Genomic DNA, 144,179 nt, shown 5'->3' with positions numbered 1-144,179 from the left:
ACATATTGAATTTGCTAACACATACAGTTATTTACTTTTGCTTCAGACTTGCATTAAGGATAAGCTGTTAGTGTGTGTTGTGTTAGAATATTTGTAGTACTGCGTGTTGATAAACTCAATCTTTTTTAGTGTTAGTTACCAAAAAATATTCTCTCATCTGGATTAATATGTGGGCAAGCTTATACTCACTGATGTTAATTCAACTTTGTTAGCAGTTGTGTTGTGGCTAGGGTTTTCTCTTTCATAGACAGTAGGCACACTATGCTAAAGTATTCCTAGACTTTTATGACTAGTTATGCAATGTATTAGTGTTGCAATGCAGATGACTCTGATGTATATACATAGAAGTAGGAAAAAATTTGAATTGTGCTGGTAAAAACAAAGTCTGAATTCTCATAGCAAAAAAAAAAAAAAAAAAAAAAAAGGAATTAGTGGGGGGGAAGCATCACTTCCTACAGCAGTCTATTACTACAGGACAAAAAGATAAGTGTATCTTGAAAATCAATTAGAAGCAAGACACTTGGAGGAATTCTGAGTTGGAAAAAACTAAAATATTACGTGCCTGAAGATTTTTTTTTTAGTTCTTAAGTTAACAATTGTAAGTTGCAAGATGATTTAGCGAACTGCATCTGTAAAACTGTTATAGTCAAAATATTCCGAAATAAGTTCATCTTCACAGATTACTTGCTAACACAAGCTGCTGACTAGAGGCCCGCTCTAACCTCCACCATTCTTTGATACTGCAACCAGAAGTCTAAACTACATACGAGACCATAATTCTGTCAAATGCTCTCATAGTTTAATATCAAGGCTAACCAAATGAATTTTTAGAAAAGGTAAATTGACTGTTTCTGCCTATATTTGTACAATGATCTAGTTCATTTTCAATACATGAAAAAGTTAACACCTGAGAAAGCAGTGGGACTTAGTTGCTGTCAGTTTCTGATGGTACTGAATACATACACTGACTCTGTACTCCCCTAGATTAATTCTGTGTCTTGGTAACATGCTGCCTTATCTAAGCCATTCTTGAAAGACAAATTGAATTTTATTTCTATCAACATTATCTGAGAACTGCTAGAGTACCAGTGGTAAATGAATTATTTAGTGCCAGTGTTTCTTTCTTTTTTTTTTTTTTTTTTTTAAAATATTGATAAATTGCAGTCTTGAATTGTGGCAACAAATCCTGGGTTGAAAGCAATCTGATATGCTACTTCATGAATGCTTAATGATTGAAACTGTAAACAGTTTTGTTTAAAGTTCCATCCTACAGATCTTCTAAAACTCAAAGTCAGAAGATGTTAACAGAAGAGACTTAATTCTGTCCTCTTCTTCAACTTCCATCTAGCTTCCTTATAATTTAGTTTTCTAGACTTCTGAGATTATATTTAAATCCCTTCAAAAAGTGAATCAGAGAATGGGGTTCTGTTATTGGCCTGGGATACTCTGAGTCTGCCTGTGTCACTTTTATGTATTTATTTTTTTTTTTAAACCAGTATTATTGCTGTTGCAATATCACGGAGACAGTCTTAACTACCTTCACTGACAGCTAAATTTTCATAACTGGAAAAGTCTCACCTACTTACATAGTGTGTCATTCAGTGGAAGATGTCATGCAACACTGAGCTCAACCAAGGAAGATTGTTAACCAGAACTATACTGCTGTATACCAGAAGAAAGATAAAGTCAGGAAACTTACTAAAAATGGTTATCTTTTTCTCCTTCTGGAATTTAAGTTTTATGGAGTATTATGCAACAATTCTTCCAAAACTAGACTGGTAGAAGGAAAGGTTTTGGCACAATAAGCTCCCACAAAAGAAGTGGGAAAATCCTGACATTCAGTCAACTGATTTTTCACAAGTATTAGTTGTGTTAATCTACAGAACACTTTTTAATAAAAAGGAGAAAAAAATAAACTGACAGTGTAGAGAAATATGGTAGCTTCCAATATTCAATTTCTAAACAAAATATGGTAAGTTTTCACTGGAAGAATGTACTGTAATCTCTCTCCCTTTCCTTTAGAAAATACTTATCTTATAGCTCCAAATTAAGTTCTCCAGAAAAATAAAGTCTAATTTAAGCAGATTCTGAATGTGAATGTTTGATATGACTGGATTCATCCAACCTCTGATATTGTATTCCCCTATAGACTATACAACCCTTACCAGTATACCTGTGTTTTACTATTTCTTGCTCTTCTGCTTTCTGCTGTGCTGCATGTTGCTAGTTTCCCTTTTTAATTACTCCCTTCTGTTCCTCTTATGTAGCAATTAGACAGATCAATATGATGGGCAAGACCTTACAGTAAAAGTGTGATGATAGGAAGGCTAACACAATAGAAAGGCACTATAAAGAAAGGAAGAAGATTGCTCACCTGTATCAGAAGACTCTAGGTTTACCAGGGAAAGCTTCATCCAAGAAGGAATCTCCAGGAAGAGGCTCTTCTCCTGTGGCAGTAAGCCCTTAAATGAGCTCTAAGAGAGATGCAGCCAGGCTCCACCCCTTCCAGTTGCACAGGTGAATTGCCTTCACCTGTGCTCCCAGGGCTGACCAGGTCTTTTCCCCAGGTGTTCAATCAGTGGTTCAGGCTGTGACTCAACAGTTACCATGCACACGTGGTTACCTTCTTCTGGTTTTCCTTGGAAATACAGGTAGATTAACTGGCTATGCTGAGTTTCTTTTAGTTCAGTGCTTAGAAAGAGTAAAGGAATATATAGTCCATAATTAAAACTTGTTCTGTTTTTTTCAGAATAAAAGGAAGTCCTAAATATCTTGTGTATCTTCTCAATTCATAATAAATTCTTACCATTTTGTAGAATATTACTGAATATTATTTTCTTCTTAGTTTTCTAATTGTGCTACCCTGAAATGGAAGCTATTGTGCTCATTTGTTTTGATGGTAACTGTGCTTGAAATGAGTTAAACGCAAGGATCTGCAAGTTAATTTTTCACCAAATTTCAGAAAACTGATCCTGAATTTTCTGCTACTCTCCCCTTTGGCATTCTTGATGTTTGCTTTGGCTTTATCTAATTAAAGGCTGTAAGATACAGTTTGTCATGCCTTTTTCTTACATGAGTACAACACTGAAGAAAACACGCTCAAACAGTTCTTACTTATAACTTGTATAAAAATTAGGGAGGCATATTACGGATGATCGTTCTTGATTTTCTGCTGAATATGATGGAATTTAATACTAACACTTTAGATTTTAATGACAAAGAATAAAAGTATTGTTTCCACTGGGAAACAATTTTAATAATACAAGACAAGCCTGACATTGAAAACGATCTTTATAAATTGTAGGTTCCATTATTCCATAAATTGTAGGTGGACATTCTGTTAAGTACAGTGGAACGTATTTATGAAATAAATTATGAAAAAGAAAAAAAGAATAATATACTTAATCACTAGTTGGAAAATATTATTTCAGGGAATGGTCTGTTTCAAACCGCAAATAAGCAATAAAATAAAATAAAATAAATTGGTAAGTTTTGCACAGAGGAGAGTAATGAAGTTGATAATGACTTTAAAAATATTACCTGTAAGAAAGAGATTAACTGTTTTGTTGTTTCTTTCTTTTTTGATTGTTTGTTTGTTTCGTGGGGTTTTTTTTGTTTGTTTGTTGGGTTCTTTTTTGTTTGTTTGTTTTTTGTCTCAAAAACAATTGAGAGAAAATGGAGCAGTATTCCAATACAGAGAAGACTGTGAAAACAAGAAAGTGATGGATTGATTTCCATATCTTCTGAGAACAGGACAATAAGTAATCAATATAATTCACAGAAAAAGCAGATTTGTTACCACAAAATTGAATTGTAAAAATATTTACCAATTGTCAAGTAAAGTAGTTGAATTTCACTGGAAATCTTGTCTATTATACTAATTTTGCTTAAAAGCAATGTTATGAACGTGTTCATTTGGAGATGTCCAATCCCATGATTCAGACATTATATGCACCTCAGAAGCAATTCTTTCTCTTAGTCTAGGGGTCTTTTACATGTGCACTATTAAAAAAACAAAAAAACAAAAAACAACAAAAAACAACAAAAAAAACCCCACCTTATTCTAGAATGCAACAGCATGCCAGATCAGTAAGTCATCATCAAAACATTGTGCTACTTACCTCTGATTTTCAGAGATCTTAATCTGGAGTTATATTTGAATTTTACATTTGATATTTACATTTGGATCAATGCTCTTGTTTTGATTTTCAATTATTATTGATCAAAAATGACTCTACTGGTTACCCCATATTTAGGAATAGAAGCTTTTTTTTTGTCAACAAATCTGAACTTTGTGTTATTCTGGTCTGCATAATATGATGGAGTGTAGCCCTAGAGCTGAATAGAAGCAGATGTATAGGGAGAAAATAACAAAAACAGATGCAGATGGTGTATCACATGTATAACTTCTTAATTTATCCCTCTTTGTGTGATACAATTATCCCTGCAAGAAGGCTGCATTCACCCCCTTTTCACAAATTCTGCCAGCTACTGCAGGGACGCTTTTCTGCATCATGCTGTAAACTATCAGGGAAAACACAAAAACTTCTCACTCTCTCATTGCACCCTTTCTATATCCTTTCCCTTGCCTTTTTTCTTTTCCTCTTTACTAACTGAAATTAAAATGAAAGTAGGATTGTTTCAAGTTTTTTTTTTTTTTTTTTTAATCCTATTTGAATATTGATGTGATTTTATTCTTTCTGCATAATAATAGTCATAATAATCATCATATAATCCCCCTTTTCCTGTATGTTATTTGCAACTACACCATCCTCTTTTTCACAGGAAAACATTAGCTTAATTTTATATTCAAAATTTATATTTACCTCATGAAACTGAACCAAATCTTAATAACCTTGGATTAATGCTGAACCATGCATAATGAATATTAAACTGGGTCTTTGGTTTGAATAGCAATATTAAGCCCAACATTTTTTTTCCAGTGAATTTGTTGAAAGTGTGACTATAGAAAATAATACATAAGCAATGAAATAAAAGGTATTAATGAATGTATTAATTCAGTTCCTGTGGCAGGTGACAATAGAAAAGTGATGGTGTGCCAGTAAGTTCTGCAGAATAAGATAGTTTGTGAAACAAGGAATCCCTTAGTTCTTCTCAGTTATATATTTTTAACAAATGTTACAAAGGTTTAGGCCATTGCCATGTCCTTAACAATTTTCTGGTTCCATTAAGAATATGGAGCCATATGCTTGTATCATACACTTTGGGTCAGCTTTGCATGGTTCCATGGCTTTATTTCACTTTTTGCACAGTGAAGAGCTGGCACACAAGATCAAACAAAAAACACTGAATAAAAGTATGTTCTAGGCAAGAGGCAAGCAACAAATGTGTAAATATTATGTAAATACTCTGTATTTTTAAAGCACAAAGGAATGTATTATTTATTTTTTCTCTTGAACTTTGGATTTATATTCTTTAGTGATAAACTCTATCATTAGATATATTATTGTACAGCAGGAAAGTGTACTGAATAGACATCAAGTTAAGATATAGTTCATACTTGTTACAATACATAATAGTAATAATAATAAAAAAATCTTCCATATATAATGTAAAATATGATGAAGAAAGCTTTGAAAATGTCCTTCAATAGCTAACATCCAACCCTTGATGAAAACCCACAAGGTCTTTTCAAATGGTAATATTCATGTTCTGTACTTGTTAAATAGTGAGTGTACTCGTGATAAACTATAGTTAGCTTTTATTACTGTTAGGAAATGTTGAGAGTAAATTTTCTTAAGTCTCCATTTTAAGCTGGTCAATTAGAATTATAAATCTACATGAGTCAGTACCTGGACTCCTTTCAGGGTGGTAGTGTGTCCTACAGTATATTTCACAAGTATAAAATTCAAGAATTTCAAAAGAAGATGGCTAATTAAGCAAAAGTGATGGAGGTTCTGTCTAAGAAGGAGCCTAAGGTGAGGCGGTCACCCCCATGCCTTGAAACTGCCTTTATGAGGAAAGAAAGAAGGGTGATTGTAGTGGGTGACTCTCTTCTTAGAGGAATAGAGAACCCCATATGCACACCGGACCTGAATTGTCAGGAAGTGTCCTGCCTTCCTGGGGCCTGGGTCAGGGACATAACCAGGAAACTCCCAAAGCTGGTTAGGTCCACTGATTATTTTCCTTTGCTCATAGTTCAGGTGGGCAGTAATGAAATTGCTCAGAGAAGCTTGTGAACTATGAAAAGAGATTTCAGGGGTTTAGGGTGTTTAGTTTAAGGAGCAGGAGCTCAAGTGATTTTCTGTTCTATACCTTCAGGAACAGTGAGGGACACAGAGAGGGCTTGGAAAGCACAAGCAATGAATAATTGGCTCAGAGGTTGGTACTGAGCCAGAAACTTTGGGTTCTTTGATCATGGGGCATTTTTCTCGGCCCCTGGCCTGTTGTCCATCTGTGGAACCCACCTATCTCAAAGGGGGCAACAAATCCCATAGCAGGGCTTATCGAAAGAGCTTTAAACTCGCTACAACAGGGGAAGGGGACAAAACAGGCCTCACAAGGGATGAGCCCAGGGGAATGATGCTTGAGCTGGGGGTGAGCAGATGACTCGGCTGAAGTGCATCTACACCAATGCACACAGCATTGGCAACAAGCAGGAGGAGCTGGAAGCAATTGTGCACCAGGCTAACTACGATCTAGTTGCCATTACCGAAACATGGTGGGACCGCTCCCATAACTGAGTCTTGTGATAGATGGCTACAAGCTCTTCAAAAGGGATAGACGAGGAAGGAAGGGTGATGGAGTGGTCCTTTATATTAAAGACTGTTATGATGTTGAAGAGGTTGGGGTTGGGAATGATAAAGTTGAGTTTCTGTGGGTAAGACTCAGGGGAAGGCCTGTAGCAGTGGCGTCTTCGTGGGGATCTGTTATGGACTGCCTAATCAGGATGAGGAGATGGATGAGGCATTCTATGAGCAGCTTGTGGAAGTCATGCAATTGCCAGCACTCATTCTCGTGGGTGACTTCAACTTCCCTGATATATGTTCGAAATATAATACAGCACAGAGGAACCAGTCCAAGAAGCTTCTAGAGTGTGTGGAAGGTAGTTTCCTTACTCAGCTGGTAGGTAAGCCTACCAGGGGTGATGCCCTGCTAGACCTCTTCACTAACAGAGAAGGACTGGTGGGAGATGTGAAGACTGGGGACAGTCTTGGGCAGAGCAACCATGAAACTATAGAATTCTCTATTCTTGGCGATGTCAGAAGGGTGACTAGCAAAACTGCTATCTTGAACTTCAAGAGGACGGACCTTGACCTGTTCAGGACATGTGTTGCAGGGGTCCCTTGGGAGTTGCTCCAAAAGGGTAAAGGGGTCCAGGAAGTCTGGCCGCTCCTCAGGATGGAAGTCTTAAAGGCGCAAGAACAGGCTGTCCCTGAATGCCATGAAGTGAGTTGTAGGGGAAGAAGACCAGTGTGGATGAGATGTGTGTCACAGCCATCTACTAGTGCTTCTTGTTACAAGTTGTGCTTGACCAACCTCATCTCCTTCTACAAATGGGTGACCAGACTGGTAAGCAGGGGAAAGGCTGTTGATGTAGTCTACCTAGACTTCAGCAAAGCCTTTAACACGGTCTCTCACAGTATTCTTCTGTGGAAACTGGCTGCCCATAGCCTGGACAGGTATATTCTTCTTTGGGTAAGGAACTGGCTAGAGGACCGTGCCAATGGGTAGTGGTTAATGGAGCTTAGTCCAGCTGGTGACCCCCATGGGTCGGTACTGGGGTCCATCTTGTTTAATATCTTTATTGATGACCTAGATGAAGGGATTGAGCGTACCCTCAGTAAGTTTGCAGATGACACCAAGTTGGGAGGTGGTGTCAATCTGCCTGAGGGTAGGAAGGCCCTTCAGAGGGATCTAGATAAGCTGGATCGCTGGTCTGAGGCGAATGAGATAAGGGTCAGCAACGCCAAGTGTCAGGTCCTGCACTTTGATCACAATAACCCCATGCAGCGCTATAGACTTGGGGCTGAGTAGTAGCTGGATGACTGTGAAGAGGAAAGGGACATCGGGGTGTTGGTTGGTGCTCGGCTGAACGTGAGCTGACAGTGTGTCCAGGTGGCCAAGAGGGCCAATGGCATCCTGACCTACATTACAAATAGTGTGGCCAGCAGGAGCAGGGAGGTAATCATCCCTCTGTAATCAGTACTGGTGAGACTGCACCTTGAGTATTGTGTTCAGTTTTGGGTCCCTCACTACAAAAAAGACATTGAGGCCCTGGAACGTGTCCAGAGAAGGGCAATAAAACTGGTGAGGGATCTGGAACACAAGGTTTGTGAGGAGTAGCTGAAGGATTGTTTAGTCTGGAGAAGGCTTAGAGGAGACCTTATTGCACTCTACAGCTTCCTGAAAGGAGGCTGTGATGAGGAGGGGTGTGACCTCTTCTCCCAGGCAACAAACAGGACTTGAGGAAATGGCCGCAAGTTGTACCTGAGGAGGTTTAGGTTAGACTTAAGGAAGAACTTTTTATCTCAGAGAGTGGTCAGGCACTGGAATGGCCTGCCCAGGGAGGTGGTGGAGTCACCGTCCCTGTTAGTGTTCAAGAGGTGTCTGGATGAGGAGCTATGAGATATGGTTTAGAGGCTGGTGGTAGCAATGATAGTGGGAGGACAGTTGGACTAGATGATCTTGCAGGTCATTTTCAATCTTGCCTGTTTTCAATCTTGACCACAGAATCTGTGAATCTAGAATCATCAACAATTATATAATACTACTACAGTTAGCATAATCAACAATACTACTGCTATTACTACTGCTGTGAAAACCCCCCAGAGATTCTTTTTTGTATTCAGAATTTTCCATTAAGATGTTACCAGTCCAATCGGAAACATATCCCTAAATTCAGTTTTGAGGTTTGTTGTAGTTTATAGTTCTATTACCATAATCCTGATTATATAAATAATACAATGTCCAGAAATCCTGTGCATATGAGAAAATTGAAGAATGTATGCGCTGTGATAAGCAACAGATATATTCCATGTTTCTGTGATCTTGAACTCTTCATCAAAAGTAATCCAGAATTGGCTAATATGATATTCTGCCAATCAAATGGGGAAACTGTAAAGCAAATGTGTTTGAGTGTTCATATTTTATTATAATTTCTGTTAGCTGAGAAATATGGATTGATCTCAAAGACAGATTGCTCATTAGTCCTCGGGAAAGTGTGTGCATGACATGAAGTGTTTGAGAATTCAATATTTTGGTTCCATTTTAAGTCAAACACGTATTTTCATAGCATGTTTTTGAATTTACATTGTAGTTTGTTTTAGAGTTTTATCATTTTTATTGGAAAAAATATAGAATCATAGAATGGCCTGCATTGAAAAGGACCACAATAATTATCTAGTAAAATATAAATGTAATGTAGTATTAAGAGAACTACTATGGACTTAGATAACAACATCAGTTGAAAACAGCTAGGAACAGTTTTTCAAGATAACTAGGTAACAGAAATGTAAGGATGATTTTCTGATTGGTTTCCTCCAAAGTATAGTTTTTTGAAATGTTTTTAATGAAATGGCATTTTGCAAAGAACTGATAAATGTGATCTTCACCACTAAAATGATGTTCAGCAATTCTGATTTGGAAGGAAGGCTTTATCCAGATTTTTCAAATTCATGAATCATCAGGGAAAGGAAGGTCTCTCAAACAAAACAAAGTAAATTGTTTATCATAGAAAGAAAATCTTTGGAATTTTTTTTTCCTCAGTGTAAATACACAAAGGAAGAATGCTTATCAACACTGACAGAATAAGTATAAATTAGTAATTCTGTGGATGGTCAGTATGAAAAAATAATTGCCTTACATAGTTAGGAAAATCCACAAGGTTTGTAGAGTTGTTGAAAGAGGAGATCTCAGTTAGAAGCTTTTTCTCCATTTTAGCTCTATCTGGTCCTAAGGAAAAAAAAAATTGCTTGAAGTGGTGGATGGGTGAAGCTTACTGATATGCTCTCAGTAGATGGTTTGGTATCAAATAATCGGGTAGATAGCTATATTTAGTAGTCCATTCAGTCCAACAGTAGCAAGACAGTCTTTCACATCTTGTGGGGAAAACTTGCACTGGCACTTCAGTTCTCATGTTGGTGAGTTTTCTAATGTGTAGTTCAATGTAGGCATTATTTAAATGCTTTCTGCCTTAAAATCTTGCAATATTATATAGTAGAACTCTAAGTCATGTTACATTTCACTACATCACTTATGTGACTTGGCAAGTGAAATGAACTGTGAGGTGATATAAAGTAATGACTTATCAAGTTTAAAGACGGAAATATATATGTAAAATGGATATGCTAACTCAAAGCTTTAAGAAGAAAAACAGTAATATCTTTACTAAGACAGTTTGCAATAGTGTTTTTTAAAATATTTGTGGGTAATATGAAAAACAATAGCAATTATATCATTCTTGTAATTCATGACATTTCTATTGTAAAATAGAATGTTAATGTTATAGTGTAAATTCTGTAACTAAAATACATTATTAATGAAACTTTTATATATTTTATAAAATGCGATTTATTACAGTCTGGTAGAGATCAGTATTGCAGGTTCCTTCACAGAAATATTCTGCAGGGAGAACACTTTTACCAAGCACTACTTGATGCCCAGATTTCGAGGCTTTTTCCAGACATTATCTCATGCTGTCAAGTGATCTGATACTGGCTTTATGTCATATGTAGATTGGGACATAATGGTAACATCATCTAATCTGATCTCAATTGATTTCATTTGTGATTTGTTCCAGGCTGTTGGGTTTTTTTTTTTTTTTGTTTGTTTGTTTGTTTGTTTGTTTCCTATTTTAAAAAGTAATTTATAGTTTTTGTCTGGGGAAATAACATGAGCCTAATCACAGCACTATCAGAACTGTTCTGATCAATTATTTCTAGACGTTCTACAGTTTTCTGTCCACAGTATTAGGAAGACTTTTGGCAAAATTATGAACCTATTTATTAAATGTGAGTTCTTTGATCTTAATAAGATGTAATGTACTAGAGCCAATAATGACATCTAAAGCTCTAATGTTCTATTTACCTTTTTGGAATGACATTATGAAAATAAGAGCTTAAAGTGGAGATCCACAGTATTTTATAAAACAAACAAACAAACAAAAAACATATGCTTTTCTCTGGGAGGCTGTATTTCACCAGTTGCAGAATTCTTTTTCATTGTATTTCCCTTCATTCTAAGAAAACAGAAATTTAACTTACCTCATAAATAAATAAATCTCACCTGGAAAGAATGATGTTTGCAGCTCAGTTAAGTAAAGCTTTTTTCTATTAAACATTTATTTTTTTTTCCAAAAAGTCATTGAGGGATTTTCTATCAGTGATGTTACATCATTTAATAGTATGAGGAAACGATCACCATTAGTCACGGAGTGTGTATATTTTCTGTATTTTAAATTACCATTCTGCTGTATGTACTTGAGAAATTGTTTCATACTTTGTCATATATATTAATGTGTATGTATGTAGATCAGTCTGGGGACATTTACTGAAGAAAACTGGGTAAAGAAATGTTAAAAAGAATTTAGGGAAAATTACTCAAAAGAATTTGAAAACCTGCTAGTAATAAGAATACTACATATTAAAGGGAATTTATATGGTTTGTTGGGATGTATTCTATGGACCAAAATATATATCACCAAATTCCACTTGTGAAATAAAGTTGCTTAGATATCTCTTTTGATCACTCCATTGAGATCTTATTAGTCCAATGCTTTAATCTCTAGCTAAAGCTGACCAGACCTTCCCAAAAGTATGGGGTAGAAGTGAAGAAAGGAAAAATGCACATTAAAATTTTGAAATTTCAATATATCCATGTGTGTATAAAGTCCAGAACTGTACTACAGATGTCATGTCACGGCCTAAGATGACGTTGATAAGACCTAGCAGCTTTATGTCATTAGGATTTACTTTAACCCAAGAATACTATCCAGCAAGTATCTACTAGGTCTTCACATCACTAAAACAGTAGTTTCATTGTGACATACTGCATAAGTAAAAAATGTAATAACCAAAGTACTGGCTTCAGGTACTAGGTACTACTTTCATTTTAAGGAACAGAAGAGAAGCATCATGAAAACATTCAAAGGAGCTTTAATGGAGTTTTACCTTTCAAGAAAGGATATAGTAGCCTCTCAGCTAGCCACTCAGCTTTGTGACTGTCACAGGGTTATCGCTAGATACAAGTCCGTGCACAGGCTCCCGGAAAAAAAAATGGAAAAAAAAAAAAAAAAAAAAAAAAAAGGAAGGGGTACTAACTGTTTGCCACAGACCCGGCCAGCCTCAGGCCATGTGTGCTCTGGGAGAGGGGGAAGGGCAGAGAGCTAGCAGATAGTTTTAACAAATTAAAAACACAATGGCAACAACCTGAGGAGGAACAGTAATTTATTAAATTAACCAAATCAAACAAAACAAGAGAGTCAAGAGTATCCAAAATGCAAGTCAAACCATAATAGTGTGAAGGAAACATATGCTTTTCTCCGCAGCGAGCTGAGGTGGCTGAGCCAGGGTCAGAAGTAAAAGGCCCGGGTCCTCCTGAGATGCTGCCCCTCCTTTCCCCTCAGGATACTCACAATGCCCACAAGGGGCAGTAAACAGGACCAGAACTTTAACTTTTTAACTCCCATTGATCCACATGATGTTGTGATGTGGAATACTGACAACAAAAAATCACCAAACCACAACAGTGACACAAAAGATAACTTCCTATTGAATCCTATAATTCAGTATAACAGATGAAATATATTGTGACAAATCAGGTTATCTTTAAGATAAGTGTATTCTTCCTACATGACACTGAACTCTACATATCACTAGATCAATGTTGACAGGTTAGGTACAGATCTATTAAACAAAACAATTTTCTGGTGTTCTTTATCAGGAAACAGAAGTGAAATATATAAGTTACATAGACTGTAAGTGCATGTCCTTTTCTGTGCTTCAGATGACTATGTTCTCCAGATATGTAAGGGACAGGATCTACTACAATAGGATCTTTACACTGTGGCAGCATGCAAAGTTTAGAGTACATACGGGAAGAGCTTGAGTTGTCCATGCCAATTGACTTCTTAGTTAGTTGGAATTCTGGAGGGAAAATTTGTAATGAAACTCATTACTATTGTTTTGCTGTGTGTAGCTTTTTTTAGTGGTGTTTAAAATATTGTTTGGGTGAACCTAATTTCTGTTCTCAAGGTCTGCACAGATTAACAAAGAGGTTGTGTAGAGCAGAAGATTAGAATTTGTTCATGTCAACAGGAGCTGAAGGAATTATTTTCTGAAAAGGAATCTTCAAAATCCTGAAAAAGTGGAGTCTCCTTCTATGGCGATATTCAGGACATGTCTGAACCAGCTACCTGTGTGACCTATTGTAGGAAATCTGCTGTAGCAGGGGAGTTAGATTGATGACCCTTCCAACACTTGCAACTCTGTGATTCTATGTGATTCTGTGAAATGAGTATTCTATTGATGAAATTTCACACCTTACATCCATTAAGAAAATGCTTTATTTATAATTTTTCCTTTCCTATGGAAATATATATATATTTTTCAATAATTTTTCCTTTCTTATGGAAAAGAATAAAACCAGATTCTGATCCAATCTGAATCCCTTATCCATTTCAGTTGGCATTATATGAATAATAACAAAATTATTTGTAGAATGCTGCAATGGATTTAGGTTTCCAATAACCAAACATGTAACACAGAGATCAATATAAAAAGAACCAGACATTTAAATTACTTTATTTGAGAAAAATAATAGTTTTAAATTTAGTGTACCCTCAGCAAGTTTGCAGATGACAACGAGCTGAGTGGTGTAGTTGACACATTAGAGGGAATGGATGCCATCCAAACGAACTTCATGAAGTACTCCCTCCCTGGAGACATTCAAGGCCAGGCTGGATGGGGCTTTGAACAATTTGATCTAGTGAGATGTGTCTCTGCATATAGCAGGGGAGTTGGAACTAGATGATCTTAAAGGTCACTTCCAACCCAAGCCATTCTATGATTCTATGATTCTATGATTTCTCTAATTTAAAACAATCTTGAAATATGCACCTGAATTATGAATTCTGATTTTTCACAAAGGGCTCATGCTTCAGAGTATTATTCCCACTTGAAACATTGAACTCATTATCATTGTAATTTTCATTTGTTAATGTCTCAGTAATGAATGTATCACAGTCTGACACTTTAAAACATTTTTATCAGCTTCTATTTTCTTTGTCTACTATACATTTTTCATGCTATAGTGAACTCATGTTTATTTTAATTTTTTGTTACCACTTGGATTTATGACAGTTCATTCAGGAAGCAAATTTTACTATTTCAAACCATTAACAATCTTTCAAAGAAATTATTTAGATTGTCTCCATAAGTGCTTAAGTTCATTAGAGCCCTGTGGATCTAAAAATTTTGGTGTTTGGAATAGAATTAACTGAAGGAACACTAACACATACCATATTAGGCAAGTATGTCTGGAGTTAACTAAGGAAATGCATTATTAAAATATTTAGATCAAACTGTATTCATTTACACACACTTTTCCAAAGCATGTTCTCTAAAGATAGTTAATAAACAAAGCTGGAAGACTATGGAATTCTAAAGAGAAGGAGGAAAAAAGAAAGAAAGAAAGAAAGAAAAACAAACAAACAAACAAACAAAAATGCCATCTGATTTTGGTACTAAAAATAGAATTTAGAGACTTCCAGTGTCCTGTCCACAGTTTTGAGGCTACATTCTCATGCAAGTAATTCTGACAATCTCTATTTAGTTGAATGTACAAAAACTGATACCATACATATAACCTTTTTATAAATGAAGTTTATTATGTAAAATTACAATGGCTTCATTCATTTTTTCCATAACACTGTCTGTTCAATTTCATCAAATATATTTTACACATAATCATAATTTTATGTTTAACATTTTCATTAATATAGTTTTATCATTTTACTTCTGATCTGGAAAATTAGTTTCAATTTTTTAATTTTTATTATTATTTTTTTTAATTAATGATGGGAGAAACAGTGATTGGGACTGTTGCACAACACATTTAATACTAATGTTATGAAGACATTAATTCAAAAGTGGAACTGAATAAAACAACAAAGAAAACATAATTGAGTATTTGAACATGAGGCCACTTAGAAATCAAACACTTCAGATTGTTTTAGCTATCAATACAACAAATGACATTACTTAATTACCTCAGATGCTTTAAAAAATGAAAATAATTCTTAACTGAACATTTACAGCTTTTCCTGCCTAGGAAATGGAATAAAGAAAGGAATTCTTAAAAGTAATCTCTTATTGTAAACTGTTTTTCAGAAAAAATGCTAAAATACATTAATCTTGGTGTGACTGAAAAGTGTATGTCTCTAAACTGTCTTTGCTCCCTTCATTTCATTTCATTTTTAAGCTCTTAAGTCATGTATCTTAAGTCATGTACACTTTTGCTTTGTAAAATATTTGCTTTATGCTTATTCTCACTTCATGAGATATGGCTGTAAAACAATAGTTTTGTCTGAAAAAAGATTTAAGGTTTTAGAAATTGTTACTGAGCTGTTACTGAATAAATAATATTTTCTACATTCTTTTTGTTTTTCTTTTGTAGGGGGAAAAAAAAAAAAGTAAATATTGAATTCAATTCAATTTCTTCTTTCTTGTATAAATTCCAGAGTAGTAGCACTGTTATGAAGAGAGTCAAGATTTTTGCCTGCTGTGCTATTGGAATAAGAATATTCTCCAACACAGAGTCATATAGATTATGTGTCCTACATGGGAAAGACTGAGAGAGCTGGGTTTGCTTAGTCTGGTGAAGAATAGGCTAAGGGGTAATTTCATATCAGCCTGCAATTACTTGAAGGAAAATCACAAAGTAGAAAAAGGCTAATTCCTTCCCATATTGTCAAGATGATACAGCAAAGGGCAATAGCTACAAGCTGTGGTTTGAGAGGTTCATGCTGAACGTTAAGAAAATAATTGATACTATAATGGCAGAGTAACAAAGAAATTTTCCTGGACAGTTAAGAATTCTACACTTAAAGAATTTTCTGAGATTCATCTAGAGAAAGCCACTGTCAACCTGATATCATATTGGCAACAGGTCCTTCTTCCTTTGAACTAAAATTTAACAAGAAGGACTTCAGAAATCTCTTTAAAGAAACATTTTTTTTCTCTATTTTTTTTCTTTTTTAATTATTGTTATTATTGTTCATCATCATCATCATCTACATGTAATGTGTTGAATCTTGGTAGTTTAATTAGCTTATTTAAACAGACCAATGACCTGTGATGAAGGCATTCTTCAAGATATTGTAACATATATCTCCAAGAGTGTATAGCATTTTTATAGAACATTCCTAAATAGCACAGCGGCCCTAAAACAAAAAATCCAACATGCCAGTGGTGCAGTATTTAGGACTTGTTAGGTTCTATCTTACAGAGGAAAATTGTAAGCTTTATTTAAATATAAATATTATATTATATATATATAGATATATATATATATATATATATATATATCTATATATATATAATATTATATATATATTTATAAATATAAATATATATTTATTTATAATATATATATATATTATATATATATATATAAATCTAGGGAGGAAAAGAATCCAAAATGATTCAAATATTTTGATTAATGTAATTTACTTCTGTGAGCGATGAGAGGACATTTGGAAACAGCAGAAAGGCGCACCAGGGGAAGTGCAGACAAGATATTAAGAAAACTCTCTTTACTGTAAAAATGGCATAACACTCGGATGATGTGATGGTTAATGCTCCATGCCTTACAGTGTTCAAGATTTTTGGATAATGCCCTCAGTATTACACTTTAATTTTTGGCTAGCCATGACATAGTAAGACAGTTGAACAAACATTCATTATGCTGTTTTCTATTAGTATGTTTCTGCTTCTCTTTATATTTTGAGTTTCTTAACATTGAATCTCAGTCTCACATTGGATTATGAGAAATATTAAGCTGCATAAAGCATCTATTTATGAACCTCAATATTTAACATTTAATATGACTGGTATTTTGGTATATCAAAAATGTGTCCTTAATGATATATCTCCAGATAAACTATATCCAGTCAATGTATTATTCTCAATTATTAGCTGACCATATACTGACATATAAGGGATCTGGGCTTGTTCATTCTGGAGAAGAGAAGGCTCAGGGGAGTCCTTATTATGACATTCCAGTATTTAAAGGGATCTTATAAACAGGAGGGAGGCTGACTTTTTACATAGGAGGATAATGATAGGACAATGGGGAATAGATTTAAATTGAAGGAGGGGAGATTTAATTAGAAGTTACGGTGAAATTTTTCACAGAGAGGTGCTGGAACAGGCTGCCCAGAGAGGTTGTGGATGCCCTGTCCCTGGAGGTGTTCAAGGCCAGGCTGGATGGGGCCTTGACACATTTATCTTGTGTTTCTCCTAAAATCACATGAATCTGAAACTTCTAAAGATACACATTTTTCTCCACTTACAGAAAAGCATCCTAAGGAATAGATGTGAGGAACAAAGTAGCAATATGTGATTTTTATGAGATTTCTGCCACCATAATAAAAATATATATATTATGGTTTTTTTTTTTTGTTTTTTTTTTCTTTGTCATTAAAGTTAAGGGTGTTTTCATACTGCATGTAAATACATTGAATACATTTCAAGTTGATGGGGAAAAAAACAGATCAAAATGTTGTATTCACACTGTTATTCAATAAGAGACAAATTACAGGAAAGACATATTATAAATGTTATTACATTAAAAAAAAAAAAAGCTATGCATGTTTTTTTTTTTTTTTTTTTTTTTTTTCCTATTTTCATCCCTTGTTACTTGCATTACATTAGTATAGCATCTATTAGATAGCTCTGAGATCAATACTTGCTTGTATCAACTGCATTTGAAATACTGACTAGGTTATATCTTTTGCCTTATAAACTGGCTATCATTCTTTCAGAACAACTATGCAGCATATGAATGACAAAATGCTGTGGAAATGTAGAGACTGCAGACAGGGATGAAGAAAAATTCCCTCTCCAAATCTCTCAGTGGATGGATCAAGTAATATGCATGGAATTCAAACATTTCCCATAATCGATATTAGTATGATGAAATAACAGTGAAATCTTTGAAACAAGACATTCCTGTAATGAGAGGATGCTTGTCATATTAGGAGAACTGCTGCATTAAAAGTATACATGACATTTGGCAGGATTCAGCCATATCATGGTAAAGAAAAAGATTTATATAGATACCATTTCTAGTCAGCCTTTAAAAACCATAATCTCTCTCTAAAGAAAAACAATATCTTTTTAATGCCAGTTTTATGATAGATGGTGATTTTGTTAAAGCCATTATTCAAAGAAAGTGTATGATATACAAGAATTCTGAATTCAACATATACTGTAAAAAATCTTTTGAGATTTGCTGTGAAGGAGAAAGTTTGCATGTTTTGAGTACAAATAAAGACTCTGAGAGAATATGTAGTGGTAAATAGTGGTGCCTGAAAATATTAGAAATTAAAATAAAACTTACTTGTAAAAACACAGTTTGTTTTGAAGCTGTAAGTGTTAACTGGATTCAAATAATAATCTTTGTATTCCAAGGTTATGCGGAGAGAAAACATGTAAGCAAAATTAACTCTAGTATTCAGGTCTCTCTTTGGTAAGAGGGATCTGTTCTCCAAGTGCAATATGTTCAGTGCACACAAATAATTTTGTAAAAAGAAAAAACAAAGCAAACAAACAAACAAAACACAACTGATCAGAGAATACAATATGATGGATTATGGATGTTATTCCACTGACTTGAAAACGGAAATGGAATAGACTGTGTAGAGTGAATGGTGCTAAGAGCAGAATGTCCATGCAATTCTCATTTTTCTAGAAGTTTTTCTTCTAGACTGACTCTAGTATATGAACAGTACACTGTGGAAGTTTAATACATTTAGTGTGCCCTGGATCCCCCACCACCCATCTTCACAAGTGGCGTTCCCTAGTGATTGGTACTGGGTCCTGTTCTGTTTAATATCTCTATTGATGGCCTGGATAAGAGCATTAAATGTACGCTCAGTAAGTTTATAAATGACACCAAGTTGGCAAGAAGTGTCAATCTGCTTGGGTGTAGAAAGGCCCTGCAGAGGGATCTGGACAGGTTACTCTTCTCTACGCTGAACAGCCCCAGTTCTCTCAGCCTGTCCTTGTAGAACAGGTTTTTCTTTCCATGGATCATTTTTGTGGCCCTCCTCTGGACAGACACCAACAGGTCCATGTCTCTCCTGTACTGAGGACTTCACATCTAGATGCAGTACTCCTGGGCAGGCCTCACCAGTGCAGAGAAGAGGGGCAGGATCACCTCCCTCAACCTGCTGGCCACACTTCTTTCAATGCAGCCCAGGAGATGGCTGGCTCTCTGGGCTGTGAGGGCACATTGCCAGCTCATGTCCAGCTTTCCATCCACCATTACCTCCATGTCTTCTTATTTTTTTAGTTTATTGGTGGTAGGTGGACAGTCAAACTAGATGGCCTTAGAGGTCTTTTCCAATCTTGCTCATTCTATGATTCCATACAGCTTCAGTTTTCAGGAGTATGCTAACTCCCTATAAATAAGAAGTCTTGATTTGAGTAAGATGCCCCGTTGCAGTGTTCTGAATCACTCTGCAATTAAAATGTTTAAATTTAGCTGTGAGATCTCATTGCTTATCACTAATCTTTTGCTCTGAGCTTGATGATGTGTAGGCAATCATAGAAGTGTGTAAACTGTGCAGATGCCAAATCTAAATGTTAAGCGGCTACCTTTTCCAATGAGGGCTGCTCCAAAAGTAATGCTTCCTACTTTATTGTGTTGACTCGCAACATGAAATGTTATGTTGGTGGTATGGCAGTGGAGGCTGAACCTTCTCACCAATATTCCATTAAATTTTGTTACTGTGCAACAAATATCAACAGTTGGGCAGTCTGACAAAATGGTGCATGACATAGAAGTGTTTATCAAACATAGATGTGGAATTGAATTCCTCCATTCAGAAAAAAATTGCAACCAGTGACATTCATCAATGGCTGCCGAGTGTTTATGGAGACCAAACAGTGGCTGTGAGCACAAAGAGATGGTGGATGGTGCCTTTCGGTTGTAGCAACAGTGACAGTGGGTTGCTGACCTCTGCTGGTGCAGATTTTTACAAGTGTGGCATACAGCCTCTGGTTCATCTTTGATGAAAATAGATAATGGTGGTGACTATGTAGAAAAATAGCATTTTGTAGGTGATAATTTGGTCTACTGAATAGTGTTATTGTGTTCTTTTTATCTGTTGTAGTTTCCATGGAAATAAAAAGGAGGCATTATTTGCAGAGCGACCTACATAGAATTGTAACATCTTAATGTTCAGGGAAAGGATTAAAATAATAATAATAATAATTCTGGGAAATTGGAGTAGTGCAGCTGCTGCTGTTGTTAGGAAGAAAACATTACACACAAAATAGAAGCTCGAGTTAGTTACACTGATAATTCATTTCAACTTACTTCCAGTTGTTCTGCACTGATTAAATGTGTTCATGCTGCAGTAAAGACCTTACAATGATTTTCATGTCTCATACTTGGTGATGTCACCCATTATATCAGCTGAATGCTGTAAATAAAACTAATTAAAATTTGTGATTTTTTCATGTCAGAAAAGGCTTCAAATCACCATTATAGTCTTACACTAAGGTAATTATAAAATGCAAATCTGTATCAGGTATGCTTGTAGTCATCAATGCTTATAACAAATCAAGACTTAATTTAGAAACTACAGCTTCATTTATAATTCTCAAAATATCTTTCATATGGATCTCTTAGCTTTTAGACTTTTCAAGCCTTACAACCCTGACATTATCATTCTTCCTGCAGATTTCTGCTTCTATTGTGGTAACATAGGGATGAAAGAATTTTATGAGTAACTGAGTCTAGTCTCCGGCTGTATATATAAGAGGTAAGTAAGCCCCTTGATGTCAGTAGTTTTAGCTTCATATTCAGTACAAGCATGATTAGTTCCGAATATTTCAAAAATATTCAAAGACGGGTTGTTGTTTTATTAAATCCTAATATTTACTAAAGATAATGTAAAATGTTTTTAATAGCAATTGGTTTAGTTTAGCTGCAAATCTATGATTGTACAAATTCTGATTATGCAATGAAAAGTTTAAAATAGAACTAAAGAAATTATCATCCGTAACAAGTTATGAAAGGTCAAAGCATACTGAGCTTAAATGTCTCAAGCTAAGAAAATGGCTATTATGCTAATTGAGATCCTAGTATCACTAAGAAAAAATCTCCAGGGAAAAAAAAAAGAATTTCAATAAAAACCTGATATTTGTAGGAGAGATAAATACCTGCTGTCCCAGGAAACCAGGCCTTATCCTGATCAGTCTTCCTAAATAGGTCAAAGGCAAAAGCTGCAGTATTAACCTTCCACATCCATATCATACAATCTAAAGCTTAAATATAACAAGTATTCTCCTGACAGTTTCTAGCTGTACTGTGAAAAGGACATCATGGTAGAGTGAAAAAGCATGTTAGTTTAAAAAATATACATTTAATGTAGCTCAGTTTGTTTAAACTGTAAAAATTATTTGAGAAAACTTCACTTATCAGAAAGTACTTCCCTGGTCAAGAACAGTGAAGTTTCCCTTGTGATCCGTGGACTGAGGTGAAGTATCCACAGAGTGGAATTCGATCAGGTTATCCAAACTTCTGTCATAGACTGTAATTATTTGTTCTATGAGGGAAGAATACACACATCAGAGTGAAAATTTTCACCACAATATCTAATCTAAATATCCCTTGTTTTAGTTTAAAACTATTCCTCCTTATCCTATCACTATTAGACCATAAAAAAGTAGGTCTCCCTCCTGTTTCTACCCTCTCTTCAGGTACTGGAAGGCCACAATGAGGTCTTCCCACAGCCTTTTCTTCTCCAGACTGAGCAAGCCCAGCTCAGTCAGCCTGTCTTCATAGGAGAGGTGTGCAGGCTCCCTGATCATCTCCTCTAGACCCATTCCAACTGCTCCACATTATTCATGTATTATGGGCCACAGTATTCCAGACAAAACCTCATGAGGGCAGAGTAGAGGGTGACAATCACCTCCTCCTTCCTGCTGGTCACCTCTCTTTTGACACAGCTGAGGATACTGATACATTTACTCAGCTAGTCATAATCAAGATAAAAATTTATCCAAAACAATAAATTAAGTTTGATGAGTTTTAATGGATTAATGTTGCAACCTACATCAACAACTGATGTATTTTCTCTTGTTCAGAGAGAAAGTGTGTTATACCACATACAGACAATAAGCCAATCTGCAATTTGAGCATAATGAAAGATACTGAAATTCAGAAAAGAGAGATGTGGATCTAGCTACGGCTTGGTGAATCAGCCTGTTCTTCTTTTTAAATATCCAGTTTTTCTATAAACCCTCTCCAGGAATTCAGTGATCTGAAAAAGGAATTGACAGAAGTTAGTAAGCTTATTTTAAAGCCACTGAGGCTAACTCGTTTTAAACCCTTCAAATCTAGTTAATTATGTCTTTTGAAAGCAAAAGAAATTCTTGTTTCTTCCCATAAAATACAGACCTTTCATTGACAAGCATAGGTATAGATTTATGTTTTCATTTTATCCTGTAATAATATAGTAACTAGAACACTTACTTCAAATGATGCATGTTAGAATTAAATATTCTTCCTATGAGAGAGAAATATATTTATATTCATTAATTTGTTCAGTTTGAAACACTTTTTAGAAAAAATGTCAAAAAAAGTCTTACAAATCTCACCAGATTCTACAGTATGAAACCAAGAGTTACAAACATTAAGTTTATCAGTTCACTGAGAAACTTCAGAGTTTTAAAGAACTTGGTTATCTCAGTCAAAAATTCCAAGGAAAACCACCATACACATATGATTCATAGTCTGGATTCTTATCCTGTCAGCACACATTCTCTTTTGTGTTTCCTTCTCTATTCCTCCTCTTCCTCCCCCCCCCCCAAGTGGGTGAATAGTGCCCACCTTCAGAGTAAGTAGAACTGATTACAGTGTACTTTCCAGATGTTTGATATAAAAACCCTATTTAAAACAAGGCATTCAATTTTACAGTTGATAGCACAACAGCACACAAACATTCAGACTGCAGGTTTGATTTTTAGAAAGTGCTCTTTTTTGTTATTATTTTGAGCCCAAGTAGATGTACGTCCCAAGATTCATGCTCTCAGAAAGAAAGAAGCAAGGGACATAATGGTGGCAGGTATTTATTAAATATTTTTCAAATTTGTGCCCGTTTCCTCTTGTTCTGGAAGGAGGTACTGAAAAGAACCTATCTTCATACTTCCTCTGCAAGTATTTAAAAATGTCAATGAAATCCTGATAATAAAATGTTCCACTAACAAAATGTTCTGATAATAGAATGTGAAAGAATATATACTCTGATAATAAAATGTAAGACTTAGAAAAGTGCATGTACTGTGAATATTAATACCATATGATCGAAGTTTTGTACAGCAAAATTTTTGACTGACAGAATTTTCTACTAATTTTTGTACTTGGAAATTATTACATGATTACTGAAAGCATTATATAGTAAGTGGAAGAAAATAATGTTAGTAGGAAGTTTCTATACTGGTTGTTTTTTGATTACATTCTAATTCCTGCATATTAGGATTATTTGTTTGTTTGTTTAGTGTGCTAATTACATCTTATTTGCTGAATAAATCATTATGTTATTTCCGAATGGCTTGTGGAGTGTTTATGAGACAATTTTCTGTTGTATTTATGCCATAATAAATTATTACATGTGATAGTCCATATTTAGAAATGATAAAAGAAATAGATGTGGAATGAAACAATTAACAGATTAGTAATGAAATTCTTCCTTAGAATATTATCAGGTTGATTTTCTTACAAAGCATTGTTTCAAAGCAATGTTGTATGTAATCAGGTGGGAATAAGACTAAACTCAGGTGTAAAGACTGTCTTTAAATTTTCTAGGAATTCAGGAACTCAGATCTGTCTGAATTGGCTCTCTCAGTCAAGGTTTGATTGCATTGAAAGTTCCTGTAGATTCTGTATGTATAAGAATTGCTAGGTCATGGCCTGAACCAGTGATTGAGTACCAGGTGAGAAGACATGGGTAACCCAGGGTGCAGAGGTGCAAGTAAGGCACCTGGGTGACTTCTCACTCTTATTTAAGGGTTTGCAACAGAGGGAGCAAGATCTCTATTTGGATAATGCCCCTTTTGGAGGCTTCACTGACCTTTGGAAAGGGTAAGCCACTAGTACTTGTATCATCTTCTGAACTATATATTAACAAATACCTCTGTGAGCATATTTGTATCCTGGTAGAAGGCAGTATCATCATCTTCCATTATTCCACACCATAGTTTCCATGGAGATAGAAAATATGTTATGTAAGTAGAAATATTCTTTTTTGTTTTGTCTCTTTTTTTTTTTTTTTCTTCTTCTATGGGACTTAAAATGTTTGTATCTACATCTCTAACCTTGTCAGAAGCTTATTTGAAAATAATTAAACTTGCTCACACCTGACATCTTTTTGGTCTTCCTAAACATCCAATGGGAAGCTTCTTAGTTCAAGAATTCTAGTTGTTATCCCTAGGGGTCTGTAGCTGAAATAATGACTGTTTCATTTTCTTTATTTTCATTTACTGCTGTAGTATATTCACTTTGGGAAAATCTTTTTTTACAAGTATAGTAGTTTAGCTTCTTGCTGAAAATATTTCAGAGTGCATCTGAAACATTTTATGTGTCAGTATGCTGCTCCAGCAGCTCCTGCATTATTTAAAGAAAGTGAAAAAGTGTATTTTCAAAAGTATATGCTATTTGACAAATTGCTCAATCTTTGTTCTTGCCAGGTATTGTATTGTTTAAAATTACTCAAAGCAGATCTGTATTGGGTTTACAGAGCAAGACTTTGATATTAGAAAGTGCTGTAGGGGTGACTTCTGTGGAAAGATTCCAGAAGCTGCCCCATGTCATATTACTGCCAGTTCCAGCTGGCTCATAGTTCACCAAAGTTGTTACAAAGAGTGATGCTGGTTTTATCTCTTTGAGAGCGTGTTTAAGAAAATAAAAATAAGAGATGAGAAAATCCTGCAGGAGATCTGGCAGAAGTGTCATGGTTTTATATTTTTTGCTATCAGTATTCCACATCATAACATCATGTAGTGCACTGGGAGTTAAAGAGTTAATGCTCCAGTTCTGGGTACCTGTCCCAGAAGAGACAAGCTACATCTCCCAGAGTACTGTTTGCTGTTCTGTTACCACTTAAACTCAGAGGGAAAGATAGCAACTGTTCACAGATCATAAGACTCTTCATTCGACCGTCCAGCTCGTCTCTGTTGCAGGTACCATATTGCCTCAGCTTACTTAGAGTAAGGCCTTTGGTTTTTTGGACACTTTCTCTCATTTTATTTGATTTATTAGCTTCAATTCTAATTATATTGTATTACAGTGTGTTATCTTGCATTCCAGTATCTTATTTAGTAAATTAGTTTTTTTTTCTCCTCAGATCATTGCAGCTGTTTTGTTTTTAGGCCCATCTCCTACTCTTTCCCTTTTTCCCTTTTTCCCTTTCCTGGGGTGTGGGTCTATGGATGCCCCTGCCCTGCTAGCCACTGGGCCAAGCAAAAACAGCCCGTAAACCATTGACACAGGAGCCGGATAGGAAGTCTCATAGAGACTCATGTGGAGCAGTCTGCTCCTGGAGGATGGACTCTCTGACATGCAGCCATATTAGAGCAGTTCCTGAAGAATTGCAGGTTGTGGAATATGCATGATGTTTCAGTTCAAGAAGGATGGCATCCTGTGGGAAAAACTCCCCACTGGAATAGGAGCAGAGTGATCACAAAGGAGTGACAGACTTACTGCAACCTCAATTTCTCTACAACACTTGGACAAAATAGAAAAGAATGGATGGGAGGAAGATAGCTTTTGTTTGCTTCTAGATCTCACAGCTCTATTCTGTTAGCAAATTCTGTTAAGCAAGGCAATTAGTTATGTTAAACGCACTACACTGAGTCCATTTTCCTATGATGGTAACTGATGAGTGATCTGTCCATCCTTATCTCAATTCATGAACCTTCTTTATTCAGATTTTCTTTCTTCGTTCTTTTTAGGAGGAGGAGTGAGTGAGCAACATGGCAGAGCTGAGCTATCTATTGATGCAAAACCACTGCAAGCTCAAAGGAAAAAGCTGTAATGAGATAATAAATTTATCTAAGTCTCTTTAACTACTACTGATAAAATATCAGAGTAGTGAAATAATAAAGTAGTCCTGTTCTAATTAAAGCTTTCATGATGATATTAAGTTTCTGCTCTGAGGGTCATTTAGATTTTTGTAGAGTAAGCATAAGAAACCATCACAACATCTACCTCTATCAAGATTTTACTCTTTCACAGATATGTTTGTGTCTTCTAGTATTTCTTATTGTCCAATCCATATTTATGATAATACAACTGGATGCATGAAAACATGAAATACGTTAATTGTCTCTTGAACATTTGATTTAGAAGCAACTTCAGGCATCTCAGTCTAAAATTAGAAAAGGACGAGAAGCAAAATAATGTATTTCCTAAACGAGAAATTCCTGGGTTTCTCCCTGCAACTCACTGCCTCTGGAAGAAACCTTAAAGAGTGATAGCTCTTGTGGAAGTGATAGTGATAGCAGTGTAGATGTGAGTTAATCAGTGTCACTTGATTTTTCTTTTATTTGTTAGCTCTAAAACAGTTTGAGTAAAACCTTATAATGCAGCATAGCCTTCCTGTTGCATAGAATTTGAATGAGACTTGCAAAGATAGAAAATAAATTTCTTTAAGGAGGCCTTTGACATGGTCCCTCACCACATCCTTCTCTCTAAACTGGAAAGGTATAGATATGAAGAATGGACTGCTGGATGGATTAAGAACTGGTTGGCTGGATGCAGCCAAAGGGTTGTGATCAATGGTTCTGTGTCAGGGTGGAGACCAGTCACAAGCGGTATCCCTCAGGGGTCGGTCCTAGAGCTGTTGTTCTTCAGCATCTTCATCAACGACATAGACAGTGGCATCAAGTAAACGCTCAGCAAGTTTGCAAATGATGCCAAGCTGAGCAGTGAACTTAATACACTGGAGGGAAGGGAAGCCATCCAGGGGGACCTGGACAGGTTGGAGAAGTGGATCCACAAGAACCAAATGAGGTTCAACAAGACCAAGTGCAAGATGCTGCCCTGGGCCTGATTGTACTAACAGCTGGACAATCCCAGGTATTTATACAAACTGGGAGTAGAATATCTTGAGAGCAGCCGTTCAGAGAAGAACTTGGGGGTCCTGGTAGATGAGAAGCTGGACATGAGCCAGCAGCATGCACTTGCAGCCTGGAAGGCCAACTGTGTTCTGGGCCAGCAGGGAGATGAAGGTGATTGTTCCCCTCTACTCAGCTCTTGTGAGGCCCCATCTCAAGAACTGTGTCCAGGCTTGGGGCCCTGAGCACAAGAAAGATGTGGAGCACTTGGAGTGGAGAGTCACTAAAGTGATCAGAGGGCTGGAGCACCTCTCATATGAAGAAAGGTTGAGGGAAGTGGGCTTGTTTAGCTTGAGTCATAAAATCACAAGGTTGGAAACGACCTGCAAGATCATCTAGTCCAACCGTCCTCCCACTACCATTGCTACCACCAGCCTCTAAACCATATCTCATAGCTCCTCATCCAGACACCTCTTGAACACTAACAGGGACGGTGACTCCACCACCTCCCTGGGCAGGCCATTCCAGTGCCTGACCACTCTCTGAGATAAAAAGTTCTTCCTTAAGTCTAACCTAAACCTTGCGGCCATTTCCTCAGGTCCTGTTTGTTGCCTGGGAGAAGAGGCCAAACCCCTCCTCATCACAGCCTCCTTTCAGGAAGCTGTAGAGTGCAATAAGGTCTCCTCTAAGCCTCCTCCAGACTAAATAATCCTTCAGCCACTCCTCACAAACCTTGTGTTCCAGATCCCTCACCAGTTTTATTGCCCTTCTCTGGACACGTTCCAGGGCCTCAATGTCTTTTTTGTAGTGAGGGACCCAAAACTGAACACAATACTCAAGGTGAGGTCTCACCAGTACTGAGTACAGGGGGATAATTACCTCCCTGCTCCTACTGGCCACACTGCCAATGCCAGGATGGCACTGGCCCTCTTGGCCACCTGGGCACACTGTTGGCTCACGTTCAGCCGAGCACCAACCAACACCCCGATGTCCCTTTCCTCTTCACAGTCATCCAGTTACTCATTCCCAAGCCTACGGTGCTGCATGGGGTTATTGTGGCCAAACTGCAGGACCTGACACTTGGCGTTGCTGACCCTCATCCCATTCACCTCAGACCAGCGATCCAGCTTATCTAGATCCCTCTGAATGGGCCTTCCTATCCTCAGGCAGATCAACACCACCTCCCAGCTTGGTGTCATCTGCAAACTTACTGAGGGTACACTCAATCCCTTCATCTAGGTCATCAATAAAGATATTAAACAAGATGGACCCCAGTACTGACCCCCTGGGGGTCGCCAGCTGGACTTAGCTCCATTAATCACTACCTGTTGGGCACAGCCACATCTCCATGGAGAACTTATTGTGGCCTTCCAATATTTGAAAGGAGCATATAAACAGAATCACAGAATTACTAAGGTTGGAAAAGACCTATAAGATCATCCAGTCCAACCATCCATCTATCACCAATGGTTCTCGCTAAACCATATCCCTCAACACAACATCCAAACATTCCTTGAACACCTCCAGGGAAGGGGACTCCACCACCTCCCTGGGCAGCCCATCCCAGTGCCTGACCACTCTTTCAGAGAAGTAGTATTTCCTAATATCCAGCCTGAATCTTCCCTGGCACAGCTTGAAACCATTCCCTCTAGTCCTATCACCAGTTACACGAGAGAAGAGGCCGACCCCCAGCTCGCTACAACCTCCCTTCAGGTAATTATAGAGAGCAATAAGGTCTCCCCTGAGCCTCCTTTTCTCCAGACTGAACAATCCCAGCTCCCTCAGCCGCTCCTCATAAGGCCTGTGCTCCAGACCCCTCACCAGCTTTGTTGCCCTTCTTTGAACACGCTCCAGGGCCTCAATGTCTTTCTTGCAGTGAGGGGCCCAGAACTGGACACAGTACTCAAGGTGCCGCCTCGCCATAGCTGAGTACATTCCCTACTCCTGCTGGTCACACTACTTCTGATACAAGCCAGGATGCCATTGGCCTTCTTGGCCACCCAGGCACACTGCTGGCTCATGTTTAGCCGAGCGTCAACCAACACCCCCAGGTCCATTTACTCTACACAGTCTTCTAGCCACTCCACCCCAAGCCTGCCAAGCGTTGCTTGGAGTTGCTGTGGCCAAAGTGTAGGACCCGGCATTTGGTCTTATTAAACCTCATCCCATTGGCTTCAGCCCAGCTATCCAGCCTGTCCAGATCCCTCTGTAGGGCCTCGCTACCCCCAGGCAGATCGACACTTCCAGCCAACTTGGTGTCATCTGCAAACTTACTGAGGGTGCACTCAGTGCCCTCATCCAGGTCATCAATAAAGATACTGAAAAGAGACAGGAGGGAGAACAACTGTTTGTGGGGGTAGATAGCGATAGGACAAGGAGGAATGGTTTTAAACTGAGACAGGGATGAATTAGGTTAAATATTAGGAGGGAGTTTTTCACTCAGAGGGTGGTGGCACACTGGAACAGGTTGCCCAAGGAGGTTGTGGATCCCCCATCCCTGGAGGCATTCAAGGCTAAGCTGGATGTGGCTCTGTTGGCTGGCAACCCTGCACATAGCAGGGGAGTTGAAATTAGATGATCATTATGATCTTTTTCAACCCAGGCCATTCTATGATTCCTATGATTCATAGTAGAATAGGAATAATAAATGCCTTGCAAAAAAAATGGAGTTTTTAAATTATTTTTTTAAATTTTATTTTATTTTATTTTATTTTATTTTTTTATTTGTAGAAGAGATAATAACCAATTTCCAGACTTTTAAAGGTGGAAAGCATAAACGAGGGAAGTGGATTATTTCAGGTTTCCTGCTATGCTCATGGCAGCAATCACAACATACAAAAAAGATATTGCACAATAATTACAAGGACATTAGAATTATTAGAATTATCTAAGATAAATGTTTTCAAACTATGGAAAACTGAGTTCTACATCTACAAAAAAAAAAAAAAAAAAAAAAAAAAAAAAGATAAACAGATACCGAGGTAAAAATTTACTCTCCACAACAGTACTTGATTTTGAGGGATTCTGCCATTTTTAAGTACTCACAGTTTCAAATTACTTACCTTGGCTAATCTTATACATACTATACATACTGGGGGAGAATTAAGTGCCCACGAATAAGAATCATAAAAGGCTATTGAGTGGGAGTAAATCATGAGCCCTTCTTTCTTAAAGGCTTAATTATGTCACTGTAGGAAGGTACTTATCTTCAGTTGGGATCCTCAGCAGAGCTTAGACAGTTCTTAGCTGCTTAGTCTTCATAGTGAAAATGAAGGTACTTCAAGTATGGCTGAAGCCGAGTAAAGAAAAATGTTTGCTTTTTAATATCTAATCTGCATTTCATATGCAACTGGCTAAAGGGAAATTAATCAGAATTTAAGTTTTTTCGTTGTTGTTGTTTTTGTTGTTGTTGTTGTAGACTTGTGGTATGATACCTGAACAAAAATGAAGAAAGTAAGAGCAGAAATACTCCATAAAATATAAGAGTCTTGAACATAAATGTTTTAATTGTACAATAATGCTCTATAGGATGGAACATAGTCTCAACAATCTATTCCAACTCCATGTGATTTAAATTTTATACCTGAAGTAAAGCAGATTTGAAATTCCTACTTCATGTCTGCAACTGCTTTTGATTCTCAAATAATCTGATTCATCATCGTTTTCTGATTGTGCATAGTGTTTCTGATAAAAGTACTTGAAAATAAGTAATAATGAAAAAAAAAAAAAAAAAAAAGCATAAAAGACGTATGTTTTTCCCTGATTGAAAATTATTTTAAGATTTATTACAGTACCTCTTGCAAAATCCTGAGGCAGATGACAGAAGGAAACTTGTAAAACACTTAACCTAATATGTAAGTATCTATTACAAAGGACTTAGAAATGACACTGCCCCATTTAGTCATGGAACTAGGCCAAGCTGACTCAAAAACCATTGACATTTATTGGTGCATTCGCTCCCGTTGCTCTGGGACATGGCAAATGCAGCAAGGACCTTGATCATGACTCACAGAAGAAGAACAATAGAGATAACAATTAGAGGGGACCTCCATCCAGCTGGGGAGGGGAAGGGGTAATAGCATATACTGGACTGTGTGGATTAGATGACCTGGCACATCAGAACCAGAGAACTATAAGGCACTGGTGGACAATTCTGCACAGTGCATTCTAATGCCCTTGAGTCACAAAGGGACAGAATCAATTTGTATTTTCGGGGTGACTGGAGGTTCCCAAGACTTAACTATGTCTGAGGCTGAAAGAAGCCTCAGTGTTAAAGGCCGGCAAAAAATGTTCTACTGTGACTGGCCAGGGGCTTCATGTATACTTTGTATCAATTACCTCAGAAGGGGCTATTTTAAGGATCCAAGGGATATTGATGAGGCTTTGGAATAGCTGCTGAAGACACAGAAGGTGTTAAGCAGCTGTCTTTTTTGCCTGGCCTGTCAGAAGATCCATCTGTTGTGCTCTTGCTACAAGTGGAAGAGAGACAGGTACCAATTGCTACAGAAACAGTGCAGAGGCTGCAGTATGGGACCAACAGGGATTCCTTGCTTCCCATTCATAACTTGATTCATCAACTAGAGAGTCAGGGATTGATAAGCAAAACTCATTCACCTTTTAATAGTCTGTCTCGCTCCAATTTATAGGAGGGAGAAAAGGCAGCTCCTGGCTCTGGGATCTCAGCAGAAACTCCTTTGTTTCTATCTTCTGGGCCTTGCCAGCAGATAACAGGGAGCAAGGATGCCCATCTGCATCCTGTTTTTCACAGGACACGATGGTATAATTCCACAATTTTCCCATACCAAGCTGGAGCTATTTAATCACAGGCCAGATCTTCAGCCAGTAAACACTCCTGAGCACTCTCTTCCAGAGGCAAGCAGCTCTGGGGGAAGGTGCTTTCAAAAGTCCACAAAGTGATGTTGATTGTCACACAATAGCACCCATCACTTGCCTCCTCAATAAATCAATCAGAGTCCTATCACAAGAAATACCTCAGGAAGCAAGCTTTGAGCCAAAAAATAAAGAAAGATTCTCACATAGTCCCATATGGCCAGTGCATAAAGCCAGTGGAGAATGGAGGCTGACGGTAGACTATGCGTTGTTTTTTTATGCCTTTTATGCCTTTTCTTTTTAATGCCTTATTTTCCATTCCTTTGGCCACAAAATGCAGGCCACATTTGCTTTTACCTGGAGGGGTATTCAGCATACCTGGAATCGTTTGCCTCAGGAGTGGAAACATAGCCTAACAATTTGCCATGGGTTGATCCAAGCTGCACTGGAACAGTGTGGTGTTCATGAGCATTTACAGTACATTGATGATATTATTGTGTGGGGCAACATAACAAGGGAAGTTTTTAAGAAAAGAGAGCAAATAATCCAGATCCTTCTGTGTGCTGGTTTCGCTATTAAGCGAAGCGAAGTGAAAGGACCTGCCCAGGAAATTCCTAGTTCCTAGGAATAGGAAGTTCCTAGGCATAATGTGGCAAGATGGACATCGTCACATCCTGATGGATGTGTTCAACAAAATTGCTGCCATGTCTCCGCCCACTAATGAGAAAGAGACACAATCTTTTCTGGGCATAGTGGGCTTTTGAGAATGTATTCCAAACTATAACCTCATTGTAAGCCCCCTTTATCAGGTGATGCGGAAGAAGTATAATTTTACATGAGACCCTGAGCAGCAGAAGGCTTTTGAGCAAGTTAAACAGGATATAACCTGTGCCATGGACCTGGGGCCTGTACAGACGGGACAGGATGTAAAGAACATCCTCTACGCTGTTACTGTAGAGAGGCCACACTTGGAATCTGTGGCAAAGAGCCTCAGGAGAGACCCGAGGCTGACCCCTTGGATTCTGGAGTCAAGCATGCAGAGGGTCCAAAGAGTGCTACACTCCAACTGAAAAGGAGATGTTAGCCACATTTGAGGGAGTTCAGGCTGCTTCCAAAGTAGTCAGTACTGAAATGTAGCTCCTTCTAGATCCTCAGCTGCTGGTGATAAACTGAATGTTTAAAGAAAAGGTTCCCTCCATCCATCATACAACTGATACCACTTGGAGTAAGTGGATTGCATTGATTACATGATGAGATTTTATGGGGAACCTCAGCCGTCCAGGAATCTTAAACGTGATCATGGACAAGCCTGAAGGTAAAAAGCTTGGAATACTGGCAGGAAAAGAGGTATTGTGTTCTGAAGATGTAGATGCTCATGTGCCCAAGAGTCGGGCTACTGAAGAACGACAAAATAACTGTCATGTAGATCAAGCTGCCAAAACTAAGGTGGCTCAAATATACTTGGACTGGCAGAACAAGTGTGACTTGTTTTTAGTTCAGTGGGCCTATGAGACTTCTGGCCATCAAGAAGAAATATGACATACAAGTGAGGTAAAGACTGAGGGGTGGACTTTTCTATGGACATTATTTCACAGGTTATTCATAACTGTGAAACATGCGCCACACTTAAACAAGCTAAGAGGATGAAACCTCTGTGGGGAAGGGCAATAGCAAAAGTATAAATATGGGGAAGCATGGCAGGTTGATTATATCACCACAATCTTGCAGCGGTGTTATGTGCTTACCATGGTGAAGGCAAATGCTGGATGGCTTGAAGCATATGCCGTACTTCATGCTACCACTCGAAACACCATATTAGGTCTTGAAAAACAAGTCCTGTGGCAACATGGCACAGAAAGAATTGAGTCAAATAATTTTAAAAATTTCCTTGTGAATGCTTGGGCCAAAGATCATGGCATTGAGTGGGTTTATCATATCCCCAATCACTGAAAATCGAACAATGCCATGGATTGTTAAAAACTATGTTGAAACCAATGAGTGATGGAACATTTAAGTATTGGGAGAAGCATTTGGCAGAAGCCACCTCTTTGCTCAATACTTGAGAATCGATCAATCACGATTCTTCCCAATCTATCTCTCTACATGTAGAGGGCAATAAGGCCCCTGTAATACATGTAAACAGCACTTTGGGAAAAGCGGTTTGAAATCTTTCCAGCTTCTGGAAAGGGCAGAACGTTCCATGGAACAGTTTTTGCTCAGGAAAACTGGGTTCACTTGGTGGGTGATGCAGAAAAACGGGGATGGTCAATGTGAATAAGGGAATTTGACGCTGGGCGAGTGCAGTCAGTAATTCCATGTGCATATATATGTGGTGGCGGTGTTTGTTTAATGCATGTTTTAACTGAAATAATTATTTGTATACATTACAAAGTGATGTAGAATAAGGGGTGGTATGTCATGAGTTTATGATTTCTACTATTGGTATTCCACATAATAACATCATGTTGTGAGCTGCAAGTTAAAGAGATAATGCTCCAGTTCTGTGGATTTTTGATATTTCTGGGTACCTGCTTCTCAGAAGGGAAGAACAACATATCCCAGAAGACAGAAACTGTTCTGTTTTTTCCTTCAAAGTGAAAGATAAAACTGCTTGGGAGTCACGAGATTGTCCCTATCTTTTACTGCTTATCTGTGCAGTGTGTGCTCCCTAGCCAGCTCACCTTCTGTATTAGATTAAGGCCTTCAGTTCTGGACACCCTCTCATTTACTTGACTGATTTTCTTCAGTTCCAATTGTATTGTTATTATATTGTGTTATCTCACATTCCACTATCATATTTAGTAAATCAGTTGTTTCTCTTAGCTCATTGCCACTGTTTTGTTCTTAGGCCCATTTTCCTTTCTTTTTCTTGTTTTCCCCCTTCCATCTCCCTGGGGTGTGTCCCCTTGCCCCATTTTGCCACAGAACTGGGCAAAACTGGCCCAAAGATTGTTGATACTCTCAGCGTGAAGAAATTCAGCATAATTTCATAAATGTTCAGCCAGATAATAGTGTTTTTTTCATTTTGTTTTGGTTTATTTTAAGTGATCGAGCAGACATGTTCAAAATGTATTTATTTTCAGAGATGTGGCCACTGGGGGGGAAAAAAAAAGTGTTCTATCCACGGGAGATAATAACTGTGGCAAACACTGCTCTTGATAAACTTGACACAGACAATTGAAATTGCATTTTTAAAACCACAGATATGTTCTTTGTAATTTAGGCTTTGGTACAAAATAAATATTGTTCAATAAAGAAATGTCTTGTGATGCAGTTACATCTATATCCCTTGCTTCATTTCCCTACTTGTAGCTGTTTTTTAGTGTTCACTACAACACTTACAATTATCTTCAGTAGCCTTAGCTATCAAAAACAAACAACAAAAATCTTCAGATAACAGCAATGAAAACTACCGAGCATGGAGATCAGATATGTGTATTGTCTTAAAAAAAAAAAAAAAAAAATGCATTTAGTCGCTGCTAGCATGTTACAAGCTCTGAAGTGTCTAAACACATTATCTGATTTGTAGAAGAAGAAAATATTTGCATTTGGCCAGAAAGTAAATCTTGCTTCTGAATTGGCTAATTTGTCAAAGTACAATGAACAGTTAAGAATCTGGCTTAGAAATGCATAAAAATTCTTCCACTAATATTTTAGAGTAGCCCACATAGACATATTAGACTAACTAAACACCAAATTAGCAGATGATCTACACTCCTGAGATTAATTCAGTACTAAACTGTAGATGCAAATTTAGTACTTATATCAGGAAACTGGTTTGATGTCAAGCTCCATTTTCACTTTTGAACACTTCACACTTAGCTTTACATGCGGCAACTCTCAATAGCTGTTTTACCTATTATTTTAGCAATAATAGATCTGAGCAAATATATTTTTCAGGCCTGTCTATTTGTGTGCATGTGATAAATACTAAACTTGAAAAAGAAAATGGATAAATCTTACCCTAGCTCAAAGAAATCATATTCTATTTATTTTAAAAATGTTAAGTCATATTCTACTATTTCTGGAACGTTCTTACAAATACACTCTAGGATATGGTTGGCTTTCTGGGCTGTGAGGGTACATTGCTGGCTTGCATTCATCCTCCCACTCACCTGTACCTCAGTTCTTTTTCAACAGGGCTGCGCTCAATCCTTTCATCCCCTAGCTTGTATTGTTAGTGAGGGTTTCCTTGATCCCAGTGCAAGTCCTTGCATTTGGATCTGTTGAACTTCATGAAGTTCACCTAGGCCCACTGCTCAAGCCTGTATAGGTCCCTATGGATTCCATCCCATCCCTTTGGTGTATCAACCACACCCTACAGCTTGGTGTCATCAGCAAAGTTTCAGAGGGTGCGCTCGACCCCACTTTCACTGCCCGCTGGGGGGCACCACTCATTCCTGATCTCCATCTAGACATGGAGCCGTTGACCGCCCCTCTCTGATCTTGGTTCTACAGTCAGTTCTTCATCCACTGAACAGTCCACCCATCAAACCCATATCTTTCCAATTTGGAGAGAAGGGAGTTGTGAGGTACACTGTCAAAGGCCACACTGAAGTCAAGATAGAGGATATCAGTTGCTCTTCCTTTGTCCATTAGCGCAGTTACACCATCATAGAATGCCACCAGGTTGGTCAGATAGGATTTGCCCTTGTAAAGCCATGCTGGTTCTCCCCTGTCACCTCCCTATCTTCCTTGTGCCTTTGCATAGCTTCCAGGAGGATATGCTCCATGATCTTTTCTGGCACAGAGCTGAGACTGATGGGTTGGAGGTTCCCAGGGTCATCTTTTTTATCCTTTCTAAAAATGGTGTGATGTTAGGTTGTTTTTTTTTTTCCAGTCACCAGGGACTTCACCTGATCATCACAACTTTTCAAATTTCCTTGAGAGTGGCTTGGCGACTACATCAGCTAATTTCCTCAGGATGCTGGGATGCATCTCATCGGGACCCATAGACTTGTAAATGTTCAGGTTCCTCAGGTGGTCACGAACCTGATCCTTGCTTACAGTGGGAGGGATTTTGCTTTCCCAAATCCCATCCTACCAAACCAAATATTTGAGGGCTGTGTGATGAGCAGTTTTGCTGAGAAGACGGAGGCAAAAACGTTGTTAAGTACCTCAGCCTTCTCCTAGTCTGTTGTTTCCAGCTTGCCTGTGTCACTCACTAGATGGGGTACGCCCTCCTGGACTTTCCTTTTCTGGTTGAGTTATCTATATAAGTCTTTCTTGTTTTTCTTGGCATTCCTTGGCAAATTTAGTTCAAGCTGGATCTTGGCTTTCCTGTCTGCATCTGCACACAGCCTAGCATCTTCCTTATACTCTTCCCATAGTACCTGTCCCTGTTTCCACTGCCTGTCCATTTTCTTCTTTCTCTTCAGTTTAACCAGCAGGTCCTGATTCTGCCACACCTGTTTCTTATCTTCTTTTCCTGACTTGTTACACCTGGGGATGGAGAGCTTTCATGCCCTGAGAAAAGCTTCTTTAAAGATCTGCCAGATCTGCTGTGCAGTTTCCCAGGGTGATTTGGTGACTAACTCCTTGAAGAGCCGGAAGTTAGCTTTCCTAAAATTTGGTGACCTACTATTACTCTCTGTGTCATATCCTTCAGGAATGTGAACTACACCATGGCATAATCACTCTCTTATGACTAGTAATAGAACCTCTGCAAATTGCATAAAACTGTGACAGGGAAAGTTCAGATTGGACATCAGGAAAAACCAAGATAATGATCAGGCACTGGAACATTTGCCCAAGGGAAGTGGTCATGGCACTGAGCTTACTGGAGTTCAAGAAGTGTCTGGACAGTAGTTTCAGGCATATGGTGTGATTTTTGGATGGTCCTGTATGGAGCCAGGAGTTGATGATCCTTATGGGACTCTTCCAACTCGGGATATTCTTTGATTCTATGATTCTATACTAAGATATTTTCTCTCAAGGGGTACATTCTTTTTTCGTTTTTTAGAGACAATCCCTATCAACACTACTCTGATAAAAATTTTAACAATGTTATTAACCTCAATAAATGTGTATTTATATATTGCACCCTCAGTAACTTTGCAGAAAATGCCAACACTAGGGCCAAGTGTCAAGTCCTGCATTTTGGTCACAACAACCCCAGGCAATGCTACAGGCTTGGGAAAGAGTAGCTGGAAAGCTATTGACAGAAAGGGACCTTGGTGTACTGATGGACAGTTGGCTGAATATGAGCCAGGAGTGTGCCCAGGTGGCCAAGAAGGCCAGTGGCATCCTGGCTTGTATAAGGAATGGTGTTGCCAGCAGGACTAGGGAAGTCATCCTGCCCCTGTACTCATCATTGGTGAGGCCTGACCTCAAGTACTGTGTTTAGTTTTGGGTACCTCAAAACAGAAAGGACATTGAGGTACTGCAGCAGGTCCAAAGAAGGGCAAAAAAGCTTGTGAAGGGCTTGGAGAATATGTCCCATGAGGAGTGACTGAAGAATTGGGGCTGTTTAGTCTAGGGAAGAGGATGCTGAGGGGGAACCTTCCTGCTCTCTTCAAATACATGAAAGGTGATTGCAGTGAGAGCAGGGTTGGTCTCCTGCCACTGGTGACAGATAACAGGACAAGGGGAAGTGACCTCAAGTTGCACCAGAGCAGGTTTAGGTTGGATATCAAGAAAAACTTACTTACTGAAAGACTGGAATAGGCTCCCCAAGGAGGTGGTTGAGACGCCATCCCTGAAGGTGTTTAGAATCCATTTGGATGTGGTGCTCAAGGACATAATTTAGTGGTGGGTTGTTAGAGTTGTATTGTTAGGCTGCGGTTTGACTTGATGATACAGAAGGTCTTTTTCCAACCTGAGCAATTCTATGATTCTATATGTAAATCCAGTAGTAGAAGTATCTCAGCACAGGCAGACTGAAGATAGAGAAAAATAGGAACAGCGTAGGAAAACTGACTTTTTTTTTTAAATCAGAACTACAATTCCTTAGAAAATATTTCTTTGCTCCTTTATTATTCATGAAAGTTACATCACCAACTTTTACTTTCTTATTAATCCATAATCAGAGAATTTGAAGGAAAATCTTTTCTTGTTCCTTTTCACACTAACTGTATTTCACAGAATCACAGAATGGCCAGGGTTGGAAAGGACCTCAAGGATTGTGAATCTCCAACCCCCCTGCAACACGCAGGGCCACCAACCACCACATTTAATACTACACCAGGCTGCCCAGGGCCCCATCCAATCTGGCCTTGAACACCTCCAAGGATGGGGGCATCCACAGCTTCTCTGGGCAGCCTGTTCCAGCACCTCACCACTCTCTCTGTAAAGAACTTCCTCCTGATGTCCAGCCTAATCTTCCCCCCTTCAATTTCCCCTTGTCCTGCTGTTATCTACCCTTTCAAAGAGTTGATTGCCCTCCTGTTTGTAGGCTCCCTTTAGGTACTGAAAGGCTGCAATGAGGTCACACCGCAGCCTTCTTCTCTCCAGGCTGAACAAGCCCAGCTCCCGCAGCCTGTCTTCATAGGGGAGCTGCTCCAGTCCCCTGATCATCTTCGTGGCTCTCCTCTGGACCCCCTCCAACAGCTCCCTGTCTTTCTTGTACTGGGGGCTCCACACTTGGACACAGTATTCCAGATGGGGCCTCACAAGAGCAGAGTAGAGGGGGACTATCACCTCCTTGCCCTGCTGGCCACCCCTCTTTTGATGGAGCCCAGGATACCATTTGCTTTCTGAGCTGCAAGAGCACACTGCTGGCTCATGTTAAGCTTTTCATCCATCAGGACCCCCAGGTCCTTCTCCACAGGGCTGCTCTCAAGGACCGCTCCTTCCAGTCAGTATAGATGCTTGGGATTCCTCCAGCCCAAGTGCAAAACCTTGCACTTTGCCATGTTGAACCTCATCAGGTTCACCCGGGCCCACATTTCAAGCCTGTTGATGTCCTTCTGAATGGCATTCCTTCCTTCAATCATGTCAAACGCAACACTCAGCTTGGTGTCATCAGCAAACTTGCTGAGGGTGCACTCGATTCCATCATCGATGTAATTGATAAAGATGTTAAAGAGCACTGGTACCAAGACAAACCCCTGGGGGACACTGCTTGTTACCGGCCTTCAGCTGGGCATAAAACCTTGATGACCACCCTCTGTCTGCGGCCTTTCAACCAATTTGTTATCCATCGAGTGGTCCACCCATCAAATCCACATCTCTCCAATTTGGAGATAAGGATGTGGTGGGGGACCATGTCAAAGGCCTTGCTCAAGTCCAGGTAAATGACATCAGTCTCCTTTCCCTTGTTCACTCCATCATATAAGGCCACCAGATTGGTTAAGCATGACCTTCCTCTGGTGAAGCCGTGCTGGCTGTCATGGATCACACACCCTTTCCTCATGTGATCAATCATGCCATCATGCCAGGTGCCGAGTTAATTGCCCAATGGTAAAAAAAATAAAATAATAAAAAAAAAATTCCTGTGTTTGCACCAACTTTTAAGCCATTTATTTATGAGGTGTTTTTTTTGTTACTTCTCAGTATCGTGCCCTGCCACTGAAGGCATAGAATAAAACACCACCTGCACGCTCACTCCATCAACTACCCGCCCCAGACCCCTTTTTTTTTGATAGTCCTGAGGCTTTTCTCAAGTGACTTTGTCATTGCCAGCCTAAATTATCAATAAGGGGTAATAATCAGAAGAACGAATCAGACCAGAAAGTTTCCTAGAAATGTTCCTGACCTGTGCCCCAGAGAGGCAGCACACCTCCCTACAGGCAGGGTCAGGTTGACATATAGGGTCTTCCATTCCTCTCAGCAGGGAGTTGCCTATGACAACCACCCTTCTGTCCTTCTGGGTGGAGGCAGTCTTGAGGCATGGGGTCGACTGCTTCACCCAAAGCAACCTCACAGGTGGACCTCCCTTCACCCCCCCACTCACCTCTCCCTCGAGTTCCAGGGCCTCAAACCTATTGCGCAGAGGCACCTGGGGAGTCGAGGATGGTTGGGATGGAGGATGCCGAGGATGCCCACTTCACTGAGGCAGTATCCATTTCTACTCCTCTTTTCTCAAATTGTTGCTAGGGGAAGGAGAGGATAGGGGGCTCACTGCAGCACAATCTGCCTGCCTCTTCCCCTCTCCTACCTGCTGGTTCCCTTCTCCCACCTGTTTGTAAGGCAGCAGGGGGTGATGTGCTCCCTGTGGAGCCACAGCCGTGTGCCAAGATCTCAGGACTGATAGGGACTGGCACCAACAATCAATCTCCCTCTCACACTCCTTTATGGTCCTCAGCCTCTCCACCTCCTCCTTCAGGTCAACCACAAGGCTGAGTAAGTCATTTAGCTGGTCACATCTTATACAAGTTCCACCTCCATGGCCCGGCACTTCAAAGGCCAGGCTCTGGCACTCATGACAGCCAGTGACCTGTGTACTAGCATCTTGTGTTGAGGCCTCAGTCTGAGTATCCATACTTTCTTTTAGCATCAGCTATCCTTTCATGGATGCACAGGACCTTAGTCTGGGTCTCCACATTCCTTTTGGCTGCAGTCTTCCTTCTGCATGAGCATGGGACTTCTGTCTGGGTTGCCACAATTTTTGTGGCGGTAGCCTTCCACCGGGGTGCAGCCATTGCAAATCAGCAGGCACACTAACACTACTAGATAGTCTTAATGGGTTGTGACTGATCAGCTCCACCCTGCTGCCGGTAGTGCTGACTCTGCCCTCGCTTGTTGCCAGGTCGTTAACAGGAGCTCCCGCACTTATCACTCACTTGACAGTGATAACAACCCTCCTTGCTGTGTACTCCCGTGTATGAGTAGCTTACAGTTTCTCCTCATTAAAACAGCCCAGGTAATTCTCACACCCCGACTCCTCCTCTCCGTCCCTGAGAGACGCTGGGTCTCCCGCTCTCACTAGAACTGCCCGGCCGAGAGCTGCTCGGTCGCTCTGTTGTCTCGCGGATCCCTGAATGAGGGAACCGACCGAAACCCCCCTGTACCTCGCAATCAGTCGCTGCAGTTCTGGCTGGAACAGCTCCGAAGCAGCGAACCTCGATGATCAAGGTTTCAGGGTAGCAAACGTTTTCATTCTAATGGATTTTCTTTAGCTGTAAACAAATGAAATATCTCATTTGCTCAGGCAAATCAGTGATGATGCACATACAGCTGTATGTATTCACTGTGGAGATATTTACATCTGGACTTAGCAGCTAAAACCAATAGGCCAGAAGCCAGAATGTTTTCTGGAATCACCTCTGGGACTCAGAGAAAAACAGAACAAAAGTTTACCCCACACCATTGCTGTCATCTTTGAGCCATCATTTTGAATTCTTGCCACAGTTCTGATTTATAATTATATTCTCTATCCTTTAAAACTGGTTAAGCAAGAAACTATTTGGATGGAATTTTATCAGCATATGATTCTTTCACAATGCTCAGAGACTACATCTGGATGGTTCAAGTCATATTACTTAATCTGTGTTATTTCTACAAGAAATCTTACAGACTTAGCAGCATTTTTAATGAAGGGATGAAAGGAAAGGACACTGGTCTATTCTTTCATTTGGTCATAGCTAATTTTATTTGGTTGTACTATAATGATATATTGTGTATAAGTTTTCTTTTACATGTAACTAATAATCACTTAGAAAGTAATAGTTCAAAAGCTATTGCTCCAGTTTTAAAGGAGCTTGATTTGAATTTCTTGGTCCATTATAATTTTTCTTTGTATGTTTTTATTTACAATACGGGCATCCATCTAGCTCTTGCCACAGGCAAAATGGATTGGAAGCAAAATGCAGCAGTAAAGCACACACATGTGCAACCTCATTTATTGAGTGCCAACAGAAGCATATTTTTCTTCTTATATTTCAGCCAAAATATTTTTTGTGCAGGTGTTGCTTCCAGTTCTACTATTACTGGTTCATAATACCACCCTAAATACATTAGAATCCTGTTATTAGATAATATGTTCGGTTTGTCACTCAACTGTGTGTATTGTGGGGGTCAAGTATACAGGTTGGCTTTGGATGACTTTGTTGAATCACTCTATCTGATGTTTCATTGCCCACTTCCCAAAATTTTAAAGGAAGTCCACCCATGTGTGATACAGTGGCATATTCTGGTCTATATTGTTTACATTCTATGCAGAAGTCCTGAAGAGAACAATAAATAAAACTAAGAGAGAGTCCTTGGATCATACTAATTGTCTCCTTAAACTCTGTATCTAAGATAGTTTTATTTGGGGGGGAAAAAAAAGACAAAAAAAAAAAAAAAAAGACAAAAAGAAAAGGAAGAAAGGAAGAGTAGTCAAAAACAGATGAAGGACAATAAAATAAACATTCAAACACAATAACTCAGAGGTATAATTCCAATTTAGAGCCTTTTATTGCAGTTTTGTTTTTGTTTTTTAACAAGAAATTCATTTGCAGTATAATGTGGAAAAAAGATACTAGATATGTTATTGTATAAGTGCCCTTATTTTTGAGTAAGTTCACAGTATTCATGTAAGAGGAAGCGACGATGATGTTCTCACATACCAGTAAGCTTTGAAATATGCCAATATATTTCCCATCCCAATTTCTCAAATCAATCTTCTCAAATCCCAGTGTAAAAAACATTATACATAGGTAGTATAAAACTGATGTTATCTTTTCATTAGATTACATTATCAGGAAAGTTGTTCATCAGTAGCTACTTTTGAGAATTTAATCCCATGTCCTTCTTATGCAATAATTTTTTCACATTAAAAAAAACTTGCCTGGAGTTTGCTATGTTCTTTGTAAACAGATACATTGAAGCTTTTCTGCTTCCTATCAGATAGAAGTGGTACATTTTGGGGATTTTATAAATACGAAATAATTTTTTACAAGTATTTTCAGAAATGTACTAGTATAGATTACACTAATGAAACTCGTCTAGTACATCTAGGTGTAGCAGCTGAAAAAGTGATACATTACAGCATGTTTGCCGGTCCAAAAATAGTATAACAATAATAATACAATAACAGTATAACAATAATAAGCAAGAATAGAAATAGTCTTAGAGAATGTTGTCAGAAAACAGATTCTACCACTTCAAATTTTCAGAGTTAATGCTAATTGAATAGAATCTGAATTCCTAAATTTCTAGTACCTGTATGAAAAAGTAATCAACAAACAACAACAACAACAGAAGACAAAAATAAAATACAAGTAAATAAGAGCAACTCTGTAAAGTTTAGAGTGTTGCAAATAGATTTACAGGAGCTGCACTTAGAACTAAGGTCTTATCAAGTTTTTATCTTTTAGCTAATATGATAATTAAATATCTTATGTTATTTAGGAATTTACTGCAAAGCCATTTGTTTGTTCATAATGCCCTTGTGAGATTTATTTATTATTTAGTTTGGAATATTGCCAGAAAGATACTTCCTCATTCAGACAAATATGACAGAAGAATGCGTAAATTCGTTATTATCACTGTAAATACAGTAGAACTCTAACAGGTTTTATAAAATCAGAATAAGCACAAAATTGATTCTAGATACCCAGTTCAACTAAAATTAAATGATTATACTAATAATGATACCTGAGGAGTATCATCTGTACTTTTGAAAATGATGGCCTCCCTCAAAAAGATGCTATGAGTTTTTTCCTCCTGATTAGTTGTGTTAGCTACCTTTGGCAGGAATTACTCTCAGAACTCTATTCCTTCTACCTTGTATATAGACAGCCTGTTTTTGATTCTATCTCTATCTTTGCAGCAAGAAACACAGGGGCATCCATGGGAAAGACACTGATTTTTCTGCATGTGGTTATTGCCATAGATAATAAATACATACACAGAATCAGGATCTACCTTTTTGACTACAAAACTAATGAGGTTCACAAAACCAAGTGCAAGGTTTTGCAGTTGGGTCAGGACAGAGATGGGGTATTGACTAGAAAAAAGAACTAATTAAGAACATCTCTGAACAGAGTTGTCGTGAATTTTGTTATTGCAGACTTTTATGATCCAGAAATCACTGGTTAAATTTTAAATTGAATGCATTTAGATTACTTATACACTAACCTTTAAATAAAATGAAATAGATGAATTATCAATTTTTCATTACATGGAAGTCCTATGGACAGAGCCTGACTTGCTTTTCTTTGTCTAGCTGCTTTGTCCGCTGCAAGTTTGAAGGACTCAACAGAGCAAAGCAAAGCTAACTGTTAAATAATTTACAGTACAATGAATCATCTTTAAAAAACAACTTCACCACCTACAACTTGAACGCCAAGGAATATTACTTGTTCAAAAGCAGCTTAGTGGATTATATCCTCCATGTCCACTAAAACCTAAACCTGTTTATCAGCTTGTAGTCTAAAAGACCTTAGTCAAAGGAAAACTGTTAATTTTTCAAGATCAGAAGTGAATAACAGTATACCTAATGAAACACTTTTGACAAAACCTTATTATATGATATTTCGTATGAATAGTCAGCTAAGCTCACTTGTTCCAAAAAGCACAAGTGTGGGAATTTTGCTAAATTTACATTGATAGATATTTTCCAAAACAAACAAACAAACAAACAACAACAAACCCCCCACAACTCCGATTTGTTCTGTTTTTCTTTTCTTTTTTTTTTTTCTCCTGAAGATACATGCAGAACAGTGCAATACTGATTATATCTTTGTCTTCTTCTCTACTCAGAACACATGAAAAAATAATTGTCTGCCATGTGAAATCAAGCAGGAGTTAAATAGATTTCACACGTTTCTATTTCCATTTGTATGTTTTATATGAATTTTTGACAAACTCTTAGATGTTTTACTTGTTTTAAAGATGTTTTGAAAACACATTTGTCACAGTAGGTAACTGTTACTGCTACTGAGTAACAATAGTATTCTGCATCTTATATAAATATAATCAACTGAAGGTCTGACCTTTTAAAATATGTTCCAGATATGCACCTCTTCTGTATTTCTGGAAATCGATATACGTATGTTGCTCTGACAGTAATGTTTCCTATTTATTTCTGGAATGTACAGTAGATACAAAGAGCATGATCACAGAATCACAGAATTGGCAGGGTTGGAAGGGACCTCAAGGATCATGAATCTCCAACCCCCCTGCCACATGCAGGGCCACCAACCATTCCACCTAATGCTAGATCAGACTGCCCAGGGCCCCATCCAATCTGGCTTTGAACACCTCCAGGGACGGGGCATCCACAACCTCCCTGGGCAGCCTGTTCCAGTACCTCACCACTCTCTCCGTAAAGAATTTCCCCCTGACGTCCAACCTAAATCTCCCTTCCCTCAGCTTAAAACCATTTCCCCTTGTCCTGCTGTCACTATAGATAACACTATTTGATAAAGCAAATTCTCACTAGAGAACACTATAGTTCAACATAATCACTACAATTAGCTATGCACTTTCTCCAGAAATGAATAAGAGCCTGCATGCCATGCTTACAAAAATCTGTATCACTCATTTGCTGTGGAAACCAGCTTCAGGGCAGGTAAGACTGCACTAGGTAAGGGACCTAAAGCAAAAAGGCTGACCAAAAAGCTCTTTTTAGGGCTTTTTTTTTTAAAGCCAGCAAAAGAACTGTGTTGGTGCCAATGGACTGGCAGCAGCTGGCAGCTTGTGGGCAGGCTGCTGAGCCAGCAGGGGTGGAGCTGGCACTGCCCACTCTTATCTTGACCTTGGCCCTTTTCTGCAAGGCTAAAAGCAGCCCTTGGGAGGGAGAAAGCTAGCTTCTGCCTATTTAATGTGCTGGGTGAGGAAAGGTGTTACTGTCCACTGATAACAGGGAAGGAAGTCAGAGTGTGAGTGCAGCCCACATTGCCCATTACTGCAGTAGTAAGTGTGGGAGGTGGGTCTTGTGGCAGGATACATCAGGGTTTTTGTCTTTGCTCAGGAGACCACTCTCCTACTGACAAACCTGGAAACCACACATTCAAATATGCTCTACCAGAGAGCAGGCTTGCCCCAAAAAGGCTGTGGTGACCCAGATGGAGGACCTACCCAGAAATGTGGTGCTTCAAGTCTCTAGCTGCAAGGAATACCTGAGCTGCTGCTGTTGCGGAAGGATGGGAAGGGACTCCACCTGTGTGAGGTGTGAGCAGGTGGATGAGCTGCTCAGCCTGTTGGTGGAGTTTAGGGAGGAGGTAGAGAGATTAAGAACCATCAGAGGATGTGAGAGGGAGATAGACTGGTGGTGTGACTCTCTGTGAGAATGAAGCAGAGACTGCAACCCTCAAACTGTAGTGGATCCTCTCCCTTGTCATGGTCAAACTGAGAGAGCCAACTTGAGAAGGGAGGAGGAATGGCAGCAAGTCCCTGCTTGGAGATGTAGGCGACGCCCATCCTGACCTAACTCAGTTCTCCAGGTGCCTCTTTATAATAGGTTTGAAGCCCTGAAACTGGAGGGTGATGTTGCTGAGAATGAAGTGGAAGGACTGTCTCCAAGCTTTTCTAAGGAGAGGCAGTTAGCTCCATGCTTGAAGACTGCCTTATCCAGTAAAGAAAGGAGGGTGATAGTCATAGGTGACTCCATTCTAAATGGAACTGAGGGCCCAATATGTTGGCTTGACCCTATTTGTAGGGAAGTGTGCTGCCTCCCCGGGGCCCGGATCAAGGATATTTCTAGAAAACTTCCCAGTCTGATCTGCCTTTCTGATTATTGCCCTCTATTGATAGTCCAGACTGGCAGTGATGAGGTCGCTGACAGAAGCCTGAGGACTATAAAAAGTGATTTTAGGGGACTGGGGAGGTTAGTTGATGGAGCAGGCATACAAGTAGTATTTGCTTGTATTCCTACAGTGGTGGGGAAGGACACTGAGGGGAGCAGGAAAACCAACCTTATAAACACATGGCTGAGAGGCTGGTGCAAACACAAAAATATGGGGTTCTTTGATCATGGGGCAGTCTACTCGGCACCTGGTATGAGGGCTACCAATGGGTATCACCTATCTCAAAGGGGGAAACAGATCCTTGCCCAGGAGTTGGCAGGACTTGTAGACAGGGCTTTAAACTAGATTGAAGGGGGAAGGGGATTGAACCAGGCCTGCTAGAAATGAACCTGGGGGAGTGGTAAAGGAACAAGAAACTCCTTTACAAATACATCACTGGTAAGAGGAGGACTAAGTAGAATCTTCATTCTTTATTGGTTGAGGCTAGGAATGTAACCACTGAGGATTAGGAAAAGTCAGAGGTTCTGAATGCCTTCTTTACGTCTGTCTTTAAAAGTCAGACCAGTTATCTTCAGAGAACTCCACTCTCTGACCTGGTAATCTCAACTGGGGTGCAGACAGAACCCCCCATGATCTGGGAGGATGCAGCCAGAGACTGGATGATCTTGAAGGTCTTTTCCAACCTTGGTGATTCTTTGTGATTCTGTGATTCTGCCTGTGATGTGGCTTGTTTTTCATATCACTGTCAACACTGCTGAAACTCCTTGCTGTGTCCACATCTCTAAATATTCAGGAGCCATCAATGAATGTCAGTGTGTGCTTTTTTTTTTTTTTTTGACATTAATTCAATTATACACCTTTGCTTTATACTTAATTCTAAGTCAGATGCCATTTTGTCAAATAATGCTTCTGCTGTCATCTGTCCCATGGCAACAAAATTTAACAAAACATTGCCTGGAATGTTCATTTGCTGCAGTCTTACCACCAGCATTAAAATCTGATGTTGCTAGCCAACATAATAAAATTAAAGGCATTACTTTTGGACCAGACCAAATACATTGCAAGTAGATTAGTTTCTCCTATATACATAAACCCAAGTAAAAAGTCAAAAACTTTATGGTACAAAAATCTTAGTACTTTGTAAGGATTTTTGTAATGGAGAAACAGAAACAGACTGACATTGAAGGAGTGAGTGATTATGAGACTTTTAGCCAGTGCTAAGACATATCTAAAAATGAACATTTCTATCATAAAAAATAATTATTTTACATTTCTGTTTTAAACTCAATAAATTGTTATGGTGTGAAAGTAAAATGTCTGAATGTACTTACATTTATGAATTTGGCGACGTGGTTTGATTTCAACAGTCATAAGTACCCCAAATTGTGGATGCTAACGCATCTGAAAATAAGGTCACTTATTTAAGTGTGTGTGCAGTAGAAGTGCACACAGTTTTGTTTAGGTACTCTTCATGAATGGTCAGATACCTTTCACATTAAATTTTGTATAATTTAAATATCTGAGACTTCATTCATATTTTAAACAAAACAAAAATCTGTCTTGCATTTTTCTTACATTATTTGGTATCAGAAAGGAAGACCTAATAAAAGAACCAATGTTAAATGGAATAATCCCAGTAACTTAGCTAGCAAAAAAGGAGCACAATGAATGACTATTACTAACATCTAAGTAGAACAGTGTATTAATAAAATTTGTCACAGGTGGAAGCCAAATTAAGTGTCTTAATGAAAGAAATGTTATACTTACCACACCATACAAACTAACAAGAACCTTTGCCTAAATTGTTGTGGGACTTCTTATGAGAATTAAGTTGAAGAGAAATTTAGGACTACAAAAAACTTATTATGAGATGCTCTAGGAGATTTGTGGAATTTTCTCAGACTTATTACGGAAAGTTTGGGGAAGAACCAGTGAGATCAAGGTGGATCAAGGGGAAGCAAGTGAGGAAAAATAGAGAGAAAGGGGGATAAAAAAGATCATTTTCTTATCCTGCTGATGATGATTATGCTTATTTGCCTAAAATCTTATCTTGAACACTCTAGCATGTTTTTATCCTTATTAACCCCCATATCTTTATTAAATCTTTTTTTTTTTTTTTTTTTTTTTTTTTTTTTTTATAGCTACTACTGGGTGTTCACTTGTGAGTGAGTGGGTGGCTGAATACTAGCAAACTGTAAATTACTCAAGCTCTTTATTTAGGAGAAGTGGCCTGAGTGTCAGCCATTAAATCAGGACTGTCAGCCCAAATACACTGTATGTCTAGGAGACAGAAAGTCAAGGAGACTAACAACTGGGACCAAAACAAACATACATTGTGTATTTAAGCTCAGCAATAGAACACTGTAATGTGTTGATGTACCATCCACTCATGGACTTTAATCTTGGTCAGCCAGAGAGGAAAAACAGGTTTGCGCCATATTAATGTGGATTCTTTTGAAAGTACTGCCCTCTGGCTGCATTTGCCTATGTAGGCATACACATATTTACTTACACGTATTTGTATGCATTTATTCGCATATTTGTGAGAATATACACTCATCATCACTGATGTATGTTCCTGGAGATACAGAGCCAGCACTGAGGAGAGTGCTGGAGGAACTGGAGCTGTTTATTCTGGAGAAGAAGAGGCTAAGGAGAGGCATCATTGCTCCTTACAACTACCAGAAAGGAGGTTGCAGGAAGGAGGGTGTCAGTCTGTTTTCTTAGGCAACTAGTCATAGGACGTGAGGAAATTATTCAAGCTGCACCATGGGATGTTTAAATTGGACATTAGGAAGAATTTCTTAATGGAAAGTGTTGTCAAGGATGGAAACAGAGAATGCCCAGGAAAGAGGTGGAGTCCTCATCCCTGGAAGTATTTAAAAGATGTGTGGATGTAGCACTAAGGGACAAAGTTTTGTAATGGGATTCAGTAGATCAGGCTGAAGCTGGACTTGATCATCTTGAAAGTCTTTCCCAACCTAGATGATTCTATGACTCCATAGCAAACCATTGTGATGAGAAAGGAGATCGCTGTGCCTTACAGTCTGACAAAATCAACTTTTACAGATCAGGCAGGAGAAATTCCCCTTGTTGTGCCATGAAGTCCACTCGTATTCAAAAAGGATTTATGTGGGAATGAAGTGACATGTACCTTTCTGGCACAGACTCTTTGACAATGCTATACAGAACACTAACACTGTGAATTCTCTTTCTCTTTCTGATTGGTTAAGGGACAGACTTGCTGAAGGTGGTTTCAAGTCACCCCCACAACCATGACGCATCATGACCACTGTGCGAATGGAGAAGCATGATTGGTACAGCATACACACAGTGCAGATGCTGGACTGTCTCCCCCTGGCAAAAACTCATGGACCAATTGGAAGGTATTATCACATGGCACAAAAGGCACTGCCAGTACTACAGCTGGCAGCGCAAACCCCACCACCTCAGAAGAAAAAGAAAGAGGAGGATGGACCCTCAGAACATCACAGAGTCTGCAGTGGTGACTTGCTTTTGTTTCCTTTTTTTGTCTCTCTCTCTTTTTCTTTTCCTTTTCCTCTTTTGCACATCTATCTTTTAATAAATATAGGCACACTATTGCTTGATCGACACCTTGATTACATTCCCAGTCTTAATTTGGAGGGATTGGAATCAATATAATGAACTGTAAGCCTCTTCAGCTTGCAACAGTTGACAATATATTAATCAATTGAAGTAATCAATAAAATGTTTGGAAAAGTACAGAAGACCACATTCCACTTAAGATTTTACATAGACATCAACTTAAGCTAAGCTGAAATAATTTACTGTAATTGAAATATGGACTTAACAGGGTTTTGTTGTTGTTGTTTTCTCCAGAAAATAGTTTAACAAGAAAATAAGAAAAACTGGTGATGATTCCTCATGTATATATGACCTTTTTAAATTATAAAGGAGCACTATAATTTATCAAAATGCTAAAGTCATAAATGCAAGCAATTTTACTCTTCATTGTTCAGAATGAACAAAGAACTTGCACATTCACTGTCATTGATAAGAAGCAGGAATATTACTTTCATAACCTACTGTTTCACATGCTACTTTCTCTCATGATAAAGACATAATGTTGTTATGATATTAAACATGATGATGTTTATATGCACATCCTTTGGAATATCAAATTCATATATCATAACAGAAAGATGACTTAAAACTTGTCCCTTTATAAAAAGTAGAGTCCCATGTGAAGTATGACACTTAACAGAACATTTGTGATCTCATACTTTCTGATGAATCTGAAACTGATCTTTAGGTAGTCACCTTGAAAGTGATAAGAAAGACAGAAAAAAATTTCTGTGGATATTTGTTCTGGTAAAAAAAATATTGCTCTTTTAATTTATATCTGCCAGGCTTTTTTCTCAAATTTTAGACAGTCCAGGAACACAAATAATTTATTTTCATCATATAAATTCTTTGATAATCAAAATTCATGTTTATTCATAATCTTTTCCATATTTATTTTCCTTTTGTATAAGTAAGATGGACAGTAATGCTCTCAAATATTCAGAAACTCTCTCCTTTGGGACACAGGCAAAAAGCTTAAAACTGAACAGCTGCTTTTTTGTTCCAAACTTTCTCTTTATTTATTTCTCAATAACAGAATAGCTAAATCTTCAGTTTTATGCATGTATTCTTTGAACTCCATCTCCCATTACCTTGTTAAGTAGAAATTAATCACTTATTTGAAGATGCTTAAATAGTCATCATTTTATTTTCTTTAGTTGAGCTCCAAGATGCCAAATCAAGTGCATATTCAAAGTCTCTACTTTGGCAGAATGTTGCACAATAATGTCTTTTTTTTTTTTTTTTTTTTTCTTTCTTATCAAACAAAACAATATTCTATTTTAATTCATTACTGTCATCATGAAAGGAAAGTCAAGGAAGCATCACACAGTCAGCATGAACATGCAGGGAACTTATGACAGGGAACTCACCACCTATGTTTACAGTGATAGATGTGGGAAAGCTGATACTGAAACAAAGGTAGAATGTGAAAGGTGAATGAAAGTCTTCTATAACAGCAGAATTCAAAGAAAATTCTAAGAAAAATTTGAGCCTACGTGCTTGGGTAGGGGGGCTTGGGAGGATGTGGCAGAAGAGATACAGACAAGAACACAGAAAAGGAAAAATTACTCAAATTTTATTTGCCTCTGTTTTTCCTGACAAGATTTACCTTCAGGCCTCTCAGGAGACCAAGCACATTAATAGAGTTGGTAGAAGTGAAGCAGTATCCCCAGTAGAAGAATAAAAAGTTAGGGAGAACTTAAGCTAATAGAATGAATGTACTTACCTGAGACCAGATGGGGCATATCCCAGGGTTCTGGGGAATCTAAAGTTGTCGTTGATGGACTGTTCTTTATTATCTTCAAATAATCTTGGTGACTGGGGAAAGTTCCCAATGACTGGGAAGAAGGAAAACACCAAAATCATCTTTAGGAAGAATAAATTGGGATATTTAAGGAATTGCACACTGGTCAGCTGTAACTCAGTCCCAGGAGTATCCTGGAACAAATTATCTTAAAAAAACATTTACCAGCACATGAAGGACACAAAGAATATAAGGAATATCACACATGGATTTGCCATAATGTGTTTTAATACTGAAATTCACTACTTACATAAAAAAGGAATATCAAATATGATCCTGTGAAGTACTGTATGTTATGTTTTGTTTCTTTTTCGTCAAAAAGATATATCTATAATTAAACTACTAATAAATTACAGCAGTATTTTATGCAACAGAATGGATTTATCAAATGCAGCTTTTAGACAATAAATCTAGCACTGTCTGATACTGTAGCAAAATGAGATTTGTTGAAAGTTAGGATATGTTTTAATGAAGTAAAGAGTAAATAATGACCACTAGTGTGATATTTCTCACTTTTTAACTGACTAAGAATCATTTTCATCTATCCTTTTAGAATTGGTCATCTTCAGCTTATCTCTTCATTTATTTCTCAGAGAGATGGAATTCATCCAGCCAGAGCCACATAAAATAAGTGATAATATAGTTTTGAAAAGGAGAAACGATTTAATTTTCTTTTCAGATAAATTATAGACTGCATGAATGAAGTCACATAATCTGCAATGTGGTGTTTGTTATTTTCTAGTAAGAAACTTCTTTACTGAATTATCTGCTATAATTGAAAGATCTGTCATGAGACATAAACCTTTGGTTCTCAGTATTCCTTTGTTTCATGCACTATTCTATGGTTTCATTCTTTGTAAGGAAAGTTGCTGATTCAAATTCTGAATGTGACATTTTATTAATTAATTTGAACTACAGGGTAAATGAATAAATTAAAATGCAAGACTCTAAATCCCTGACTCTGTATTTACTCAGATTTTTTTTTTCTTTGTGAACATTTGTAAGCAGACGCTAAGCTGTTTTGAGTATATTGATCTTATGGATGAATTAGTTGTTTGAAGACAATATTGTTGTGAGTGCTCTTGAAAAAATATGTTGCCCATGTGCTGATTTTTTTTATAGTTATCATTAATATTAATTTTGACTATTGTCTAGTATTTGTGGATTGTTTTATGTTTGTTTAGCATGGTGTAGTGAAGTAGAATTTGTCTTGAGGTATGTGTTATATTCTTCTTTTGCAGGATTCAATATACAATCAGCATCTTCACGTTGACTATTTTTTGTGTATTGCTACATCAGCTTCTACTGTGTCCCAGTATTATTTTTTTTTTTAAATGCAAAACTGTTCTATTAAAAAATGTGTTGAATTCTGAATATTTTAAATAAAGACTGTCAGTGCCCAGTCTCACAGCCTTGAACTTGAGACAAATGAAACTGGAAATCAGTTTATAAAGCAACTTTTTTTTTTCTTTCTTTTTTTCCCTACTCTAAAAATCATAATGTGTATACATTTTCTGTAGATATTTTTTTTCAATCAAAATCTTCTACTGACAAATAAAAGATTTAGATTAAATATATAAAGATTTAATTTCTTTAATTGAGAATATGCTTCAATTAAGATAGTGAAGTTCTTACATTCCTCAATATATTTTTCTTCTATTTTCTTCTAAAATATATTAGCTTATAATTTCTATCCAAGCTGAATTTTCTTTTATTTATTTCCAGTACTAATTGCTCTTCCTCTGTTTTTTATCAATTCTCCACTCTTTCCATGTCTACATATTTTTGGAAAGTAGGGTGGGCTTTCCTACTCTCCTCTTTCTTTTTTCATAGCTTTCTATTCCTAATTTGAAGTGGAAGTCTTGTGCAATACTGCAAAACATCAAATTATTTCATCCATAACACAATATGATCATTCTCTCACAGAATAAAACAGTTGTATGGAACAGTAATGCTTCAGTTATTTTTTGTGTTTCAGTACTCCTTTTCTGATTAAAAGATCAGAAAGAAAATATTGAAGTTGTGTTTTGTAGGGCAAAATATTCAAAGAAAATAGATAAAACAAGAGGATTTGGCATCCAAAACGTAATTCCAGTGCTGTTATTTGTTAAGCACAGGGTGTTTTAACCACAAAGAAACTTCTGTCTTCAATGACACACATTCAGAATATTGTTGAATTAAGCATGAAGTACTGAGCCTACAGTTTCTACCAAAAACTTTCGTAACGTGAGAGGAATACTTGGCTTGCAGAGAATTTATCATGCACAACACTGCACGTCTGGAGCTGAACTCTAGTTCTGTTGTTCAAAATATTTAATCTCCTCTTCAATAACAAAAGTAAATGATCCAAACTGAGAACTGCTTGTGATACTTCCTTTACAATACTTTATCATCTTCATATATGGCTATTCATGTGAAACAGTCTCAAATTTTTGGAGAAAAAACAGTGGAAACATGATCATATACATAGACAATAGGTTTACAAATCAATATAATTTCAAAATCTAAAATACAAATGCATTTGGAAAAGTATAAATTGAATTTATATCTATATTCTTATATATCTATATAAAGTATATATTTGAATTTATTGCACATTTCCACTTTTACTAATGAAAATGAAAATAGCATGGTTTCTTAAATAAAAATAAATGTATAAATTTATAGAGAAATATAAATATATAGAGGCCTCAAATTATTAGGAATAAATTTATACTAAAATTACTAAAATCTGATCTGCTTAGAAATTTATACTGTATTATTATATGTAATAGTAACTTTACTGAATTTAGCAAAGCAATCCATTGTTTTTCAATTCCATTTCAAAGCATACTGCTTTAATAGATTTATATACCAAGTCTTCTTTTTTCTTTTCTTTCTTTCTTTCTTTTTTTTTTTTTTTTAATAACCTTGGTTCCATCATGTGAATTAAAAGTTTATGATGTGTTTCTCTCCTAAAATATATGAAGATAGATTAAATGAAAATTAATAAAATATATGAATATAAATTAAACAAAAAACAATACATTAGTGATCAGTGTTATTTCACAGAATTGCAGTATTTAGGGGTTGGAAAGGACCTCTGGTGATCATTCAGTCCAGCCCACCTGCTAAAGCAGATTCCCTCCAGAAGGTTACACAGGAAAGCATCCAAGTTTTGAACATCTCCAAAGAAAGTGACTCCACAACTTGTCTGGGCAGCTTGTCCTTGTACTCCATAATCTTTAATGTAAAGAAGTTTTTTCCTCATTTCATATGGAATGTAATCTGTTCCAGTTTGTACTCATTGTCCCTTATTCTGTCACTGAGCACCACTGAAGGAGCCTGGTCCCATCCACTTGACATTTGCCCTTTAGATAATTATAAGCATTGATAAGATTCCCTTTAAGTCTTCTCTTCTTCAAGTTGAGCAGATTCAGGTCTCTCAGCCTTTCCACATACAGGAGATGCTCCAGGTCACTTATCATCATGATGGCCCTCCTCTGGACTCTTTCTAGAAGATTTCTGTCTTTTTTGAATTGACATGCCTAGAAATGGACACAGTACTCGAGATGTAGCCCCACTAGGGCAGAGTAGAGGGGGCGGATCACTCCCTCAACCTGCTGGACATGCTCTTTTCAATGCACCCCAGGATCCCACTGGCCTTCTTGGTCACAAGGGCACAGTGCTGGTTCACAATCAACTTCTTGTCCACCAGGACTCTCAGGTCCATCTCTTTAGAGCTTTCTTCCAGTATGTTAGCCCCTAAACTGTTCTGATGGTTATTCATCCCCAGGTGTAGGACTCTATACTTGCTCTGTTTGAACCTCATAAGATTCCTCTCCTCCTAAATGTCTCGCTTGTCCTGGTCAAATAGCTATTCAAATAGTGAGTTTATACACTTCTTGACAGATTAGTATTTGCATAGCACTAGTATCTATTTACATAGCATTAGTTCAAGACTTCATTCCCCAGCTCATTGAGCTACTATGTGGGAACCATGTTTATGTCACTTTTTCCCATATGCATTTGTGTCCACCAACCATATTGGGATGACAAAACGTAATTTAAAAAATAATAATAATAAATTAAAAGAAACAAAAAACAAAAAATGTGGGGTAGTATTAGAGAGCACATGAGCCTGCTATTTTGTTATATATTGTCTATGGTATGTGAGAAGTAAGAGGGAGAAAGGTTTTGCACTTTCAGAAAGAAGTATCAAAATGTTCTGTGCTTCCTGGGAGAAGTTTAAAATATTTAACTATTAGACCATTATAATTTATAATTTTGTTAGGCTAATACACATTTTCATTGTAAACTAAAACCACAAGTGTTTGTTACTTATGGTTCCAACCTTTTCTTAACCTTTAAAGGTTGTATGCACTTTTGACCATATTTATTTATATAAAGATTGCTCTGTATGTTAAGTGCCTTAAAAATTATGTGAAATACTACAGCCGACTAAGTGCTTGGCATTTAGTCATTATTCTTTATTTGATCTTTTTACCTATCATCAAATTTTGTATGTACAAAAGGGTCCAAACTATTTTTATTCAAGAGAGTGATCCAATTTTAATTGAATAATTAAATCCATATTAGTATACATAAGTGCTTAAACATTTTAAATAATATTTACTCATATCCATGTGTATTAATTTTCAATTTAATGCCTCCACAGAAATATTTTAATAATGACAATTATTAATAGTATGTGTTCATTTTCCAGTGAAAACTGAAGCTAATTTAAATGAAATAAAAGTTCCAAAGACTTTATAATATATATATATACATATGCATATATTTAATCTCTCTTGTCTTAATAAATTTCAGTGTGCATTTGAAAAAAAATGCTTATTTTACATTTTAAAGAACTTGCATTTGTGTATTGAAATTTTTTATTATCTTTATTTTGGGACAATTTGACTTTTTGTGACATGACTTTTCATTTCTTTTATGTTTTTTTGTAGTACTAATGAAAATAGATCAAACAAATATTTATTATTATTATTGCTATTATTATTCATTGAAATAAATTTGCACTCAAACACATTCAACAATGGAAAAGAAGAACTTCTGTGATTTATCAAGTCTGGATTGACAATTAATTTGTTATTTGGACATGAGATTAGAGTAACATAGTCACCTTAAATTTATGTTCCAAGGAAATTCAAATTTATTCTAATTCTGTTTTTTAATACACTCAACATAAAATAATTAAAAAAAAAAAAAAAACAAAGCAAGTGACTCACAAAAGATATATTGCTCTTATTTTCTATATTCATATATTAAAAGGAAAGTTTTTATCACACTTGCTAGCCCATGAATAGTAGGTATATCTGAAATTTAAGATAAATTTTTAAGTCCCATGTGATTTCTCTGCCCCAAGAAAGGTCAGATCCAGACACTTTCGGACCTGTTCAAGAGCCACTTTTCAGAGTCTGTATTTGTGGTACTGACTGTTTCTCATAGAAAGTCAGGTAACAGAAAGCTGAAAATACAGTCTTACATGATCCCTGGCCTTCAAGGAAAGAGCCAATCTATGCCTTACTGACTAGAATTTTCTAATCACAAGCCAAGTGAGATATAAGGTGGTTAAGATGTATAGTGAGTACTAAGCTTCACCCTCTAAATGCAAAAATTTAGAACAATGTTCAAATCAATGTTTCATTTAAAAGCATAAAGTACATGGAAAAAATGGATAAAGGCATTGATCACCAGATGAAACATGTTTCTTATTCTTATTTGTATTCTTTGCTAAATTAATTAACTTGGGGGGGGGATGGAGGGAGGGGAGAGGACCTTTACCCAAGTTTCAGGAAAGCATTTCAGCTAATGCCTAAATGGAATCTATTAACTGAAGTTAACTGAATCAGGAAATATAAGAATAGCAAAAGATCTCACATGCTATTGAAACAGCAATATCAGGAAGGTAAAATTCAGATGCAAACAGCATTGTAAGTTCAACTAATGTAGTTTATTTTTGCTTTGTGATGCAACTCTACTTATTGAGTTACCTACAAATATTTTTATTCTTCTAACTGCCATAGAGTATACACTGCTGTTTCTTTTATTCATAGAGCAACCCTCATCAACTGGACTATTTTTCCACAATGTGAAAGAGAGCTATCTACCTTGGTCAACAGTGTGCTTTTATTGGCAAGGTTCTCCATCCAGGCTAATTAACCCTGTTTCTGTACAATTAACTGTACAAAACAAATAGAGTTGCTGATTCCAGAATTAGTTCACTTGCTGCTAGCCTTGAATTTTGTGCACTCCACGATTCTCAGTTTAGATAGAAAATCCATAGAAAAAAAAAAAACATACTTTAAGAGATGAGGTGACTAAGCTAATTAAAAAAATTTCAGCATATGAGTCTTTGAATGACAAAAATTTAATCTCAAATAAGAAATTATCATTTCCTGGAAAACTTTTTAATGAGTTGTAAGGATTTTAAGCTACAATTGTTTAACATATAATTTCCTACAGTTACATTGTATTATAAAAAAAAGAAAAAAAAAATGTTAAAAATCTACAATGTTTAGGTTTTTTTCAAAGTATTCAAGGTATTTGGTTGGAAAAAACAATTGTATTATAATTCGTTAGCTTAAATTGAAGGTTAATTTTGAATACAATCAAAGATGTGCTGTCGTAGAGTGGTTAAGCATTCAAGATAAAAGAAAATAGTTCAGTTCTTTATACAACTCTGGAAAAGAAAATAAAATCTCCCTTTCTTAATAATGAAAGAATGAAAACGGTTGTTTGTCACCTACACAGGCATGAAATAAATGTTTCCATCTTTCAAACTACTATGTAATAGAGTACTTTTTCATAACTCACCAAACTGAGCAAGAAGTGTTCTCTCTTCTTCTTTGTTTTCATTTTTAACCGCAGTGATCTCATCACATTTCTTTTCCTCTTCTGTAAGTATTTGTGATCTGACAGGCAAAAAGAGCTAAGTACAAATGACATTACAACAATTACAAAGAAAAGCAACCTTCTAGACCTGACATCTAGAATTTCTGTACCTTGTGAAAGTTTTAAAATACAGTCCCAGCAGAAATACGGGTAAGGGCCGAAACTATATGCATCAAAAGAAGAAAGCTTTGAGAGCTCTTAATAGGTTGAAATGTTACAGAACAGTGTTGAGTCACAGGCTTTGGAGTACTTGCATTTCAGCTTTGAAGTGAGATATAAAAATCTCAGACCAAGTTCTGCCTTGCACTACTTACTTCAAGATATAAGGAAAAAAAAAAAGAAAGAAAAAAAAATCAGAAGCTAAGAGGTGACCCATGATACTGTAGACTGAATGCTTTTCACCTTTTCATTCTCAATTGACTGTGACTGTCTACAGAATTAATGTTTATGTAACCTAAGAGCAGATTGCTGAGGAATTAAGCAATTTACACCATGGAGATTGATATGTCAACTTGGTTCTTGTCATTCACTCCACATTTGCTTCCTCCCTTAGGAAATTAACTACATTTATCATCCCTATATGACACTGGTACTGATGGCCTTTGCTGTCACAGATGATCTACTCAAAATATACCTAACAAATTGTGGGATTATTTATAACTTCAAATAATCTTTCCCCATTTTTTTCTAACTAGATCAGTTTGTCATTACACACATACACACACACACAAAAATAACTCTAATCTACAAACACTATAGAACTCTTCCTCAGAACATTATGTTGGATCTTCTGTGAGAATCCTTCTTTGTTTTTTGGCTCAAAGCTTGCTTCCTGAGGTATTTCTTGTGATAAGACTTATCTAGGAGATAAGTGATGGGTTTTGCCTTGTGGCAATCAACATCACTGTGTGGACAATTTTAGCTGTTTGCCTCTGGAAGAGAGTGCTCAGGAGTGTTTACTGGCGGAAGATCTAGCCTGTGACCAAAGGCCTGCTGGCAAGGCCAGGGAGATAGGAACAAGGGAGTTTCCACTAAGATCACAAAGCCAGAAGCTGCCACTCCAAGAAAAGCTGACTCAACCACTTTGGGTTTTGAGCTGTCACTCCAAACACAGCTGACTCAACCACTTTGAAACCATTGAAAAGGAGCCATCATCGCCATGGTTATTGTTGTCAACAGAACAACACTGCCCGATGACCCACCACTACTGAAGATCAATGGCTGAACTACAAACCACTCTGGATCCATGGTGTTGACTATCTCCCCCTTGCTTCCTATAAAGACTCCTTGCTTATTCTTTCCTATCTTTTCTATCATCCTCCTTCCCTTCCCCATTACTCCAATTCATAATATTGTCTGTCCTCCCCTTCCCCATCTCCCTAATTAAGATCTGTAATAAACTGGACAGACCAACATTTGAATCGTTGTTTCTAAATCTCATGCTGGGTATACAGATATTAAAAGAACCTCCTCTCCCTCCCATAAATTGGAGCAAGACATCATCACAGTCCCATTTTGAGCTACTTTTCATGTGTACAATATAAAGACTTCAAATCTATATCCAGGAAACATTTCAGTGAAACAAATCTTATACAGCAATATTAGAGATTTAGGATAGATTGTATAAATGCCAGGGGGGCAGCACGTATTCTCCTGCTCCGTAACACAAAGGATTGTTTCTCACCCAATGCTGTGTCTATCAGGACACTGCTCTTGACTGGCTGACAAACCATCAGCAGCTTCTGAGAGAAGGTGGCAGTCCCAAGAGCACAGTGTGTGTGAGGGGAGAACAGGCAGCAACCAGCTCCAAGCAACAAATTCCAAGTAGAGTGCTCTTAGAGAGATCTAATGTGCCCATCTGCCAAAGGACCAAGAGCAGATAAGTTTATTAAGCAAAAAGTATGCAAAAATTTTAATATGTGCATAAAGAGTAGTATATATTTACAGAATATAGAATTTCACTCACTTCATAGATATTTGCATATCAGTACTTATACATCAATACCAGAGGTGTATGCTAGTTGCCATTTTTGTTCGTCTGAATTAAGTGATGAATAACATGATGAATCACAGAACCATATCATAAAATAATTGTGCTTCTTTCCACATCTTTTATCCACAAGTAGTTACATAATTTGTTTTTTTATGTTATCTTTAGATCACCCACATAGGTCAAAAGAGACAGGTGGGTATGCTGAAGTCTGACAACTTATTTTCTGGAATCTGATAGCAGAAACTCCAGAAATGAACTTTTCAGTTTTCCAAAGGTGTATGACTTTTGTAGTATCTTCAGAGCTCCTAGAAGACAAACAAACACACAAAAAACAACATACACACACACAGGCTGAGGTTCTGCTTTTGTGTTCTGGTGGATTTCTATGCTTCTAAGATGTACCAATACTTAGGGGCCCTAGCTTTGTAAATGAAACAAAAAGACAGGTGGGAGTAAGAGATTGCCTGAATGTAATGATTCAGAAATGAATTTGATAACATGAAAAGCATTTTTTTTTCCTCCCACATTTCTGAAGATTAAGCTGTTTGCAGACAAAATGGTCACCAAACCACAGATGCCGTGATTCCATATCAAATAATCACATACTGGATATATATGCTGTTCTTTTAATGTGTTGCTTCTTATGAACAAACTATATTTTCTTCCAAATTCATATATTATACTGGTAGATTCTTTTTTTTAACATCTTTGATTAGATATACAATCTTAGCAGTCACTAAGAGACACCTACCCTAACCAATCTTCATACATGAAACTCCCTGTGACTTATATGTTTTTGTTGCAGTATAATCCAGTAAACCTACTACAGGTGTGCTCAATCAAGAGCTCTCACATGGTTAAAGGATCAGTTTTCATGTTTTCACAGAGTTCACATGTTGAGAAAAGTCTCAAGATCAACTATTGCCCATACAAAAAATTTCTTTTTTTTCACAATGAAATAATTAGAACTAACCTTGAAAGTGAAAAGTAAAAGGGCAATACCATTATTTACCAGTACTGCTCCCGATGAGAAGACAGATTACTCAGACTTAAGGACTTACTCCAGGCAATATGAGAGAACTATGGACTTACTGAAAATAAAGGAATAAACAACAACAACAAAATCAACAGGTTTTGAATCTATTTAAGAGTTTAAAAGAAGGAAAACTGTAACCATATAATATACAAATACTATTTTCACAGGTATTCACACATCTTAAGTTTTGACATCTCATTTAGTCTGTTAGAAACAGAAGTTATTAGGCTCCTAACTTTTCATCAAGCAGGCAAATATTTTTTTTTCCCTGAATATTTAGGTGACATCTAAGGAGATCTCTAGCCAAACACAATCCACAAAGAAGACTGTCTCTATCTATTTTTGATGTGAAATACTGGAATGGAATTTTAACGCAATGTAGGAAGTTTGTGCATCTCCAAAGATAAGAATTGGAGGAAGAATAATATTCCAGCCTGTTATTTAGGTATTGAAGAATCACAGAATTGCTCAGGTTGGGAAAGACCTCCAAGATCATCAAGTCCAACCACAACCTAACCATATTATTCTACTTCTAACAACCCACACCTAAACTATGTCCCCAGGCACCACATCCAAATGGTTTTTAAACACATTCAGGGATGATGACTCAACCACCTTCCTGGGGAGCCTATTCCAGCACTTAACAACCCTTTCTGTAAAGAGTGGAAACATCTAAATGCCAGTTTAAGAACCACCCTATGTCTTAATGTCCACATGCTGATCACATTTCTAGAGAATACATGAATTTCCCAGCTTACCAGCTGTGCCCTGCTGCTCAACTGGACTGCGCATCTCACCTCAGTGTTGTGGTGAAGCCTATCCAGCTTTCGGACATTCTCTCTCTCATTATATTTGATTTATTAGCTTCAATTTTAATTATATTGTATTATGGTATGTTATCTTGCATTCCGATACTATATTTAGTAAATTAGTTTGTTTCTCCTCAGATCATTGCTGCTGTTTTTAATTATTTTGGGGTCCCCTGTTCCCTTTTTCCGGAGGCACGGATTTTGCGAAATTCCTCCACCCCACTAGTCACAGAACCAAGCCGAACCAGCCCGTAAACTGTTGACAATATGACATCACTCAAGGCACTAGGATATGAAGTAAGTTTTGTGTCTACCAACCACACAGAATACTATTAACATCTAGTATATACTATAAAAGTAATAATCTTTTAGTATATTATTGTATACATAAAAGCTCCAACAGAGAAACAATTTCATGCACTTCTACCTAGAATTCTCACCTGGGAAATAAAAGATCTGAAAAAAAAAGGCTTAATCAAAAAACTATTATGAAACATGCTACCCATTCTTCTACATTTTTATAATAACATTTGTATGCTGGAGAGTGAGAAACTGATACAGACAAAAAAAAAAAAAAAAAAAAAAAGATTTCTCGTTTCACTTCCTATGAAAAATCAGATTGTTTGTAAAGCTTCAACATTAAGGAATGATTGTAAGAGAAAATAGAGAAACTCCAGATTTCTGTATTGCCCATTGTCAACGATTTATGGGCTGGTTTGGCCTGGTTCCATGACAAGTGGGGCGGAGTGTGCCAGCAGGTTGAGGGAAGTGATCTTGCTCCTCTACTCTGCACTGGTGAGGTCTCACCTGGAGTACTGGAAATTGGCAGATATTTTGTATGAGCTTGGTTCTAAGTGCTTGGATTAAGACTACTTAAATAGAAAATTTTAAGTCTCATTTTTAATGATATACATACAGGGGAACTTCACTAATTTAATAAAAAACTTAGTCTCTCTCTCTGTCTTCACAAGGCATTATACTCTTGCCATACTGATACTAAAGAATCCATCCTTTATATTTGAGTTATTTTCTCAGAAAGATTAACTCTTTCCTAAATTCATCCTACTCATGAAATGCTGATGCATAATTTAAGCAAGTTAGGTATTTGCTATTGTAGTTTGTTACAGTTGATGTAATTGCACTATAAATGGCAGAGTTTTTGCTAGGAGGCCACTATTGTAACATATGCTCAGTTCTGATGTATTGCAGAGCTTCTATGATTAGCATGCCTCCTTTGTTTTCCATTGTTTTCTTCTGTTAATCTTATCATAAGGAAACATTCAGGAAAAGAGCTTCCTTGAGGACACTGTGGGCAGTTCTTCATTATTTATATGGGTAAAAAATGAGAATACATTAAGCACCACTCAACAAAATAAATGTCTTACTTCTTTTTGCATTGTTTGCAAAATTGCATATGCAAATATCATTACTTCATTAATTTGTCACAGAAATTACAGATACATTTAAGTGGGGTATAATTTCTGCTGAAGTCTCTGCTAAAATTTTACATTAGAAAACTAATACAGCTTTGTTTAATTTTATCAGAGGTCTACTTAGCTCACAGTCACAATGACTTCTAACTCCTACTTCATCAGTGATTTTGTATTATTTATCCACTCAATCATACCTTTCAAGTGTTCCTCTTCTAAAGAGGCTTTTATGATTTGTCAGTCTGATTTTTTCCTAGTCTGTCTTTTAAATTGGCCAAGGTTCGGTAACAGATGAAATGTGTATTTTCTTTGCAACTTAGATATTTCCTCTTATACTCAAATTCATTTTAATCCCCATATTATGAAACAAACAAACAAACAAACAAACAAGAAACAAAAAAGAAAAACAGCTAACAATCACAAATGACAATGACAGCTTTCTTAGGCTTATTTTATATTTGTTTTGATTATCATACAAATCAACATTTTGCATTTGTTTGACTTCAGAAGCTGAGTATGATGCCTTTCGTCCCCTATCCTGCAGAGATATCTGCTCCAGACATATTTTTTCTCAAAAGGATCAGTATCTTCTCCTTAATCATTTGAGAAATAACATCATGCTTGGACAAGTACCTCCTGTGTTTTAATTCAATATCAGAAAATTACAAATTAATTTAAAGGATTTCATGAAAAAAGACATGATGTAAGGCAAAGCAAAGGAAAGATGAGGCAAGGGAAGGCAACACAAAGAAAGGAACTCCTCAGCTGGAAAAGCTTATTGATATTGTGAAAATAGAAATCAAACATCTTGTAATTTATACATACAGATATAAATAAAATTCCATAACTGTATAAAAGAACCTTGTATCTGTATATCTCTTATGTTCATAACTTTGTAGACAAGAAATTGAAAGTTGATATATTTTCAAAATTCTGCTTAAAGATACTTTTCTTGTGAATGCTGCATCAAATTAGTAAAATTATATTTTATCACTGGAAGTTGCATATAAAATATTTGGTACTTCTAATTTCTCACATTATTAATTTGATAATTTTCAAAAAAATGTTTTGTCTTTTTGCTTGTTTATGTCCTAGATATTATCAACACTACTTATTAAAGTCTTACAAATAAAAAGTTTTTCCATTTTTTCTTCAAATGTATGCATTCATTTAAAATATGTCGAATGAGGTCAACAAAAATTACTCTCCAGGCACTTTAAACTGGCACTTTCTGGACTCTCACTCATAATTGCCAGGTAATTTACATTTGACCTGTACCTCCAAGTCAGAATACTAATACATTTTGCAAGGTGAATTCAAATTGGTCCTTAATTAGGGTGCAAAAAAGGGAGAGTTATATTTCACCTGGAATATAACCTCAGCATTTCTCAGTAATGGAATTAATATGCAGTATCATTAAAAAAAACAAAACAAAAAAACAAAACAAATCAAAAAAAAACAACTGTTAAGCTCTTCATCATTTATATAATAACGATAAATTAGCATTTGAAAAAAAAAAAAACTGTAGCATCAACAACTACTATATTTTTTTTTAATTTTATAGGAAAAGGCAAAGAAATACATATTATAAATTCACAAATACATAGATTACAGAGAAATTAGCAACAATAAACAGTTCGCTGATGGACTGGAATAGGATTGTCTCAGAATGGTGTTTTATGTATTGTACATTTAATGCTTATTCCTCATTTATGTAAATACAAAAATCTCAGTGCCTGGAAGTGATGCAGAAAGAAATAACAACTATTTTCTGAAAGAACTGAAAAGAGACTGAATTCCTGTTTTTATACATACACAGATTTTTTATTTTGAACTATATAGCTATATACCCATTGCATTGCTTCTGGGAATATTTACAGACATGTTAAAAACATAAATTATCATAACAAATCAACTGCCTACAACAGATGTGCCTACAGTCTCAGTATGTCCCGGGTAATCTAGTTCTCCAAGCTGTTACCTTCTGCTCAGCCTTTCTCTCCAGGTCTTCCCTCTAGAGAATATGATGTCCCTGCAGGATTTATGAACAGCTAAGTCTACATTTAACTAGATAACCCTTTTACTCTGCAGCTTGACCTAACTGATATGGTGATACCTCCCTTACTTTAAAGAATTAAGTCTGTTATTTTTCTTATATCAATTAACAGACCTAACTATGGTCAGACAGTTTTAATTTACATAAAATACTCTTGGGATTTATTATTATTATTTTTTAATAAATTAGAATGAAAAGGGATTTATATATATATATATATATATGTAGTGTGAATATCACTGATTTTCTAGGATTTAAAGGAAACAGCCAAATAAATTTTAGTAAATAACAACAAAAAGTGGTTCTGATTTGGCAACCCTGTAAATTTTTCCACCTTCATATCAGTTGTGTTATTTCTGACTAACAAGTTATTAGACCATATGGGGCAGCAGCAAATGAAACATATCTTTTTCTAATTTATTCTTCTTCAACTGCCTCTTACTTATTTTTCCTCTATAAAAATGTCTTCTTCCTACCTGGAATCACAAAAGGAAGAGAAACTGTATGCTGAATTTATTATTAAAATTGAAAATTTAAAATTATATTTAAACATGAAAATTTTCAAAACAGGTGACCAAACTTTTTGAATGTTTAAATGAAATAATTCCAATGCAGTCTTCGGTAATACTATGAAGATCTTCAGCAACATCTGAAAAACAAACCTCCAAACTTACCTTTCAGACAATGCTGTATTCTCTTTTCTGAAATTCTCTTACTACCAGGAAAGTAAGTAAAGAACATTTCATTTACTAAAAACCTTTTTCTAAGGAAACACTGAAGAAAATTTAACACTTCCAGGAAAGTCTTTATGGAGTTTCAAATGAGGATTCTGAATTTTATGGGTTTTCTTGGTTTTGATTGGGTTTTTTTTGTGTTTGTTGTTTTAAACCAATGGCAATGTTGTGTGGGTTGTCTAAATACCTGTCTGTAATGTCCTTTTACATAACATTGGCTGCAAATTATATCTGAGCAAGCTTAGGAGAAAATCATGTCTCTTTAATTAGTTTAATTTTAATATTTATCAGTTTGAAGTAAATGATATATGTATGCTAAAAGAGCAGATGTATCTTGAGTTTTGTTTTTGTTGTCAATTGCTGTTAGATAATTTTAATCTGAAAATTAAGTTTAGTTCATCTTCCTCTCCTTTTTAACATTTCTTTTATGCCACAGAAATATACACAAACCTGTTGAAAAACTGAAATCGGATTATAAAACTTCAAAGCTTAGGAGCAGAATTTTGAAAAGGAATGGTAACTCAGCACAACTTCATTGATTTCTGCGGAGTTAATAGCAAATACATCCAAATACATCAGGATAAATGCACAGCCAGCTCTCATTTTTCTATTAATTCCATGAGCAAGTGGAGCCAAAAATACACCCTTGCCTATGAGGAAGACTAACAGTATCTTGGGTTGCATTAGGCAAAGTATTGCCTGCAGATTGAGAGAGGTGATGCTTCTTCCCTATTCAGCACTGTTGAGACCATACCTGGAGTAATGTAGCCATTTCTGAGTCACTCAATACATGACATGCATATACTGGAGAAAGTCCATCAAAGGGTTATAAAGATGATCAAGGGACTAGAACACCTCTCCTATAAAAAAAGGCTGAGACATTTGGGTCTGGTTAGCCTAAAAAATAGAAGGTGTGGGGGGGATCTTATTTGTGTATATTGATGGGAGTGTACAAAGATAATAGAGCCAGTTTCTGTTCTCAGTAACAGGACAAGAAACAATGGAAACAGTCTGAAATACAAAGGTTCTGTCTAAACATCAGGAAACATTTATTGTGTGAGTAACAACGCGTTGGCACATGTTTGCCCAGAGAGGTTGTGAAGTCTTCCTACTTGGAGATTTTTTGGTATCTCCTGGAAATGGTCCCGGGCAACCTGAACTAGATGGCTGCACTTGAGCAGGGGAGTCGGACAAGTTGACCTAGATCTAATATCAGCCATGCTGTGATTCTGTGATTCTGTGATTATAATTAAGGTTATTTGAGAAATGTACTACTAGCCAAAATCCTTGTCTTAATCACGTAAGACCCTTGTAATCAAAGGAAAAATCAATCTAACAAAATTGCTATGTTAAAATAGTCTGATCCAGTGGGTGTACTTAAATATTATCTTATTCTCTTTTTTCTTCTCAGTGAAATACAAACATTTTTTACTGCATTTATTTCTATATTGAAGAGATAGCAGGAAGAATTGAATTTCTGACACATACCTACCTAACTGCAGTATTTTATATATAGTCTAGGTTTTTCATCAAGAGCACTATCATGAATTTGCAATTCAGAGGTAGTGAAAATATATTTTAGGAAGCAGACATATTCTCCTAGTCTTGTTAAATAGAACTTAGATATAATTTATGGCATTTAAAAACTTTTAAATCAATTATGTTCTTCTTCTTCCCCAACTCATTTATGTAGTTTCTATTTGTCTGCTACAATAGTGATGGTGTAAGTACATTAATTATATATTTATTTATTTTAAAAGATTCGTATTTTTGTTATACTTAGCCATAATTAATTTGTTGCCAAAAAAAAAAAAAAAAAAAAAATCTAATTACATTCATATAAACAGTGAATATTTTTTTGCAATTAATTCTGGAGCAGAATCTGTGAAGTAATATATCCTATGATATTTCTAAATAATATAAATATCACTACTTGCATAATATAAAAAATCATAACTATTTTTATAAAGTAGAAACTCTAAAGTAGTAGTTTGAAAATCTCTTTCTACTATTAAGGCATATTAAAGTACAAAAATTTCTTCATCAGATACTCCAGTTTCATCTTAGATTCACAGTGCATTCTTATGAGCAAATACTAAAAAAAAAAAAAAAAAAAAAAAAAAAAAAAGAATCAAATAAATAAATCCTAGAAACCTTAAGCTTTCTCGTGCTCAAATAAAAGAAAAGTATTTCCTCTTTCAAATTCAGCTATTTTTGACAATGTAATTATTGTTGCTTTGTAAATGCCCTTGAAACTACCTACACTTTGCCTTTAGTGCTTCAGATGTCAAGCTCATTTTACTAACAAAATATCTGAAAAAAGTTTTCATTCTGTAAAAATGTAATTTTTAGATATGCGTTTTGTTAAGTGACTTCACATCAGACATAGATATTTTTTGAAGACAGATATTTTTAATAGCCAATGAGTTTCATCTAATTGTGAATAGCTATTAAAATGAATAATTTACTTGACAAATTATTGTCTTTTTTTTTTCAAAACAGCTGAAAAAAAATAACGTATAAATTCATTGTCCAGCTGTTCTTGATACATCTTAGTTTAGCACAATTATATTTATTTATAGAAATAACAACCACACCCTTGCTTAGATATTATACTGTATTATCCATTAACAGACTTCAACTTTTAAATGAAGTTGAGACGGTCATATTTGATTTAATGAAAATAGCTTCTGCCCAGCTCATCTATCAAATATATTGCATATTAAAAATAAAGAAAATCCATACAAAGAGGACAAATGCTTTTAACTCCTATACAACACAGTGCATCACATGCAAGTGATATTATGTCTTTTTGTCGCTCCAAGTCTACCCTCACATAGAAAAATACAATAATTTTCTACTTAACGAGTTGAACTAGTAATAGTAAATTAAATTATTATGGTAACTGACAACATTTAAATAAAGTAATCATTTTACCATATGTTTATTGGGATAAGTATACTAATAAAAGCATCATAGTACAAGGATATTTCACAACACAAAGATGTCACTTAGAAATGCAAAAATAACCATTCTAAAGAATTTTCAAGCATGCAATCCAAGTGAAGACACTAAACAGATTTGTGAGAATGTATAGTAGCAGATTTCCACAGAAATTTATCACGGTATTATGTATGGAATATTTGTAAAACAAAGTAATTATCAAGGAACTGATCATGAATTTCTTTCTGGTATTGTATGAAAAAATTTGAGAGCAAAGACTTATGCAAAGACTTCTCACATAGGTCAACCCTGTAGGCCACTGCTGCAAAACCTTGCTATTTATGCACATTATTTTCAAAACAGAGAATAATCCATATTGTTTCAGTTAAATGAACCATGCAGGGAGCATTTTATTTGGTTAATGAATTTTGCAACACTTACACCTGTGCTTTTAAGTATTAGTTTTGAAGACCTGACAACTGAAATCAGCAGTCATGTGGGATTTACTCAGACATATGCCTAATATCTTCAACAGGCATTCAGCTGGCAGTATGTATTGCAGAAATTTTTATTGTGGAGTTAATAGGGTTAGGGTTTGGGAAGAATAGACTGCAAGTAATTTGGTGAACACACAGTACAGAACACAACATATCAGTTGAAAGAAAAAAAAAAAAAAAAAAAAAAAAGATACTTGAAGTCTGGCTGGCCATCATCTCTGACACTGGTTATTCAGAATAAAATTTAAATCAATACAGCCAATATAGAAAGTAATAAAAATGCAGGCAGAGATCTTTAATCTTTCCTGCACAGAAAGTAGTGAATGATCGAACTCTTCAGATGAAATTTCTTCTTTTTCTTAAGGAAGCCTGATAATCATATAACAAGATAACGTCTCTATTTGGAAGGTACTCACAAAGATCAGCAAGTAAAACTACTGACTCAGTATCAGATCATCCAAAATTCAAATAATGGGGTGCCTGTTCTGACCCTCCTCTCAGTGAGTAACCTTTTCCTAATATCCAACCTGATCTTCCCTGCTGTAACTTCATGCTAGGACCCTCAGGTCCTTTCATAATTCCCTGGGCATGATGTCATTGGCCTTCAAGTATGCCCACAGCCCGTGCCAGTGCACAGCTCCGGCTTTTTTTCAGCTAGCTGTCAAACAGTTTCTTTGCTGCTGGGAAAGTTTCCAGCCATTCTTTCCCAAGCCTATATTTCTACATGGAGTTGTAATGACTCAAGTGCATGTCCTGGCACTTATCCTTGTTGAATATCACAGCTGGACTCAGTGCATCAATCTAGCCTATAAAGATCTCTTTGCAAAGCCCTCCTCCCCTTAAGCAGATCAACAGTCCCACCTAACTCAATATCATCTGCAAATTTAATGAGAGAAATTTCAATTCTGTCAACTAGACAACTGATAAAAACTTTATGCAAAGCTGGCACCAATACTGAAGCCTGGGGAATGTCACTGTTGACTGGCCACAGAGTGGTCTGTCGCGATTTTATGACTTTTTGTTATCAGTATTCCACATCATAACATCACGTAGTGCACCGGGAGTTAAAGAGTTAACGCTCCAGGTCCATGGATCATTGATAGTTCCAGGCACCTGGTTCTCAACAGAGATGAAGTACTAGATGTTACATAGCCCAGAGAACACTGTGTTGTTCTGTTTCCGTTTTATATTCAGAGGGAAAGAAAAAACTGTTTGCAGATAACCAGACATCCTTCTCCTTTTCTTTCCACTGATCTCAGCAGCATGTGTGCTCCCTAGATCATTTCGTCTTCAGCATTAGAGTAAGGCCTTCATTGTTTTTTTGTTTTGTTTTGTTGTATTTTTTTTTAACATTCTCTCATTTAATTTGATTTATTAGCTTCAATAGTATTATATGGTATTGTATTGTGTTATCTTGCATTCTGTTATCTTTCTTAGTAAATTAGTTTGTTTCTCCTCAGATTGTTGCCACTGTTTTGTTTTTAGGCCCATCTCCCTAGTCTTTCCCCTTTTCTTTTTTCCCTTTCCTGGGGCATGGGTCCATGGGTGCCCCTTCCCCATTAGTCACAGAATCAGGATGAACCAGCCTGTGAACTGTTGACACAGACTCAATTCTATCACTAAGCCAGTAAGTTTTTCACCTGCTGAACTGTAAGCCTCCCAGTCTATGCATAGTCATTTTCTTCAAGAGAATATCATGGGAGATGGCCTCAAACACTTAACTAAAAATCCAGGTAGGTAACATTCACAGCCTTTTGCTCATCTGCTGAGTGGGTCATCTTGCCAAAAAAGGTAGGACCTGCTTCTCATAAACCTGCGCCAGATGCATCTGATCACACAATTGCCCTGTATATATCATGTTTAGCTGATCTACTCCATAACCTTCTCTGGTACTAAAGTCATATATGATCCCATAGACTTGTGAGCCTTTAAATTATCTAGCATTTTATTATTATTTGCTGCATTAAAGATATTTTGTTCAGAATTCTCTTTATAAATGTTTGCTACACCATATAGTCCAAAATAAACTGAGCTGAAAATTTGTACAAGCTATCAGTCTTAAATTGTTATTTGGCTAGCAATTTTTCTTTTTAAAAAGTTACAAGTTGTACATTTTTTTGCAATGCAGTGTTTTGTTTTGGACATAATAAATTATGCTTAGTCACAGCAAGAGGGAAAGAGGGGCGAATTAGGTTAAACATTAGGAAAAAATCTTTACTCAGAACATAATGAGCTTTAGATGCCCCATCTCTGGAGGCATTCAAGGCCTTTCTTTCTGAAAGTTCTTTTGTATAAAGTTAATGGTTCAACAAAACTAAAGAGAGAAGCCAAAACTGCTCTCCTGCATGTGAAGTCCATGACCAAAATATTATGAATTATTTGTAAATAACGTTCTTTCTAGTTTAGAAGTATTACATCTTCAAAAATCACTGCACCAAAGTAGTAAAGTTTGTTTTTTTCTGCTTTATCTCTAATCTTGACTTTTCCTGAATTCTTGCACACTCAGAGGCCAGGTTTTATCAGTACATCTTGGTTACGTGAAATGTTGTTTTTATGCTGAAATTTGTTTTCCTGAGATATGTAAGATGCATCTTTTAAACCTAAAATAGTTATCTTTGAGCGAGGAAAATTTCCTAAATGTTAATGCCTTATTTTTAAGTGATCAGCATCACTACAACAAAAATACAATCAGAAAAAAATTAAATGTGCTATGCAGAGGAGAGCTTTTGGTTTCTTAGATACCCAGATATAGTCTAGAATATAACTGACCTAATGTGAGAGAGAAGTAAAAATATCCTTAGAACAAGGTAGACAGCACAGATACTTAAGGAAAAACACCTCCAGATACTGCCCAGTTGCAAAAGGAGATACAGGAAAAATTTAAGCTCCCAAGTCTGTATTTAAACACACTGTTTTCTGTTCTCATATCACCACAAAAGGAAAGGTAGAATTTTGTGTAAAGTGCAATGTAATTATAGCAGTGTCACTAGCTAATAAAACTCAGAATTCTAGTGGGTTTTTTTTGTTTGTTTGGTTGGTTTTTGTTTTTGTGGTTTTTTGTTGCTGTTGGTTTTTTTTTTGTTTTTTTCAGAAAATGATCCGGTTCTCTAAGCAAATTCAATCTGAATGATTTACCATAATTCAACAATCATAGAATCATAGAATGGGCTGGGTTGAAAAAGACCACAATGATCATCGAGTTTCAACTCCACTGCTATGTGCAAGGTCGCCAACTACCAGACCAGGTTGCCCAGAGTCTGGCCTTGAATGCCTCCAGAGATGGGGCATCCACAACCTCCTTGGGCAACCTGTTCCAGTATGTCACCACCTTCTGTGTAAAGAACTTCCTCCTAATATCTAACCTAAAACTCCCCTGCTTCAGTTTAAGACCATTCCCCCTTGTTCTATCACCATCCACCCTTGTTAACAGCCATTCCCCTCCTATTTATATGCTCCCTTCAAGTACTGGAAGGCCACAATGAGGTCTCCTCAGAGCCTTCCTTTCTCCAAGCTTAACAAGCCCAGTTCCCTCAATCTTTTTTCATAGGAGAGGTGCTCCAGCCCTCTGATTGTCTTAGTGGCCCTCCCTCTGGACCCATTGCAAGAGCTCCTCATCCTTCCTGTACAGGGGGTCCCAGGCCTGGACGCAGTACTCCAGATGGGGCCTCACAAGAGCTGACTAGAGGGGGACAATCCACTCCCTCTCCCTGCTAGCCACCCCTTTGTTAATGCAGCCTGGAAAACAGTTCTGGGCTGCCAGCACACACTGCTGTCTCATGTCCAGCCTCTCGTCCACCAGGACCCCCATGTCCTTCCGCACAGAACTGCTCTGAATGAGATCTTCCCTCAGCTTGCATAAATACCTGGGATTTCCTCGACCCAAGTGCAGCACCCTGAACTTGGCATTATTGAAGCTCCTATTGAAGCTCATGGGCCCACTTCTCCATCCTGTTCAGGTCCCTCTGGATAGCTTCCCTTCATTCCAATGTATCAACTGCACTGCTCAGCTTGGTGTCATTCGTGAACTTGCTGAAGGTACACTCAGTGCCATTGTCTGTGTCGTTGATGAAGACTTTGAAGAGCACCGGTCTCAAGACCAACCCCTGAGGGACATTGATTGTGACCAGCCTCCACCCTGACATGGAACCATTGGTCACAATCCTTTGGCTGTGACCAGACAGCCAATTCCTCATCCATCAAACAGTCCATCCTTCAAATCCGTACCTCTCCAATTTAGAGAAAAGGATGTTATGAGGGACCATGTCAAAGGCCCTGCAGAAGTCCAGGTAGATGACATCCACCGCCCTTCCCCCATCCACTGAAGCCATCACTCGATCATAAAAGGCCACCAGATCAGTCAGGAATGATCTGCCCTTAATAAAGGTTCTTAATGCTGGCTCTCTCAAATCACCTCTTTGTCTTGTATGTGCCTTAATATAGTTTCTAGGAGGACCTGCTCCATGATCTTCCCAGTCACAGAGGTGAGGCTCACCGACCTGTAGTTCCCAATGATTTATTGTTTAATATACCAGTAGTTTCATGTATTTATTTGTTCTTGATAATATAGTATCATTTCATTATCTTACTACTTTTTTTCCAGCTGACATTTCCGGTGTTCCAGAAATCTTTCCCTTATTTTTTCTAGGTTTTTACTTATTTATTTATTGTCTTTTTGATCATTCTGAGGAACTAAACATTAAATGCATTTATTTTATGATTAAGGAATAATTTTGAGTAAAATTTATCGTAATATCAAGAATTATAAACAAACATTTCATATAAACTTATTTTTGCTAGTTTTTCTTTTTGAGAACATTAATGAAGTACTGATATTTTATTATACTATCAGCTACAGATAAATTGAATTCTTAAGCAAAAATCACTGAAATTATTAAAAACTCACAGAGTGATAAACAGAGCATTATATTTCTCATCTGCATTCAGTGTGATCCTAAATATATTTGAATTCTGCTGCTTAAATTATATCAATCTCAGTCATACATTTAACCAGTACTAGCAAACCCAAGCAGGTCTGGAAGGTTCTTATGGCTCATGATATACCCTTAAATTCAACCTATCTTATCAATAACAGTCTAGATTATTATTTTCTTCACGGGGAATGAAGAACTGCTATGATGACATAATTCTGATTCTGCAATAGTTTTTATGTAGTATTCAAATGTTAAGTTGGAGTTTCTGATATTTCACATAAGTAAGAGGTTATTCTGCTTCTCATAGACTTCTTTGATGATACAAGTGAAGAGTTGTCAATGTAGCAAGTTCAGCTCAACAGGAACCATGAAATAGCAAAGCGTTTTTAGAAGATAATATTTTATGAATGCAGACACAGCTATTGAATAAAACAGTCAAAACCAATATTACTTTAATTAATATAAATATTATTTTAATTAATAAAAATATATACTTAACCTTATATTGAAAAAATATATCTCATGTTCACTTAAAGAACTGTAATACTGACTTTTATAATTTTCACATTTCTCTGCTCTCTCTTCCATTAGCAAATCATTTAGATGAACTTCGATAGCAGTGCATGATTAGACAGATTTGAAGAGGAAAATACACAGAAGGGAAGAAAGAAAAGCATATTATGGTGAATTACATGCCAAAATTTGCAAGATTGGAAACAGAAATGAGACAGCTGAATTTTACAGATTTTTTTTCTTAAAGTATCTCATTTAAAAAATCTCTTAAAAATATGTTGATAATATCTACTATTCTACATGTCAATCAAATCATTAGCATACTCATTCAAGAACATGATTTAACTTGTACCAAAAAATATTATTCCTCCTATGCATGCCATATAAAAGAAAGACTTAAACATACTGCACTGTTCAAATGAAAGAGCACATCATTTTTATACACTCCATCACAGGTAAATATGATCATAGCAAAAGCAAAAGATAAAGAGGAGAGGCACTGGACACAATTTGGAACAATAGAAATTCTCATAAGGGAGAATTTTTTTACAATGAGGGTGGCCAAATACTGAGTGGTTTTCCAGAACATGTTGGGATCTCCATCCTTGAAGGTGTTCAACAACACACCAGAACAGTCTGATCTCATTGGACCTGCTTTGATCAAGGGTATTACTTGAGGCCTCCAGACATACCTTCCACCCGAGTTATTCTGAGATTCCATTCTGTGATTAAAATAGGGAATACAGATCAGTTTTTGCTATAAAGAATTTTATTTCTATCTCAATATTAATTTAATATTGCGATATCAGTATAATACTTCTACTTAATATCAATAGTAGGCCTTGCCTTTGGTAGCGGGTTTGGAACTTGGTGATCCTCGGGGTCCCTTCCAACTCAAGCCATTCTATGAGTCTGTGATTAAAATGTACTTTCATTAAGTTGATTCAAATTTCTGTGTTTGAAAACAATTCACGGAGAGATCTTGAAGATTTTGAATTTCTTAGAGAATACTACAATACTCCAATTATCAATAAACTGTGATAACACAAAATTAGATATCTCATAGATTTACCATTTTACCTTTTTATTTTTAGCTAGTTGACTAGCACCGAGCCTCAGTGTCCATTCTGTAAACAGGAGATGAGTTCCATCATCCAGTCTGTGCAGGAGATCAAGTTCAAGGAGGTGGCCCTCAGATCATCTGCTGCAGCATCCAACACCACAGAGAATCCCACCAGAGCCCTGTGCAGACTGACCATGTGCTGCAGGGCTGGTGTCCAGACTTTCTGTGTACAGCCTCCAGTCTTGACAGCGGGCCCTACTCCGGCTCCTGCCACCCTGGCTGCACTTGGAGATGGGTGCACCTTCAGGGACAAGGATCCTCAGGCACTAATGCTGCAGTATTCCATCCACTGTGTCTTTTAGGCCTGGAGGAAGATATTCTTGACCAACATGTTGGATTTCAACCCCCAGAGCTGTGTGATGATGTTTTTGTGCTAGTTCACTGATGTCATCCTGCAGAGGTGTATCAGTAAACTGTGATAAAAGTTGATATCTCATAGATTTACTGTGTTAAAGTTTTTCTGAAATGACTGATATTTTGAAACATTTAGATGTAGCCTTAAGAAGCATGACTGAATGCAGATTAGAGAATTAGTAATTCCTTAGTATCATGTGGCTATTATAACCATGTCTGTAATACCTAGATCCCAGTTCCATGATGCATTTAACATGCTGACTGTTTATGCTGAAGTCATGTATATTTTTTGTGGTACTAAGGTCCACAGATTAAAATAAAGGTCTTCAAGATATAAAAGTGAAAGATGCCTGAAGTTACAGAGTCACAGATCTGTAGGAGTTGGAAGGGACCTTTACAGGTCATCAAGTCCAACCATTCTGCCAAAGCAGGCTCCTTTCAGCAGGCTGCAGAATATCTACAGGTTAGGAGACTCCACAACATTCCCATGCTTCATCACCTCACCATTAAGTTCTTTTGTATATTTGTGCAGAACTTGTTACGCTCCAGTTCATGGCCATTTCCCCTTGTCCTGTCCCTACAGACCACTGAAAAGAGGTTGGCTATATTCCTCTGTCTCCCACACTTAAGATATTTACAAACATTAATCAGATCCCCTCTCAGTCTTGTTTTCTCAAAGCTGAACAGACCTAGTTCACTCAGCCTTTCCTCACAGAGGAGATGCTGTAGACCCTTTATCATCTTTGTGGCCCTCCACTGTTCTCTCTCCAGGAGATTATATGCTCACATTTAGTATTAACTAAGTGAAACAACTTCTAAATTAATCTCCTAAACAAAACAAAACAAAACAAAACAAAACCCACAAGCATCTGCTCATTTTACGCTCAGCCATCAAGAAACAGACTTACCTTAATTCATCTCTTTCAGAGCAATCTATGTTTGTGTGCACATTCTAGACAGATGCATCATTTCCAGGTGTGCTAACATTAGTGATCTAACCAGGATTCAGATAGTTCTTCACCTGTGGCCATTTTTTACCTCAGAATTCAGCTTTCTTTCATAACTATTTTTAGTTAAACAGATGTTTAGTCACAATTAGAGCAGCATCAAGCCCAGAATAACATGCTGTGCATAGAGACAGGAGCTCATCCATAGCCCATGATAACGTGCCTGCAAGGCTTACTGGTTGGAGCTGATGAGCATCTGGCCTAGTGACAGGCTGGTCTGTTAACACTGCATGATCTTGCTTGTATCCATTTGAAAACTGCCATGTAAACATGGTAAAGTAAAACTATGTTTTAAATTAAAAACATTTCAGAATGTTCTATGACATCAATTATCAAACTGCAGGTTGCCTTCTGATACCTCAGTTATGCAGACACAATCAAAAGGCCTTGCATTTTCCAGAGTCTCAGTAATAAACCCAATCAAACTGGACAGGCTGGATAGCTGGGCTGAAGCCAATGGGATGAGGTTCAAAAGGGCCAAATGCTGGGTCCTGCACTTTGGTCACAACAACCCCAAGCAATGCTAAGGCTTGGGGATGAGTGGCTGGAAGACTGTGCAGACGAAATGGACCTGGGAGTACTGATTGATGTTCGGTTGAACATGAGCCAGCAGTGTGCCCAGGTGGCCAAGAAGGCCAATGGCATCCTGGCTTGCATCAGGAACAGTGTTGCCAGCAGAAACAGGGAAGTGATTGTCCCCCTGCACTCAGCACTGGTGAGGCCGCACCTCGAGTACCGTGTCAAGTTCTGGGCCCATCTCTGCAAGAAAGACATTGAGGCCCTGGAGGGAGTTCAAAGAAGGATGACAAAGCTGGTGGTCTGGAGCACAGGCCTTATGAGGAGCGGCTGAAGGAGCTGGGATTGTTCAGTCTGGAGAAAAGGAGGCTCAGGGGAGACCTTATTGCTCTCTATAACTACATGAAGGAAGGTTGTAGTGAGCTGGGGTCTTCTCTTGTGTAGCTCGTGATAGAACCAGAAGGAATGGCTTCAAGATGCGCCAGGGGAGTTTTAAGCTGGATGTTAGGAAATACTACTTTTTCTGAAAGAGTGGTCAGGCACTGGGATGGGCTGCCCAGGGGAGTAGTGGAGTCACTGATACTAGCGGTGTTCAAGGAACATTTGGATGTTGTTGTACTCACTAACGTGAGTACTATTGGTGATAGGTGGATGGTTGGACTGGATGATCTTGAAGGTCTTTTCCAACCTTGGTGATTTTGTGATTCTGTGATTCTGTGATTCAAGGCTTCACAATATGTCAGTTTAGATATCCAGAAACTGGCATTTCTTATAACCAAAAATCACATTAGAAAATTTCATTTTTTTCAGGCTTATGTTTTAATCTTTAAAGCTCTCACTTAACAAAGTTAAAACATCTTTTACCAACATCTCCATTTTCTATTAGGATAGACTGGTGTCTGTCACTAATATTTCACATATCAGCCATTTAAATTGTCTTAAAATCTTTTGTTTCTACTGTGTTTTATTTATCAATTATCCCTTCATCTTAGAAACAAGAGAAAAACTCTATGAAGCACAAAAGGAAAGTAACTATTCATAGTCTCCACTCCATCTATTTAATACAGTAATCATCTCACTGTTCAAATTTCAAAATTCACTGTTGGATCATTATGTTTCTTTTTTTTCCATCACCTCTAAACATAAAACGAAGTCCCATTAATGACAATTTAAGGAATTTAAAGAATGAAGTTAACTTTTTTTCTGAAGGATCAACTCTGAAAACTTCTATGAATCATAACATTTGTCCTAAATCTCCTAAACTTTAGAAGGTGATAAAAAATAATGTTTTTATACTTTATGTTCTTAAATGACTCACAATTTTCTTTGTAACAGCATAGGAATACACGTTTGATTTTGAATGCAATACTTCTGGCAATAAAAGTTTTCTGAAGCTTGTGCAACTTACATTAATTAAATGCTTTACTATTTCAAAGTTTGTGAACTGTCAGAGCATCAAAGCATAAAAATGATTATCTTCTTGTAGTGCAATAGTCAGTACCAAATAGTTTTATTTCTTCTGATTTTAGGAGATACATACATGAATTTGATCTTTGAAAAGAGATAAAATATACTAATGTAACTGCAAATTTAAAGCATTTGTTCCATAATGCTTTCATTGTTCTAGTTATGTAAGTCATCTTTAACCAAAATCTAAAAAGAGTACTATCTAATACGTTGGAAAATCAGTCATTTTGCTGTCATATCAGGATGATTTCAAATTTTAAAAACAATACATGTTTTTCATTGTCTCTTTAAGAAATTATTGAACAAACTAATTATTTTTAGGAGTTTACACAATTAAAAAAATCCATTATTTCACTCAGGCATATTGAATAATCAACATGCAATATATTTTCTGCTTCAGTATGCAATAAACTAAATCTTTAAATTTCTAAGCGTCTACATTTTACTAAAAAAAATAATTCTGCCCTCTTTTTCTCTTTTTCTGACCATGTATTTTCTCCTCTAAGATACTAAATCAAATTGCTAATTTTTATGATTGTTTTCTCTTTGTGACTTTATATACAGCAATTTCAGTACCTTTGCAAAAAATAAGGATGACTGTTATTTTCCTGTCTGTGGCAAGATTCACCAGTTCTAAGCACACTAATCTTGCTCATAGCACAAATTTACCAGTCACAGACAGCAAACATTCTGAAATGAGAGCCTGGCTTTGAGCAATCATTTGCACAATGCCCTCTAATATATTTTACCTTATTAATAAAACTATTGTTCCTAAACAAGCTCATAAACAAGACAATACACTAAATACATGATTAAACACACATTGCCTATATGCATATTGACAAAGCATCCAGGGAAAGAACAATAGGATTCAATGCATTTTCTCTAGCATTAATTATGGTAGCCCCAACATGACAGTGTTATTTACCATTGTTAAATTGGGATAGTTTATGTTTTCCAGAAGTGAAATCACAATAATTCTTTTTATTATTTCTATTTTTAAACAACTGTATATATTCCTGATTGCTTCAGATCTGTAGCTAAAGTTTTGCATTTCTTAGTTTTCGTGACCTCACATTCTCTCTTTCTATGTAGAAGACCAGTAATTGAGTGAGGCTGTAGAAGCTGTTGTTGATCTTGAAGAAATAAGAGTCAGTTTTTCAGACTTGTAACTATTCTTACTCGTATCATGTATTTTATGATAAAAACATAGATTTGAAACTATATAGACAGAACTCGTAATTTCAAAATTTTCAAAATTTAAATGTAGCCATTTACAGAATAGAAATAATTTCTTGTTCTCTTGGGGAACCTGATACTGTTCAGAAATGCAACATCTCAATTTGAATTGTAGACTACAGATTCAGAAATGCTTGGGTAGACCTATAGTAGAATTCAGCATGATTTAGGAACTTAGCATGTCAGTCAGAAAAGTAATCCCCAAAATGGAAGACTCTGCTTTTTAAAAAAGTCTGTTTTCCAGTTATATCCATTGGAAAAAAAAAAAAATGCTAATAAAATTAAAATTTAGTTAAATAATGTGGAAAAGATGTAAAATTATTTTAAGAAAAATAAACAAACTAATAATCAAAATCTTGTTATGTTAAAATTAACCAAGAAAATAAAGTGCAGAAGTATTGGAATTTAATGAATTCCTTGAAGAAATTTAGCTGTATTGATTGTAGGACAATCCCACCTCCCCCTCAAAAAAAGAAAAAAAAAAAGGAAGACAAAGAAATGAACAAACAAACAGAATTACTGTTGTTCATTACTGCAGTCATATACAACTGTGTAAAGAACAGAAGACAAAGTTCTGAAGGTTCTAAATCTAATAACACTTTGAAATATCTTTTGCTTTCTCCTTCCTGTGTTATCCTCATTTGCCTCAGATGTTAATACAAAGTTTTAACATTTTGACAAATACTCACCCTATATAATACCAGGATGAATGTCCCTGCAACATATCAGGGGAAATACTGATGTTAGGTTAGTATAAAATGTGTTTTGATAACTTTGAAATAGTTGAAAGATTACTTATAATGGTTTTCCGTTTGTTGGTTTGAAAAACAGACCACCAACAATAAAAGCAAAGTCAACAAACAAGTGAGAATGTGATAAAGACGATAATGGAAGCCGATGTCCCTTAATAATGTAAATCTCAATGGCAGATTTATTAAAATAAACAGATTTATTTTATGGAAATATTTTAAATATCTCTTTTTTGAAATATCCTTTCTATCACAAATTGTAAAGCCAACATTTGATACAAACAGAATGTTGAAATTATTTCATCAAGAGAACATTTCAATCACAGTCTTATTTCTTGGGAGAGTTACTTGAAAAGAAATCTCTTACTGGTCTTATTAATTCTGAATTAAGCCTTGAACAAAGATAAAAAAGTAGAATGTGTGGTGTGAAATTGGAAGAGCATACTTGAAAATGATAAGAAAAAAACCTTATTCAATAATTTTCATACGATCATATTGATGCTGGTATTTATTCTTACAGCTAGTTACTGTAATTATTTAAGAAAACAATGATCCACATGAAGGTGAATGGAAAACCTCTTTGTTAAAATAAACACATTTTTATCCTGAAGTCAATACAATCTACAAGTAAAAATTCACAGGAAATAATCAGAACATTTCAAGTGCATATTTGTCAGGTATATTTGGACTTGCTTGTTGAAATTTGATATGTCAGATATTTTTTGATTAGGAAAGGAAAAGTAAGCCAACATACGTTTTGTTTATAGTAAGACATCACTAGACATCTATTACTGACAAAAGCTACATTGCATTTAGATCTATGATTTCACAATTGATTTTTATCTACATAAGGAGAAAATCCATGTTATTGCAAATACTCTACTACACTGTCCAATAACCAAACATTTTTGAAAGACAACTTATTGTTTCTTGAAAGACTATTTATTTCATTTACATTAATATGAAATTATAACATTTGAATCTTTGAATGCAGTTTTCTTCTGTAACATTCTAAAAAATAAACACCCATCAAAAGGAAAATGTTGAAAGCTGCAAATCACAAACTATTTAAAAGGTTGGAATGAGTTGTAATATTAACGAAATGTATAAATGTATTAATTTTTGGTATCAAGATAATACAAAACTTGCACTATGTTAAAATAATGAATTTAGTTACTGTGATGCTTGAAGTTTGACACTACATGGTTAAGCATCATGCATGTTTTTCTGACCTGTTGGATTTTTTTGAACTAGTTTCCTAAAACTAATCCTTAAAAAATTAGGTGATATTCAAATTTCTGGGCTGAAATCCATAAAATCAAAGAAAATTAAAGGTGATAATAATGCCTAATCAGATGTTTAACTGAACTGTAAGGTAATTTCCTCTATCCTTAAATGAATTTCTTGCTTAGTAGAAAAGAAAAAAGAAAGTAACATCAATCCTTCCTTTCCAAAAGAACTGAGGTCTTTCTTCAATGATAATTAAATTATAATTAATTATGATAATTAAATATATATTTAAAAGTTGGACTGGATGATCTTGAAGGTTGCTTGGTGATTCTGTGATTTTGTGATATATAATTTTATTCACCTCATAAACACAGATACCTTATAGAGTCTTAAAGGAGAAACAATATTTTTAATATCAGGCAGACAGAACTGTCATGGTTTAATGTTTTTTGGTTTTCAGTATTCCAAATCAAAACATCATGTACTGGAATTAAAGTGTTAATGCTCCAATTCCAGGTACCTATCCCTATACATTATGGAAGTCATGGGATCTGACCCTTCCGGGTGGGGCGATCTCTTACTGCCTGGCAGTGGGTGCTGGAGGGTGCTTTCCTAGCTGTTCCAAGCTTTTCAGGTTTGACTTGGTCTCAGGAGCTCTCTCTCTCCTATCTTATTTGATTTATTAGTCTCAATTTCAATTAGATTGTATTATATTGTGTTATCTTGCATTCCGATATCATAGTTAGTAAAATAACTATAACCCATTTTCCTCCATAGATTGTTGCCACTGTTTTTTTTCCTCTCTTCCTTCCTTCCCATTTTGTGGGGCCAGGGGGATGGGTGGGGGAAGGGCCTACTGCCCCCTGTCACGGGCATAGATTGATCTAGTTAACTCCATGACAAGAACATAATCTTGAATATGGAAATAAACTACATTATAACATGTTCTACTCTATCCCCACTTTGTAGGCTACAACATTTCTTTAACATTGCATCTCTTTCTTTTCCGATTCTATCTATACCTTGCAAATCACATCCCCACAAAAAAAAAAAAAAAAAAAAAAAAAAAAAAAAAAAAAAAGTCTACATCAAATAAATCAGATCAGCTCTAAAGATCTGCCTACCACTTTTGTTCTTCAGTTTTCATAAAGACTACTGAGATTTTAAGTATAACCCTCTGCAAGTGAAATTTGGTTTTGCTTTTGTTTGTTTGTTTGTTTGTTTGTTTTCTCGTTAAGGTGTACTTGTTAAAGTTTTCTATCAAAGAAAACAATACTGTAGCTGAACTGATTGTTCTTAGCTGTTGAACAGAAATCACTGCCTTTTTGAAATGATTAACTTTTATTTAGTTATGGAATATGACTTAAAATTCTAATTCATTAATTTCCATAATTTATTATCAGATGAAAACCTAAAACAGCTTGAATTTTCAGCGTTAAGAACTTAACAGTGTTATAAACTGATGAATATGCTGCTTTTATTCTTTTTTCATGTACAAATGGATAATGTAATTCTTCTTGATAAGTTTGGGTAATGTCTTGGAGTAGAAGATATTTAGTATATAATGATTCTTACTATGAACCACATACGTACAAAGCATATATATGTTGTACTCCATATTGCAAAGTTTCAGTAACAAAGGGGCTGAAAGAGTAACCTCTGTGAGAAGAGTCCAGATGCAGCTCTGTGTAAGGTAAGAGCTAGTTCCATTGAAAACAGGCAGCAGTGCTTCGCGGGCCCAACTATTGTGACAGTATTTTTAATTTGAAAGTTACATTATACCAATAAACCAAAACTAGAGTGCTGAAACTAAAACTCATCTGGATCTGAATCAGCTATTCAAGCATTGCCTAATGTTGAAGTCAGTTATATTTACTAGGCATGTCCAATTTTACCTTAGAGTCTTAGAAGTCTTAGGTATGTTGTGGTGCTGAGGCATTCTCAGATGTGCCAGTTTTGAGACAACAGTTGGATTCATTTTTGCAACTTACCATTAGGTCATTTTAAACACATAAGGTCTTCGAAGCACTGATAGCCTTGGATTCTACAACATGAAAACAGCAGCCATTTTTTTCAATAATGAAGTGATTATTTTTTTAACTGACCCCAGACCTTCATTTTGAGTCTTAACTCACAGCTCTTCCATTTTTGGCTCTGTGGTTACTCACCTTCAGCAACTGACATAAAGGTTTCTGACAGTCTGTTCTTTAAGTTAGAAATTCAGAATATTTTAAGGCTCAGGTGATAATATAAGCAAAGGCCTTCTTAACTGAATGGAAACTAGTAAGAGGTATTAATTTATGTGCAAAACAAACAAAAAATGAATTTGCATATATATATAAAAGTATACATTTTTTTGCCAATATGTGAGCTCACAGTGATTTATTTAAATGGAACTAGAGTAAAGTTGAACTGTACACATTAATGTAATCTTTGGTGTCACTTTTTCTGTCATATTATAAAATGACAAAATTATTTAAGAATATCCAAGAAAAACTTACTAAATTGGATAGTGTTCAACATGTAAAATCAAACACACACACAACACTAATTCCATATCCAAAAATAAAATATAATTTTTTGAGCCAGTTACGTATCTTGGATGTTATATGCCTTTTTACCAATAATTATGCACAATTTCAGTTTTTCATTTTTCTGAAGTCACTGAATGTTATGTATTTTTATTTATTTGTTTATTTATTTCTCTGTATATGTTATTGTTTTCTTCAAATATAGAGGAAAAACCTGTTTCTGATAAAATATTCTAGAGGTTCCCTAGTAAATTACAGAAGTACTATTTATTAAATTCTAAAATCCTCACTTCCTTGATTCTAAACTTAGTTTAAAATATAATGTTAACACATCAAATTTTCTTAGATTTATCTTTTTGTCCTGGTCTTATTGGTCTACATTTTATTGCCTAGAATTGATGTTCACTGTATTATATGATTTCTTAAGGAAACACAGAATATGAAAATCTTGAGATACTAAGTAACATTATTTACCCATAATTGTGACAGGATCTGTATTACCCTTATTGCTAAACAGTTGTAAAAAGATGTGTAAAACTTCCTATTTAGATTGATCTCTTCTAAATGGCTGTAATGAGTTTACACAATCAAGAAACCAAGCCCCATCCCAGCCACATGTTCACTTTACCTACTGGTATGGCAAAGTGAATTGGAAGAGCAAAAACTGACTCTTCAGTTGAGGTAAAGACAGTTCAACAAGTGAAGCAAAGCCGTGTGCAAAATTAAAAAGAATAACTTTTTTCACTATTTCCTATTATAATGCAGATGTTTAGCTACATTCTTGAATGCAGGGTCTCAGCACGCATAACAGTTACTTGGAAAGACAAACACCATAACTACAAACATCTCTGTTTACCCTCTCCGTTTCCTGAGCTTTATTGTTTTACATGGTATCATACAATATGGAATGTCAATAATACAACAGACAAGAACAGGTCTAGTAAGTTCCTGAAGCATGCTGAAAATAACTTTTTTGAAGTAATAAGGGAGACAACTAGTAAAGGCGTTAGGTGTTCTCCTTTTTTCTTTTTTTTTTTTTTTTTTTTTTTTGTAGATAAAGATGGTCTGTGGATGAAATTAAAATTGGTGTCTGAGTTGGTCATAGAAATCATAAAATGATTGAGTTTAAAATCTTTGGTGATACAAACAAACTGCCAGTACATCTATTACCCTGAATTTTGGAAAAGCTGGATTAGGCTTAAAGAACTAAGTACAGTCCCCTGGCTATCTATTTTAAAGTACACAAATGCTGGCTACTTTTTATGATGCATCTTTTAAGAATTCAGGAGAAGGAAATTCCAGTATGACAGAAGTGAAATATTGGTGGAAGAAGGCTTACATAGCTTACCTGAACCCAAACTTAGGTGGAAAAAAATAAAGTGTATAGACTTTGGAAGAAAAATCAGGATTCACAGGAGGACTATAGCGAGGTTGTTTGCCTTTCTAGAAAGAAAATTCAGACAGCCAATGTTCTATTAGAGTTGAAGATGGACAATACTATGGTATATAACTAAAAAGGATTTTTGTTAAGAAAGTTATTAGCAGTGAATGGAGGACAATATATATATATATATATATTGGTCCATTACTTGATGAGCTTTGCAACCTCACAAATAGGGATGAAAGTAAAGCAGAGGCATTTTATGTTTTTTTAAAACACAAGTGATGGTCCCTGGGACCCCTGGAGTACTGGATTGGAGAAGCTCCCAGTTTATATTGAGTGTATATGGTATTTGCTGCTGCAGATGAATGGACATAAGTCTATGATGGCATTCATCCCAAGTTTCTGAAAGAGTTGGCTGAAGGCTACTCACAGTTCTTTATCAATGATGTTAGGGAATATGGAGAGGCTACAGTTGACTGGAAACTTGCTAATAGTATTCTAATTTTCAAGAAAGGCAAGTAAGAGGACTCTGGTAATTATAGACCTTCCAGTCTCAATTTGATGCCTGGTGTAACTATGGAGGTGGTTATTCTGGAAATTACTGACTAACATGAAAGTCAGTGTAGTAATTGTTCAAAACCAGTATAGTTTCTTAACTTACTGACAGTATTCTTTTAAGACAAAACTGCCCTCCTAGTGGGAAAAGAGAAACAAATGCCTTCTTTTTCTGTTTTACCGGATTTTCATACTGTCTCTCACAGTACCCTTCTGGACAAATAGTTCAATGTACAGCTACACATTTAAACACTACAATGGCTGAACAACTGGCTGGAGTTAGGTTCAAAGCATTGTAGTAAATGAGATTGTATTAGACCGATGTCCAGTCAGCAAGGATGTTCCCCAGCGCTCAGTTTTAGACAGCCAGTTGCTTCAATGTTGTTTAAAATTGAGGAGTAGAGTGCAAACTAAGTAAATGAGTGATACTAAATTAGGAGAATTCATTGATTTTCTTCAGTTTAGAGAGGACTTGCAAAGAGATCTTGATAGGCTGGAATGTGGACTATCATCAACCATGTGAAATTTAACAAGAACAAGCACTGGATTCTGCACCTTGGATGGTGTAATCCTGGTTTTACATAAAGACTAGGGAATAAATTTGGTCACAACAACCCCAGGCAACTCTGCAGGCTTAAGGAGGAGTGGCTGGAAAGCTGCCTGATGGAAAGGGATCTTGATGTACTGATGGATAGTTGGCTGAATATGAGCCAGCAGTGTGCCAAGGTGGCCATGAAGGCCAGGGACATCCTGGCTTCGATCAGGAACAGAATAGTGAGCAGGACTAGGGAAGTCATCCTGCCCCTGTACTCGGAACTAGTGAGGCCCCACCTCAAGTACTGTGCTCAGTTTTGGGCACATCAATATAGAAATGACATTGAGGTGCTGGAGCAGGTCCAAAGAAGGGCAACAAGGCTTGTGAAGGTCTTGAAGAATATGCTCTACAAGGAGCAACTGAAGCAACTGGGTCTGTTTATTCTGGGGAAGTGAAGGCTGAGGGAGACCTTACTGTTCTCTTCAAATTCATAAAAGGTGCTTACAGTGAGAGGATGTGGCCTCTTCTCACTGGTGACAGGTGACAGGACAAGGGGAAATGGTCTCAAGTTGCACCTGGGGAGCTTTAGTTTGGATACAAGGAAAAACTTTTCAGTGATTGGTGATAGAACCTAAGGGGATGGCTTAAAGATGCATCCAGGGAATTTCATGTTGAGTATTAGGAAAATGTTGTTTGCTGAGAGAGTGGTCAGGCACTGGATTAGGCTCCTCAGACAAATGGTCCCAACTCAAAGCCTGTTGGTGCTCAAGAGCATTTTGACAAGATTTAACTCTTAGGGTGCACTGTGTGGAGACAGAAGTTGGCTACACAAAAGGCAACCTCATAAGTCCATTCCAGCTCTGTACATTCTATAATTCTTTGACTCTGTGATTCTGAAAATCTTAGTCTACTCATTCTCTGTACCTATTCTTCAGTGTGCCATCAATGTACTCTTGTAAGTCAATGTCAGTTGCACCACTAACAGTTATTTTGAATTTGGATCATTGAGTGGGATTACAGAAACATGGTTAAAAACACATTCATCAATTTTACTCCCATATGTCACTGATTTTTTCAGAGTCTGTAACCATGTCACATAGGTGATTTATCTTAGTTATTCTTTTATCCATGTGTCTAGTGACATTATGCACTAAAGAAAAAGTGCTTCTTTTAGATATGTACATTATATAATGTATAAAACAACATTAGATAAGGGCAACTAGTGCAAAAACAGTTCATACACTGCATGTACACTGTACTTTTATTTTTTTCAAAGTATTATATTTTTCTTATCTATCCTTAACTATCCTTATCTATCCTTAACTAATTAGTTAAGAAAATCCCTATGAAACAGATCAGATAAACTTGAAATTATAACCATTTGTGAGTTTTAATTAGTAAAAGTCAAAACAATTTTTACAATATATAACTGCAAATGCAACTCAGGATTTGGTCTCCACTACTCTTATTGTGTTATTATATAAGACATTTAATATATTTCAAATATACTGTATAGAATATATAGATAATGTATAATTTTAAGTAAATAGAGTTACCTAAAGGCTGTGTCTCCTGAGATGCACTGGAATTCAGAAGATATGATTTTTGCCTCTTTAAGGATCTGCTTGGAAAAATTCTATGGGATTGAATCCTAGAAACAAGAGGAGCCCAAGAAATTTGATAGAGGATCAACACCTTGATCAGCAAAATTCATCAAGGAGAAGTTATGACTGACCAACTTCTAAGACGAAATACACAAGGAGAGAACAGTGGATATTGTCTACCGGGTCTTCATTAGGACCTTTAACTCTTATCCCTCATAAAATCCTGACAGACAAGTTGCAGATATGTCATCTGGATGAGGCGACAGTGAAAAGAGTTTAAAATTATTTGACCAGGAAGAAACATGATAGTGGTGTTCAATGATGCAAAGTCCATTTGTAGGCCATTAGCTAAAAATGTGCTTGGGGAAAAATAATGGGTCCAGTCCTCCTGAACATCTTCATTAGTGATCTTGCTCAGTGGTACAGGGTATTATCAACAAGTTTGCTGATGGCACAAATGTGGGAAGACTAGCCAGAGAGTTATGTTGCTATCCAAAGAAGCCTGGACAAATTGGAAAAATGTGCTGATCGGAATATCATGAAGTTCAACAGAGAAAAGTGCAAAGTTCTGAACTTGAGGAAAAGAAATGCTATGCACCAGTGTGTGCTGGATGCAAACCAGCTGTAAAACAGCCTGATAGAAAAGGACATAGGGGTCCTGCTGAGCACCAAATTGAATATGAACTAACAGTGTGCATTGTGCATTTGTTGCAAAGAGGTCTGCTGGTATTCTTGGCTGCATTAGGAGGAAAGTGCTGCTGGAAGGTGAGGGAATGAATCCTTCCTCTCCTCAGCATTGGTGAAGCCAAACTTGGAAGACTGAGTCCAGTTCTGGACTCCCCCCTATAAAAGAGATGTGATCGGAAAGATCAACAAGTGGCCATAAATATGGTGAAGGAGTTGAATCATCTCTATTAAGGGGGAAAAAAGAAAAAGAGAGAGAGAGAGAACTGGTTACCCTAGAGTATGGAAGACTTGCGGAGATTCACCAAATATGTAGAACCTTCATGTTACCTTAATAGAGTGTACAGAGAAGATAGAGCTACGTTTTTTTCAGTGGTGCCTACTGACAGGTCAAGAAGGAATGGAAACAAACTGGAACACAAGATGTTCTATCTGAACATCAGAAAACACTCCTTTATTGTGCAAGTGACTGAGCACTGGCACAGGTTGTTTAGAATGACTGTTGAGTCTTTGTCCTTGGATATCTAGTTGACTTCTGGACACTGTCTTGAAGAACCTGTTCTAGGCAGCCCTGATTGATCAAGGGCACTGGACCAGAGGTCCCTTTCAACTTCGACCATATTGTGATTCAATGATTTGCTAATCCTGTCAGGCTTGATGAAGTACAGAAAACTTTGGAAATCTACTTGAATATAAATAGATGTTGCCACCTCTCTAGTCTTTTAGTTATAGATATATTTGCCCATGATAATCTAATTTATAGTAAAGTTTGTGTGAGAGGGAGGCTATCAGCTCTGTAATATTTCCTGAGCGTACATTAACAAAATACATTTCAAACTCTCTAAAGCACCTGATGAATGTAGGCTACTATTCTCTTAACCATTGAAAATTAATATGTTATGTCACTGTTCAGTTTGATTTCTGCAACAAGGAGGCAAAGGGAGCCATGAATGCAAGGAGAGAAGTGGGGGCAAAAGGGAAAAGAGGTAGGGAAATGGGCCTGGACAAAGGAAAATGGTGGCAACAAGCTAAGGAGGGAAAACAAACAAACAAACAAACAAACAAAACGCAACACTCAGTTTACGTAGCACAGTAGCAGAATATGACATAATATTATACAATACAATATTATTGGAATTGAAGCTAGTAAATCAATTAAAATGAGAGAGAGTTTCTGAAACCAAAGTCTTTAATGATGTAGGTGAAGTAGCCAGGGAGCAAAAAGAGAGGAAAACTGAAATGGAAAAAAGGAGTGTTCTGTGAGTTGTAGATTATTCTCCTCGTTTGACACCAGAACTCATGAAATAGATCAACAATCCACAGAACTACAGCATTAAGTCTTTAATTCCCAGTGCACTGTATGATATTATGATGTGGAATACCTATGAAAAACCACAAAACCATGACATATTGTTATCTAGTGAGAACATAGAGTTGCTGCTTGTCATGTATCCATGTGATAGTAGTAAAACCTTGATTGTTTTGACAATATAGGGATGCAAATGATATTGTCTGAACTAAGCTCTTGTGTTTTGTCAAGTTATTATTTTTTTAGGATGGTGCAATACTTAGTTCCATTGTAAAATGCAATCTTCACCTGTAAGAGGGATTGCAGTACAGACTAAAACACTGGCTATTAAAAACATATATGAAACATTCTTGATAATAGGATGGCCTAGCTACTGGGACAGAGTTGATTTTTCTTTGTAGTATCTATTATGATGCTGTGCTTTGGCATTAGAAGAAAAGCAGTGTTGATAACATACCAATGTTTTAGTTGTTGTGGAGTAGTGCTGCTAAGTAATTTTCAGATTCCCATACTGTCTCATGAGCTAGAGAGACATGGGGAGGTAGGAGGGGGAGCTAGGAGGGGATGTAGCCAGAGCAGTTGACATAAACTAGCCAAAGGGATATTCTATACCATATGGCATCATGTGAAAAACAATAAAACTGTTGGTTGTTGGCCAAGAGAGGCAACTGCTGCAAGGAATCTGGCTGGCCATTGTCAAGTGGGTGATAAACAGTTGTGTTGTGGATCACAGAATCACAGAATTGCCAGGGTTGGAAGGGACCTCAAGGATCATGAATCTCCAACCCCCCTGCCACATGCAGGGCCACCACCATTCCACCTAATGCTAGACCAGACTGCCCAGGGCCCCATCCAATCTGGCTTTGAACACCTCCAGGGACGGGGCATCCACAACCTCCCTGGGCAGCCTGTTCCAGTACCTCACCACTCTCTCCGTAAAGAATTTCCCCCTGACATCCAACCTAAATCTCCCTTCCCTCAGCTTAAAACCATTTCCCCTTGTCCTGCTGTCACTCACCCTTTCAAAGAGTTGATTCCCCTCCTCTTTGTAGGCTCCCTTTATGTACTGAAAGGCTGCAATGAGGTCACCCCGCAGCCTTCTTTTCTCCAGGCTGAACAAGCCCAGCTCCCTCAGCCTGTCCTCATAGGGGAGGTGCTCTAGTCCCCTGATCATCTTTGTGGCCCTCCTCTGGACCCTCTCCAACAGCTCCCTGTCTTTCTTGTACTGGGGGCTCCAGACCTGGACGCAGTATTCCAGATGGGGCCTCACAAGAGCAGAGTAGAGGGGAACAATCACCTCTCTGTCCCTGCTGGCCACCCCTCTTCTGATGGAGCCCAGGATCCCATTTGCCTTACGAGCTGCAAGGGCACACTGCTGGCTCATGTTAAGTTTTTCGTCTACCAAGACCCCCAGGTCCTTCTCCACAGGGCTGCTCTCAAGGACCTCTCCTTCCAGTCTGTAGGGATGCCTGGGATTCCTCCGGCCCAAGTGCAAAACTCTGCACTTTGCAGTGTTGAACCTCATCAGGTTCACCCGGGCCCACCTTTCTAGCCTCTCGAGGTCCCTCTGAATGGCATCCCGTCCTTCAACTGTGTCAACCACACCACTCAGCTTGGTGTCGTCAGCAAACTTGCTGAGGGTGCACTCAATTCCGTCATCAATGTCATTGATAAAGATGTTAAAGAGCACCGGTCCCAAGACAGACCCCTGGGGGACGCCGCTCGTTACCAGCCTCCACCTGGACATAGAGCCATTGATGATCACCCTCTGTCTGCGGCCTTTCAACCAGTTTCTTATCCATCGAGTGGTCTGCCCATCAAATCCACATCCCTCCAGTTTGGAGATAAGGATGTGGTGGGGGACCATGTCAAAGGCCTTGCTCAAGTCCAGGTAAATGACATCGGTCGCCTTTCCCTTGTATAGATACCCACTGTTATCATTGTTTTTTGTTTGTTTGTTTTCCTCTCTTCCTTTTCTGCCTTGCAAACAGTTTTTATCTCAACCCACAAGTTCTAATTCTTCCCCCCGAATCTCTCCCCAATCCCACTAGGAAGTGGGGAGAGAGCGAAAGGCTGCGTGGTGCTTAGCTGCCTGATGGGTTAAACAAAAACATAGGATATAATTTTACAATTAGTAAATAACACAATCATAACTTGGAATATTAAGGATGCTTTTTCTTTTGTAAAACTTTTATTGTTACTTCAGAACCACAAATTTGTGTCTTATGCTGTGAAGATTTCGGTTAGAATATCTTTCTTTTTTTTCTTAAAACAAAACAAAACAAACAAACAAACAAAAAAAAACCCCAGCTTTTTGGTTTTGTTCATTTCTGAAAGCAAAAATACTGATAATAAAAAAAGTAAATGGGCAAAATTTCTGAGAAGACATATTGATTCTGTTTAATTTTTCTTCTGATTTTAACACATGGGCGAACTGCTGTCTCCAAACAGCCAAGCTGTTTGAACATGGGGTTGACTATCTGTTACATTTTTTGTCTGTCAAGCAGGCAACTTGCATCAACTTCAGATGTCAACAACAGTGAGAGCCCTGACTTTTTATGGAACTACAAAGTTGGAAACGGCCATCTGCTCAGCCTTCTGTTATCTGGATTCTTCCCTAGAAATAGTTTTCAGCTAAGAGCTGCAAAGAAAGAGAAAATGGGTAAGATGTTAGGAGTATAATTTTAACTCATTCCATTTACTTCATGAGGCATATTTGTATTTGAAAAAAATTAAACAATGAAAACCAAAAAAGATTTTTTTTTTTCTATCTCACCATAATTTGGTTTACAATACTGAGTTAGGTACCTAGCACTGCAATTCATTAACTTATAATTAAATGCTTTTTGTGTGATTTTTATTGATAATAAGATGATATTTCCAATACATAAGATTATTTTTTGTGTTCTGTACATGTAAATTTGGAAAGTGTGTACCTGGCAGTAACTTTTGCCAGACTAAGTAACCTAGTACAAGAACACTTCCAAAAGAACAGCAAAGTGAATATGGTCTAAGTAGAGCAAAATTTGAAACAAAGAATGCTAACGTTTTTCCCTTATAATTATTATGCATAAATGATATTGTCCTCCTTCATCCACAATGCCTATTCTTTTACTGCTTATTGCTCAGCTCATCTACAGTGTTTTTCATTTATACTCATTGCGATCTCTGCCTAGTCACCTAACTGAACAATGTCAACACATTTTATAAATCATTGTATACCACACTGGACTCCCAGATCTGAATCATGTTAAAGTATGAAGTTAACATTGAAAGCCAGAAGTCCTTTCTAGTTTGCTACAATTATACTACATATAATGGCAACTTTTTAAAAATTGCTTAATAATTATGTAGTTAAAATCTATACCTCTTATTTCAAAGTATTTGCATCCAAGAAAAATTAAGTCAGTGGAAAATTTCTCATCATTCTGATTGAGTTGCAGATCAAAATTTGCCTTTATTAACCTTCACTTCCTTAGAAGTGTGGAAGATCTTAAGTCTTACAGCTATGATATTTTTCAACATGGCCTTCAGACAAAGGTTTCTAACACTAACAAGTTTTGCCTATTCTCTGTCATATGGAGGCTATTCTCACTTGAGAGGAAAAAAAAAAAAAAAAAAAAAGTGTTCCATCAAATATTTTCCATAGAATAGAATTAATTTGAAATGCAGTGTCACAACTGTTCCTCTGGTAGCATTATGTTCACATTATTTGTAGCATCTATTGTTCTTCTTTTTTTTTTTTACAAAATGAAACAAGAAAATTGGAAAAGTTTCTGTAATTTATTTCCTTAACAAGACAGATGTGACTGGTAGTGTGCCAACACAGCTTTATTCTCTGTTGATGAGTAAGTATTAAAAGCTATAATGAAGAAAAATAGCTCAGTACTCATTTTTTAGCTTTTTAAATATTTTAAATAAAACTCTGCAAAATAGAAAACTGTAAAATTTATTGCAAATATTACATAATTGTTGGAATTGCTAATACTGAAGTTTGTTGTAACAGCAACTTCTTTTCCTAATTAAAATAAGCTACATCTAATCTTAATTCAGGAGGATGAAAAAAAAAAAAAAAAAAAAGAAAAAAAAAAGAAAAAAAAAGAAAGATTAAAGGCTGTTGATGTAGTCTACATAGACTTCAGGAAAGCCCTCAACACTATTTCCCACAGTACTCTCCCGGAGAAGCTGATAGCCAGTGGCTTGGACAGGTACACTCTTTGCTAGGTAATGGCAATGGGTCACAAGTGTTGTTCCTTGGGACCTGTCCTGTTCAATATTTTTGTTGATGACTCGGACGAAGAGATTGAGTAAGTCTGCAGATGATACTGAGATGGAAACTAATATTGCTCAGCTAGGGTTAGAATGGTCCTACAGAGCAATCTGAACAGGCTGGATCACTGGGCTGAGGCCAATGAGATGAAGTTCAACAAGACCAAGCGCCAGGTACTTTATTCACAACAATCCCAGACAATACTACAGGCTTGGGGCAGAGTCCCTGGAAGAGTCTTGCAGAGAAGAAATTTTTCCTAGTATCCAAGCTGGATCTCCCTTGGAGCAACTTAAGACCATTCCCTCTCAACCTATTGCTGGTTACATGGGAGAAGAAGCTGACTCATCTCACCACAACCTCCTTTCATGTTTTTGCAGTAAGGTCTCCCCTGAGCCTCCTGAGAGCTTGTGTGGAAAAAAAAAAAGACTTAATGGTGTTGGTTGACACTCAGCTGAACATAAGCTACGAGTATTCCCAAGTGGGCAGGAAGGCCAATGGCATCCCAGCATGCATCAGAAATGGTGTTTCCAGCAGGAGCAGGAAAGTGATCATCCCTCTGTACTCAGCACTGGTGAGGCCACACATCAAGTACTGTGTTTGGTTTGGAGGCCTTCACTACAAGAAAGGCTTCGACGCCCTGCAGTAAAACCAGAGAAGGGCAACAAAGGTGGTGAGGAGTCTGGAGCACAAGTCTTACGAGGACTGGCTGAGGAAACTGAGATTGGATAGCCAGGAGAAGAGGAGACTGACTGGATATAAGAGCAATGAAACATAAGAGTATAATAGGTATAAGGTAACTGATTCTCAACCCATTTCTGTCAGAGAAACTAAAACAGTGTTTGTAGTATATATGTATTTCAGATTCAGCTGCTGTCCACTTTAAGATATTTAAAGAAGAATACTCAAAGAAAATGTATGATCTAAGTAATTGCAATACACGGTGAACTTGGGTTCACCATAAAACATTTTATACTATAAATCTTATTAATTTTAATAGTTCTTTAAATCATAATATTAAATATAACTGTTGTCATTAATAACTTCAAATATTTATAAATATGAAGTTGCCATAGTTATAGCTATTCATCATCACCACTAATGAGATCATGCATCTCTTCAGAAATTTCCTAATAGAACAATAAGAAAATCAGTGATTCATTATTTGCTTCAAGATGCATCAAGTATATCTAATGTTAGATGTGCAGAAGTCACAATTTATTCTCAAAGCAGAAAACTTCTGACTATTGTATTTCTTTCTGATGTCTGCTTAAGTATCTAGCATCAAATCTTATCATTCTTCCTTATTACATTGTCATGCTGAACTACTAACTGAATATAGTACTTTCTGATTCTTACAACTCGGAGTCTTCAGTAGATTAGTTACATGTTAAGGAAAGATTTCATAAATTCTTGACACCAATTATAGAGAAAAATAGCACAGTGAATTTAAGTATTTGAAGGCAAAAACAATCTATATCGTGTAGGAACAAATTATCTCGACTTCTTTAGTGCAATTTTAATTAAAAAAAATTGAATGATGATTTCATTAAGTTTAACAATGGCTATGCTGGAGTGTAACTATCAGTTTATCAGGGAACAAGCTGATCTTTAAGATCTCTTCCAACCCAAACTATTCAGTGATATTTTGACTCTACCAGCTTTAATTATCTCGGCGTCTCACACTTATCTCTGTTCTAACTTTGACATAACATTTTTGAGCTGTGTGTATCAACAGATGTATGGGAACTGCTGAGTTATGGCCTGAGCCTCTGATTGATCACCTGAGGCGAGCAGTGAGTCAGCCATGGGAGCACAGATGCTGCTGGAAGGGGTGGAGCCTGGCTCCACCTCTCCTAGACCCATTTAAGAGCTGACTACCAGTGGGAAAGGATCATTTCTGGAGATCCACTCTGCTGGAGTTTCTCAAGTGAGCCCAGGGTACGGATAAGCATCCTGTCCTCTCTGTGTTATTATAATCTGCTTTGCCTAACTCCCTTGTTTACTTCATGATTATAACATCTCAATATTCTTTGATTATACACTTGGTGAGCCCGGCAAGCTAAGTATACTAAAATTTACATCATGTCCTTTCTCTGGAATTTCTATAAATGAGTCAAGGGGGAGAATGCTACCCCCCTAGATAAAATGATTCCAGGACAGATCCCAGGATTTGTGCGATCTCCTTATTATGAACTAGCACTTATCATCGAAAAATGGGGTCCCTACATGTTATGGGAAACATCTCCCCATATTGCATGGCAGATTACTTTCAGGGACTTAGCGAAGATATACTGATCACAAAAGAAAGATAATTAGCTGATTCCACAGTGGCATGGCCACTATTAAATGCTTTAAATCATGCTGAAATGAGAAATAATACTTTAGAGAATGAAAATCAACTTTTGAAAGACCATATTGAAAAGTTAGAGCAAGAACTTGGTATATTAACAGGGAAGAAACCAATTCTGCATCTTCCAATAGGTCAAGTTTGTAACATCTCAATAAACAATGGCCAGACGCTTGAATCAACAGACTGCATTGATCAGGAAAATAAAAAAATCTAAATCAGTTCTCAAATCTCCAATTTTGACAGATGAACTAGAAGTCAGTCCTGTTATAACTCAGAAAACAAAAAAAGTACAGGACAGACCAGCAGGGGTGCCGCCTGATCAGTGGCCCCCTGCCCAGACTCATTTGCATGTAACAGCCTGGCCATACACAGCAACAGAATTGATGGATTTAGTACAGCGATTTTGGCAGAAGCCTAGAGAAAATGTGCCAGCTTGGTTATTAAGACTGTGGGATTCTGAGGCAGAAAGTGTTTTGGTGAATGGCCTGGAAATAGCCAAGTTGGCCACCATTACTGTCCATCCTGCTGTCAGGCAGAGGTTATATGCGGGTAATCAATATCTTGATGAAAACCATTCTATAATAGAATGGTTAATGGCGGCCTGCCATATGGTATGGCCCAATAAATCTGATATACCTCTACATACAGGGATGCGGTCCTCCACGGAGGACCTTCAAAATTATATCCGTGAACTAGGCGTAAGGGAAGCAATTTATGAAGACACATTTGATGGCCCTGATATGGTCAAATTCTCAGCAGGGATGAGAGAGACAATTCTACAGCATGCTCCCTCTCATCTGTATGGTACTTTGGTCTCTATATTAAATCCCCTGGTGGTTTCAGAAGCAGTAGTCCAGCAAGCTGACCAGTTAGTGGCCGACCTAGGAGAAGCAGAATGCCTGCGGACAGGGCGCAATATTCAGATATTAGAAGAAGCCGAGGTCCTGCCGGTGACTAACAACACAATGCTGGCTACTCGAGCTCCTCAATCGGGACCCATAAGGGTCTCCCAAAAACAAATATTTAATGATTTAATTCGGGCTGGGGTCCAATTTGCTAAGATTGACCGCCAGCCCAACCATGTCCTTCTCCAGGTTTGGAGACAACTAAAGGACAACCAAAAATTTCAGAACTACCCTAAGAAACCAAGGCTAAGGGTTATAGAGAGAATACTAACCTCCTAGAAGATTTCATTGTTCCTAATGAAAAAAAAAAAAAAAAAAAAAAAAAGCTGCCTCAGGTGTCTCGGGCCACAATGCCTGAGCCACTGGAAGCAAAAGAATTGGCCATAGCACAATTCATGGTGTGATGAGGGATGCTAGTCCCCCTCGGGCCTCCAGACGGTACCGGAGGCCCTATGTAGAATTAACAATTTATTGGTCCCAAAAAAAAATTCAAAGAGTTATGGCATTAGTGGACACTGGAGCAGAAACATCAATTATCTACAGATAATCTGACCAAATTTGATGAAGACAGAGTGATGATTGGTGGTTTTAGGGGACAGACAATTCCATGTCACCCAAACATGGTTGAAATTGGGGGCTGGGCGTCTCCCACCCCAGGAGTATAAGGTATCTATTGCCCCAGTCCAGGAACACATCTTGGGCATAGATATTCTATGGGGTCTGGCTCTCCAGACAACTGTGGGAGAGTTCAGACTTCGACAGAGATGTATCAGTATCTGGGTGGTGCAGGCGATATTAAGAGGCCATGTGAAACATGGGCCTATTTGCCTGCCGAAACCGTGCTGGATTACTAATGTAAGACAGTATAGACTCCCATTTGGGCAAGATGAAATATCGAGGACGGTGCAGGAATTAGAAAAAGTGGGCATTATAAGACCTGCACACAGCCCATATAATTCCCCCATATGGCCAGTGCGAAAGTCAGATGGCACGTGGAGAATGACAGTAGATTACAGAGAATTAAATAAGGTCATGCCGCCTATTCATGCGGCCGTACCCAGTATTGCCTCCCTAATGGACACACTGAGTAGGGAGATAAAAACCTATCATGTCCTAGATTTAGCAGATGTGTTCTTCAGTATTCCAATTGATGAGGAATTGCAAGATCAGTTTGCATTTACGTGGGGAGGCAGGCAGTGGACCTTTCAGGTCCTGCCACAGGGGTACGTGCATTCACCAACGTATTGTCACAATCTAGTGGTGCGTGACCTGGCTCATTGGAAAAAACCTGATGATGTTAACCTGTATCGTTATATTGATGATCTCCTGCTGACATCCAAATCACTGGAAGCAGTAGGGCAGGCAGCAGATTCATTAACTGCCTATTTACAACAGAGGGGATGGGCTATAAATCCCCAAAAGGCAAGATCTGGGCCTGTCTGTAAAATTCCTGGGGGTGGTTTGGTCAGGAAAGACCAAAGTACTACCCAGTGCTGTCATAGATAAGGTTCAGGCATTCCCAGTCCCTACAACATCGAAGCAGCTGCAAGAGTTTCTAGGTATATTGGGTTATTGGAGTTCCTTAATACCTCACCTAGTGCAGCTGCTAAGGCCACTGTACAGACTCACAAAAAAAGGGCAGCTATGGGTTTGGGGGAAACTTGTTTGCTTTCCAACAGGCAAAACTGGCAGTTAAACAAGCCCAGGCATTGGGTATATTTGATCCTACTCTTCCAGACGAGTTGGATGTTCACGTTACTCAAGATGGCTTTGGTTGAGGCCTGTGGCAACACCAGAGTTCTGTTTGGACCCCCATTGGTTTTTGGTCTCAGGTCTGGCATGGAGCAGAAGAAAGATACAGTATGATTGAAAAATAGTTATTGGCTGCCTGTTCAGCATTGCAGGCATAGAGCCAATAACTCAAATGGCTGAAGATATAGTTAAGACCACTCTGCCGATTCAGGGGTGGGTGAAAGATCTGACCCACCTTCCTAAGACACGGGTGGCCCAAGCACAAACAGTGGCACGATGGGTTGCCTACCTCAGCCAAAGGAGCAGTCTGTCTTCGTCACCCTTGAGAGAAGAACTTCAGAAGATCTTAGGCCCAGTGACCTATCACAGTGATGCACCAAAAGAAACACTGGTTGCTCCACCAGAGAAGAGTCCCGTTCAGGAGGGAAAATATCCTATCCCTGAAGATGCCTGGTACACAGATGGGTCCAGCAAGAGCAACCTGAGCAAGTGGAGAGCAGTAGCATACCATCCTTTGACCGAGACAGTCTGGTTTGATGAGGGGGATGGTCAGAGCAGCCAATGGGAAGAACTGTGAGCCATGTGGATGGTTATAACCAAGGAACCTGGTGATGGTATTCTGAACATCTGTACAGATAGTTGGGCTGTGTACTGGGGACTCACTCTTTGGATTGCACAGTGGGCCACCCTGGAATGGACTATCCATGCCTGACCAATCTGGGGCAAAGACATGTGGTTAGACATATGGAATACAGTCAAACACAGGACTATATGTGTCTACCATGTTTCTGGTCATCAGCCCCTGCAGTCCACCGGGAAATGATGAAGCTGACACGCTGGCCTGAGTTAGATGAATTGAGAATTCACCGTCTGAGAACATGGCCTGTTGGTTACATCAGAAACTGTGGCACACGGGACAAAAGACAATGTGGGCAGCTCCTAAAGCATGGGGACTGCCCATACAACTACCTGACATCATCCAGGCATGCCAGGATTGCAATGCTTGCTCTAAGATGAGACTGAGATCATTGCCCAAAACAACAGCCCATCTTGCTAGAGGACACAATCCTCTCCAGCAATAGCAGGTCGATTACATTGATTACAAGAGTTTATGAAACTTGTTTATTTCATAATTATAACATCTTAATATTCTTTGTTTATACACCAGAAATATATATAATTTTAAACTGTTCTGTTAGTCTCAGATACAGAAGCATTTTTTCCTTCTTCACTGATATGTAACTTTATATTCTGAAATTAAATAATCATTTATTAAATTTCTTTCTGGGATATCTGAAAATGGATTGTTCGTATTTAATCAATGAAGTACATGATCTTGGTGTCAAGACTTTCATTAAAATCATGGAGGTATTAATAAGCAAATGATCTCTACATGCTCTAAAAGAAAAGATTAATTTTCCATGCAGATTTAATGCCCTACTTTGAAAAGGAAGTAAGGATTTTGTATTCACCTCAAGTTATCATTGATATTTTCTGTTCTGTAAATGGTGCTATTATTATTCACCGTGTATCCACTAAAATACTGCTAGATGTCAAAAACAATTTTTTCCTTGATGCATGTTTATTACTTTTCTGAAAATTCAAACTCCAAAACTACAGATGGAGGGAAAAAAGAGGATAAAAAAGGTTAAGGCTTTTCTAATAATTATTTCATGTAATTATTACTTATTTTTAAGCAAAGAGAAATTAATGAATAAAAATAAATCCTTAAGTATGCAGGTTTGGAAATGTTAGAATTAAAGACGCTCTGCAGAAGACACTTTGAATTTTAGGAGACATCCCAGTTAATTTTTTGATTGCACAAACACAATTTTACATGCAAACAAAGCACATTATAATAGGATAATCTATTTTAAATATGAAAAGACGAAATTGTTAATTGTGAAAATAATTACATTTTGTGTTATTCTTCTGATATATTTGTTGTTGTTTTCCTTTCTCTTTTCTTTTTTCTTTTTCTCTTTTAATAATACCGGTTAACAATTTTATTTTTCATTCAAATTGTTTCAACTTCCTAAGTAAATATTCTGAATCCTGAAAACTCCTGGTATAAAATTGTGGGCATGTGAACTAAGCCAAACTTTAATGATTTGAAACACTGTCCTTTGTTGCCTCCATCTCCAGAGGTCTTCAGTTCTCTGTTTCTCACTGAGGACATCATATTTGATTTAATGGCCCCACAAAGGAAACGTAGTTATTAGTGATAAAAATTTGACTATATTTGTATTTTTATGAGAGTGTAGCTGTCTTCAAAATATGTTACAGGGGGGTGTAAGAAATCTTCTTGTTCTTGAATATATAGTTGCAGAATAAACTATTGTTCTGTTCAGAAGTAGACTATGTTGGCAATCAGTCCAGGAGATGATAGCTAATTTGCCCAGGTAACACTGGGCAGCATTAAGATTAGCAGCCAATGGAAAAAAATGTAGAAAATAAACTCTTTATTCTGAAAAGAAACTGAATGTGAACAGAAGACAGTGAAGAGGCAACTCTTTTTCTAGAAAAGAACTGCAGTTATCTGATCCTCACTCCTTATTTGTTTTTCATTAGTGAATGAAAAAAAAAAATCTAAAAGCTACTTTAATTTTGGAGTAGCATATCTTAAGTTATGCAAGCCCATATATCAAGTAAACCCACAGAATGTAATAGAATGTCAAGTTTCAATTAAAGAAATTTAAAAGAAGGAATAAAAACCTATGACATATCAGCCAGTAAAAATAACATCAACAGTATGCTATTTGCATCCTGAATCCAAAGTTGTCCATACAAGTTATACAATACAGGATCCTAAATCAACAAATGAACAAAAGTTCAGTTCTGAAGAGCATAACATTTTCTTCACATTCGCTGCTGTGTTTTTCTTACTGATAATCCTTAGGCTTCTTTAATTTAGTGTATTCCAGGAAGGTGTTTCAAATGTAATTATACATTCTACATGTAATAGAGAAACGCAATATATTTATTGATATTAAGTAGTGATTTTTAAAAAGCATTATTGTAAATAAAATTGTGGCTTATTGAGATTCAGGATGGTAAGGTACACTTTCTCCTATGTAGAGGACAAGGTTTAAAACGCTTATCCAGGAGATCCTCTTTATGAGTCACAGGTTCCAGAGTGAACCTCACTGCTTTCTAAACACCTTTGTAAAGCAGCCTAATTGCAGATTAATCCACTTTAAGTTCTAGAATTTGTCATCAGTTTATATATAAAGGATGGTATATGCACAATCAATATAAAATTCAATCTTAGAAAAGCTTACAAAGCTTAGTTAAATGTAAGTCATTTACCAAGGATCTGTAGCTGCAAGGAATCTTCTTAACATCAACTCGTAAGGGATCTCTGCAGTAGGTGTAACAGGAAGAGGTATTCCTACTGGAGAGGAGATCTTGTTATACAACCAGATGTTGTGCAAAAGAGTTCAATCTGTTCTGGGCTGTTTTCTATATTCAGGACAAGATTATTTATTTTCTGGTGCTTGCTCATTTGGCTCTCAGTTCTATCAATTTCTCCAGTGCCCAGTTTGAACCAGCGTTATGATTGCTATCTGCCTAAAGAAGAGCTTATGAGTAACCAATACCATAGTCACTAGCTGACTGAGCAAGGCCTAAGCTGCAAAGGCCAGTGTTGAAACAAGGGAACTGCCTGACCAAAAATGGGGAAAGGGAAGGGAAATAAAGGAGCACACTATCTCAGAATTCTTGTGTTTCCACTACTGATATTATGTAAGATGTCACTGAATATTTAGTGCTTCTAGTGATATCTCATGCAGAAATAGCAAAACAAATTATGTAATCAATGCACAATAATAGTGAGTGCAGGCTTCAGTTTTTTATTGTTGTCAGGTGGTAAGGGAATTAGGAGCAAACTCATTAAAAAAAAAAAAAAAAATAGGGTGTCGGTACAGTTTCCTATGACTGTGGGGGAGTGAAAAAAATTAGTGAGTATATACAAGCTTTGATTATAAGAAGGTATGTGCTAGCACTTGCTAGCAGGGATAATGTTTCAAGCAAAAAAAAGTTTTCAAATCACACACAGTTGTTTTGAATATTATGCTATACTGTTTAGGAAGTTGTACTGTTCTATTTTCTTCTATAAAAAAGTAACATAATAAGAATGGAAAAAAAAACATTCAGAATGTGAACACTATATATTTTTTTCATTTTGATATCTTAAGTATAATGCTAGACAATATTCACAACTCATTACCTTTTCTGTTGTTCTCAGGAAATATAGGACAATATATTGAGAGGAGGTAAAAAATCTAAGCTACTACTTGAAACACTAATTCACATGGTTTTTCTTTTTATGATGTCTGGTTCAGTAGATTCTGTTTTGATACACTAAAACTTATGAAGTGACAATTTAGGAATGGTAATTTGGTGATTATATTCTTAATGACGTAAATATACTACAGAGAAATTACATTTTTCTGTAGCTCCATAGGAAAATGAAGTGCTAATTTCCAGGCTATTTTTTTTTTTGTGCATCACTGGATAATTTTAGAGAACTATGTATATTTCTACCATATTAGATTTCTTCTCTCATTTCCTTCAAACTTTGCTGAAGAAAAGCTTACACACCATTTCCCTATTCAGCATTATTGTATTGTTGTAAAATGAATAGTTCACTCACTGACTTGGCAGGGATTAATGAGTTTTATGAATCTGGGAACAGCTTTGGTTGTTCACTGTTTAGTCATCCAGTTAATATTTCAATTTCCTTTGGCACTAATTGCTCACTCAAAACTTGGGAATTGTTTTCATAATGTAAGCAACAACAGGACATGCAAAACTTAGCATCCCAGGTCACTGTATCTTTCTCCTTTTCATCGTCCTCTTTTAAAGTAGGCAGCTAGAGTAAAGGCCGGTATTATCTCAGAGTATAAAATAATTCTCTGCTCAGTCACTCACGAGTTGATATATGTATTTGGTTCTGCCAACTAGGTTATTTTGTCATAGCCTCTTTTTTCTTTTTCTTTTTTTATTTTATAAAAGCTATTCCATGGCTCTCTGGAAAGTACATTCAAGATTCGATAGCCTACAGATAGAGGAGTAGGATATTTCTTACAAGATTAGCTGATCGTGATGTGTTGACAGACATTAAAGAGATTAAGGAAACTTCAGAGATGTGCATGAAACAAAGAGAAGAGAAAGAAGTTTCTCTAAGCTTAGGTACAGGCCAACATGACATTCAGCAAAGCACATAAGAGGAAGACCTCTACAGAAAAAAATAAACAAATAGGGCTGATAATTCCTTTATAAAGACTGTGTTTTGATAGATGAAAACCAGGAGACTGAGGTAAAAACCTGGAAATGACTGAGAGAGTGAGCACCCCTCCGGTGCTTCCTCAAAACTGGATGTGAACTGTCATTGTTGAAGGGTGTCTCATTCTCTAGACACCAGCTGTTTGAGCACTGTGCTCTGAATGCAAGTGGTAGTAGTATGCATTTCTTCAGAACTGCTAATATAGAAAAGTAGAGTAGAGTAGGAAGTAGAATAGAGTAGAATAGAATAGAATGATTCAGTTGGAAGGGACATTTGAAGATCATCCATTCCAACTGCTTGACCAATTCAGGGCTAATAAGTTAGACATATTATTTATGGCATTATCCAAATACCTCTTGAACACTGACAGAGGACATCAACCACCTCTCTCTCATCTTAGAAGCTTGTTCCACTGTTTGACTAACTTGCAGTAAAGACATTTTTAAACATGTGACATGCCTTCCAACCCTTTACCACCTTTGTTGTCATCTTCTCAACACTTCCAAATATATCAAAATCCATTTGATACTATGGACCCCAGAAACACATGCAGTATTTGATGTGAGGCCATATAAGCATTAAGTGTAATGGAAGCATTACCTCTTTTGACAGCTGGCTATACTGTGTTTAACACATCCCAAAGTGCATGTTTCCCTCTTGGCTTTTTATTACTATCTGAGTATAACAATAATTACAATGATAATATTACATCATTAAGTTGCATAAAGTTAAATGCTACGTTATCCAAGAACAAAAGGCTTCACTAAAAAGTGATTGATCAACATGGGTATCAACAACTACATTTACACTTCTTGCTTTTTGTGTGAATGACGTTTTTCAGTTACTGATCTTAGATTATGAGATAAAAGACAGCAAGTGAATGGTGATTATTGTAAAACTGTTTATAACAATATTTCTAAAAATTAAGCAAAAAGTTGTTATTTTTTTACATTGGGAAAATGAATGTTAGTTCCAAATGTATTTCTCCCTGGTAATTTATGATTCAAACTATGGAATAATGGAAATATCTAGACGTGTCTGATGGATTCCACCTCCCTAATAAGTGGAAAATGAGAACAGCGTTTGCTCTCGGCTCATTCTGTAGATGTAATAATGCACTGTGTATAGTAAAAATGTAATTGTGTTGTCTACATATGATCTTAAAACTGTGTAAAAGCAATTTTACAACCTCTTGCCTTCAAAGAAGCCTTAGAACTATAGCAGCAATTTTATTTTATGAGCCTCTGATAACTGAAAATGTTATGATGTACTGCTGCTGATGAGTTATCTTGTATACAGAAGTTGAAATACACTTTAAATGTTTTCTAGGCCTAGATAGCTACTTTTGTATACATGGATAAATGTGTGAGATGTTTTTTGTCAAGTTCTTCAAAGTTAAAAAAAGAAGTTATTATATAGTAACATTCTGAGAAATTGAAAATTACCGTGAAGTGTTTTATAATTCCATTTCTATTGTCATATTTAATTCTAGTTTTAAAATTAGAAATCTGTGATCTTTACGTTCTGACATTTATGTCTACATTTTTTTTTTTTTTTGAAGGTTAAGTAACAGGAATTGATGACTAACTTTTTGCTCTGAAGTATTATTTATAAGCAAGATTAGAAACAAACAACAGCAACAAAAGCAGACAGTGGAACCTAGCTTCATTCATCAGTTTGGTTTAATTTCTAATCTTGACTTTCTTTTCTCAGTATACTTTGTTAATGTCATTTGCCCACTTTCAATGAGAAGATGAGTTGTCTTTTTCTCCCCATATATACAGCAGAAATATGGGAGGAATAAAGGAATGAGATTTAGCATTTTTTGTTTGCTTTTTTTGTTGTTTGTGTAAGGATTTTTTTCCCAAATTTTCCCCTAGGACTCCATAATATGTGTGAATATGTCTGGAAATTTGTGACCAAATGTTCTCTTTTCCAATCGAAATTTCCTCATAAATATGTGATGTCCACAAGTTCAAACACTGGAACAAAATTAAGATTTCTTTTGGTAAACCAGATCTAGTAAAAGCACATAAGCTTTTGTCATGGTTTTGTGATTTTTGGTTTTCGGTATTCCACATCATATCATGTAGAGTAGTGGGAGTTTAACTGTTAATGCTCAAGTTCTGGGTACCTGCCCGGAAGAGAAGAACAACTACATTCCCCAGGGGACTTTGCAGTCACAGAGAGGAGATATAACTCCTGGCAAGGTCACCTGATGGGTTCTTCTTCGCCTGCACTTCTCCGTCTGCTCTTCTATGTCTGCTCAACTGGACTGCACTTCTCACCTCAGTGTTGTGGTGAGGCCTATCCGCCTTCTGTGCACACTCCTTCTCTCTCATTATATTTTGCCGATACTATATTTAGTAAATTAGCTTGTTTCACCTCAGATCATTGCCACTGTTTTCAATTATTTTGGAGTCCCCTGTTTCCCTTTTCCAGACGCGTGGATCTGAGGATCCCTCCGCTCCACTAGTCACGGAACCAGGTCGAACCTGCCCGTAAACCGTTGACAGCTTTGAAATGTTTATTATTTTATTTTAATTTCATTTGAGTGTGTTAAAAACAACAACAAAAGTTTTTAATTAATTGAAATATATTGAAACTGATAGTAAGTAACTTCATAAAATATTCACTCTGACCCAAGAGAAAATTGCATACGTTATTCAAATTGAATTTACATAAAATGGACTTCAGAAATGAATTGTAATTCTTATTTTTATCTGGGGGGAAATCATAATTAAAAAGAAAAGAAGAAAAAAGAAAAAAAGTGTTCTTAAGATGAAAGCATGTTGAGGAGACTGAAGATAAAACTTATGGCAGACTACAGCTATCTTTCAAGGGAGGGTGGAGGAGGGGGAAGCACTGATCTCTTCCTTCTGGGATGGCAACAGAACCTGCATCAGGGAAGGATCTGACTTGGGATTAGTAAGGTTTTTCACCAAAAATGTGGTTGGGCACCTGAACAGACTCTCCAGTTAAGAGGTCCTGGCACTTGCTGGATTTCAAGCATTTGGACAACAAGTGTAGTGAACCACTGGAACACGTAGCTGAGAGAGGTAGAGGCTGCTTCATTCCTGAAGATATTCACAGTCAGAATATTCAAGAACGTTTAAGGCTTTGAGCAAACTTACCTGTTCATTGCAGGAGAGTTGAAGCAGATGACCTTTAAAGGTTCCTTCCAACTCAAATGATTCTGTGATTTAGAAATAACAAGGATTTTCCTAAAAATTATCAAACAACATTGGTTAGGATTCAATTATAAGGCTAAGTAACTGTAAAGCTTTAGGAATAGCCCAAGACCATACATTTTTGACAGTGTGACTACCAACAGTCAGAGGAAAGAACTTCTGAAAATACATAGGTAGATCTTGTCTGATCAACTATTTTTTTTAACTCTTGATAGTTAGGCATTACTGTGGTATAAGTCATCTCATCCTAAGTTAGGTTACTAAACTAAGACAAATGAATATCACCCAAGGTGGTAATTCCACTGTGTTGATTTTAAAGACGATCTAGACAACTTAGATATAAACTTACATACAGTACAAATCTTATGTGAGAAGGATGTGTTGCCCTGATGCAATATTTTTAAGTGTTTCCAAAACAGCAATCAAGCTTTAATGTAATGTATCTGTAAATTATCTTGCAACATCAGCATTCCACAGGATATGTTATTTAAAAAAAATAAAGATAACAAAAGCTAATACTGTGTTGATAATCCTGTCTAAACAAGTGTTTAGGTGTCATATATAGTTCATAACATGTGCTGCAAGCAATTTTTTTCTAGCTACTTGCCTTCTAAGATAATAGAGGTGCTGGGGAAATAACTTTTATATATGATGCCATTTTCCTGCCAATTCAAAAGGTTAACCAACATAACAATTATCTAATACTTATGTTTTTCTTTGTGAAATAAGTCACCTTTGAGGATGAATTTACTAAAAAATAATAATATATATATAAAAAAAAAAGCTGTATTTTGGCATATGTTTTTCTTGCTTGCTTGTAGAGTGCCAAGGAATCTACTTTGGCCTTCTCTATCAGCCTACCTTAATAGCTCTAAAAATCATTCAAGAGATGATCTAGTGACTAGTCTGCATACTATACATCATGCCTTGAAACAAATGTTGAAAGTTACAGCTCAAAATTGCAAATTGTTTGTTTTCATCTTTCTTGATTGCTGATAAATGAGAAAGTAATATTTATGATTATCGGGCTTTCATGTTAAGTCAGAAAAAGATGGCTTTCCTTTTTTTTTTTTTTTTCAGCCAAACACTAAATCTAAAAAGTGTATATACTTTTATAGGAAGAAAGTACCTCCTGAAGTACTTAAGTTGTTCCCCCACAGTCACAGAAGGTAAAATTTAAATAACCTTTAAAGTATCCTTGCTTTGTTGTTAATTCAACTTATATGAACTGCACTGGTCTAATTCAGAATTTGTTTACAATTGTCAGAAATTGTGAAGATATTTAAACAACTTTTGGAGTTTTAAAATTACTTATTAATCTAACATTCCGTAGCTTCTATTTAGAATACAAGCTTAAAGAAACAATGGCTTCCACAAATTTTCTGATATAGTCATTATTTCTAGAATAATTTGTCTAGAAGATGTGGCACTCTTCACTTACAGATAATCTAGATTAAACCAGAAGACCTCACAATTCAGGAACTAAAAACTGCTAATACACAAGCAACATAAGATCATGTCATAAGCTGTTGCTACCAGAGGTGGTTGGAGCTGTAGTTCTGTTTCTCAGAATGCTTCAGTTTTCCATGTGGTTTCTGTCTTTGGTTTTCTTGGAACTGCAATTCCCAAAATGCTTTGGTGTTTCCAGTTTCTGAGAGGAAAATACAAAAATGACATGGTGACTGGAGAAATCTCTTCTTTTCCATATCAGCCAGCCATGACTGAAGGGTAGAACATGGTTTCAGAGGCTTTCTTTTCACATATTTATTATTCTTAATTACTCTTTATTAGCTCAAGTTTTTCTTAGTAATTGACTTTCATTTTTCTCTATCCCTGCCAGGCTTTTAGAGAAAAGGAGACTTGTCAGAGGGGATCAGCGGGGGGGAGGGAGAGTCCTCTGTCACTTGATATTAGCTCTTTAAAATGTAATACCTTTACATGTCTGTAAAATTTTATGTTCCCCTATTGGCTCTTCCTCTTTTCCATTTATTAACAATAGCAAAAATCTAATTTGCTGTGAACAAATGTGTAATGTTTAGGAGAAATATAGATGTTAGGACAATGTTTCCTTCCAAACAGCACTTCTTAATATCAAGAAGGAACAAAAGCAAGATGTAAGGAAAAACAGTAGCAAAAAACTGTAACTGGAATAAATTCTAAATATTTTAATTTAAGATAAGCCTTTAAAATGTATACTGCCATATTTTTCAATAAAGAACATGTAGACTATTTTTTTTTTAAATGCCTTCCTATAACACTTTCTACTCCAAAGCAAGATAAGTGTTTTAATTTCTTTGTGACAAATCCTCAGCAGTTCCTATATGTTCAGATGTCTTATCTTTTTTAGTCTACAAAATGAAAATATTTGGACCTCAGTAAGAAACTAAGTAAAAGCTGAATGAGAATGCCATTGTACATTCTGTACTTATTTGGGCTTAAATGTAACTTGAAGTCCTGAAGTTTATTAATCAGCTCATTTCTAAGGGGTCTTCTTTTCCCTCTGCCGTACATTGCTGCAAATGTACTGGCATATTTTTCTGGTGCAGTCTTTGTGAATATACGCCACATATTTGGTGTACACCTGACTCTCTCAGGATCATGCTCTTGGTCTGGCTCATCAGGAATGAAAGTGGGACTATGTAACATTTCCACCACAGCGTATTCTCTCAAATAACAAATGCCTTTTCCATATTGGTCCATTTATTTTTCTCAGGCATCAGATCATCTTTCAAGGGGAATCTTTCTTTTATGGCTAACAGCATCCACTTCCAGAGAGTGAAGGCCTTTTTCTGGCATGTACTAATACCTCTGTCAATGGCTGAGTCCCTAGCAATGGCATCCAGTTGGTGAGCTTCTCTGCTAGCCAGCCACACACTGTTGGGCCTATTGTCCCAACAACAAAGTAACCAGGTGACAATAGGCTCATTTGGGTGGCATGAAACGTGTTTTCTCAAACCTCAAATTTCATTCATTTTCAGAGATCGATCAATAATGGTAACGATGTCTGCTCACTTCCTTCTGTTTCAAGACTTCTTGTTGCCTTCCTGGGCATTTGTGAATTATTAGGGGCCCTTCTCTTGGATTCAGGGGCAGTTCCCCTGGATCTTGGAGCCGCTCTTCTGGATCTCTTTCCTCCTCTTCTCTTGCAGTGTCTGCTTCCTCTACTTTCTCCTCCTCCTTCTCTTTCTTCTGTTCTGAGTCGAGATTCATTTCATTTTCTGTCCTCATACAGGGGCAACTGACATGAATCCTGGTGCCCCTGGTGGTTGATCAGGTTGGTCAGTTCCAATGCTCTCACTCTCCAGCTCAGCTCGGAGTCTGTCTCATTCAATTATGAAGGTATTTAGTTCAGATTCAAGCATGACTTGATAAGCCTGAATTCTGTTTAGTTCAATTTCAAGACTGAATTTTGCATGCTGGAAGGCATCTCGCGTAGTTTAGAGTACGTTCCATTCGGACTTGAGGATGTCCCTCTTGGACTGGAGGGCATCTTTGTCAGCCTAGAGAGCGTCTTGTTGAAATTGAAGGTTGTTGAGTTTGGATTGAAGGGAGTTTCTCTCAGTTTGGAGGGCATCTCTGTCAGATTGGAAGACTTCCTGTTCAAACTGGAGGGTGTGCCGTTGAGATTGGAGACTGTCATGTTTGGATTGCAGGGAGTCACTCTCGATTTGGAGGGCATCTCTCTTGGATCAGAGGGAGTCCTGCTCAGATTGGAGTTAATTCACAGAGACTAATTAAACTTAACCAGATGTAAAAGAACTTTGGTAATACTGCCACTAGGCTTGCATTTGACGACAACATGAAAAGTATGAAACTGAAATGAGTACTGCAGACCTAATCTAGTGAGGCTCTTAATGTATGATATATTGTTTTTTCTCCCTTCCCATAATCTTTTCTTTTGTTACTTATTTCAGGCTGAACTTTGATTCATCTATTCACTTGGTCAAATGAGAAACTGCTTTTCTCTACTATAAAGAAAGAGTTAATAAACAAATACTGACTGGAATTTAGTTCTAATGTTGTTTTCGGAGACTTCCTGTCTTCTTTGCAGAGGCTTGAAAAATGTCATATCAGCCTGCCAGAAACCCCATAATTTACTACAAATAGTTCACTGTTCATTATTGCAGTGTATGGCTGGGAGAGAAAAATCCCTCCTACTGTAAGAGAAGACAAAGTCTGAAATTGCCTCAAGAGACTGAATGTGAGGGTCTTAAATATGAAGGTCCCAGAGTCCTGAAGGAGCTGATGTGATTGCCTGATGTGATTGCCAAGCTACTCTCCATCATATTTGAAAAGTCTCATTGTAAGGGGAAGTACCCAGTGACTGGAAAAAGGGAAACACTGCTGCTATTTTTAAGAAAGGGAAAAAAGAAGACCTGGGAAATTTCAGGCTGGTGAGCCTCACCTCTATGCCTGGGAAGATTATGGAGCGGATCCTTCTGGAAGAGAAGTTAAGACATGTGAGGGATGAACAGGTGATCCAAGATGGCCATCACAGCTTCACCAAAGGCAGATTGTGCCTGTCTAATTTGGTGGCCTACTATGATAGAATGACGTTGGTGGACTAAAGAAGGGCAATTGATGTTGTCTATCTCAATTTCTGCAATGCCTTTGATATGGTCCTACACCACACCCTTGTCTCTAAATTGGAGATGAGGGATGAGTGGTGTCCCTCAAGGGTTCATCTTGAGACCAGTACTATTTAACATCTTTATAAATGACATACATATGTGACGGGAATGAGTGCACTCTCAACGAGTTTGCATATGACACCAAGCTGAATGGTGAAACTGATAAGTCAAAAGGAAGGAACACCATCTAGAGAGACCTGGAAATCTTAAAAAGTGGGTCCATTTTAATCTAATAAGGTTCAACAAGTTCAAGTGCAATGTTTTGCACTTTGGTCAGGGTAAGCCTAGGTGCACACAGACTAGAAGACAAGCTCTATGAGAGCAGCCCTGGGAAGAAGGTCTTACGGGTCCTGGTAGATGAAAAATGTAACACAAGCCAGCAGTGTGCACTTGCAACCCAGAAGCCCCAAAGTATCCTGGGCTGCATCAAAAGAAGGAAAGCCAGCAGAGTGAGGGAAGTGGTTGTCCCTCTCTACTCTGTCCTTGTAAGCCCCCATGTGGAGTACTGCATTCTGGTCTGGGGCCACCAGATCAAGAAGGATGTGGAGCTTTTAGAACAGGTCCAGAGGAGGGCACGAAGATGACTGTGGGGCTGGAGTACCACTCCTATGAAGATACACTAATGAAACTTGTCTTGTTCAGTCTACAGCAGTAAAGGCTCTAGGGAGACCTCATTACAGCCTTCCAGTATTTAAAGGGAAAACAAATTTTTATACAGGTAGATAGTGACAAGACAATGGGGAATGATTTTAAACTAAAGAAAGGGAGATTTAGATTAGATGTCAAGGGGAAGTTTATCACAGAGAAAGTGGTGAGTTGCTGGAACATGCTGCCTAGGGAAGTTGTTGACGCCTCATCCCTGGAGGTGTTCAAGGCCAAGTTGGATGGGCTCCTGTGCAGCCTGATCTAGTGCCTGATTTAGTTGATCTCTGAGGTCCCTTGCAATGCAAACCATTCTATGATACTATGGTATTTATGGTTAGTGTTTGCTCTAAATAAATAAATAAATAAATAAATAAATAAATAAATAAATAAATAAATAAATAATTTAAAAAGGAAGTAACAAACTTTCCTGAAAATAATATTCAGTCACTACCACTGCCCCTCCCTGTGAGAGGAAATTAATGTTGTAAATTCTGGTAATTCTTGCAACGCAAAACAGAATTCAGCTCTGCTGGTCACAAAGCGTTCCTTTTTATTACAGAAATAAACAAAAATAGCCACCAAGAAAGAAAGAAAAATTAGGCATTCATATCTGAAATTGATTTATAGATCGCTATTATATGCATTACAGAGAAATTAGCAGTTTCATAGCATAATTTATCTGGATTATTTTAGCTGTCTACTTTTACAGGAGCTATATCTCTTTCTGGAAGTGACTGTTTCAGTTTCTAAAGAGTATCTGTTAACAGAGTAAACAAATATTTTGCTGTCCTTACTCGCTAGAGTTCCACAGTTCATTATTATGAAATGAACAATCATTTTTATCCTAAGTACAGAAATTGTTACTGACAACGCTGTGTTACCACAACATGCCAATGAAAGCATGGGTATAAATGTCAAATATTTTTAAAGAGGTTGTGTCCTCTTTCAAATGAGCATCAACAGCATAGCTACAGGAAACCTATCATCTGTCAGAAAAGATTTTAGGGCCCCAGGGAGAAAACTAATATTAGCACAAATAATGTTTTCACCAATCCTCCCACTAATGGAGGCTGACAAAGAAATAAATATGTAAGCCCAGGTCATCAGTTCTCTGAGTCTTCTAGAAAAGAGGCCTGTGCCCGCCTGATAAGGTCCACCTGTCTCAATTGGAAAAATAATTTCTTTGCTCATAATCTGGAAAGATCAATTGAAAAAGCTTTAAACTAGGACTGATCAGAGAGGGAGATACCATTAGGAACCCTAAGGTTAAGCCAAGGGGTGATGTGTCATTTTCTAAGGATAGCAAGGTTAATAGGAACATCTATGCCACATCAGGGAGATTTCAGGAGAACATTTGAGATGTATATATATGCCAACATACACATTATGAGAAACAAATGTGCTGAAACGAAAACTTTGGTCCTTTCCCAGATTTATGACATCTTCTATATTAGTGAGACTTGGAGGAATGATTCCCGAAACTTGAGTGCTGAAATGGAAGGCCATTGGCTATTCAGAAGGGATAGGCAAGGCAGTGAAGTAGAGATGTTGCACTTTGTGTAGTGATTAGACTTGGAAGCTTGAAGCTTCTTCGGGATATAGTTAGCAGTCTGCTCTAAGAATTGTCTCTAGGGGTCAGTGATAGCTGATAACTTTTCAGGAGCTCACCTTTAAAATCCCAGAAGAGCCAATCCCACAAAGCAAGCAGGGCAGAAGGTGAGCTTGGCTGAACAGGAAACTTCTCCTAGAACTAGGGTAGAAAAAGAAAATACGTGAACTCTGGAGGCAATATCTGGCTTCACAGGGAGAATACAGAGCAGCAGTTCATATCTGCAAGGAGAAAACAAGAAAAGCCAAAGCTCAACTTGACACTCAAGGGTGTGGTGTCAGACATCACAAAGATAATTTTTTTAAGTGTGTTGACATCAGAGGAAAACATCAGACTGATACTTGGAGCAGATGGTCACCTAACAAGTAAGAAGGAAGAAAAAGTTTTTCAATTAATTTTGCCTCACTATTTAATAGTAATGGCAGATCTTGGGCTTACAGATCCTTACAGGTGGAGGACAATGAGTGCTGGAGTAGTGACTTTCCACCTGTGGTCTCTGAAATTGCAAGGAACATTTGTATCTGCTTGACAAACATAAGTCTGTGGAGCCTGTTAAGATTCACTTCAGTGTGCTGAAGATATTTGAAGATGTTGCAGCTGGACCCCTACTATAGAATAATAGAATTGTTGGAGCTGGAAAGGACCTTTAAAGGTCATCTAGTCCAATTCCTCTGCAATGAATAAGTACATATGATCCACAGTTAGATCAGATTGCTTAGAGCTTGATCGAGCCTGATCTTGAATGTTTCCAAGGATGGAACACCCACCACGGGTTTCTGGACAACCTGTCCATACTTACTTATTTTACTTTATTTATTGCAAAAAAAACTTTTCCCTGATATCCACTCTAAATCTCACTTCTTTTAGTTTGAAACCAGTTCCTCTTGTTCTTTCACAACAGACACTGCAGAACAGTCTATTTATTTATTTATTTATTTTTCTATAGACCTCTTTTAGATACTGCAAGAATTCTATCAGATCCCCCTTCTCTTCTCCTGGCTGAACAGCCCCAGCTCTCTCAGCCCATCCTCGTATGGGAGGTACTCTGATCACTGGCTCATTTTTGTGGCCCTCCACTGGACACTCTCTAACAGGTCTACGTCTCTCCTGTACTGAGGACTCCACACCTGAATGCAGTTGGTGAGGTCTCACCAACACTGAGTAGAGGCACAGGATCACCTCCCTAGACCTGCTTGCTATGCGTTGTTTAATGCAGCCCAGGACATGGTTGGCTCCAGCTTACCATCCACCAGTACCCTGAATCCTTTTCAGCAGGTCAGTGCTCGATCCTTTTGAACCCGACTTGTATTGATAGTGGGTGTTGCTTTGACCTAGGTGCCAGACTTTGCACTTGGTTTTGTTGAAACTCATGATGTTCTTCTGGACCCACTGCTCAAGCCTGTCTAGGTCTCTCTGGATGGCATCCCATCCCTCAGGTGTGCTGATCGCACTGCACAGCTTGGAGTCATCCACAGTCTTGCTGAGTGTGCACTCAATCTTATTATCCATATAACTGATGAAGATATTAAAGAGCACTGGTCCCAGTAGTGACCTCTGAGAGACACCACTCATCACTGACGTCCTTTCAGACATTGAGCAGTTGACCACCATTCTCTGGGTACATTCTCGCAAACAGTTTCTTGTCTGTTAAACAGTCCACTCATCAAATCTACGTATTTCCAATCTAGAGAGAAGGATGTTGTGGGTGATCTTGCCAGCATTTTATAAAAAATCATGGGAGACTGGGGATGTCCCTTCTGTCTAGAAGCTAGCTAACATCATATCCATCTACAAAAAGAGAATATGAGACCTAGGAAACTTTCAGTCTAACCTCAGTCCCCAGAAAAGTTAAGGTAAAGATTATACAAGGTGCTACTAAAAAAAAAATGTAAAGGATGAAGCTATTCTCAGACAAGCTGGATTTATTAATGTCCTGTCTTAGTATATTACTCTTCTTCTATGATAAGGTCACCAATTTGGTGGATGAAGTTAAGCTGATTCAATTTGTGTGGATTTTAGTAAGACCATTGATACTATAACTGACAGCATCTTTCGGAATGAATTGTCCAACTGTGGAATAACCAGGTTCATGTTACACTAGGAGATGAAATGACTCAACAGTACAGCTCAAAGTTTTATACAGAATAAGCCTACATCTGGCTGGTAGCCATTCATTAGCAGTGTTCTCCAGGGCTCTATTCTAGGGCTCATTCAACATTTCTGTCAATTACTGGGATGTAGGACTGAGATATATCCTTAGCAAGTTTGCAAATGACAGTAAACTCATAGATTCTTTTGACTCCTTATATGAGGGAGGAATGAGAGACCTTTCAGAGGGATCTAAATAGAACAAAGCACTGGGCAATCAGCGGGTTTGTATAATATAAATTTATATGTAATTAGGTAGTAGAAGCTTTCATTTTTAGACTATTTGCCTTAAAACATTCTGCGTCAGGGACGTAAAGGACCCCGATCGAAGAATGATCCCAGGAAGGAAAAAAGTATTCTGACAGTTTTAAGGGAATTGGTATTTGTTGTTACAGCAAATGTTTGTTAAAGAGAGCTGACCCTGGTAGTTTATCTCGTTTTTGCAAAGACTTGTTTTGCAAGCAGGTGTTCCACTTAGGCTCTGGATCATGTGTTGGCTACCCTGAAGACTCTGGGGAGAATAAAAGCAGGAGAGAGGCTGCAGTGGGTGAAAAAGGAAAAGTGCACTTTGAAGCAGTGCCCTACTAGCACTATCTGTCAAATCCACCACCAGCATGTTCCTTCTCTCTCTCCTGTTTGGCAGTTTGCCATCTCTTCAGGGGCAGTAAGTAATAGTGCACTTGCTTAGGGAGTTTTTGCTTGCTGCTTACTAGGATTATCTAAAATGGATGCCTGTGTTGAGTGAGTGTATGCTGAATAAAACTCATAACCCTCCATGCTGCTCCAAGTGTGTAGTTTGCTTGCCTCTGCTCCTGAGACATCCTGTCTCTCAGATCCAAACATGTCCTGTAACACATTTTCTTTAGTAAATTATAAAGCAGACAACCGAAAAAATATCATTTTTAAAAGTTAGTTTCTTCAGGACAAAACCGATCAAAACGTGTTAAATATATCAAAGACTAGGGATAAGATTTATTTTAATAGTTTTCTTAAAATTGTATTACTTTTTTCGCTGGATTTACAGGTGTCAACGGTTTACGGGCTGGTTCGGCCCAGTTCTGTGACTAGCAGGGCGGAGGGATCCGCAGATCCGCGCCTCCAGAAAAAGGGAACAGGGGACCCCAAAATAATTAAAAACAGCGACAACGATCTGAGGAGAAACAAACTAATTTACTAAATATACTATCAGAATGCAAGATAACACACTATAATACAATATAATTAAATTTGAAGCTAATAAATCAAATATAATGAGAGAGAGAGAATGTCCAAAAGGTGGATAGGCCTCACCACAACGCGGAGGGCTGAGGTGAGATGTGCAGTCTAGTTGAGCAGCAGGGAGAAAAAAGGGAAGAGATCCGATGAAAAGCAGGCAAAAGAAGTGTAAATGTAGTTGTTGATACCTGTGTTGATCAGTCACTTTTTAGTGAAGCCTTTTGTTCTTGGATAACGTAGCATTTAACTTTATGCAATTTAATGATGTGATATTATCATTGTAATTATTGTTATACTCAGATAGTATGTCAACGGTTTACAGGCTGGTTCGGCCCAGTTCCGTGACTAGCAGGGCGGAGGGATCCGCAGAATCCGCGCCTCCGGAAAAAGGGAACAGGGGACCCCAAAATAATTAAAAACAGCGGCAACGATCTGAGGAGAAACAAACTAATTTACTAAATATACTATCAGAATGCAAGATAACACACTATAATACAATATAATTAAATTTGAAGCTAATAAATCAAATATAATGAGAGAGAGTATGTCCGAAAGGTGGATAGGCCTCACCACAATGCTGAGGGCTGAAGTGAGATGCGCAGTCCAGCTGAGCAGCAGGGAGAAAAAGGGAAGAGAGCCGACGAAAAGCAGGCAAAAGAAGAGCGCATCAGGTGACCTTGCCAGGAGTTATATCTCAAGAGTCTCTGTGACCGCAAAGTCCCCTGGGGAATGCAGTTCTTCTCTTCCAGGCAGGTACCCAGAACTTGAGCATTAACAGATAACCTCCAGGTGCCCCACATGATGTTATGATGTGGAATACCAAAAACCAAAAATCACAAAACCATGACAACAGGAACACACATATTTTTATGTGGGGAGAAAAAAAAAACAAAAACAAAAACACACACACACCTTAAAATATCCTGGATATTCAATAGCACAGTCTAAAAGAACAGAAAAAAAATATTGAATTATGTGTCAGTCATAGTGTGATTAGGCAACCATGAGATTCACTAAAGTCTTGCTGTGAAGTGGTATAGCACCTTGTTTAAGAATTATGCATTTTTACCCAGTCACTTTTATTTGAAATATTAGAATATATTCCATGTCATGTATGACAAATCCATATGAGGAAAATATAATTAGAAATTCTGATTACTATAATTCATGAAAAATAAGGGTTTTTTTGTACTTATTTGTTGGATGAAAACTTGTTTAATGTTTTTTGTTTGATGGTGATTACTAAGAATATTCTCCCTTGCTGATGATTTAATCCCACTGGATTGTTCTGATTCTTCGGGTAACCAGTGAAAGACTCATTCCCTGTATTTTTCTTCCATAAGGCTCTTTTGCTGAAATCTTCTCCGTGACTGAATTGAATTTAGACGACTTGTTGCTTGGGTCCTGATCCAAAAGCCATAAAGTCAACGAGTTTCTTTGGGAATCAAGTTCCAAAGCTTGTCATGTTTTTATGAATTTTGTAATCAATATGTCACGTCATCACGAGACTCTGGGAGTCTCAGAAAAGAAGACATGTCTACAACTCCCTGAAAACTTTGCTGTTCCATTTCCATTTTACAGTTGGTGGGAAAGATAAAACTGACTGGAAGTCACAAGACTATCTTTTTGCTCCCTGGCAGATCAGAGGAGGAACCTTAGTTTTTAGAAGTTCTTACTCATAAGAAAGAGGCAGTAAGATATTTATTGATATAAAATATATATAATAAATATATAATCTATAATAAATTATTCAATGAAATATATAATAAATATAGTAACTTAAACAGTGTAGACAGCACCTCAACAAGATTCAGAATTAAGTCAGAATAATTATTTTGCTACGAAGTGGGTAGGGTTCCACAATTAATGATCAAATCTCAGCAAAGCTAATATAGTTTAAACCCATAAATCACTTATGAAGATCTTTGTTGACAGGGTGCTACCACTTTGAGGTGGATCTCCATGCAAACATATGTAAAATCAAAAGGCTTCTCTACTCCAGGGGAGATCTTAATGTGCAGCCAGCTGCTTGCAAGGACAGCTCAAAGGGGCTATTGAGGTACTTACTTACCTTTTATGGAGTAAGACAATTGGCTCATAGTCAACACTGGCATCTATTGAAGTAGGTGAGTGCTATTACTTCTTTGAGCACCCAGTCTGAGAAAATTGTGATACCTTGACTGTTACCAGTTCAGAGGCAAGGGCAAGAGACACCTCATTGTGTGAGCAAAGTATTGGGTCTAACAACCAGGAAAGAAGATGGGGGCAGGAGAGGGAGCTCACCATCACACTTGTATAATACAAAGACCTTTTAGCTGGTTGCTTAGACCATAAGAGGAAGTGCTTATATAAGCAGCTTTTGATGTCAGGAGAAGTTTGAATTTAATCAAGAATATGAATACTGGCAGCCTCTTAGGAAAGAAGCCAAGATATTTATAACATCAGATAATAAGAGAAAGAAAGAAGTGCCATAATGAGTTTCTATAAATAGTGTGAAGTCCGGTGTTATAGATGTTAAACTTCCATACTCTGCTGACAGAAGTTATATGGAATGCTAGAACAGACAGTAAGTATTATATGATTGATTAACCAAGGGAAATAAGAATGAATGTTCATAAACTTAATGTTTCTCCCAGTACATGAAAGAGCTGAGAAATAACCAATCTACAGCCCTGCAGAGAAAGACCTGGGGGTCCTGATGGATGAAATACTTAACACGAGCCAGCAGTGTGCTCTTGCAGCTTGGAAAGCAAATGGTATCCTGGGCTCCATCAAAAGAGGGGTGGCCAGCAGGGGCAGGAAAGTGATTATCCCCCTCTACTCTGCCCTTGTAAGGCCCCATCTGGAGTACTGTGTCCAGGTTTGAACCCCCCAGTACAAGAAAAACGGAGCTGTAGGAGAAGGTCCATAGGAGGGTCACTAAGATGATGAGAGGGCTGGAGCACCTCTGCTACGAAGACTGAGGGAGCTGGGCTTGTTCAGGCAGGAGAAAAGAAGGCTTTAGGGTGACCTCATTGCAGGCTTTCAGTACTTAAAGGGAACCTATAAACAGGGAGGGAGTCAACTCTTTAGTTCTTTACAGAGAGAGTGGTGAGGTGCTGGAACAGGCTGCCCCAGAGAGGTTGTGGATGCCCCGTCCCTGGAGGTGTTCAAGGCCAGGTTGGATGGGGCCCTCGTCTAGTATTAAATGGGAGGGTTGGTGGCCCTGCATGTGGGGGGGGTGGGGGGTTTGAAGCTTAATGATCCTCGGGGTTCTTTCCAACCCAAGCCATTCTATGATTGTATGGTACGTGAAGAAGAAATAGAAGTTAGGGAGAGCAAATGAATAAAAAATTATCATTTGTACTTTGAAAAAAAAAAATAAAAAAAACAAAAAAAAACAATTTCTTGAGATATTCAATGTTGAGAAAGGAAGAGTAAAAAAAAAGACTATCTCTGATGAGTCTTAAACTGAGTACATCTTACCAGGATTTCTTAGATCATGCTATATTATACCAAATTTTCATGTTTTATTTTCCAAGGTTTTTGGACAATGATGTCAGAATTAGATTTCAGTAATATTTTACTGCTGTTCAAAAAAAAAAAATATATATATATATATATATATATATATATATATATATATATATATATATTACAATATTTACACTTATAGATTTTCTCTTTTAAATTTGTGAGATACGAAGAATATGAAAAGTGTTTTATTGCAGAAAATAGTTTGCAATTGATAGTATGGTGTTTTAAGTAATTCACCTCTTCAGAATATTATACTGTTTTACAGTATTCTTTATAGTGAACTGTTTCAGTTATGTTGAGAAAAAATGAAGTTTGGAAATACTACACAACACAGAATTACAAGAAAGCTTCCTGTGACTTGACTGGAACGTCTATTAAACAATCAGCCTCCACTGCAGACATTTTTATCCACCAGCATAGAGTCTGGTTTGTGTTTTCTCGATAGTGTTTTTGTTTGTTTGTTTGTTTGTTTGTTTGTTAATATTGTTTTGTTTGTTTCTTTGGATAAGCAGGAATGAAACCTAAATGAATAAAACGTCCTGTTAAGTTTCATCTACTTGATCTTCTAGAGAACTTAAGCAGAAATAGAGAAGACTCTGAGGGAAGGCCCTCATTTCCTTTCCTGTGCTTATTCTTCAGCATTAACAAAAGATTTCCTTTACTTAGAAGCCCTTTCTTTCCCAGTATTATCTTCTGAACTGCTTTTTGTTAAACATTTAAAGAAGGGTATTATTATACTTTGTTGATATTTGCACACCAGTCTATAGAGTAAATCCGACATGATTTTACATATAAATCTTTACAAGCAAGGAAAAACAAGTGTCTACTTAACATACGGAACTTTGAAATGTTCAAAATAGCTAAATAAACTTCTACAAACAGAAAAAAAAGTGAAGTGAAAGCAGTTCTGTCACTGTATTTGTGTAATTCCTGGTAAATTACTATGTCTTTATTCCATCACAGTTGAATAAACTATGTATGATTAAATCACATTTTGGAAATACTCAAATTTGGCCAGGTAAACCCTAATATTCTTTTTCTTTTTTTTTTTTTTTCATAGGCATCAAGTAGACTGAAATAGACTAAATTCATTTTATATGATGTCATATTGATGATAGTATTTCTCTTTTTAATCTGAAAATGGACATCTTTCAGATATGAATGGGAACAAATATACATATAAACTTGGTAACTTCTCCTAGGTTTGTATAGTAAGTTCTAATTTCAAATACACAAAGCCAAATGAATCAAAACAAATCCAAAAAACTATTCTCTGAGCCAACCAGATTACATTCAGGTATTTTAACAATATGCTAAACTACTGTTTTGCAAACATTTCTCAAACCAGATGGAGCATAATTGAAATCCGATTAAATAAGGAAACACACCCAAATGCATTTTAACAATAAAGAAAATCCTGCACTCAATTCAATGTAAGTTAACAAAATATTAGAGCTTTTTGTCAATCCATAAAGACTTTTTTATTTAAATGAGGGATTTTCCAAAATGAGTTTGGCACATACAATATATAAATCATCTGTTCTCACACAAAGAAACAAAAGTTGACTTTTGAACATTCAGTTTCTCATTTTAGCATTTACAACTTTCCTATGTAAATGCAAAAAGGATTTTTGTTGGAACACAGAATTCAGAAAATAACAGGTATGTCTTTAAATACAATACTGAAGTTCTCTATGTATAATAATCTGAGCATTCACACAGAAAACACTCCTGTGTGAGATAACCTTGCTTTGGAGAAAAAGTTACAGCTGTCATACTGAATAAGCTATTTTTTTTCTGTATATATATGAGAATAGTAAAACAGAGATCTACTTCAGAATTGATTTAGCTGAGAATTCTACCCTTCTTACCACCTTTAATTTATTCAGTAATCAGTAACTGAAATTTGGAACTGATCATGTAACCTTTTTTTTTTTTTTTTTTTTTTTTTTCCCAAGAGAAGCAAGTTAGCTAGAAAAAAACCTCACTGTTAGACTCTGAATACCAGTTAGTTGGGAACTGACATCTAAGGTTCAAAAATTATTTGATTCTGAAATATTTCATGACTGTAACTGACCATAATGTTTCTAAGTTGTATTAAAGTCAAATTCATGACCCTGACAGGGATTTAAACTCATCTTCTGATATATATGGTTATGTTAGACTTAAACTTTCTAAAAATTTATCTACTCTAAACTAATAATGTAGGCTTCCTCCATGACCAAAATAAAAATAATTCTCTCCAGAGAATAAGCTTAAGGCCACATCTTGCCTTTGCTAAGCCTATTCTGTGTCTGAGTTGCCACAAATCCAGAAAAGTGAGTCTTTATTATTGGTGATGTTTTTATTACAATCAATTACAAACAACATTTATAAACATCATGAAGAAAAGGAAGTCACACCATGTTCTTTAATGGAACATGCAGTATCATTCATTTGCTTTTAGATCCAAGTGTTTTGTATCTCTAACTGCAAAGTTTCTCAACTCATAATAGTACAGAATGGTCTCCTAAAAGAATACACAAAAGCAATAAATACTTAGTAAAGAGATATGATTCTTTTGTTTTTTGTGCATGCTACATCTGATGATGTTTTTTAAACAGCAATGTGAAAAGCAAGCTGCTAAATTTAATCTTGAAATTGGTAGAGCATTCTTGGAATTTAAAATAATGAAATTGTGCTTCCATACCTATTTTTCTTGGATCTCTCTTTTCATATCTTTCTACTTACAAAAAGTTATAATTTAAAGAATCATAGAATATCCTGAGTCATAAGCCACAAATATATTCAAATCCAACTGCACATAGGATTAATCAAAATTCAAACCATATTTCTGAGAGTATTTTTCAAACACTTCTTGAACTCCAGTAGGAGTGGTGCCACAACCATTTCCCTGGGGAGTCTTTTATTGTGCCAGACCACCCTCTCAGTGAAGAACCTTTTCCTTGTACCCAATTTAACTTTCCATGATGTGGCTTCATTCCTTTCCTTTGGCTCCTATCACTGTCACCAAAGAAAAGAAATCAGCTCTTCTCTCTCCTCTCCCTATCATGAGGAAGCTGTATACTACCATGGGGCCTTCTCTCAGTCTCCCCTTTGGGCTCAACAAACCAAGAGACTTCAGTGGCTCCTCATATGTCTTTCCTTCTAGGCCCTTCACCATCTTCATAGACCTTTGGAAACGCTGTAATTGTTTTATGTCTCTCTTAAATTGTGACTCCGACTCCAAACTCCACATAGCACTCAAGGTGAGGCCAGACCAGCAGACAGCAGAGTAAGACAACCCCTTCCCACACACAGCTGGCAGTTCTGGGCCTGATGCACCCGAAGGCACAATTGGCACACTGTTGACTCACCTTCAATTTGCAGTCAGCCAGAATTAGCAGATCGCCTTCCACATAGCTGCTCTCCGGTCTCTTCATCCACAGTTTTTCTGAATATACCCAGGATTTCCCCATACTAGGTTCAGAATCTGGCATTGCTGTTGTTCAGCTTCACCTGGATGGTAATCACTCAGTCCTCTAATTTGTCAAGATGTCTCTACAAGGCCTCTCTGCCTCTGAGGGAGTTAACAGTATCTCCCTATCTAGTGTCACCTGCAAATTTCCTTAGTGTACATTTAGAGTCCTGCATTCAGATCATCTATAAAAACACTGAAGAGAACTTTACCCAAAATGGAATAGTGAGAAACCTTGCTAATGACTGACTGCCAGACTGAGCTAACTCCATTTAACTCAATCTCAAAGTTAGCTAACTTTGAGCCTGGTCTTTAGGATAACTGTTCACTCAATGTGTTATTTTTTTTTTGTTTAGCTGTATGCTGGACATTTTGTCCAGAAGGATACTGTGAGAAACTGTACTGGAAGCTCCATTGTAATCCAAGAAAATTGGTCTATGATCTTCCCTTCATCAATATAAGAGTCTTGCTTCAGATCTTCGTGGATTCAAAATTGCTGCTCTGGTATCTATATACTTGAAGGATCATTTTACCATAGCTTATTTAATTCTATATCACTGCTGGACTAAGTTCCTTACACTTCAAATAGTCATAAAACTAATTTATCCCTTTCTTCTTTTCCCTTCAGTATATAAGTAGCCTCAAAGTGTTATGTCATTTTGAAAGCTGCTAAAATCTTACATATCTACAGGTTTTTATATATTATCTACACATTTTTGTACTTTATTTATTTATATATATAAATACAATATTATATATTAACTATTTATAAGAGTAATACTGCAGTTCTCAGAAACATGTTACAAGTGTGAAAATCAAGATTAAGAGTTTCCTGTTTTCCTTTTAGTTGACAGAATCAGTGTATGTTTGCCTACAGATAGAAACCTATAACAGAAAGAATACAGCTGCAAAAATATGGTGAGCTCCACTAAGGTCAGAAATCCACCACTGTCACAGCAGATAACAATAGATTCAGCGGTTCCTTTTTCAATATAAATATGCCTTTAGTGATTTAACCAATGAACTATATTCCAAATTGTATAAAATTTGATTTATTTCAACATTATTCTTCATTCTTTTTTGGTCTGTACATGAACCATCAGGTTAATATTATATAATGTATAAAACTCTGACACACACATTTCTGCTAGCTTTCGTTACTTATAATATAGACATCTGTATCTCAAATAGTCACCCCTAATTCTTGATATTGTTCTAAAACAATGGGCTGAATTGTCTGACTCGCTTAAATGTTTACTCTGGTGTACAGAGGGGTTAATTATGCTGTATGGGAGGCTCTGTCTCTCCATTATCTGTCAGTTGCCTGACAGACTCTTTCTCTCTCCACAAAGTGAGACTAATGAATCGTTGGTTCTCATGATACATGTCCATCAAAAGTCCTCACAAGACAATGATGTTATTACTTGGCTTCAGTCAAGCAAATTAAGCAAGGGACCCAGTCATTAATAGCCCTGTCATGATTCCTTTAAAACATCCCCCTTTAAAAAAAGATAGGCTTTTAAAATATTTGGCATGAACAGGAGTTTTCATACTACCTTCCTTTTTCCTGCTCACCCATTTGTTATGGAATGCTTAAAAGGATTCATTAAAGGGAACAAAAGTATTGGACTCCCTCCTGAATTATGGGAAATAATCAGAGGAAGTGAACAGAAAGCTGAGACAAATATTAAAAACAACCTTCATTACAGATTTATGTCGGTTGCAAAAGATAAATCTTTTGTAGTTTTACTGGCTGCAGTTTGATGAGATGATATTAAGGCTCTCAGTTCTATCATATGTATATATTTTTTCCTTCTGTGGAAAACATGCAGTACATAGTGTTCTATAATATATGACATATAATGTATGACAGTAATTGCTTTTCTCTTTAGTAACAGGCATGGATGTTTCATCAATCTTTGAAGATTTTTCAGTTGTTTACATAAGTAATATAAAGTGTACCTACATTCTGGAAAACTAAAGAAGCCAGTGACATCCTAAAAAAAAAAAAAAGAAAAGAAAAAAAAGAAAAAAAAGAAAGAAAGAAAATAAATTCAAGGAGAAATCCCCCTTGGCAGCTACAGAGGAGTAGGAAACGTTCTAATTCACTGCACTGAGTACTGTGAAAATTATTGTTGGATCCTTGGGTAATGGCATTTGTGTACATACTATATAAACTGAACATGGTTTTCAGAAAAAAAAAAAATAAATGAATTTCAGGATTGTGAAGGCTGTTCTGGAGGAATTAAGGAAGACAGAGAAGAAAATTAACAACATATTTTGAAGATATCTTTTAACTACTAGGAGACAACCTCCGTGCTTCTGAGAACCAGGAAATAAAAGCAAATAAATTTATCATGGATATTGCATAATTTTAAAAATCTGCATGTCTAGCCTCTTGACAACAATAAACTGAGGTTATCTAAGTGTAAATGACTGTATGTGACAATGTGCTTCCGACCCGACCCTTAATTCCTTACAATCCTGTTCAAGCAATAAACATGAGTGGCAGGCATAGTGGCTGCATCTGACTTAAGCAGATAATCATCAGTGGTAATAATGATGGTTGTAACTGGTCATGACTGTTACACCTAGCTCAGAGTGGACCTGGAGAAAGATGACAACACAATAGCCAAGGGTTAATTTATAGTTATGAGCCCACCTGAAAAAAGTACTGCACTGAAACAAATCTGCCAAGGAGCAAATGAGCCAGCCAGCCAGCCAGGTTGTGTGTGAAGTTCCCCTAGGATCTTAGGGCAGAACTGGGTGTCATGAGTGCAAGTGTTCTCAGCTCAATGAACTTTTATATCAAGTGATCAGGTTGTGAGACGAAATCACCAGGCAGTGCAACATATGGGAAGCAGAGAGAGAGACTGATGTGTAGTGCTATGAACAGACACAAGCAGACTGACAGCCCTGTCTTAAGCCCCTTCATGAAAAAGCTAGGCTAGCTTCTTACCCTGAGGAGACAGACTGCAAGAACAGTCAAGACAACAGCAACTTAATTTCCTTTCTGCTCATAACAAATGTAGGAGTCTCCCTCTTGCTCCCAAAATGTCCCTATACAACACTGAGAAGACTCGGAGGCTGGAAAGAGGAGACAACGTGAGTAAGAGTCAAGAGAGCCATGGGCAACCATATGAAGTTGTTCCAACCAAGCAAACAGAATCAGTACTACCGAAAAAAAAAAAAAACAAACAAAAAAACCCCAAAACAACCTCAAGACATGAAGAGTGCCTTTAGTCCCTTAAAGGCACTGAATAATCCATTTGCCATCGAACAATCTCTCTAGAGGGTTTTGCTGCATGCCATGATCCTATGTTTTCGATTCATAGGGACTACAGTCTGATAAATCCAGAAGAGTACTATCCACAACTCAGATCACATGAGTGTGCAGAGAGGAGACTGCAAATTATCAAGGGATTTTATATCTCTCAAGAAAATGTTAAAGGGATTGGCAGTGCAGGTAGTGTTGTCTATCCTCACAGTTGGAGACTGAAATATGGGAAGGAGAACAGCTCAGGTAAATGACTGTCTGCTTATGTCGGCGCTCAGTTGAGTTAGAGAGCTCTCACAGTTTCTTGTAGCATCAGAATAGTTCTCAGAATAGTTCTCCTTTATTGTGTTCAACATACATCTTATATACCATTCACTTACAAGCAAGAATTTCCTGTCCCTCTAATCAGTTAATTGGGCCTGGCTTCTCCCAAACAGCAGTGATAAAGGATGAAAGGTTTCATAAGTGTGATAAGGTAAACAATGCATACAAAAAGACTTACATAGATGCTTTATTAGAGGCTATGAGAGCAAATGAGAGGCAAATTAAATGTAACACTGCACACTGTAAGAAATATAGCAATACTCCTCCTCTCACTTCAGTTTATTCTCTTCCCAGTAGACGAGGGAAGAGACTCTAAAAAGTGAAAGTGAGAAAATACATGAGTTGAGATAAAGACAAAAGCTGTGCACATAGACAAAGCAAAATAAGGAATTAATTCACTATTTCCAGTTGGCAGGCAGATATTCAGCCATTTCTAGGAAAGCAGGACTCGTCACCTGTAATGGTTATGGAAGAAAAATAAAGCTCTGTCTAAAGAAAGTCTTCCTTCTTTCCCAAATATTATTGTTGTGCATGATATCATATAGTGTGGAATATCCCTTTTGTCACTTGAGTTCAAATGTCCTAGCTGTGTCCCCTCCCAGCTGTGCACTCCCAGGCCGGCAAGAGAAACTGAAAAGTTCTCAATTTTTTGTAATCACTACCCAGCAAGAACTAATAGATTGGCACATAATCACTATCGCTTTCATTACAAATTTGAAACTTAATATCATACAACCTTTGAAAAGAAAATTAGCTCTATTCCAGCTAAATCCAGGACAATAATTATGAGAACACTGAAACTAAGGAAAAAAGATGTTGCCAATTTTACCACTATTTTGATGCACGTGCGATGGACAGTCTCCTGTATTTCTTAATTAAATTTCATAATTAATTTTTGCAGACTGTGGAATGAACGAATTGAGAGCAGCCATGCAGAGAAATTCTTTGGATTATTGGCTGATGAAAAATTGAACATAGTCTAGCAATGAGTGTCTGCAAATCAGAAAACCAGTTGCATCTTGGGCTGCATAAAAATAAACTTGGTCATACTGCATCCAGCACCCTGAGAATGAGACACATGGACCTACTAGAGCAGGCCCAGAGGAGGGCCATTGAGATGATCAAAAGGCTGGAGCACATTTCCTATGAAGAGTCTCAAAAAGTGTTAAAGTTGTTTAGGCTAGAGAAACTAAGACACTGAGGAGACATCATTGTAGCCATGCAGTCTCTGAAGGGGAAATATGAGGAGATATATACATTTTTTTTTTTTTTTTTTTTAAGTGCATTTAGTGACAGGACAAGATGTAATGATTTTAAACGAAAAAAGGTAAAGATCACGATTCAATAGAAGGAAGGAATTCTTCAAGGCTGTATGTGGCTCTGAGAAGCCTGATCTAGTGGCTGGTGACCCTGTATATATTAGGGGAGTTGAAACTAGATGATCATTGTGGTCCTTTTCAGCCCAGGCCATTCTATGATTCTATGATAGGATTTTATGGTGACTGTGGAGAGACACTGGAACAGGCTGCCCAGAGTAGTTGTGGATTCCCCATCCCTGGAAGTGTCCAAGGCAAGGTTGAATAGAGCTTTGAGCAATTTGAAATTGTAATCTCCCTCAGTTCAAACATTCTATGATTCTATGATTCTGTGATTTTTTCATGATTCAACAGAGATCATAACCTCTTTATCTCCAGAACTTCTCAAAACTCTAGAAATCCACATTGCTCCATCTGACCTGTATGCAGTCAAACTCAGTCAGGGGTTACTTGGGTCATCTATGTTATTGTTTAAGGGCTTTAAACACAGTGAATTTTACATGTCCCTAGCTCTGTCCACTCTTACTCTGTCAGATTATAAATTGACATTTTTACTCAAGACTGCAGTGATGGACATGAAAACTGAGTTTTCTTCCCTGACACACTTTTAAATTTGTATCTTAATTTCTTGTATCTGAAAATACTGAATTCTTATAATTTTTAAAGAAAGATTAACATTCTCAACACAGTTTTTTTCTCAGCATGTACAATCTGTAAAGATGAATTGTCTTCAGTTCTTAGAAATATTATGATGCAGTTTCTAAGCCTAAAAGGAAGTAGTTCTGAAAGTACTATACAAAATGCTGCAAATTTTTGTACAGTCATGTTCTGGGGAAGCTACTTGTTTGTTTGATTGATTTGTTGTTGTTGTTGTTGTTGTTTGTTTCTGTTTCTGTTTTTGTTATTACCTTGTCAGTAATTAATATTTTATTAAATTTGTTTTCTCTACTTGTACATTATTACTTTCCCTGCCTTATGAATCACTTCATTAATTCATCAGAAATGCCAGCTTTGGGCTGTTCTTTGATATTTTTATACTGGGTCAAGATTTTCTAGACTTAAAGCATCATCTCTCTGTGTGAAAGATATTTATAGTCAAGTGATAAACTAAGTATTGTAATAACAAGTGTCGAACAATGAAAGGAATTCATGTGTAGCAAATTAAAGCAAAAATAAAAGTGTTATTAATGAGTTAAATCAGTATACTCTAAACATTTTTTAGAGAAAAGTTCTAAAAATAAGCACTCTACATCAAGACGAGCTGTTTCCTATTGCCTAAAATTTGGCAAAGATTTTACACCAACCCAAATAAATTCATCATAGAAATAATCAAAGAGCACCAAAGAACCCAATATTTATTATAGTTGGCACATGACATTAACTTCTCTGCTCTTGTCTGAGACTCCTGAGTCAATATGCCTATTCTTTACATACAGAAAGGATCTTTGAAAGGAATACAAGAAGAAAAAGTCATTTTAGAAGTGCAACTGACAGGGTCAAATTCACAGTATTAGAATGTGAAGTTGCTTTAACTTGTAGAGAAGGCATTGTAAGGAGAAGCAAAACAGAAGTAGCAGCAGCAGTAGTAAAGATGTAGTAGTAAAGCTGTAGTAGCAAGATCAACTGTGAAATATGTTAATTCCAAAAACAACTAAGATTCTGCAGACTCAAGTTCTGCAAAAGATGCTTGACTTTAGTTAAAAGACGTGAGATAATCTCATGCTTTTTATTTCTCAAATAGATTTTAGCACTTTCAAGAGCTTAAAAATTTAACACTTCAGTTTTAAAAAATGTTTTAATAAGAAATGGGGAAATGCAAATTTGGACATAATAATCTTGCTAAATTAAATCTGGAAGCATTTTGTACTGAGTAATTAAATAGCATGATTAAATATTCAAATATTAATTATTTTTCACCTTTTATTGTGATAGGAAACAGATCTCTTTTCTTCTTAAACTCTGTATTGTCTACATTGAAGATTTTTGTCTTTATTTTATTTTCAATAAGAAACATTGAAGAGAAACACACTAATTATGAGTTGGCTACTCAGGATTTTATTGATACTAATTAATCCCTTAAGAATTTTAAACTAAATTATTTTGTCTTTCTGAAAAATATTTCACACGAGAAGATTCAAAGCTATTACACTAAACTGTCCTAAATGGAAGATGATCAGAAATAGGTAATTTTTTATTACTTTTTTTTTTTTTTTTTTTTTAATGCTAAAACAAATGCTGTAAGAACTAGGCTCTATTCCAGTGTACATAAAAATGATAGCTATTACTAATTATATATATATATATATATATATAATATTACATATATACATATAATTATATATATATGTATGGAAAAAAAAAGCTTAAATTACATTTTAAGACTGATTTTTTTTTTTTTTTTTTGATCTGACAAAATTCTCTGTCTCTTTGTAGTTAACAATTGCATAATTGAAGATTATCATTCGTCTAAGTAAGCAAACCTGTATCCATCTTCCACTACCAGTACTGCTTTCTAGGTCACTTATCTTTCTTCACTTTTTCCAGTTAACCCTTTCCAGATCAACATTAACCATTTGAGTAGGCCTGTTCCAGTATCCACTTAAAGCTTCCATGGCACATCAGTTAGAAACCAGACAAAGTAATAGAATTTAGGAATCTTGCAGAGCATCTATGCAGAGAGATTCCAGAAATCAACAAAAACTTCCAGGTTACTTGCTTGAAGTTTGAGTGTTCCTTCAAATGAAGTAACACACCACCACTAAGTATTAGTGCAATGCACATAAAATGCAGGAGGAATTCTGCTATTGTTTCTCGTTTTCATGGAAGGATAGGTTTTTTTCTTGTTGTTGTTTGTTTTGTTTTGTTTTTTAATAGAATCACAGAATGGTTAAGTTGGAAGGGAACTCTGGATGTCATTCTGATCAAGCAGGAGGACCTAGAGCACATTGCCTAAAACCACTTCCAGAAGACTTTTGAATATCTCCAAAGAGAGCTCCACAATCACAGAGATCTGCTCCACAATCATTTTGGACAGTGCTGTCAGTATCACAGTGAAGAATTGCTTCCTACACAATTCACTGAGAGTGCACACTACCCTCATCCTCCAGATTGTTAATTAAGACGTTTGGCACTACTGAACCCAATATTTGCTCCTGGGACTTTGAATCCTTCATGACCACTGCCTTCTGGGCTCAACCACTCAGCCTGTTTCTAATCTACCACTGTTGGCTTATCCAGCCATGCTTCATCAGCATGTATCCTCAGATAATATCCTCACACATCCCTCTGTATGGTAAAAGTTATAGAATGGTTAATATAATCTGAACATTATATAATATTGTGGTAAATGTACTAGTCTATCACAAAATCCAGACTGGGAAGCTTTCATGAAATTATTTGTAGCTGCTTTGCTCTGGGATAAAATCAGTACTGTGTGTGTCAGGAGTCTCTGAAAAAAAATCAATCCCCAATTGACCTTATTAAAAATATTGTCATTTGTGCTATGTGATTCTATGATTCTATATCAAAAATAAATACCTGAAATTCCTCCTGGTATCCTGGTAGGGATTGGTTAATAGATAATGAATTTTAGCAATATCTTTTCAAGACAGGACTGTGTGATATAAATATATTAAGGAACACTTATCTATTACAAAAAATTATTTGTACGTTGCCTTCAAACAGCCAATTGTCATTCAGAAGGATGGAAAGGCCTGAGGCTAAAGGCACAGAAAGGATGCGGAGCTCTTGGAGCAGGTGCAGGAAAAGATCCCAGAGATGATCAGAGGGCTTGAGCATTTCTCTTGTGAATAAAGTTTGAGAGAGTTGGGCTTGTTTAGCTTGGAGAAGAGAAGGATTCAAGGTGATCTCATGGCAGCCTTCCAATACTTGAAGGAAACATATAAATAGGAAGACAAGTGATTTTTTATATGTTTTAAAACTGCTAGACAATGGGGAATAGCTTTAAACTAAACAAGGAGAAATTTAGGTTAGATGTTAGGAAGAAATTCTTTACTCAGAGTGTGGTGAGGCACTGAAACAAATTGCCCAGAGAAACTGTGGGTGTGCCATCCCTGGAGACATTCAAGGCCAGGTTGGATAGAGCCTGGGCAATAGGATCTAGTGGCTGGCAACGCTGCCTCTGTCAGGGGTTGGAACCAGGTGATCTTTAAGTTCACTTTCAACCAAAGTCATTCTATGATTCCATTATTACACAATTCTTAGATGAATCTATTATTCCACGTTGTGATTTAGCTGTTGTAATTTCCCCATGAAAATAGGATAATCATGAACAAAACAAAGCACATGTAGATATTTTTGTTTTTTCCAAGCAGACAATTTCTAATTAATTGCCACTCAAGATGTAATTTTGCATAATTTATTTTCTGAATAGTCCAAGAACAGAAGCAGAAATGAATGAAGAGGCAAGCTTCTGTACACAAGCTGAATGGCAATGCCAAAACAGACTCCAAACACAAAATAAAATAATGATACAATAGTGTTTGCATGTCAAAGTTTTATGATTTTTGGTTATCAGTATTCCATATCATAACATCATGTAATGCACTGGGGGTTTGACTGTGGATACTCAAGTTCCGGGTGCCTGTCTGGAGGAGAAGCCCGTAAACCGTTGACATTGCATCTTTCCTCAGAGACATCCAGAAGAAAGCATGGTTTTGTGTTCATATTCCCTACAAGCAATCAGGATTATCTGTGTTTTACAGTCTCAGTACATGAATGGACAATTTTTCCAAATTCCATTAAGAGATAGGCAAAGATTTGATGTTCTTTCTTGTAGCTCATGTAATTAGGAGACACAGAATCTTAATACCTGATATAAAGTGAGAAGTGAGAGCTCTGCTTAATGATCTCTGTTTCAAATATTTATATACAATTCAATAGTCCTCTTTATAGTAGTATATGTGTATATAAAAGAGAACAAAAAGACAAGAGGAGAGAAGAGGTGAGCAGAGGAGAAGAGAGGAAAGGAGGTGTCATGGTTTTGTGATTTTTGGTTTTCAGTATTCCACATCATAACATCATGTAGTGCACTGGGAGTTAAAGTGTTAATGCTCCAATTCTGGGTACCTGTCCCGGTGTGAGCAGAAGTCATGAGATCTGGCCTTTCCTGGTTGGGCGGTCTCTTACTGCCTTGTAATGGATGCTGGAGGGTGATTTCCTAGCCATACTAAGCTTTTCAGGTTTGACTCAGTCTCAGGAACTCTCTCTCTCCTATTTTATTTGATTTATTAGTCTCAATTTCAATTATATCATATTATATTGTGTTATCTTACATTCCAATATCATAGTTAGTAAAATAAGTTTTCCTCCATAGATCATTGCTGATGTTTTTTTCCTTCTTTGAGCCCAGCTCCCATCTCCTTATCCCTTTCCCTTCACATTTTGTGGGGCTGGAGGGGGGCCCAGGGGCATAGATTGATCAAGTTAACCCTGTGATAGGAGGGAAGAGGCAGAAGCAGAGGCAGAGGGAGTGGGAGAGGGAGAGGGATGGAAAAAGGAAATGTGGTGGAGTAACTATGCCAGGCTTTCCTGACAAAGCTCTTGGCAGGCACAAAAACTTACTTGGGGAGGATTTGGGAACAACAATTTTACTTCACAATCAATGTATCTTTCAAAAAACAAACAAGGAACTTTGCTATCAGCTGTCTATTAGTATGTAAACAGTTCTAAATACTTAGAAATAAGATTATGAGTAAGTTTGAGCTCTAGACACCTGATAGTCACTTGAAAACGCAATTGCAGAATAACTTCTGTTTGTTCTAAAATTGGCAAAAAAAGGTAAGGTAAATAACTCTCTGGAAATGCTTTTGTACAAACCATCTGAGGTTACCAACAGAAATTAAAACTTGTCTTTAACACTTGATATTCAGCTGGATTACTGTCTCCTTCAAACTACTAGTGCAACAGTTTCTTAAAAAGTGGGGAAAAAAAAAAAAAAAAGTTAAATAAAGTAGTACATGATTGGTCAGTTATAAGCAATTTTTCTGTAATTTATGTTATATTGGGAAAATATATCTGAAAAATATGCACTGATAATGTATATATGTTGCTCAGCACACTAACTCTGATCCTCTATTACAATACAGACAGAACTGAAGTATTTATAGGTAATGTGAGTCCAGTAGCTAGACTTTCATGCTTGTCCAGACAGTGGACAAAAGCTATTGATAACAGAGTATTATTCACTCCAGATATCTGCATCATATTTCACATTAAACTGAAAAAATGCTACAAATATTTTTGATTCCTCTTGAAGTTATCAATATTCCTAGAACTGTTAGAAAAGTAAAATCATAAAACTAAGAAGAATAGCAAACAGGAATATACATAATCAGCATTATGTGGCAGTATATTCTATGCTTCTTTTCTATTTTTAATTTTTAGATATTTCACTAGTACGTGAGTACTAGAGCATCCTTAATTTCATGTTTCTGGGTTTTCTAAAATATTTAGTACTATAATAAAACTACATAGTATTCTCAAATCTTCATATTATTCACTTTAGTGTCTTGAGACTTACATCTTGGAAGAAAACAAATTGAGCTGTGAAATTTCTTATTTCCACCGGGAATTTTATTTTTAGATTTTTAGCTCTCCCTCCATCTGCCTTTGAGTCATTTTTCTGTGCTTCAAGCATGAACAAGCAATATTAATCCAATTTCTAGTTTTTGTGAGACACATTAAGTTGGATCAAATGCACCTCAACTCACCTCCTGAGGAGGTGTTTATTTAACTGTTTCATTGTCTCAATCTCACTATATATGTGCAAAAAACAGAGCTATGTAATGTGAAAAAAAATATGGACTTTTCTGAAGTGAATGTGGAGATTAAAAGAGAAAAAAAAAAAAATCTAAGTTCCAAAGTTCCAAATATTTTTTTGCCAAAGAAAATTGCCAAACTCCAATTCTCAAACTAAAATTCATTCAAAATTCTAGCACTGTATAATTGTGATTAAGTCAACATTCAATTTACTTACCAAGCGAACAGCAATATGGTAGTAAGATTAGCAAAATAGAATAGAAATGCTGATATTTTTCTTTTCCCCTATTCATAATATATTATTGTCTACACTTAAAAGGAGAAAGAAGATTGGAACAAAGCTTTTCCTCACTTACTCTTCTTTTCTAAATTGAGATATTCACATTTCCTTTTTATAATATTGTTCCGTAAATAGGGTATTTCAGATGTTTACTTACAGGTAGTAAGTATTATCAAGAAGTAGCTGGAGACACCACTTATCCCATGAGAAAAACTCTTCAACAAACTTGCATTTTCATATCATAGAATCATAGAAACACAGAATGGCTTGTGTTGAAAAGGACCACAATGATCATTTAGTTTCAACCCCCCTGCTACATGCAGGGTCGGCAACCACTAGACCAAGCTGACCAGAGCCATACCCAGCCTGGCCTTGCATGCCTCAGGGATGGGGCATCCACAACCTCCTTGGGCAACCTGTTTCAGTGTGTCACCATCCTCTGTGTGAAAAACTTCCTCCTAATATCTGTTAGCAGTTTTATAACTAATCTTCCCTCAGTATTATATTTATTTAAAATCCACTAGTATGGAGAAACTAAATCCACTTGGTTTCCAACCACTTCATAATTTCTGGACATGGAGAATCAGCAAGTTTATTTATGACACCAAACTAAATGACACAACTGACTTGAAAGAAGAAAAAGATGTCATCCAGAAGAACCTTAACAGCCTTAACCTTGAGGAGATAAATTGGTTGAGAACAGACATGTAGAAAAGTTTCTGGATATAATGGTGGATGAAAAACTTAATTTTAGCAGGCAGTTTGTGCTTGCAGCCTGGATAGCAAATTGTATTGTGACCTACACCATAAATAAACCTCAAAGGAGGTGATTCTCATCCTATATTCCTCCCTGAATTATTGTGTCGAGATCTGGGGGTCCCAGCGTAAGAAAGACATGTTGACAATTACAGTAAGTCAGCACAAGAGGAATGCCAAAAAATTAGCAGAGTGCTGAAACATCTCTCCTATACAGGAATGTTTAGCTTGAAGAAGCCACTGAGGAGAAATTCCCATACATAAAGAGGGCTGACAACAAATACGGGGAGGGATTTTATCAGGGAGTATAGTGACAGAACAAGGGTAATAATTTTTATTTTTAAATCAAAAGAGAGTAGATTTAGAATAGATGTTAGGAATAAATTATTTTCTCAGAAAGTGATATAGCACTGAAAAGGTTGACCAGACAAGCTGAGGATTCCCCATCCATGGAAGTATTCAAGGTTGGATTTGATGGGGCCTTGGGCAATCTGATCTCATGATCAGCTGTGGCAGGATCTTGGAACTAGATGATCTTTGAGGCCCTTCCAACACAAACCATTCTGTGAGCCTATAAAAAAATTATATAACATTAAAATTGAGGTTTATCTATTTTTGGAAAATTGATTGTCTAATACTTACATCATGTGGCACGGTCAGTAGCTAGAAACTGGAAGGAGTGATTTTACTTCAGTATTCATGTAACTTCACAAATCTATCTTTACTGAATTGACTGTGTCTGCTTTTCAAATATCTTTTATACAACAAACTAGCAAGCAGCTGCATCATTTGAATACTGAGTATTGCTCTATCAAAATTAATAGAACTTACAGTCACAAATGCAATTTCTGGTCTGCAGTATGGTATATTCTAAACTTTGTTCTCTGTGCCTAGAATCTTTTTTTTTTTTTTCATCAAGTTGATCAGCTTTCTCTACCAGAACTGAATGTTATAAGGAATTAACCCTTCTAACAACCCTGTCCAGAAAGTGAATATTTCCCATGATCTACTCCACTGTTTTGACTAATTCTCTCCGCTGACTGAGTAGGCAAGGCTACATTTACCGAGTAGTGCTGTTAGAAGTAGATCTATGCTATCTCTCTTCTAGAGCAAGAGGGAAGAGTTTTTTTAGAACCAGTTCTAGTCAGATCCTTTGGGCCAAGTTTTTTTGCTGGCTGGAGAACACTACTTTGCACACCTGTGGAATGTCTTTCACTTCATTTCAATTCAACATCAGAAGATAGTAAATACTAGAAATACTAGTTCATAGGAAATCTATGTGCTTTATATTTCTTAACACTAAAGAAAAGGGAATAAAATAAATTAACTGCTACAAAGAAATTTCCACATACTTTGAGACTAACAACATTCAGCCAGATAAATAATATGCCTCTAAATATAAACAACTTTTTTTTCTTTTTCTTTTCATTTTAAATAACTAGGAAAAAAATATATGTTTTCTGTAGTAAAAATACCTCATTTCCAATTAAAAATTGTGGTAATAAAAATATCCAGAAGACTAAATAAATACTGGATTATTTTCCTGTTTTCCATTGGCATTCATTTCTTATTTTGCCTAGTGTATGTATATGCCTTGTAAATTGGTTTATATATATTTAGCAATACTATTATTTTTGTGCTAGTTTTTGGTAAAATACACCTCTAACTATTTGCTGTAACAAATATATAATTATTTTTCTGATAAGCTAAAAAGTATAGTAAATACTTTCTGCCAATGTGGTCTGAAACTTTCAAACAGTGCTTGAACATGGTGGACCTAAACCATAGAAATATATTTTTGGTGTTTATTCATGATATACTAATTTCTGATTATAACTACACTCATTTATTTCATACTTCTGTATAGAAGTAAAGGGAGTTTAGAAACTTTTTTTTTTTTTTCTTTTTTTCTGGGTAGCATGTCTTACAGTTTTGAAAAGAACAGTTAACAGTATTAACTTCATAAAAACATAAAACTAGTGGGATATTTGGCCTTGATTTTATGAAACTAATGCATCAGTCTGGATCGACAGAAGTGGTTACAATTCCTAGTGAACTCTCAAGATGTTTGGAAGAGATTTTTGGTGAAGTTTTATTCTTCCCATACTTCATATTTGAAAATATTTATTCACAACTTTACTTACTGTCCAAAAATGATGACATGAATAAGGTGTGACTTTGAAATGATGGATATTATTTTTCTGTTAAGAGTGGTCTTATAAAAGTCTGGTAAAGAGATACAATTGATTTTTTGAGTTGAATATACAATTCCAACTCTATATATTCCATTTGAAAATTCCCAGGTAATTTATTTATGTCAACTGAAAAAAAGAACTGGGGGAAAAAAAAAAAAAAAAAAAAAGGTGATTATTTTCAGCGATCTTGAAACCTACTTTCAAATTCCTTTCTCAAAATGAAAAGCAGGGCTGCCTGTGTTTCAGTGTTCACAAAGTTTTGTTTGGCCAGTGCATCAAAATGCATGGAATTATTTGCCATTACTTGAATTAGTTAGCACTCCACTGCACCCTCACTTTGTTCTAGTTTCAGCTCAGACTGCTGACTGCACACTGATGTTTGGTTATTGCTGAAAGATGGTTGCCTGCCTGGGGCCTGGCTGGGTTATTCTATTGCGGAAAAATGGTTGCCTGCCTGGGGCCTGGCTGGGTTACTCATTGGGTAAGAGCCACTATCGTGATGGAGCAGGGCAGGGGTGAGCTTCAGGCTGGGCTGAGCTGAGCCATACATGACAGGTTGTAGTTTGGACATGCCTGCAATAGAAAGAAGGGATGCTATCCAGAGGACCTGGTGAGTAAGATGGTTTTTCTCAACCCCCTTTCTTTTTTTCTGGCTCAAAACTCGGTTTGTGAGGCCTTTTTGGTGATAAGATTTGCCCACTGTTAATTATCTATCAGGTTAAGTGGTGGGTGTCACCGTGCCACAGTACTTCTCTGGGGGAAGTCTCTGGACTCTGACCGTCAGGAACACGGTCGGAGATGCAACAGCACACCAATGTGGTTAAAAGCTGTTAGTCTACTTTAGCGTTAAGCACTATTCTATTTATACATGTTAACAGAGCATTCTACAAAACACTCTTCAACCATTCACACAGGCACTTATCCAATCAGAGCCGTATGACGTTCTTTGTTCTTCAGAAGGTGTCCTTGGTTCTCATACTGCTTATCTTG

At 36.9% G+C, this 144,179-nt stretch overlaps 1 pseudogene; it reads left to right on the top strand.

The window, feature by feature from the left end:
• Positions 1-51,037: 51,037 nt before the first annotated feature.
• LOC149920144 (uncharacterized) lies at positions 51,038-101,089 on the top strand (annotated as a pseudogene).
• Positions 101,090-144,179: the final 43,090 nt, after the last annotated feature.

This window comes from Phasianus colchicus, chromosome 1 (genome assembly GCF_987193195.1).
Source record: "Phasianus colchicus chromosome 1, bPhaCol1.hap1.1, whole genome shotgun sequence".
Taxonomy (NCBI): domain Eukaryota; kingdom Metazoa; phylum Chordata; class Aves; order Galliformes; family Phasianidae; genus Phasianus; species Phasianus colchicus.
The sequence above is the reverse complement of the archived record's forward strand: the minus strand, read 5'-3'. Positions and strand labels throughout refer to the sequence as shown.